This window comes from Cnephaeus nilssonii (genome assembly GCF_951640355.1).
Source record: "Cnephaeus nilssonii genome assembly, chromosome: 2".
Lineage (NCBI taxonomy): Eukaryota > Metazoa > Chordata > Mammalia > Chiroptera > Vespertilionidae > Cnephaeus > Cnephaeus nilssonii.
In genome coordinates, this window is record NC_137073.1 from 10,616,910 (window position 1) to 10,749,605 (window position 132,696).

General features: G+C 53.8%; 14 protein-coding genes across 38 annotated transcripts; 7 read left to right on the forward strand and 7 right to left on the reverse strand.

Moving 5' to 3' along the window:
* Positions 1-4,556: 4,556 nt before the first annotated feature.
* TMEM219 (transmembrane protein 219) lies at positions 4,557-21,731 on the forward strand (the record flags this gene model as incomplete). Of its 9 annotated transcripts, none has more annotated exons than XM_079792772.1 (5): positions 4,557-4,648; positions 12,576-12,777; positions 12,865-13,054; positions 19,851-20,080; positions 21,594-21,731. In XM_079792772.1, the coding sequence occupies exons 2-5, from the start codon at positions 12,613-12,615 to the stop codon at positions 21,729-21,731; spliced, it is 723 nt and encodes a 240-aa protein (XP_079648898.1). In that variant the 5' UTR covers positions 4,557-4,648; positions 12,576-12,612. The 9 variants fall into 9 exon arrangements, with proteins under 9 accessions (XP_079648898.1, XP_079648901.1, XP_079648895.1 ...); XM_079792775.1 differs by having other exon boundaries at positions 4,629-4,648; positions 12,579-12,777; XM_079792769.1 differs by lacking the exon at positions 4,557-4,648 and adding an exon at positions 11,439-11,590 and having other exon boundaries at positions 12,579-12,777.
* Positions 21,732-27,543: 5,812 nt separating this feature from the next.
* TAOK2 (TAO kinase 2) lies at positions 27,544-43,257 on the forward strand. 4 transcript variants are annotated; one of them, XM_079792693.1, is made up of 18 exons: positions 27,544-27,678; positions 27,764-27,835; positions 27,928-28,029; positions 28,506-28,551; positions 28,681-28,777; positions 28,936-29,049; positions 29,152-29,243; positions 32,471-32,564; positions 32,664-32,745; positions 33,494-33,661; positions 33,817-34,095; positions 34,290-34,451; positions 36,055-36,420; positions 36,505-36,708; positions 37,246-37,485; positions 40,597-40,809; positions 41,756-41,938; positions 42,029-43,257. In XM_079792693.1, the coding sequence occupies exons 1-18, from the start codon at positions 27,547-27,549 to the stop codon at positions 42,548-42,550; spliced, it is 3,168 nt and encodes a 1,055-aa protein (XP_079648819.1). In that variant the 5' UTR covers positions 27,544-27,546; the 3' UTR covers positions 42,551-43,257. The 4 variants fall into 4 exon arrangements, with proteins under 4 accessions (XP_079648819.1, XP_079648820.1, XP_079648817.1 ...); XM_079792694.1 differs by having other exon boundaries at positions 33,835-34,095; XM_079792691.1 differs by lacking the exons at positions 40,597-40,809; positions 41,756-41,938; positions 42,029-43,257 and having other exon boundaries at positions 37,246-39,390.
* A 138-nt stretch (positions 43,258-43,395) lies between these two features.
* HIRIP3 (HIRA interacting protein 3) lies at positions 43,396-47,034 on the reverse strand. Of its 2 annotated transcripts, XM_079792732.1 has the most exons (7): positions 46,902-47,034; positions 46,705-46,825; positions 46,476-46,587; positions 44,905-46,232; positions 44,646-44,808; positions 44,466-44,564; positions 44,092-44,388 (listed from the first exon to the last, which is right to left on the reverse strand). In XM_079792732.1, exons 1-7 carry the CDS (start codon positions 46,964-46,966, stop codon positions 44,228-44,230), a joined length of 2,049 nt encoding a protein of 682 aa, XP_079648858.1. In that variant the 5' UTR covers positions 46,967-47,034; the 3' UTR covers positions 44,092-44,227. The 2 variants fall into 2 exon arrangements, with proteins under 2 accessions (XP_079648857.1, XP_079648858.1); XM_079792731.1 differs by lacking the exon at positions 46,902-47,034 and having other exon boundaries at positions 43,396-44,564; positions 46,705-46,831.
* Positions 47,035-47,607: 573 nt separating this feature from the next.
* Positions 47,608-56,417, forward strand: INO80E (INO80 complex subunit E). Of its 5 annotated transcripts, XM_079792897.1 has the most exons (8): positions 47,608-47,748; positions 47,901-47,971; positions 48,189-48,241; positions 51,236-51,314; positions 51,413-51,524; positions 51,908-52,024; positions 55,175-55,267; positions 55,837-55,858. In XM_079792897.1, exons 1-7 carry the CDS (start codon positions 47,668-47,670, stop codon positions 55,244-55,246), a joined length of 585 nt encoding a protein of 194 aa, XP_079649023.1. In that variant the 5' UTR covers positions 47,608-47,667; the 3' UTR covers positions 55,247-55,267; positions 55,837-55,858. The 5 variants fall into 5 exon arrangements, with proteins under 5 accessions (XP_079649023.1, XP_079649019.1, XP_079649020.1 ...); XM_079792893.1 differs by lacking the exon at positions 55,175-55,267 and having other exon boundaries at positions 55,837-56,417; XM_079792894.1 differs by lacking the exon at positions 55,175-55,267 and having other exon boundaries at positions 51,959-52,024; positions 55,837-56,417.
* Positions 56,418-56,549: 132 nt separating this feature from the next.
* On the reverse strand, positions 56,550-60,857 carry DOC2A (double C2 domain alpha; the record flags this gene model as incomplete). The annotated part of the gene is made up of 10 exons (XM_079792759.1): positions 56,550-56,975; positions 57,055-57,151; positions 57,245-57,326; positions 57,463-57,626; positions 57,700-57,759; positions 57,841-57,967; positions 59,679-59,788; positions 59,912-59,986; positions 60,176-60,255; positions 60,587-60,857. 10 exons carry the CDS (start codon positions 60,855-60,857, stop codon positions 56,830-56,832), a joined length of 1,212 nt encoding a protein of 403 aa, XP_079648885.1. The 3' UTR covers positions 56,550-56,829.
* A 6,263-nt stretch (positions 60,858-67,120) lies between these two features.
* LOC307110168 (fertilization-influencing membrane protein) lies at positions 67,121-67,829 on the forward strand (the record flags this gene model as incomplete). The annotated part of the gene is made up of 3 exons (XM_079789184.1): positions 67,121-67,184; positions 67,494-67,652; positions 67,738-67,829. The coding sequence occupies 3 exons, from the start codon at positions 67,121-67,123 to the stop codon at positions 67,827-67,829; spliced, it is 315 nt and encodes a 104-aa protein (XP_079645310.1).
* A 986-nt stretch (positions 67,830-68,815) lies between these two features.
* TLCD3B (TLC domain containing 3B) lies at positions 68,816-73,786 on the reverse strand (the record flags this gene model as incomplete). Its single annotated transcript, XM_079784365.1, has 5 exons — positions 68,816-69,103; positions 69,460-69,555; positions 69,917-70,151; positions 72,658-72,741; positions 73,665-73,786. The coding sequence occupies 5 exons, from the start codon at positions 73,784-73,786 to the stop codon at positions 68,816-68,818; spliced, it is 825 nt and encodes a 274-aa protein (XP_079640491.1).
* Positions 73,787-87,706: 13,920 nt separating this feature from the next.
* On the forward strand, positions 87,707-93,846 carry LOC307092937 (uncharacterized protein). 2 transcript variants are annotated; one of them, XR_013812908.1, is made up of 4 exons: positions 87,707-88,857; positions 89,106-89,261; positions 93,145-93,488; positions 93,769-93,846. XR_013812908.1 is itself a non-coding variant. In XM_079760524.1 (3 exons), the coding sequence occupies exons 1-3, from the start codon at positions 88,534-88,536 to the stop codon at positions 93,256-93,258; spliced, it is 594 nt and encodes a 197-aa protein (XP_079616650.1). In that variant the 5' UTR covers positions 87,707-88,533; the 3' UTR covers positions 93,259-93,754. The 2 variants fall into 2 exon arrangements, 1 of the variants encoding a protein (XP_079616650.1); XM_079760524.1 differs by lacking the exon at positions 93,769-93,846 and having other exon boundaries at positions 93,145-93,754.
* A 163-nt stretch (positions 93,847-94,009) lies between these two features.
* Positions 94,010-99,162, forward strand: ALDOA (aldolase, fructose-bisphosphate A). Of its 3 annotated transcripts, none has more exons than XM_079760494.1 (9): positions 94,010-94,123; positions 96,500-96,626; positions 96,712-96,923; positions 97,372-97,426; positions 97,556-97,716; positions 98,060-98,143; positions 98,240-98,414; positions 98,576-98,775; positions 98,862-99,162. In XM_079760494.1, exons 2-9 carry the CDS (start codon positions 96,515-96,517, stop codon positions 98,955-98,957), a joined length of 1,095 nt encoding a protein of 364 aa, XP_079616620.1. In that variant the 5' UTR covers positions 94,010-94,123; positions 96,500-96,514; the 3' UTR covers positions 98,958-99,162. The 3 variants fall into 3 exon arrangements, with proteins under 3 accessions (XP_079616620.1, XP_079616621.1, XP_079616619.1); XM_079760495.1 differs by lacking the exon at positions 94,010-94,123 and adding an exon at positions 95,051-95,211; XM_079760493.1 differs by lacking the exon at positions 94,010-94,123 and adding an exon at positions 96,138-96,315.
* Positions 99,163-101,568: 2,406 nt separating this feature from the next.
* PPP4C (protein phosphatase 4 catalytic subunit) lies at positions 101,569-109,389 on the forward strand. The gene is made up of 9 exons (XM_079784328.1): positions 101,569-101,675; positions 101,831-101,987; positions 105,964-106,015; positions 106,532-106,582; positions 106,770-106,871; positions 107,480-107,653; positions 107,744-107,870; positions 108,666-108,855; positions 108,944-109,389. Exons 2-9 carry the CDS (start codon positions 101,890-101,892, stop codon positions 109,071-109,073), a joined length of 924 nt encoding a protein of 307 aa, XP_079640454.1. The 5' UTR covers positions 101,569-101,675; positions 101,831-101,889; the 3' UTR covers positions 109,074-109,389.
* Positions 109,390-109,545: 156 nt separating this feature from the next.
* Positions 109,546-114,930, reverse strand: TBX6 (T-box transcription factor 6). Of its 2 annotated transcripts, none has more exons than XM_079784193.1 (8): positions 114,603-114,930; positions 113,632-113,866; positions 112,168-112,435; positions 111,939-112,085; positions 111,786-111,856; positions 110,719-110,792; positions 110,453-110,636; positions 109,546-110,372 (listed from the first exon to the last, which is right to left on the reverse strand). In XM_079784193.1, the coding sequence occupies exons 1-8, from the start codon at positions 114,658-114,660 to the stop codon at positions 110,165-110,167; spliced, it is 1,245 nt and encodes a 414-aa protein (XP_079640319.1). In that variant the 5' UTR covers positions 114,661-114,930; the 3' UTR covers positions 109,546-110,164. The 2 variants fall into 2 exon arrangements, with proteins under 2 accessions (XP_079640319.1, XP_079640320.1); XM_079784194.1 differs by lacking the exon at positions 114,603-114,930 and adding an exon at positions 113,949-114,081.
* A 151-nt stretch (positions 114,931-115,081) lies between these two features.
* YPEL3 (yippee like 3) lies at positions 115,082-118,321 on the reverse strand. Of its 2 annotated transcripts, none has more exons than XM_079784400.1 (5): positions 118,078-118,321; positions 117,320-117,502; positions 117,178-117,221; positions 116,880-116,988; positions 115,082-115,578 (listed from the first exon to the last, which is right to left on the reverse strand). In XM_079784400.1, exons 2-5 carry the CDS (start codon positions 117,434-117,436, stop codon positions 115,489-115,491), a joined length of 360 nt encoding a protein of 119 aa, XP_079640526.1. In that variant the 5' UTR covers positions 117,437-117,502; positions 118,078-118,321; the 3' UTR covers positions 115,082-115,488. The 2 variants fall into 2 exon arrangements, with proteins under 2 accessions (XP_079640526.1, XP_079640525.1); XM_079784399.1 differs by having other exon boundaries at positions 118,178-118,317.
* Positions 118,322-118,534: 213 nt separating this feature from the next.
* GDPD3 (glycerophosphodiester phosphodiesterase domain containing 3) lies at positions 118,535-124,865 on the reverse strand. Of its 3 annotated transcripts, XM_079784301.1 has the most exons (10): positions 124,583-124,865; positions 124,273-124,315; positions 123,946-124,081; positions 123,824-123,869; positions 123,551-123,669; positions 123,381-123,470; positions 122,929-123,062; positions 121,369-121,428; positions 121,212-121,263; positions 118,535-119,692 (listed from the first exon to the last, which is right to left on the reverse strand). In XM_079784301.1, exons 1-10 carry the CDS (start codon positions 124,719-124,721, stop codon positions 119,564-119,566), a joined length of 948 nt encoding a protein of 315 aa, XP_079640427.1. In that variant the 5' UTR covers positions 124,722-124,865; the 3' UTR covers positions 118,535-119,563. The 3 variants fall into 3 exon arrangements, with proteins under 3 accessions (XP_079640427.1, XP_079640428.1, XP_079640426.1); XM_079784302.1 differs by having other exon boundaries at positions 118,535-121,263; positions 123,596-123,669; XM_079784300.1 differs by having other exon boundaries at positions 118,535-121,263.
* Positions 124,866-125,340: 475 nt separating this feature from the next.
* On the reverse strand, positions 125,341-131,985 carry MAPK3 (mitogen-activated protein kinase 3; the record flags this gene model as incomplete). 2 transcript variants are annotated; one of them, XM_079784265.1, is made up of 9 exons in its annotated part: positions 125,341-125,953; positions 126,776-126,930; positions 127,024-127,133; positions 127,289-127,420; positions 127,811-127,925; positions 128,191-128,307; positions 128,491-128,680; positions 130,651-130,833; positions 131,813-131,985. In XM_079784265.1, 8 exons carry the CDS (start codon positions 131,983-131,985, stop codon positions 126,808-126,810), a joined length of 1,143 nt encoding a protein of 380 aa, XP_079640391.1. In that variant the 3' UTR covers positions 125,341-125,953; positions 126,776-126,807. The 2 variants fall into 2 exon arrangements, with proteins under 2 accessions (XP_079640391.1, XP_079640392.1); XM_079784266.1 differs by lacking the exon at positions 125,341-125,953 and adding an exon at positions 126,009-126,591.
* Positions 131,986-132,696: the final 711 nt, after the last annotated feature.

Genomic DNA, 132,696 nt, shown 5'->3' on the forward strand with positions numbered 1-132,696 from the left:
AGCTGCATTTTCAAATCAAGCACCTAAGCAGTCTGCATGATCAGAAACATGGAGATTTGGTCTTCTGGGGAAGAATGAGGAAAAAAAACTGCCCTTGAGCATTTACAAAAAGGACCTTTAACAGATAATTGACACAACAATAGAACTCCAACTTGTTGATCCTTGATTCGTGTTTTCTAAATAAAAAGACATAGTACATCACTTTCTCCTGAGTACTGAGCTCCCAGTCCACTGGGGTAACCTCAAACTGAGGATTCTTAGCAATTCTCAAGAAGCTTCTGACTGTGAGCAACTTCTGTCCAAGACAATGGAACAAGGTGCTAACTGCACACATGAACAGGTTTTTTGGGAAACAACAGAACAAGATTGATAATTTGGTTCTTCATATTCCTTTCCACATCCTTTGTCCTCCTAGTAATCTTGCCTATTATTGTCTTTAATACCCTCTTAAGCTGATTAAAAGTTTTCTTTTTCTTTTTTTACCAGTCATCTTTTATTAAGTGTTAATTATGATATGAACGGATTCAGAGGTGCTGGGCAAAGGTCATGGTCAGAAATGTGGAGTCTAGCCGAAACCGGTTTGGCTCAGTGGATAGAGCGTCGGTCTGCGGACTGAAAGGTCCCAGGTTCGATTCCGATCAGGGGCATGTACATTGGTTGCGGGCACATCCCCGGTAGGGAGTGTGCAGGAGACAGCTGGTCGATGTTTCTAGCTCTCTATCCCTCTCCCTTCCTCTCTGTAAAAAAAAATCAATAAAATATATTAAAAAAAGAAATGTGGAGTCTACACTGGGCCCTCTTCAGTGGTACTTGCCTCACTAATCATGTTTAACTTCCTTATAAGAAGAGCAGTAGTAAAAAAAAGCATGCAAGCTGCGAGCACCATAGAAACCCAGCAACGCTTCCTTCACATTGACATACTTGTAAATACCGGTAGTAACCTTTGTGAAATGCTCCAGCGATGCATCAACATCCAGCTTGGCAGCTCCCCTATTTTGACATCCATGAGTTTCTTCTTCAATGGCATGACTGACGCCATCTTGGAGGTGGGGGGTCTGCTCTCTGACTACAAGTTTTCTTAATATAATTTTTCCTATTTCATCCTGTTATTTTTTTACTTCCTGTGGTCCTTTTGCTACTTGTGGTAGGGAAAAGGCCCTAGTCCTTATTTCTCACCTCTTAGCTACTGCTCTGAATTTAACTCATTGCTGGATCTGTTGCCACCCCACCTAATCTTGCTGACAAAATGCATTAGCTGCAACACTTCAGAAGGTAAATTTTCGTCTACAAATCCTTTATGGTCTTAAATTTTCCTTATATCATTAGTTCCAACGTTTGGTCTTATAAAAATTGGACCTGAAAAAATGCTTCTGCTGAGATCAAACCGAAGTCATTAGGAGCGGGAGCTCATGTTGGGGCTGTCCTTGCTGCAATGGTCAGTTTATTCTCTTCCAAGACAACTCCAATCTACTTGCAGGAACTATGTAAGTCCACTTAAGAAATTTGTCTACCTCAAGCATCCAAAAATTGGCTTGTGATAAACGAGATTTACACTCCCAACTGTGTAATTCCTACTTCTTATACAGACACCAGGCTTTTACCTGCTTGCTGCACACTCACTTATCCTGCATATTTGGGTAATTGTTAGAGCCTTTCAGGTATTTTAAAATACCACCTCTCCACTGGATCATGCTTTCCTGAGAATGATACCCAGAAGTCTCCAAAATGAGACAAGCACAGGCTATGGCAGGAACGCTCCCAGGAAGGACGACCTACTCTCATCATACACGCTATGTGAGTAGGGATAATTTACCGGAAAAGGGGATTCAAAACTTGTCCCTAATCCCAGCAGACATCATAAATGACACATTTTCTACTCAGATGCCCAACAACCAATTTAAATGTAAATTCATTAACCAAGGGGAAATTGATGCTTTAGCAAGAACTATTTGCTGCTCCTATATAAATACTGCAGGTCGAGTGACTATGCTAAAAGAAAAAGTCACTTGGACCTCTAAAAAAACAAGTTGGCCTTTGGGACATGTCTTCATTTCATTGCCTGCGTTTGGTAATCAAGCCCCTGTCTTCAGGACCTATTATAAGGGTTAATAGCTATTTTGTTTCTGGTAATTTCCTGTGATACAATTGGCTGATGTACTCTGTTCAGAGTCTTAAATGCTACTGTGCAACCATTATCATACTGGATGAGGATTCAATAACTCATCCTGATATAGTAGGCAGTTAGACATGAGCAGAGTAGGAACCACAGGCCAGGTACAGAAGGCCACCCAGGGCGGAAAGCCCGGATGCCTAGCAATGGACAATTGTAAGGTGGGACCTCAACCCCAGGGTGACCTTTCCTCCCCTAGCATATCCCTGGTCATAGGGTTGAGACCCCCTGACCTTTTCATATCACTAGTTATGCAGTTCAGACCTCCTCCTGACCTTTCCACCCCTGGCATGTAGCTAATCATGTAGTAGGCCCTCTCAGAGGAGGATTAAGAGAGTCAGAGAAAAGCCTCATCTGACTCCTATACAAGCTCTTGCGAGACCACTCCCTTAAGCATTAAGCCCTCAGGACAATGAGGTTCTGACCTGCATCAAATTATCTTAGGAACAAAGCCTCGGGTCTATTGGCTACAGAGACAGACTTTTGGTCAAACTAGAGATGACATCCAGGCCTCAGTTGTGTTTCAACTCCAGACCCAGAAAAGCAGCAAGGCCCTGGCTGACATGAGGACCAGCTGCAATGATTAATGTCCTCTGAAAGGACACACCTGGAAAGCTGATGAATATTCTACTGAGATCCACCCTGAGACCTCCAGATCAAAGATCAAGACCAAGGACTCAGCTCGAGTTCTCGCCATGCTCTCTCTCTCTCTCTCTCTCTCTCTCTCTCTCTCTCTCATGCCTTTTCTCCTCCTTTCTTCCCTTTCTTTTGCCTCTGTAACTGGTTTCTTCTACCTCTGTGACTTTCTAAATAAACTTTTGCTTGTATTTGAGTCTTGGCTCTGAATTCTTTCTTAGCCAAACTCAAGGACAGGGGTCTAACATCTGGTGCCAGTTCACCTTTAACAATCCTGCAACAAAAGAAGGAGAGACTAACCTTAGTCTAACTATAGACATTCTCTTGACAATCTCCTGATGAGCAAAATCTTGGCAATGGCGAAGAGCTTCACTAAAGTCCTGAGGTCTGACTCCATCTGCCCTTAGCCAAGAGGAGAGACTGAGAGAGAGAAAGCAGCCCCTGACAGCCCGAAGCTGGCCTGCTGCTGTCATCGAGGCCTTGGTGTTGATGGGAACTGGTATGACACTTGCGGCTGGACTGTTTTTTCTTTTGATGAACACGTTTTTGCAGACCACCAACATCCAGAGACAAGGCTACTCTATGACTGTGAGGGATCAAGATAAAAATATGACCACTCTGTTCTCATGTCTGAACACAGACAAAAGAACATTCTCCCAACAACAGAAATGACCAACTACCCCCATCCTGGTAACTTAAATCACTTCTGCTTCTTTATCAATTGTAGCTTTAGTCTTGCTCCTTCCTTCCCACTTTTAGATAAATATTTCTAAGATATTAAATCATAGAACTCTCCTGACTTCCTCACAACATCAAAACCAGAGCAAAGCCCCTTTTCTTGAATTTTTCCCAGAAACCTAACACAAGCTCAAGTCGTGTAAGAAGCCATTTCTTTATTTAAAACATATTTTTATTGATTTCAGAGAGGAAGGGAGAGAGAGAGAGAAACATCAATGATGAGAGGGAATCATTGATCGGCTGCCTTCTGCACACCCCCCAGTGGGGATTGAGCCCACAACCTGGGCATGTGCTCTGACTGGGAATCAAAACATGACGTCCTGGTTCATAGGTGGATACTCAAACACTGAGCTATGCCGACTGGGCAAGAAGACATTTATAAAATTCTCTTATTGAGATGCCCCCCAGTTTCCCATAATGTGTGGTCACCTTTATTGCAACGAGTCAATAAGCCCAGCTTTGTTCAATTATTGCTGTGTTCTTGGTAGCCTTTTATGGGAGGGCATTAACACTGGAAATTGGATTTTTTTTTTTTTCACTGAAAGATACTGATTTTTTTAAAGTTGACTCCAAACAAGTTTTAAACACTCTGAAATGATATATAACAGGCCCACAGTTTTGATTTGGCCTGAGAGCTGCCAGTGTGCAGCCTTTTGGTCGGATGAGTTCCCTATTCGATGAAAAGGTTACTTCTGTTATGAATGGTTAACTGTTAAGTATCTAAACTGAACCAAGGATTAGAACACATTCTCACATGTATTGTTTTATTTAATGTCCTTTGCTACTTAAGTCATTCGGAACCCTAAACGCTATTCATGCTGTGCCATTCGCCAGGCTGCCTGCTGCATGTTTGTCTGTAAGGTCAAAGTCCTATTGCAGGATGCTGCTGATGTATACCCATTTCCTTCTCACTGTGAGCCTGTAGCCATGGGAACTGTGATAAGTACACAATAACACCTTCAGAAACAAGTCCTCGGGGGTCAAAGTTTATTTTAATGAAGCTGGCCTGATCACAGAGGAGTCTGGGGGACTCTGGCTCCTCAGCACTGTGCTGCCTCTGACTTGAAGCTGGCGCTGGAGGGGCGGTCCGTGGAGCTGTCTCAGGTACCGGGTGTTACTGGGAGCTGGGGCTCGGGCCAGGCAGAGAAAGGCATGGGGAAAAGGCTTCCAGGTCTGCTTCTCCTGAGGAGAAAATAGAAGGGTTTTGTATCCCAGGTCCCGTGGTCTCTGAGAGCTTTGTGAGTTCTGCCAGTGTGTGGACTGAGCCTAGAGTAGTAAGGATTCTAGCATTACCCAGGATGTTGGCTAGGATACCTTTCAGGACCCTCTGGCTCTGGAATCATAGGAGCTAAGGCCCCAATTCTCTGACAGCTGCCTTGGCCTGTGACGATGGGAGGGAAGAGGAAAAGCTTTAGGTTAAGTGATGGCACTTATACCTCACCAATTCACTTCCCTTCCTGCATCCCTGCCATTTCCCACACGACGGCCTTCGCTCAACAAGCCCAGACATCTTTGCCTCTGATGGCCTGAGGTGATCCCTGGGAACCCTTATGCCCACCAAGCCCCTTTCCTCTGCTCTTTGGGCCAAGGTTTCCTTTCTTCCTCCCTCCCTCCCTCCCCTCCCCCTCCCCTGAGAATATTTTTCCCATTGCTTTTCAGAGAGAGTGGAAGGGAGGGTGGAGGGGGGGACAGAAGAGGAGAGAGAGAGAGATATCGATGTGAGAGCGAAATATCATCTGGTTGCCTCTCACACGCACCCCAACCAGGGGTGGAGAGCAAACCGAAACCCAGGTACGTGCCCTTGACCAGGAACCAAACGTGGGACCCTTTGGTGCTCAGACCGACGCTCTCACCATTGAGCCACACCATCCAGGGCAGGCCAAGGTTTCTTCCTCCGTTTCCCTGCATGATGAAACAGTTTCCCTAGGACTGGAGCTATCCCTGACCCTTTGGCATCCCAGACTCCCCTGGCCAATGCGGCCCTTGGAATCTAAACAGTCTTCCTATGCTCATGTCCGGCTGGGCCTTGCTAGAGAAGAAACTGATTCCTCAGAACCCCCATTCCGAATATAGCCTCTATAGGGAATCTCTGACTGCTTCTCATGTTCTCTGTGGATCTTACGTAACAGCCTGAATCAACATGCTTTGGACACAGTCTAGTGGGCCACAGCCACATCCATCAAGGAATTGCTCTGTGGCAAGATCAGGTTCCCATTCCAGGTTTCTAGTCCCGGTCTTGTCCCCTTTCTCACCTGACCATACTCCTGAGTTCCCAGGATGCCTCTCTGACCAAGCCACTCATTTTGAAAGAGGTGGTCAAAAAGATAGATGAGAGAGAAAGAACCAGAGACAGAGAAAGACAGACAGAGAGAAACACAGAGACAGAGAGAAATTGAGGACAGAGGTCCTAAAAAAGATCTGACATTACCCTGGCCCATGTTGCTCGGTGGTTAGAGTATTGGCCCACGCACCAAAGAGTCCAGGGTTCGATTCCTGGTCAAGGGCAACTACCTAGGTTGCAGGTTCCATCCCCTGCTCCATCGGGATGTATGTGGAAGACACCCAGTCGATGTTTCTCCCTCCCTCCCTCCTCTCTCTCTCTCTCTCTTTTTTCCCTCCCTCCCTTCCTCTCCTTCTAAAAAAAAAAAAATCAATAAACGTATCCTCAGTTGAGGAATAAAAAAATTAATAAAGTAACCTATCTCTTATTCCCTACATCTTCATATTCATTTCCTCCATATTCAATGCAAAATTATTTGTCTACATTTCTCATTACAATGGAAGCTCTATGAGGTATGGAACATTAACTAACGCATTCTCCATTATACTCCCAGCATCCAAGCGCACAGAGCTGCTCTGTGAATATTTGTTGAATGAATACAGGTGGAAAGGGAGAGAAGGATGATTGAGGAAGCACTGAGGAGATAAGAGGGGGTCTGAAGCACAGTGAAAGAATTGGCCGTGAGCTGGAGGAGGGACATGTCTTCCTCTGTCAACAGAGGCAAGGAGGAAAGTTTGGATGTATGTGCATGAAATGTGTCCGTGAGGTGCAGGGTGTGTGGCAAGGGCAGGAAGTTAAAGGATTTCATGGGTGACGGACTCTTTCTGGTGAGGTCATCTGCTGACAGTTCAGATGGAAGTGTCAGAGGTTGGGTAAAGGATTTGAGGAGAATGGCAGAGACTTAGAACAGTTGCTGAGGGGAATGGGAGAAGAAACTCGCCGACATTTCGACACTACCACGTGCCAGGTACCTTGCTGAGTGTTGAGGTTATAGAGATGAGGAGGATGTGACACAGTCTTTGCCTTTCAGGAATTCACAATCCAAAGAAGAGAGACTTTCTACAAGAAAGTTAAAATGCAGGGTGCTCTGTACTGAAATGGATGGAGTGTTGCAAAGACATGATGGGGGAGGAGGTTCAATTCTGAGAGTGGGGGAAAACATAAGAGGCTGTGACCTTTGAGGTTGGTCTTGAAGAAAGACAAAGTGTGTACAGGTAGAAGTCAGTAAGTGTGTCTCACAAAGAGGAGAGTACTACCTAAAAATATGGTGGTGTTGCCCAGCTGGCGGGCTTCAGTGGTCGACCTATGAACCAGGAGGTCACATGCCCGGGTTGTGGGCTCAATCCCCAAAAGGGGGGGGGGGTGCCAGAGCCAGCCAATCAATGATTCTCTCTCATCATTGATGTTTCTCTCCCTCTCTCTCTCCCTCCCTCCCTCCCTTCCTTCTTCTCTGAAATCAATAAAAAATATATTTAACCCCCTATTGTAAATATATATATATATATATATATATATATATATATATATATATATATATTTTTTTTTTTTTAATAAAATATGGTGCTGTGGAATAGCTAGAATTGAAAGACATTTATGTGGCTGGAGTGAAAAATGATGCTGGAAAGGAGGATTGAGGCTAGGTTGTAAGGCTCTAATATGTACCAGAAATTAGGACTTTCTCCCAAAGTTAACAGAAGTCTTTAGTAGAGCAGCAGAATCTTGAGAGCAGTCTTTTAGGAGGCTACCTCAGGAGGCAACGTGGATGATGAGCTGAAGGGAAGAGAAACTGGAGTCAGTGAGAAGGGTTAGGAGACAGCTGCAATCGCCCTGGTGAGAGATGAGAGCCTGAGGTCATCGGAAGCGGCAGGCATGGAGAGGAGAGAAAGGCTTTCAAAGACAGTGTTGATGTTGGATGGGATGTGGCAGGGAAGGGAGAGGGTGGAGCCAAGGCTGACTAAGGGTTCTTGCTTGGGAGACTGGTTGGATGGTGATACTGTTACCTGAGGTGAAGATACTTTAACAGGAGTATATATTAAGGAAAAGTAATAAACTCATTTTTAAAAATTATGGTAAAAATAAATAAATAAAAATTGTGGTAAATTACACATAACATATAATTTACCATTTTAACCATTTAAAATAGTATAATTTAATGGCATTAGGTACATTTAGAATGTTGTGCAATCATCACCTCTATCTATTTCCATTATATACAAATCCTCACCTGAGGATATGCTTACTGATTTTGGAGAGGGTGGGGGGAGGAGGAGGAGGAGAGAGAGAGAGAAATTAGTCATCTTCCGCATGTGCCCCAACCAGGAATTAAACCCACAACCTAGGTATGTGCCCTGACCAGGACTGGAATCTATGGGGCACATGCAGGAGGTAACCAATCGATGTGTCTCTCTCACATCGATGTTCTCTCTCTAAAAAACTCAATGGTAACAATATCCTTGGGTGAGAATTAACCCAAAAAAAATCTATTTTTCAGTTATAGTTGGCATACAATATTATTAGTTGCAGGCCTATAACATAGTGATTAAACATTTATATACCTAATATCTAACTATTATTAAAGAACTGTTTTTTCCTCTCTTCAACTTTTTTTCTATTTTTGCTTCATATATTTTGGGGCTCTATCGTTAGGTAGGTATAATGCTTATAATTTTAATATTTTCATGATGAATTGACCCTTTCATCAACATATAATTCCTTCTTTGTCTCTTGGAACAATTTTTGACTCAAAGTTTATTTTGTCTGTTATTAGCATAACCACCCCTCTTCTCTTTTGGTTACTATTTGCATGGAATATCTTTTTTTCTATCCTTTTAGTTTCAACCTCTCTGTGCCTTTGGATCTAAAATGAATCTCTTGTGAACAGCATATAGATGTTTCCTTTTTCAAATCCATTTCACCACACTCTGCCTTTTAATTGGAAAGTTTAATCCATTTACATTTGAAGTAATTACTGATACGAAAGGACTTACTTCTGCTATTTGTTTTTGTTTTTTTCCATCTGTCATATCCTCATTCCTCCATTATTATGTTTTTTGTGTTTGTTTGTTTTTTAATATATTTTATTGATTTTCCACAGAGAGGAAGGGAGAGGGATAGAGAGTTAGAAACATCGATGAGAGAGAAACATCAATCAGCTGCCTCCTTCATACCTCTTACTAGGGATGTGCCCACAACCAAGGTACATGCTCTTGACTGGAATCGAACCTGGGACCCTTGAGTCCATAGGCTGATGCTCTATCCACTAAGCCAAACCGGTTAGGGCTATTTTTAATGTTTATTTGATTTTTTTAGAAATGTACCATTAAAAAATATTTTGTTAATCATCACCTGAGGATATTGTTTCATTAATTTTTAGAGAGTGGAGGGGGAGAAACAGAGAGAGAGAGAGAAACATTAATGTGAGAGAGACACATCTATTGGTTGCCTCCCACACAGAGGATTGAACCTGCAACTGAGGTATGTGCCCTGGATCAGAATCGAACCTGGACCTTCAGTCCATGGGCCAACGCTCTATCCACTGAGCCAAACTGGCTAGGGCAATAATGTACCATTTGGTTTCCTTTTCATTTTTCTGCATATTTTATCATTATTTTCTGATTGGTTACCTTCAGAATTATAATTATCACCTCAAAATAATAACAATCTACTTTTAATTAACACCAACTTGGCTTCAGTACTATACAAAAACTCTGTTCCTATACAGCACTGTCCCTCCCCTTTTATATTGTTATTGTCACAAATTATATCTTTATACATTGTGTGTTGATTAAGATAGATCTATGATTATTTTTTATGCATTTGTCTTTTAAATCCTATAGAAAAAAGAAGAGTTACAAAATCTAAAATACAATACTGACTTTTATATTTTACCTATGTAGTTACCTTTATAAGTATTCTTCATTTCTTCATAAATTTCAAGTAAAAGTGCCCCTTTACTTAAGCCTGAAGGACTCCCTTTAGCATTTCTTGTAGGGCAAGTCTACTGGTAATAAACTCTCTCAGCTTTTGTTTATGTGAGATTCTCAATTTCTCCTTTATTATTGGACAATTTTGCGAGATATAGAATTCTTGGTTGACAGAGTTTTCTTTCTGCACTTAAGTATGTTATCCCACTGACTTCTGACCACCGTGACTTCTGATGAAATATTGGCATTTTTCTTATTTAAAAATCCCTTGTACATTACAAGTTACTTATCTTTTGCTGCTTTCCAGGTTTTCTGTTCAGTTTTGGGTTCTGACAGTTTGTTTATAATGTGTCAGTGTGGGTCTCTTTGAATTTATCCTACTTGGAGTTTATACTATTTGAAGTTTGTTGAGCTTCTTGTAATGTACCTTTATTCCTTTTTTTTAAAATTGATTCAGAGAGGAAGGGAGAGGAAGAGAGAGAAGAACATCAAAGATGAGAGAGAATCATCAATTGGCTGTTGTGCCCTTTGATGCACAGAAGTTTTAAATTTTGATGTAGTGCAATTTATCTATTTTATCCTTTTGTTGCCTGTGTTTTCGGTGTCATATCCAAGAAATCATTGCCAGATCCAATGTCATAAAGGTTTCCCCCTACGTTTTCTTCTAAAAGTTTGATAGTTGCAGCTCTTACATTTAGTTCTTGCATGAATTTTGAATTAACTTTTGTATATGTTGTAAAGGTAAGGGTTAAACTTCATTCTTTTGCACACGGATATGCAGTTTTCCCAACACCATTTGTTGAATAAGACTATTTTTCCCCCCACAGAATGGCACCCTTGTCAAATGTCACTTGACCGTATATGAGAGGACTTTGTGCCATAAACTTGTGGAGGTGGTGGAACAGACATGGCAAGGTCTCTGCCTTAAGGAAGCCTCAGGAGAGCTGAAGACTCCGATTCTGTTAGAATATTTGTCCAGTGCTGGTTCTGTGCTCAGTGAACTCTGGGCTCCTGTTTCCCCACACTGTGTCTCAGCTCCCCACCCAACCACCTAGGTGTGCAGAAAGATCCTCCTGACGAGGGTAAACTCAGTCCCCAGAAGGGCCTGGTTTGTGCAGCGGCAAACAGTCAGGGTTTGAATACAGGTTCCCGGCTCTCTGCGCCCTGTTATTTCACGTAAGACGGACCTCGGCAGTTCTTAACTCTAAACTGTGGGCAGAGCTGAGATGAGATGGTATCTATGGCAGCTTGTAGGACCCCATACATGAAGGGGTCACTAAAAGCCAGGGCCGACCATCCCAGAAAAAAATAAAAATAAAAAAAAGAAAATAAAAATAAAAGCCAGGGCCGACCAGACGTGAAGAGGGCAAATATAACTATTAGGCTGCAGAGAAGGGACCTCGCCCGCCCGCAAGGCCAGCGTCCTGGGCCGGCCCCACCCCGGGGCGGACCCGAGTCCTCCCCGGAGCCTGGGCGTGGCTGGGCTGTGCCACTGGCGCGGGAGGGAGCCGGGCGGCGGGAAAACGCAGGCGACCGGAACCGCGATGGAGCGCCCTCACGGCCTCCGCGGAGGGGGGTTCACCGTCCTAGCAATGCCTTCAGGCCTCGTTCCCCGGCCGCCTTCCTGTCGCTCACCTCCCGCGGGGTTATTTCCTCCCCTCCGCCCCTTCATTGCATTTCCTCTTGGTACATCCCTACCCGGATTTGAGGCGAGGCGGCTGCCCGCGCGGGCTCTGCGCATGCGAATCCCCGCCGCGGGGGCTGGGGGGAGCGCGGACCCCGCCCTTTCACGGCTCCACGCGTGACGTCGCGGGGGGCCCGGGCCTCCGCCGGCTCGGAGCGGTGAGAGCGGGCGGCGGGCGACCCGGCGCTGCTAGACCCGGAAGGGGTGCGCGTGTAGAGTTCCTGCAGGGGCGCTGGGGAAGGGGAGGCCCGGGGCACCGCCAGCCCCGACCCGCAGGCTCTGCCCTCTCCCTTCCCGCTTCCCCCCTTTCCCAGCGAGCCGGGGGGAGGCCGGGCAGGGGCTGAGCACCGACACCGGCGTTTTCCTGGCGCGCCCCTCCCGCCCACAGCCCCTTTGCAGATGCTCCTGTGCACCGGGCGGTCGCTTCTCGCCTGGGAAGGAGCACTCCGCTTGGAAGCGGGAGTCGGGCTTCCGACCTTGGCCCTGCCGTTCCTATGTGAAAGTCCACAAGCTCCAGGTTCTGCCTTGCCTCACCTTTTCCGAAGATAAATAGGACACAGACAAAATAGGAAAGAAATGGACATTTGTTGAGTTCCTGCATGGCCAAGTATTACGCAGACCGCTTTATCTGCCACGTTTAGTCCTGGTGGTTACATGGGTCAGAACTCCCGTTTCACATATTCTTAAACTCCCCAAGTTAGGCTGATTTTTCTCACACAGCCACGGAAGGGCAGAGGAGGATTCAAGCTGAGCAGTTTAACTTCAAAGTGGGTTTCTTTTCGTCAGACACTTCCTTTGGGCTATTGGCTGTTCTGCAGCCAAACCCTAGGCCCCGAGCAGCTGTTTCCTGAGTTTCCACTTTGAAGAATTCTCCTTCTCGGGTTCCCTTTTCCAGCACAGTATGCTCTCCACTTCCGCCCTGATTATTTCAGAAATGGAAATGCAGCAGACATTTGTTGAGTGGTGCAGGGAGGGTGGACACTTGGAGTCAGTAGCCTTGGATTGTTGTCCTGGCTCTGCCTCTGTCTGTGGTCGCGGGCACGGCCCTTGCCTTCTTGGTGCTTTAGCTTCCCTTTGAGTAAAAATGGGTAAGTGCCTTCTGACTGGCAGGCTCTTGTCCAGTGCTCCCTTCCTGTCCTCCAGCAGGTTTTCCGTGGAGGCCCAGACCCCTCTGCTCCCCATGGGCAGCTGTCAGGCAGGGCACAACCTGCATCTCTGTCTGGCCCACCACCCGCCTCTGGTCTGTGCCACTTTGATCCTGCTGCTTCTTGGCCTTTCTGGCCTGGGCCTTGGTGGCTTCCTCCTCACTCACAGGACTGGTCTGCGCAGCCCTGACATCCCTCAGGTGAGTACCCTCCTGCTCATCTGCCCCGCGTAGGCCTGCTCTTGCTGCCAACCTCTCACCTTTCCCCCACCTTCCTTTCGCACACAGGACTGGGTCTCCTTCTTGAGGTCTTTTGGCCAGCTGACCCTGTGCCCTACGACTGCGACAGTCACAAGGACGTGGCATGGGTCCCACGTTGTGGGCTTGCTGACCACCTTGAACTTCGGAGATGGTCCAGACAGGAACAAGACCCAGACATTTCAAGCCACGGTTCGGGGTAGTCAGATGGGATTGAAAGGTGAGATGGAGGACTGTGGGGTTGGACATCAGAACACTCAGGGTGGGGCCTGCCTCTGACCTCACCAACCCGGTGACCTTCGGCACATCCCTCAGTCACTTCTACTGTAGTAAGGACTAGGTACTTGCAGTGAAAACGATGCCCACTGTGTAGGTTCTCTATAAATGTTCTCTCTCTCCTCTTCTAGCTCTGGGATTCTTTGATTCTATCCTTGGAGGTGTGATGAGATGGGCTCGATTTGGCCTAATGTTCTTTGTCATCCCTCTTCATTCCTCCAGCCTTCTCATAGAGGCAGCTTTTTCCTCAGGGAACTCTAAGAAGCATGTTCTGTTCAGTTAAACTAATGTCTTTAGTGCCTGCTATGTGTGTAACACAGCTCTATGTGCTGTGGAGGATACAGGAAAAAATTAGACATCATCCAGAGCACTTAAAGTCTTCTGGGAAAATAATGAGTGAGAGTGAGTCGGTGGGTTCCATTCATTCCTGTGTGAGATTTGGCCTCAGGTTCCTTATCTAAAAAATTGGGAGATGGCCCGACTGGTGTGGCTCAGTGGTTGAGTGTCGACCTATGAGCCAGGAGGTCACAGTTCATCACACCACACAGTTCAATTCCCCATCTGGGTCAGGGCACATGCCCAGGTTGCCGGCTTGATCCCTAGTAGGGGGTATGCAGGAGGCAGCCGATCAATGATTCTCTCTCATCCTTGACGTTTCTGTTTCTCTTTCCCTTCCTCTCTGAAATCAATAAAAATATATTAGGAAATAAATAAATAAAATAGAAAATTGGTCGATGTGTTTCTCTCACATCGATATTTCTCTCTGTCTTTCCCTCTTCCACTCTCTCTAAAAATCAAAGGGGGGAAAAATATCCTCGGGTGAGGATTAAAATAAACAAATAAATAAATAAATAATTGGGAGTGACTTCTGAGGTCCTTTTCAACACTGTCATTCTAAGATTCTCCTATGAATAACATATGTTATTCATATGTTATTCATAGGAGAATCTTATGAATATATGTGTGTATATATGTGGGGTAGGTCTTTGTATGTCTCCGTATACATCTGTGTGATCAAAGAGCAAGAATAAAGGAATGTATCTGACACATAATAGTATTATTGAGAAATGATGCACATGCCATAAAATTCATTTCAAATGTTCAATTAAATGATTTTTCACATATTCACAAAAGTGTGCAGCCATCATCACAATTTTAGAACATTTTCATTACCAGATAAACTTTGTACCCATTAGCAGTCATTCTCCTAACCTCCCAACTCTCGGCAACCACTAATCTACTTACTGTCTCTGTAGATTTGCTTATTCTGGACATTTCATATAATAATGGTCTTTTGTGACTGGCTTCTTTCACTTAGCATTATGTTGTAGTATATATCAGTACTTATTTCGCTTAACAGTATTCACTGTATGACTATTACACATTTTATTTGTGCATTCATCATTTAATTGACATTTGGGTTGTTTCCACTTTTTGACTGTTATGAATAATGCTGCTGTGACAGCCGTGTGCAAGTTTCTGTGTGATCATATATTTTTATTTCTCTTGGGTATATAATCAGGAGTGGAATGGCTGGGTCGTATGGTAACTCTGTTTAATCTTTTGAGGAACTGCCAGAGTATTTTCAAAGTGGCTCTGCCATTTTATACTCCATCAGCAGAGTATGATGGTTCCATTTCTCCACATCTTTTCCAACACTTGCTATTATCTTTCTTTTTTATTATAGCTCTCCTAATCAATGTATAATAGTGTCTCACTGTAATTCTGATTTGCATTTTCCTGGTGGCTAATGATATTGAGAATTTTTTCATGTGTTTATTGGCCATTGGCATATTTTTGGAGAAATATATATTCAGAGGCTGTGCTCATTTTTAAAATTGGGTAATTTGTCTTTTAATTTAGTTGTAAGCATTCTTTATATTTTCTAGATACAAGTCTCTTATCTGATGTGTGATTTGCAAATATTTTCTCCCATTCTCTGTTTTCTTTTCACTTTGTTGATGGTATTCTTTGAAGCACAAACATTTTTGACTTAGATGAATTCCAGCTTATCTTTTTTTTTTTCTATTGTTGCTTGTGGTAGTAGCATATCTAAGAAGAATTTGCTTAACCCAAGTTCCCTAAGATTTACTTCTATTTTTTTCTTCTAAGAATTTTATAGTTTTAGCTTTTATATTTATATCTACGATCCTTTTTAAAAATTGTTATTTTTCCTTTTTTTGTTTTTTTTTGTTTTTTGGATCCTTTATTTTTTTAAATTCTCACCTGAGGATATGCTCATTGATCCTAGGGAGAGGGGAAGGGAGAGAGAGAAACATCAATGTGAGAGAGAACATCAACCAGTTGCCCTCCGAACATGCCCCAATGGGGGATTAAACCCAGGTATGTGCCCTGACTGGGAATCAAACCCACAACCTTTTGGTATATAGGACGACACTCCAACCAGTTGAACTACACCAGTCAGTGTTCTATGATCCACTTAGAGTTAATTTTTGTGTATGGTGTAAGGATGGGTCCAATTTCATTCTTTTGCAGGTGGTCTCATCATGTTTTGTTGAAAAGACTATTATTTCCCTATTGAGTAGTCGTGGTACCCTTCCTTGACCATATGCCCTGGCCAGGTGGCTCAGTTGGTTGGAGCATTCTTCTGTACACGAAAGGGTTGCAGGATTGATTCCAGGTCAAAACACATACATAGGTTATGGGTTCAATCCTGGTCAGGGTGCATACAGGAGGCGACCAATCGATGTTTCTCTCTCTCTCCCTTCCTCTCTCTAAAAATCAATAAAAACAACTTCTTGGGTGAGGATTAAAAAAAAAATCAGTTGACCATAGATGTATGAATTTATTTCTGGACTCTCAGTTCTATTCCATGATCTATATGTCTATCCTTATGTTAGTACCACACTGTTTTGATCATTATAGCTTTGTAGTAAGTTTTGAAATCAGAAAATATGAGTCCTCCAACTTTGTTCTTTTTAAAGATTGTTTTGGCTATTCTGGGTCCTTTGAATTTCCATATGAAATTTTGGATCAGCTTGTCAATTTTTGTTTCTGCAAAGAAGCCTATTTAAAAAAAAATAATGGCTAGAAACAAAGTAATAATATTAAAGATTACTTTGGACAAATTCTAAAATGAATACCTACTGGAAATCAATAAAAACATTTAATGAATGAATAAATAAGTAAATAAATAAATAAGTAAAATGAACACTTACTATGTACCAAGCATGGGAAATACAGAGATTTGTAAGACATGGACCCTCGTTTCAAGTTGTTCACCATCTAGCAAGGATACAGATGTGAACATCTATATATATAAAAGCCTAATATGCTAAGTGTCTGACCATTCGACCCTTCGACTGGTCACTATGATACGCACTGACCACCAGGGGGCAGACGCTCCGACCAGTAGATTAGCTTGCTGCTGGAGTCCGGCCTATCGGGACTGGGTGAGATGGGCCAGACACGCCCTGGAGCCCTCCTACGGTCCCTCCTTGACCTCTAAAATATTTCTTCTAATTAATTTCCTTTCAATGTGTACAAATCCATGCACCGGGCCTCTAGTAAATAAATAACTTTCAATGTGTGAAGTAGAACACAAGGTACAGTGGGAATACTCAGAAGTCGATATCAAGCCTGGATGGTGAAGACAGGCTTTTCCAAGGATACAGTGCCTGAGCTGAGGTTTGTGGCAGGCCTATAAGGATGTCCTTCCAGCCAGAGGAAAGAGCATATGCAGAGACATACAGTTGGGGACCATGATGGCATGTTCAGAAGCTTCCAAGGGTTCAGTTTGGCTGGTACAGGGGAAGGATTACTGAGTGTGTGGCAGGTAATGAGCCTGAAGAAGCATTCAGAATCCCATGGAGGGGCTCATGTGCCAAGCCAAGGCAGTTCGTCTTTAGTACATTGGGCAAACTCAAAGATTTTAATCAGGAAAATGAGATTTTGTTTTTGTGTTGTTCTTTTAAAAAGATAACACTTTTTGGCTGACTGCCAGGAAGGAATGTGTCCAGATTCAGGAAGACCAGTTGGGAGGTGATTGCAATAAAAAGATGATGAGAAAAACTGAGCTAAGACAGTGCTGTGAAAGAAGGGGACTGATTTGAGAGAAATGTTAGAAGTGTGAGATTGACAGGACTGGGTGACTGATTTGATCTGGGGAACACAGAAGAAAGGGGAGTTCCCTTATAGAATTTTACATGTACATTTCTCAATTGTAATTACGATGTATATACTGGTTTGTATTTCTCTTTTTTCACTTATGACATTGTGTTTTTTGTATTAGTGCAAAAAACAAAAGCATTATTTTAATGGTGTAAAGTGATTCATTTAGTGGTAAGGCCATCATTTGTTAATGCTTTCCCTATTGTTAAACATCTCTGTTGTTTCCTATTTTTTGGCATTTTAAAAATGAAATCACAATAAATATTTGGTATGTATTTTTCTTTTGAATCTGTCCTTAGGAATAATTTCTACAAGTGGTATTACTGAGTCAAAGAATATGGACCCTCCTCCCTTTTTTACCTTGAATACTCTCTTCAATAGAAGTATACAAAGCAGATGTAAAAGTCATCCTAACTCCCCTGTAAAGTTAACAGTTTGGTAGGCATCTTCTTAGTCCCTCCCTGTACCATTTAAAATTGTGACAGATACAGCCAAATTGTCTCCTAAAAGATGTCACAAATTGAGAGTGGCCATTTTTCCAAATCTTCAATAACTCTTATCACTCTTTTTCATTTTTACCAATTTTTAAAAATATATATTTTATTGATTTTTTACAGAGAAGAAGGGAGAGGGATAGAGAGTTAGAAAATTCCATGAGAGAGAAACATCGATCAGCTGCCTCCTGCACACCTCCTACTGAGAATGTGCCCGCAACCAAGGTACATGCCCTTGACTGGAATCAAACCCGGGACCTTTCAGTCCACAGGCTGACGCTCTATCCACTGAGCCAAACCGGTTAGGGCATCCTTTTTACCAATTTAATGGGCAAAGAAATTACTTGTTTTAATTTACTTTGTCCTGATTACTAGTGAGGTTGCACATCTTCTTACAAGTTTATTTACCATTTTCATGTTTTCTCTGAACTTCCTATTTACTTTCTTTGCTTATTTTTCGTTGTCTTTATCTTCTTGATTTTTAGGTCTTTACGTATTCTGGATAGTAAACCTTTTGCCAATTAAATCTATTATAGGTATTTTTAACCAGTCTGTTTCTTGTGTGTGTTTTTTAAAAAATATTTTTATTGATTTCAGAGAGGAAGAGAGAGGGAGGGAGAGAGAGATAGAAACATCAATGAGAGAGAATCGTTGACTGGCTGCCTCCTGCACACCCCCTACAGGGGATGGAGCTCACAACCTGGGCATATGCCCTTGACTGGAATTGAACCTGGCCCGGGACACTTCAGTCTGCAGGCTGATGCTCTATCCACTGAGCCAAACCAGCTAGGGCTCGTGTGTGTGTGTGTGTAATATGGAACACTTCACAAATTTGTGTGTCATCCTTACCCAGGGGCCATGCTAATCTTCTCTGTATCGTTCCAATTTTAGTATATATGCTGCCAAGTGAGTACTCTTGTGTTTTTTTAAAAACTTATCATTCATTATATAGAAGTCTTCAATTTGTTATGAGGTTAAGTTTATTGCTTTTGTTTTTTACTCAGGCTTTTAGATTTTGTGACATTTTTAGCAAGGGTTTCCCAACTTTAATATATATATATATTTTTTATTGATTTTTTACAGAAAGGAAGGGAGAGGGATAGAGAGCTAGAAACGTCGATGAGAGAGAAACATCGACCAGCTGCCTCCTGCACACCCCCTACTGGGGATGGGCCGCAACCAAGGTACATGCCCTTGACCGGAATCGAACCTGGGACCTTCCAGTCCGCAGGCCGACGCTCTATCCACTGAGCCAAACCGGTTTTGGCGGTTTCCCAACTTTAAAATTAGAAAATATTCTTCCATATTTTCTTTTAATACTTACTTAGGTTTTTGTTTTGTTTTAATTAGTTTGTTTGTATAGGTATTTAATATATCTGGACTTAATTTTATAGTGTGAGATAAGAGTCTAACCTTTTTACAAATGGAATTGTCCCAAGGCCATTGACTGAATAGGCTATTTCCCCACTAATTTGAAATGGGATGTGAACCTTTTCTGTTGTGTTGTTAGTCTTTACCTGAGAATATTTTTTCCAATGATTTTTACAACGATTGGAATTGGGGGGGAGGGGCGGGGAGAAACATCAATGTGAGAGAGACACATGGATTGGTTGCCTCCTGCACCTACCCCAACCGGGCCGGGGAATCGAACCTGCAGCCCAAGTATGTACCCTTGACTGGGAATCGATCCCATGACTCTTGTATGTGGTATGACGCTCTAAACACTGAGAAACACAAGCCAGGGCCAGATGTAAACCTTTTAATGGATTTTCATACCTAGTGGAAAATTGCTTTCTTAAAAAAGGATGAACTAGTTTATACAAACTGACATTGACAATGTGTATCTATCCCAGGTTCACTGCAGCCTTGTAAATATTGATGTGTTTGTTTTGTTGGTTATAAGCTAATTTCAGTTAAGTTTTGTTTATATTAGTACCTAGTTATTTTCATTTTTAAATGATGTAAATGATGGTGTATAGAGTACTTTATTGTATAGAACCAGTGCTAAAACACCTGGAACTGTAGGAAGCCTTTGAAATGAACAGAAGTCTGAAAAGGGATGGTTCCCACCTGACCCTTCATTTTCTTCCATCTCCTCTCCCATGCTTCTCATAGGATCTTCTGCAGGAGAGCTGGTCCTCATTACAGCCAGGGTGACCACGGAAAGGACCCCAGGAATCTGCCTGTATTTTAGTGCTGTCCCAGGACTCCTGCCCTCCAGCCAGCCGCCCATATCCTGCTCAGAGGAAGGAGTGGGAAATGCCACCCTGAGCCCTAGGGTGGCTGAGGACTGTGTCGGGGTCTGGAGCCAGGAAGGCCTTGTGCTCACCAAACTGCTCACCTCGGTAAGAGCTTCAGGTTGTCAGGGTTTCATAGACTTCCATGCCGCGCGCTGTTATCTTGAAGGCATTTTTTTTTTAGAGAGAGGAAGGGTGAGAGAGAGAGACACACACATGTCCATGTGAGAGAGATACATCGATTGGTTGCCTCCTCTATGGGTCCCAATCAGGATCAAACTTGAACCTGCGATCTTCTGGTGCAAGGGAGGATGCTCCAACTAACTGAGCCACACCAGCCAGGGCTTGAAAGCGATTTTACCTAGTAGATAAAACATAGGCTTTGTAATACTGACTGGGAGGCTGTGCCCTTGAACAAGCACCCAAGTCTCTCTGAGCCTCAGCTTCCTCATCTGTAAGATGGAAAGCATGATGCCGTCGCCTAATTCCAACAAATAAATGAGAATGAATGTAAAGTACTTAGTACAATGTCTGGTACATAATAGAAATTTGATAAATGACAGCTATTACTATTAACTATGTCTTTAAATAACAATAAAACATGACCTCTACCTCAGAGGAATACAGAAACTGGACAAGAGGCAGAATAAACTAATTGTTAGCATAGAGAGATGAGCAAAGTATTATTCAAACAGAATAAGGAGCAATTGACTCTAACTTGAACATTTTTAGAGAGTGTTAAGAAAGGGAATTGCGTACACTAGTTTATAACATACAGAGTGCCTTCGGATTCATTATCTCATTTAAAATATCCTTTTGAGGTAGCTGTTGTCCCATTTTACAGATGAGGAAACAGGTTCAGGGAGAGGGAATGAATTGCCCAAGGCCACACAACTACTTAAGCAGCAGATGCAGGATTTCAACCTAGGCTTTCCGACTCTAAGTCCCAGGCTTGTTCTGCCCTGTCAGAGTGATTGATCCCTGAAGAATGAGGAATATTTGGGCAGATAATGCACTAGAGGGGGGTTCAAGAAAAATACATTCCAGGCGTAAGGGACCAGCATGAGCACAGGCCTAAAGATTGAAAAGTGACGAGGGACTGAGGAATGACTTGGGGGAAGAGGCAGGGGAGATGCAGGAGCCTGACCATGAGGCACTGCAATGCCAGGCTAAGATGCTATGACCTGACACTGCAGGCCATGGGGCCACTGGTGCTGGATGGAAGAGACTGGCCGAGTGGAGGAGAGAGAACAGTGAGGAGGCTGCTGCATACTCTTCCCTCACATTTACAAACACCCTGGTGAGGAGCATCACCTGGGAGCTTGGAATCAGAGATCTTGGTTTCCAGACCTGGCCCTGCTTGCATGTTTTTAAAATGTGGATAATAGCGAAATCTCATAGAGTCATTATTAGGGGGTTCAGTGTTGGGCAAGAAAGCAGTTTGTAGACCATGGAGACAACTAGCTTGTATAGAAATAAATTTCCCTTTTAGTTGCTCCCTGGATGTGGAGAGCCCTTTCCTCCATGGAGGCTTCTCTCCATAGCCTTGGGCTGGGGGTAAGATTCTCTATCTTCCCTCTGTCTCATTCATTTCTCCTTCCCTCCCTGTGCCCACCCCTAGGAGGAGCTGGCTCTGTGTGGCTCCAGGCTGCTTGTTTTGGGCTCCTTCCTGCTTCTCTTCTGTGGCCTTCTTTGCTTTTTTACTGCTGTGTGTTTCCACCCTCGTCGGGAGTCCTACTGGTCTAGAACCCGGCTCTGAGAGCACCAGTCTGGTTCCTGTCTTGTTCTCAGGTAAGGTTCTTTGCCCCAGTCCTGTGAGACTAGGGGATGGGGTGGGAGTGGGAATTGTAACTGAGACAGAGTCATTCCTAAACAATATGATTTGGTTTTACTTATTTTTGAACTTTATATAGATGGAATCATACATATTCTTTTGTGACTTCTTTCCATTAACAGTTCGATATTAAGATTTACCCATAGATCTGGTTCACATCCAAGAAGCTTTTTGGTAACAATGGTGAATTAAGGGGGTTCAGATTTGATGATGTGTCCTGGATACGAATAATGTTAGTCTTGATTTTGTGCTGAAATTCTGATATCCAGTTTTATGACTCAAATTTTGTACAAGTCATCTTGAACAGCTCAAAGAATTGATTGATGATGTCTGTTACTAGGCACATACCATGTGCCCATGCACTTTCTCTTTTCCATTAGCCATCATTGCCTTTAGAGAAAGTTGATTCTGCTAACAGAAACTTTCGAGGGACACAGCCTCACAAAAGTAGCAGTGAATGGGAAACATATTGGCTAACATGTTAGTTTATTAGTTTGTGTATCAGCTCATTGAGGAAAAAAAAATATTTCCGTAAAATATTCTCACCCTGTTAGGTGGTTCTCATACAATTTGAGAGTCATATATTCTGCATCCAGTTCTTAAACTGTTCTCAGCTTCAGCTGGCTGCTGTGCCTTAGGACATAACCGTGGGAATAGTAGAAACAGCGTAAGCCCAGGGAAGGGCCAGAGGAACTGAACATTCCAGCTCAACTTTGCTTACTTTGCTTACGGCTGTGCCTGACTGCTTCAGCCACCTACTTGAGACAGGAATGAGGCACCCGCGATGCCAGGCTAAGACGCTCTGACTTGACACTTGCAGGCCCTGGGGCCACTGGTGCTTGTACCTATCTCTAGTTGTCACTTCCTCAGTTCTTTCCTCAGTTTCTGTGGCAATTCCAGAGCTTCCCCCAAGGGCTCTCTCACCTGCTCTGTTTTTTTATTTTCTTTCTCTCCAGGTGTGAATCAACTTCTTGGGCCTTGGTTCTGAGTTGGAAGAGATATTACAGAAAGTGGAGAGCAAAAATGTGGGGGGAAATAAAAGGATTTTTTTAAATTTATTTTTTTGCTCCATGCTGCCCAGTGTGTTTATTGGGAATTAGATGAGGTGGGAATTTTAAGAGTGGGGTGGTTTGGGAGGTTTAGGGGGGTTTTCCTTGTTGACATTAGTTTAGGATACAGGTTGTCATGGGGCCTGGGTTACTGCAGCTATTCCCAGGGTTGTACCTTGGCTTTGGAAAACACCTGGTTTTGACCCCAGCTCTGCCACCTTGTGCCTATGAAATAATTTCAGCTAGTTGAGAGAGTCAGGCGGGTTTAGTCATGTAAAAGGCCTCAGTTTGCTGAAAGGATTTGACAGACTACCCACCAAAGACTCCTCGAACTTGGTAGCCCATGGCCAGGCTGTCTGGTTACTAACCTGAGCAGCCCCTATTCCCGCCTTTTCCGCGCCGCACACCAACCTTCCTTTACTCCTCCCAGGATCTAGCCTGCACGCAGGCGCCGATCACGGCTTTTCCCTTCCGCCCGCGCCCCCTCAAAGCTTCCCCTAGCAACAAGCTCGGGCTCACCGCTAAGGTGGGGCGAACGCATGCGCCGCAGCCCCCTCCACCGCCAGTTGTCGGAAAGCGCGCTGGACTCCACCCTCTCCAAGTCTAACCCTTCTCCCCGCCTCCCACCCGGGTCCGCGTGGCGGAGCGCGTGCGCACTCTGGCTCCCGAGCTGCCTATCTTCCAGGCCGCGGCGGTCAGGAGAGAGGGGCGGGGCCCCAAAGGAAACGGCCCCGCCCTCTTTGGCCGGGCGTCCCTACGGCGCCTGCGCGCTCCCGCCCGGTCTCCATCTTGGAATTGGGAGGAAGAGGGAGAGGGAGACCGGGACGAGACCTGGGTTGTGGTGCGGCGAGAAGCTGAGACAGAAGAGGAGAGGGAGAGAGGGTGCCGGGAGTGCCCCTAGCTACAATCTTTCGGCTACCCTCCGGAGAGAGGAGGAGAAGGGGAGGAGGCCGGGGCGGGAGTGGGGCTGTCACCCTCCGACCCTGACGTGAGAGGGGCCATTTGGCCGGACGTCCTAGGGGTGGGCGCCCTGTCGGCGGCCGGAGACCTGGGGCTCTGGTGCTTCAGTCCTGAATTTCCGGGCTTGACCCCTCGTTTCTCAAATACCCGGGTGTTAGCCCCACAGATTGCAGATATCCGCGACTTGGGTCCCAACCTCTCTAAACCTGGGTTCTTATTTTACAGGGTTTCATATACCTGGGGTTCGGGGCCCTGCGTGCACCAGTCTCCGGGGTTTATTCCCCACGCGTTGGTATATCAGATTAGCTTCCCCCGTTCAGATATCTGGGGTTCAGACCCCACGATCAGAAATCCGGGACTCGGCAGCTGTCGCCCTCGAGGAGGAGGACTGGACCGCGAGGTCAGATCAGGCTGTCACCCCTTCCCCTCCAGGGGAGGCTTCCCGGGCCCGCCCCTCGGGGAGGGAGAAAGCCGAGGAAGAGGTGGCAAGGGGAAAGGCCTCCTTGCCCCTCTCCCAGCTTGGCAGAGCCGCTGGAGGACCCCAGGAGGAGTCGGAAGCGCTGGGGCACCATAGTGACCCCTACCAGGTGAGACACGGGGTGCAGGGACGCGGGTCCCTGTGTCTAGTATTGAGAAGAAAGGGTGCTCCTTTCTCAGCAGCTGGGCCTGGGCAGGCCCTCACCTCAGGATGGGGAAGCCCAGCTGGGCCAGTGGTCAGCCTCTGACTAGCCTTGCCTTCTGCTGCCACCCTCTTCCCCTTTCTGGTCCCTTCATTCTGTCTGTTTGATGGGGGACCTCAGGTGACAGGGTCTCTGATGTCACCAGGCTTCACGCCCTAGGTGTGGGAGCTAATCAGATGGGTTTGCACCCTTCTGATCTCCCCCGTTAACTTTGCCCCTCACAAATACGTCTTCTCCATTATTATAACCCTTTTAACTGGTTGATCGGGGGTGTTGATCCCCATGGTAGGTCTGCTTTTCCGTTTTTTAGGCATGGCCTGGTTGGGTCTCTTGTCCTTTCAAGGAAGTGTGTGTGTGTGCATTTGTGTTTGGCGGTGCCTGGCAGTATTTCTCCAAGCTATATCGTATAAATCTCATACATTTGTCAGCGATCTATCATTAACAAAGTGTTTTACACCCATTCTCTCATGTGACCCCCCCCCCTTCACCCTTTTAAAAAATATATATGTTTTTATTGATTTTTAGAGAGAGAGAAAGGGAGAGGGAGAGAGAAAAACACCGATGTGAGAGCAAAGCACATGAGAGGGAAGCATCTATAGGCTGCCTCCTGTATGCCCACCCTCCCCCCCACTGGGTATTGAGCCACAACCAGGGCATGTGCCCTGTCCAGGAGTTAAACCGGCAGCCTTTCGTTTCCACACTGGCTGGGGCCCCCTTTGCCTTTTATTGCTATCTCCCCATTTTACAGTTGAGAATATTAAGGCCCAGAGAGGTTGCCCAAGGTCACTCAGTGGCAGAATCAGGATTTGAGTTGTGGTAAGATTTAAGAATGGGAGGAAGGAGAGTTTCCTTTTTTAGGAGGGCTATCCTCGGAAGCTTTTCCGGGTGGGAGGCTCTGGCTCCTGCCTTCTGCCTCATGGATTCTTCTCTCCACTCTGACCTTCATCTTTACTGTGATCCCAGCCTTTGGCCTAGGTTCCTGAGAAATGATAGCTACAGCGGTGTCTCTTAATAGTTAAAGCCAGGCTGCTGGGGTGGGATGTCCCCAAAGTATTAAAACCTTGTGGTGACCCTGGAGGCATGAAAGGAAAAATCCATATGCCAAATGTCTGCATAGTGTTCCTAAGGATGGGATCTCATTCAAAATTTCACAACAGCCCTATGCTATAATTCATTTTACTGCAAAGACCAAGTATAAGGAACTTACCAAAGCCCTGTTGCTGTATATTGAGGATGAAATGTACTACTGGTAGTGTAGGGATAGACATTCTTGGATTTCCTCATCTGCAGAATGGGGCTCATTTAGAAGGTGGTTATGATTTAGCACAGATCTTGGTAGTCGTTCGAATGTTCGATGTTATTTGAGGAAGAGGCCCCATGTCATGTGGCCTAGGGTTCTGTGTTGGCATTCTTGGTTGAGAGCTGGTAAAGAGGTCAAGAAGATTCCTTTGGCAAGTTTTGAGCTCCTGCCTTTGTGTGTGGTTATGTGGTTGGGGTGAGGGGTGCTTGGCAGGAGAATGGAGAAAGGGCCTGCTTTGAGCAGCCTGGGAGCTGCTGAGGGCAATCATTCAGTCAGTCTCCCAGGCTATTCTGAACCCTCTGCACCCTGGGGACCCTCTAGAGTGAGCTGGGCTTGCTCCTTGCCCACCAGCTTCCAGTTGAGCTGAGGAGACAAAATTAACAACACAATAGGAAACAATGCATGACGGTATAATTACATGCTAGATTGGTAGGCTCTTTACAGAGCTAGAACTCTGCCCTGGGAGTCCAGCTCTTCTGAAGGCTCCTTTGTGCCTGAATTCCAACAAGTGCTTAGTCAGGAGTTTGGCCTGGAATCCCCATGTGGGTGTGGGGGGTCTTGGCTTTGATGCTGGAGTTTCTCTGGATGTTTGGCTGGGTGCTCTAGCAGTTCTCCCTAAGCACCCAGTGATCAAGGAAAGCTTCCTGTAGGAGGGGGCTGAGCTTGCACTGAGTTGCTGAGAGAGTAATGAGCACACATGCCTGACTGGCCTGACTGGAGAGGAGAAGGTCCTATTCTCTGACCTTGGAGAAGTCCTCTTTCCTTCCTATGCCTCAGTGACCTCATCTGTGAAATGGCGATCATGATCCTGCCCTGCTTATTTCACAATGCTGTTTTAAAAGCACAGTGGTAGAAGACCAATTTTGGGAGTCATTTAACCTTCCTGAGCCTGTTTCCTCATCTGCAAAATAAGGGTACTAGTAATAACCTCATAAGGTTGTGTGTGGTGAGGATTGAATGAGAGTTAATGCATGTAAGGTGTTGCTACACATGCTCAATAAATGTTATTTGTGCACCGTAAATGCCCTGTATCTGTGTGTGATGCTTATGCAGTTGGGCTGGACAAAAAAGGCAGCCCAGATCACAGAGAGGCCCCCAAAGCCAGATGCCATTTCTCTCCCTGTCCTTCCTACCTTAGATCTCCCTGCCAGTGTCCCTAGCCCTTTTTGAGAATGAGTCTTCTGGCTCCTCTGGGCCAGTACCCACTTCTAACAATGGCCGGATTTCCACTGCCTCCGGCCTGGCCATTTCCTGCTCTCTCTCAGAGTGTGAGAGGTTGAGGGAGGAGGGGACCTCTACGAGGAATGGGAAGGTGCCTGGAAATTTGGATTGTGGGACTTGTGGGACAGGACACTTGGGGATTTGGGGATCTGGCTGGGAGGCAGAATCTTTTATTCTTGAAGGAGGAAGTAGGGGTTATAGGGAAATGGAACTTGTTGAGGTCTGAGGAGGGTGGTAAGAATGCTTAGCTCCCAGTCTTCCTAGCTGTTTTAGGGACTCTGGCCCTGTGGCCCATGCTTTGATTCCCAGGGCAAGTTCTTGTTTTTTTGTGTGTTTTTTTTTGTTTTTGAGCTTTGATGTTGTTCCTAATCTCCCCATACCCTTCCTCACCAGTGCCTCCCCCTCAACAGGAAACTAGGGAAGGAGAAGGCAGAAACTTGAGGGGCCCCTTCCTTCTCTGAGAGCCCCACCCTTGGTCCCATTTCCATTCTCCAGGACAGGCCCCACTCTCAGGGCCCTCAGGGGCCACCATGCCAGCTGGGAGCCGGGCTGGGAGCCTGAAGGACCCTGATGTGGCTGAGCTCTTTTTCAAGGATGACCCTGAAAAGCTCTTCTCTGACCTTCGGGAAATTGGCCATGGCAGCTTTGGAGCTGTGTACTTTGTGAGTTGGGGCTTGGGAGGGTAGGGCAGGGATGGGGACTGCATTCTCCCCCTGTGGACCTCCACCTTCTGGTCTGGTCCTCTAGGCCCGGGATGTCCGGAATAATGAGGTGGTGGCCATCAAGAAGATGTCCTACAGTGGGAAGCAGTCTAATGAGGTGGGTCAGACTTAACAAGAACGGGTCGGGGGTAGGAGACCCATATCAAGATGCAGACTGAGTAAGTCTCTCCTCCCCCTGACGCCTCCCAGAAGTGGCAGGACATCATCAAGGAGGTTCGGTTCCTACAGAAGCTGCGGCATCCCAATACCATTCAGTACCGGGGCTGTTACCTGAGGGAACACACAGCTTGGGTGAGCTGGCCCCCTGTCTCTGGCCTGATCTTTGCCCCCTCTCAGACCCATCCTTATCTTGGTCTAGTCTCTTAGGTGGGCTCTATTCGGAGTGCTGGTGTGGGGATCTTGGGAAGGAGTGAGTCTCTCCCAACCTTTTTATTTCTCAGACAAAGCCATGAGCAGCAGAGTCTGCCCAGAAGGAGAGGCTGGTTTGAAGGGTGACATAGACTATTAGCAGTTGGAACAAGGGCACATGGGTTGGAAGAGCTGGAGATTGGAGCTTTGAAGGGATCGAGGTGGGAGAGGCTCTGACTCTAGGGACTCTTCCACCACCCCCTCATTTTCTCAGTTGTCCTTCCTCCCTGTCATTACCCTCGGGGCATTGCCTGAGTGGAGGATAGAGCAAGGAAGCTCTCTATTTTGGATCTCTGCCCAAGAGAGATGGGCCAGGGGTGGCCAGTTCTGCTGATCTCTGACCCTTGACCCTTCCTTAGCTGGTGATGGAGTATTGCCTGGGCTCAGCTTCTGACCTTCTAGAAGGTAAGTAACTCTGTCCAACAAGTGGAAGAAGGGAGAAGAGCAGAGAAGCTGTAGGGGAAGGGTTAAGGGAAACTTGTTCCAGTCTCACCCTTGGGCTCCCTCAGCTTGATGTTTTTCCTCACTCCCTAGTGCATAAGAAGCCCCTTCAGGAGGTGGAGATTGCAGCTGTGACCCACGGGGCCCTTCAGGGCCTGGCTTATCTGCATTCCCACAACATGATCCATAGGTACAAGCAGCACTGATGATGGCTGGGAGGGTGGCGGAGTGCTCGCTACACTGCTCTGCATTTAGCTGGGCTACAGCCTTCTTGGAACTTGGTGCTGTAGCCCCCACTCAGCCTTCCTAAGAGGCATGTCTTGTTCCTGTGCTTTGCTTCTTTGGCAGGGATGTGAAGGCTGGAAACATCCTGCTATCAGAGCCGGGCTTGGTGAAGCTGGGGGACTTCGGCTCCGCATCCATCATGGCACCTGCCAACTCCTTTGTGGGCACCCCGTACTGGTGAGTGGGAGTGGTGGTGATTGGAGAGAGCTGCCAGAAAGTTGGGAGCAGGAGTTGGCAGGGTCTGGGCAGGTAATTAGCCTCTTTCGTCTGAACTCCCAGGATGGCTCCGGAGGTGATCCTGGCAATGGATGAAGGGCAGTATGATGGCAAGGTGGATGTCTGGTCACTGGGGATAACGTGCATCGAGCTGGGTAAGGACAACCTCCACTCTGCCCCCTCCATCCTCTTTTCCCTTCATTCCCTTCTCTTTCTCTTATTATCCCCACACCATACCATCCTTTGAGGTTTCCAGGCTTCTGTTCATTTTGACTCTACCCTTCATCTCCAATATAGGCAGCTGTCAAATTCTGCCAGTTTTTTATTTGTTTATTTTATATTTGTTAATCCTCACCCAAGGATATTTTACCATTGATTTTTATTTTTGTTTTTTAATTTTTATTATTTTTTTAATCAGAGAGGAAGGGAGAGGGAGAGAGAAATAGAAACATCAATGATGAGAGAATCATTGATCAGCTGCCTCCTGCACGCCCCCCACTGGGGATCGAACCCACAACCTGGGCATGTGCCCTTGACCGGAATCGAACCCGGGACCTTTCAGTCCGCAGGCCGATGTTCTATCCACTGAGCCAAACTGGCAAGTGCTCCATTGATTTTTAGAGCGTGGAAGGGAGAGGGAGAGACAGAGAAACGTCTATTTGAGAGAGACACATCAATTGGTTGCCTCCTGCACGCACCTCAACTTGGGCCAGGGAACCTGCAAGCGCTATACATGCCCTTGACCAGATGGCATCTGGGACCCTTCAGTCCGTGAGCTGATACTCTGTCCACTGAGCAGAACTGGCTCGGGCAAATTCTGCCAGTTTTTATACCTAAAGATTTCATAGCATTCATCTCTTCCTGTCTAATACTCTAGTTCTAAACTTTTTTTTTTTAGCACGGACTGTGGGCCATGTGTGTGCTAGTAGGTTCTTGGGGGTATAGCAGTGAATAAGTCTCCTGCCTTCATGGAATTTATATTCAAGTTGGGGCAACAGGCATATTTTCTTTCAATGTAATAAGAGCTGAATGGGGGAGTTAAAGGAATAGTGCAACTCTAAAACAAGGGATATGACCTAGTTCAGAGGCTGAGGAAGGTCTTCCTGTAGCAGAAATATATCAATGGCGTCACAAGGCAAATAATAGTTAGCTGTTTGAAGACTGTAGGGAAGAGCATTCCAGACAGGTAAGAGCAGGCATGGGAAGCTGAAACTAGTTTTAGTTATCCTATATAATAAAAGGGTAATGTGCAAATTGACCCTAACGGCCGAATGACTGGTCGCTATGACGCACACTGACCACCAGGAGGCAGATACTCAATACAGGAGCTGCCCTCTGGTAGTCAGTGCACTTCCACAGGGGGAACACTGCTCAACCAGAAGCTGGCTCATGGCTGGCCAGCGCAGTGGTGGTGGCGGGAGCCTCTCCTGCCTCCGTGGCAGTGCTAAGGATGTCTGACTAACGGCAGGTGGACATCCCCCGAGGGCTCCCGGACTGTGAGAGGGATGTCTGACTGCCAGCTTAGGCCCGATCCTGCAGGGAGTGGGCCTAAGCCGGCAGGTGGACATTCCCCAAGGGCTCCTGGACTGCAAGAGGGTGCAGGCCAGGCTGAGGGACCCCCTAGTTTGGAATAATGCAGTAAAGAGCAGTAAGTGATATGGACAGAGAGTTAGGCTCAAGTGAGTTCATAAGGCCTTGAAGCCATGTCAAGGTTCTCATCTTTGTCAGCCTGCACTATTGAAACAACTATTTAATGAGATAATGTTTTGTAAGACCTCCAACAGGGTGCCAAACATAGACTAGTCCCAAGAAAGAGATGCTATTGCCCTAGCAGGTTTGGCTCGGTGGATAGAGCATCGGCCCTTGGACTGAAGGGTCATGGCTTTGATTCCAGTCAAGGGCACGTACCTGGGTTGCAGGCTCAATCCCCGGCTCTGGTAGGGACCCATGTGGGAGGCAACCAATCAATATGTCTCTCTCATATTGATGTTTTTCTCTCTGTGTCTCTCCCCTCCCTTCCACTCTAAAAATCAATGGAAAAATATCCTTCGGTGAGGATTAACAAACAGAAAAAAGAAAGAAAGTTGCTGTTAGTAACTCTTATAAGCAACTTCTTGCAGTGATCTTTCCTACTGCCATTCTCTCCTACTATAGTCTCTCTTATGTCACAGAGATCTGCTTAAGCTCTGCTGTTTCACTTTCTTTCTCAGAGCCAGCAGTGGCTCTCTGTTGCTTTCAAGACCGAAGTCATATCCATCTTTTCTTACCCCAAGCTAAAGACTGCTTCCTAAAGCCTGGCTTTCGTCTTCAGGAGCTCCACCACTGTGTGCCATGAACTTTTCCACTTTTTTGCCTTGATTTCTTTTGTGTCCCCTGCCCAAGGGCAGAAATTTGTACATGTCCATCTCTGCATGTCTACATTTACCATTTGAGGCCGCAACCAGACAAATATTTTAAGCAGGCCGGGAATAAGAAAAATATAGAGCTGTCCATTTTATTCCTAGTTTTGGTAGAGACATAGGTACAGAGAAATACTTCTCTACGATTAAAAAAAAATCACAAACACACACATCAATCTTGATGATAAATGGCAACTGATAATCAGGATCAGAAAAGCAAACTGGAAGTTTGGCAAACTGGAGATTGCTATTGCTTTTCTCCAGCCCATTGTTATGCAAGAATATAGGCTCTAATTCACCAGATCTAAGTTTTTAAGATAAACTGGAGATTTAGATTATTATTATTTGTTATGTGGAATTTAATTTAAAAATCATTATGTGGGCCAAAAGCATAAACAACATAAGACATTTGACTGAGCTACTTGGAGCTCCTGGCTTGCAATTTCTCATCTAAGGTCTAGCTCCAATATCCCTTTTTCCAAAAGACCTTCCCTGAATCCCCTGCAGATATACCAGCGGGAAGGCCCACCTCACACCAGCTTCCCAGCCATTTGCCTATCTTCCTCTTGTGCCAGTTAACAGTTTGAACTTGATATTATTTGTCCAGCCCTATTTAATCTTTCTGTCAGACTGAAGTTCGTTGAGGACAGGACCTATTTCTTGTTTTCCTTTACCTTCCCCATAACACTTAGCGAGCTTTTGCTCTCATTTGGCACCTAATAAATATTAATTTGGCTGATAATTTTCTTCGGCCTTTGGTGCTTTTGCATATGTTATTTTTTTATCTCTACTTCACCTTGTGCAGGTGAAAGGATGGTGTTGCATTTTCCAGAGGGAATACATTGAGATTATGTGAATTGCTCAGAGTCATGCAGCCAAGAAGTCAGGGAGCTGGAATGTGAACCCAAATCTTCGGATTTCCGTTCCAGTCTCCTCTACCCACTGCCATCTCTCACTTTCTCCCATTTGACCTTTCTTTGTAGCGGAACGGAAACCACCACTGTTTAACATGAATGCGATGAGTGCCTTATACCACATTGCACAGAATGAGTCCCCTGTGCTCCAGTCAGGACACTGGTAAGGGCTTGGATCCCTGGGCCCAGGGGTTAGGCCATAGGGTAAGGCTGCCTGACTCATCCCTTTCCCACCCCTCCCTCACCCTCCTGTGACTACTAGGTCTGAGTACTTCCGGAATTTTGTCGATTCCTGTCTTCAGAAAATCCCTCAAGACAGACCAACCTCAGAGGTTCTTCTGAAGGTGAGGACTCACTGGCCTAGGATTCTTCTAGAACTGTAGCTTGTTTAAGCTACAAGAAACCCCTCAATGAAATTAGTGATTCCCACCAAAAACTTCATTTATGAATTCCCACCCCCTCCCTGTTAGATTTTGTCTACCAGACTGCCTTTATTAAGTAATAATTTGTTTTCCCATCTTTTATTAATCAAAGATGTATATAATTGTGAGCCAGGACTTCTGGTCAGCATGCGATAACCAGGGTTACCACACTGATCTGATGTAAATCAAGCCAAAAGCCTGTGTAGCCTTGTCATGGGTAAATGTATGATTTCCCTTAGGTGTTTTTTGACTTAGCAAAAGTAGAGGGGCCCCTATTCCCTTCACAGACCCATGGGGGCCTAAGGAGCCCTAGTTGGGAACTGACATAGATTGTCTAGTTTGACAGTTGTTTTGTAATTGTGGGATTCCTTATGAGGCCCAGAGAGGCCTCATGACATGTCCACGGACATGCAGCACTTTGATAGAGGACCTGGACTGGAATCCAGATGTGACTGGTCTTGCCCGTTGGCCATTGGTGAAGGAATAAGAGACTGGGGAGATTGGGTGGTGAAAATTAATGTGGGAGAAAGTGTTGGGACAAGGCCAGCATCCACCCATGAGGACATGGGTCCCAGGGGATTGCCTCAGGCTAGAGGGAATGCCAGCACCCATAGGATATTGAGGGTCGTAGGGGTGCTTGGCAGCAAGCCTCAGTGTTCTCTTTCCCCAGCACCGATTTGTGCTCCGGGAGCGGCCACCCACAGTCATTATGGACCTAATTCAAAGGACCAAGGACGCTGTGCGGGAGCTGGACAACCTGCAGTACCGCAAGATGAAGAAGATTCTATTCCAAGAGGCACCCAATGGCCCTGGTGCTGAAGCCCCAGAGGAGGAGGAGGTGACCCAGCTTGCCCTGCCACCCTTTACCACCATGTTGTACTTGCCTCCTAGCAGCTGCTTGGCCCCCTTACCCATCCCTCCTCACACCCACTGTCTCCTTGTGCTACCTCCATGTACACACCCCTTGTTCTTCCCTCCTTCCCTGCCCAACAGCCTACGCCCTGTCTACAGGAGGCGGAGCCCTACATGCACCGAGCTGGGACGCTGACCAGTCTAGAGAGTAGCCACTCAGTGCCCAGCATGTCCATCAGCGCCTCTAGTCAGAGCAGCTCAGTCAACAGCCTAGCAGATGCTTCAGACAATGAGGAGGAAGAAGAGGAAGAGGAAGAGGAGGAAGAAGAGGAGGAAGGCCCTGAAGCCCGGGAGATGGCCATGATGCAGGAAGGGGAACACACAGTCACCTCCCACAGTTCCATCATCCACCGGCTGCCGGTATGCAGCTCGCCCTGAGTAGGCCTGACAGTGGAAAGGCCCAGCCCCAGCTCTTCTGCTCAGGCATCGTCTGGGCTCCCTTCTCTCCCTCCCAAGCATGACTGCCTCCTCTCTAAATCTGACTGGGTCTCCAAGGAACTCTCTTTGGGCCCAGTGGCCTCTGAGCCTGTATATCCTTTCCACCTTCCCTCTAGGGCTCTGACAACCTATATGATGACCCCTACCAGCCAGAGCTGACCCAGGGCCCTCTCCAGCAGCCTGCAGCCCCAGCTCCCACTTCTACCACTTCTTCTGCCCGCCGCCGGGCCTACTGCCGCAACCGGGACCACTTTGCCACCATCCGTACTGCTTCCCTGGTAAGTGCATCCATTCTCCTTTGGGCCACAGGTCCCAATCATCTAAGTCCAGAAATGATTTCCTCCTTGTGGCACATGGTTAAGTTCAAATTCTACCCTCACTTTTGGTAGCTGTCTCTTGCCTTTTCTTCACTTCAACCTCTAGGGGATTGGCCACATTGGGTATTCCTAGCTTGGCAAACTCTTATTCCATTTTTGTGGCTGGACTTAAATTGTGTTTCCTCGGGTGCCTTGCCAGGCCCCTGGCCAATTGGGTGCTCCTGAACAGCATTATGACAGATGTGCTGGATTCTGTGTTTGTGGAGGGCTAGGGTGGTGTTCAGATATCTGCCTCATACCAGTGATTGGTTCTCAGGTTCACATACATGCCTATATTTAATCCAGCTCCTCTGGGAGGGAGCCAGTGTGATCCCATTTGAGAGGTGAGGCAGCCATGACTCAGGGCCTGCTTGCCTAAGGCACTTATCCTAGCATTGTTGGTGGTTGTCACATTCTGTAAGCAGCATTGGTCCTTTTCTAACATTAACTCATAGCAGTGGTTTTCTCAGTTGACAGGGAAAAGTGGGTAGACATTTAGATTACATACCTGCTTAGCTGCAAGCACCAACAACCCCCTTACTTGGTCTAGTGGTCTCTGCATGTGGTTGGTTCTGTTAGGTCAGCTCTTCAAATCCTGTGATGCTTGGTTCTTTGTGATACTGTGCAGAGAAATCTGTGACTTCCAGGGTATTGGCCACCTGGACAATGGACCTGAGCTCAAACCTCAGTTGAGGACATCCAGTCCCAGTGTTCTTGTTATTCCAACATCTCATGGCCCAGATCCAGTTCTGAACTTGGGCTATAATGATCCTCAGTGTTTGCTGAAGGAGAACAAAGCCAATACTTAGTGATTCACAGTGTTCTAGACACTAGTACGTACTAGTATGTATCAAAGTTAATCTCCACAGCCCTCTATGAGGAGGTATTATGGCCCCATTTAATAGACGAGGAAACCAAGGTTTAGCAACCTTAACTTGCATGAGGTCACATGGTTAGTAAGTGGCAGAGCTGGGACATGGACCCAGGTCTCTATGATTACTCTCTTTTTGTTGTTATTAATCCTCACCCGAGGATATTTTTCCATTTATTTTTAGAGAGAGTGGAAGGGAGGGGAAGAGACAGAGAGAGAAAAACATTGATGTGAGAGAGACACATCAATTGGTTGCCTCCTGCACTCACCCTGAGCAAGGCCAGGGATCGAGCCCGCAACCTAGGAATGCATCCTTGATCAGAATTGAACCCGGGACCCTTCAGTTCACAGGCCAACGCTCTGTCTACTGAGCCAAACTTGCCTGGGCTGTATGATTACTCTTTTGAACTAATTTGAATTGTCCTACTTTTACACCTCTTATTATCTCATCAACCTGTGAAGTTAATTATATTTTCATTATCCAGTTGAGGTGGCAGGCTCAGAGAGGTTATGTGTGAGGAAGGTACCAAATGTGAGAATTAAACCCACGTGTCTAAAGCCCATGTTCTTTCTTCATAGAGCATGAAGACTGTGTGTGCTAATAAAATGGGGGCCAAGGCTGAGCCTTTCTTCTCATCCTCTCTCCCGCCCCAGGTCAGCCGTCAGATCCAGGAGCATGAGCAGGACTCAGCTCTGAGGGAGCAGCTAAGTGGCTATAAGCGGATGCGACGGCAGCACCAGAAACAGCTGTTGGCCCTGGAGTCACGGCTGAGGGGTGAACGCGAGGAGCATAGTGCACGGCTGCAGCGAGAGCTTGAGGCACAGCGAGCTGGCTTCGGGGCTGAGGCAGAAAAGCTGTCACGGCGGCACCAGGCCATCGGTGAGAAGGAGGCACGAGCTGCCCAGGCTGAGGAACGAAAGTTTCAGCAGCACATCCTTGGGCAGCAGAAGAAGGAGCTGGCTGCCCTGCTGGAGGCGCAGAAGCGAACCTACAAACTTCGGAAGGAGCAACTAAAGGAGGTGGGATAGGTCCAGCAGTGGAGTGGATGGGGCCTGGTGGTAAGCGAGGCAGTCCCTAACTGCCCTGCTCTCCCCACTGCCCAGGAGCTTCAGGAGAACCCCAGCACACCCAAGCGGGAGAAGGCTGAGTGGCTTTTGCGGCAGAAGGAGCAGCTACAGCAGTGCCAGGCGGAAGAGGAGGCAGGGCTGCTACGGAGGCAGCGCCAGTACTTTGAGTTGCAGTGTCGCCAGTATAAGCGCAAAATGCTGCTGGCTCGTCATAGCCTGGACCAGGATCTGCTGCGAGAGGTGGGTCACCCCATTCCCCTCCCGGATCCCAGACATCCTTTAAAAAAAAAAAAATTATATAGATATAGATAGATTGATTTCAGAGAGGAAGGGAAGGGGAGAGAAAAATAGAAACATCAATGATGAATCATTGATTGGCTGCCTCCTGCATGCCTCATACTGGGAATGGAGCCCACAACCCAGGCATGTGCCCTGACCGGGAATCGAACCTCAACCTCCTGGTTCACAGGTCAGTGCTCAACCACTGAGCCATGCTGGCCCGGCCCAGACATCCTTTTTCACTTGCCTCACTTGTAGTTGTCTTTCCCCTCAGCCCACCTTCATGTTATGGTTCTGCTTCTCTTGAACACCACTTTTGCTTCTCATGCCCACCAGAAAGACCCTGCTAGAGTTCCCTTAGAATTCTATTCCCAGACCAGCCAGGAGTTTGGCTCCCTTATATCCCACCCTCAGCTCCTTCTGCCAAAGAGTTTTGGGGCTCTCGCACCAACAAGGTGTCCTAACTGGACTCTGGGCCCTGCCTCTCTTCTGCTTCAGGACTTGAACAAGAAACAAACACAGAAGGACTTGGAGTGTGCATTGCTGCTGCGGCAGCACGAGGCCACACGGGAGCTTGAGCTAAGACAGCTCCAGGCTGTACAGCGCACAAGGGCAGAGCTCACCCGCCTGCAGCACCAGACAGAGCTGGGCAACCAGCTGGAGTACAACAAGCGGCGTGAGCAAGAGTTGCGGCAGAAGCATGCAGCCCAGGTTCGCCAGCAGCCCAAGAGCCTCAAAGTACGTGCAGGCCAGCGTCCCCCGGCCCTCCCGCTCCCCATTCCTGGGGCTCTGGGACCACCCAGCACAGGCACCCCTAGAGAAGAGCATCCCTGCTCATCTGGCCAGGAGGCAGTCTTTGACCAAAGAATTCTGGGAGAGGAGGAGCAAGCAATTCCAGAGAGAAGGATTCTGGGAAAGGAAGGGGCCACCTTGGAACCAGAGGAGCAGAGGATTTTGGGGGAAGAATCAGGAACCCCTAGTCCCAGTCCACAAAAACATAGGTGTTTGGTTGATGAGGAAGTTTGGGGTCTTACTGAGGAGGAGATAGAGGAGCTAGGAGTCCCATCCCTGACACCTCAGGAGAGGAACATTGTGGGCCAGGAGTTGGCTGAGGCATGGAGGTTGTGGGAGAAGGAGGATAGGAGCCTCCTGGATGAGGAATTTGAGCTTGGCTGGGTCCAGGGCCCAGCTCTGACCCCAGTCCCTGAGGAGGAGGAAGAGGAAGAAGAGGAGGAGGGGGCTCCAATTAGGACTCCGAGGGATCCTGGAGATGGCTGTCCCTCACCAGACATCCCCCCTGAACCCCCTCCAACATATCTGAGACCTGGCCCTGCTAGCCAGTTCCCTGGACTCCTGTCCCATGGCCTCCTGGCCGGCCTCTCTTTTGCAGTGGGGTCCTCCTCTGGCCTCCTGCCCCTACTACTTCTGCTGCTGCTCCCACTGCTGGCGGCCCAGGGTGGGGGTGGCTTGCAGGCCTCGCTGCTAGCCCTTGAGGTGGGGCTGGTGGGCCTGGGGGCCTCCTACCTACTTCTTTGTACAGCTCTGCATCTGCCCCCCAGTCTGTTCTTACTCCTTGCCCAGGCCACTGCACTGGGGGCTATCCTGGGTCTGAGCTGGTGCCGGGGCCTTATAGGTGTCCCTCTGGGCCTTGTAGCCGCCTGGCTGCTAGCCTGGCCAGGCCTGGTTCTACCACTGGCAGCTATGGCAGCTGGGGGCAAATGGGTGCGGCAGCAGGGACCTCAGATTCGCCGGGGCATCTCTCGGCTCTGGTTACGGGCTCTGCTGCGCCTATCCCCCATGGCCTTTAGGGCCCTACAGGGCTGTGGGGCTGTGGGGGACCGGGGTCTGTTTGCCCTCTACCCCAAGACCAACAAGGATGGCTTCCGCAGTCGACTGCCTGTCCCTGGGCCTCGGCGGAGTAATTCCCGGGCTTCCCGACACCCACTAGCCCTATTGGCAAGGTTTTGGGCCCTGTGTAAGGGCTGGAACTGGCACCTGGCACGGGCCAGCCAGGGTTTGGCCTCCCGCTTACCTCCCTGGGCTATCCACACACTGGCCAGCTGGGGCCTCCTTCGGGTTGAACGGCCCAGCCGTATTCCCCGACTGCTACCACGCAGCCAGCGCAGGCTAGGGCCCCCTGCCTCCCACCAACCACCACCAGGGACTCTAGCTGGGCGGAAATCCCGAACCCGTCAGTCCCGGGCCCTGCCTCCCTGGAGGTGACCAACTCTGGTGTTTCATCAGCCCGAATCTAGAGCATTGAGCACTTTATCTCCCACTACTCAGCGAAGATTCTGCAGTCCCAGTCCTCCCTTTCACCCCTCCTTCCTCGGTGTGCTCCCCCACCCCCAACCCTTGGACCTCTAGACAGGCAGCCCCCTCCACTAGAGCTCAGAAGTTACACTTTGTGTTCTCCTGAAGCTCCTCCCCACCCTAAGTTATTGCTGTTCTCCGGCTGTGTGTGTGCTCATCCTCACCCTCATCGACTCAGGCCTGGGGCCAGGTGTGGTGGTGGGTGGAAAGAGTCATGTGTTTTTTTTTCTCTCTTTGATTTTGTTTTTCTGTCTCCCTTCCAACCTATCCCCTTTCCCCATCAAAAAAAGAAAAAGACAAACACAAATAAAATATCTAAGCGGAACTATACCTTTGGCCCAGGCTGCCTCTGTCTGCTTTGTCCTGCCGCCTAGCCTCCCTGGTATGCCCCAATCCAGACCCTTGGCCCCCAGTCCCATGACCTCTTCACCTCCATCTACGTTATCTCAACCCCTTTCATTCCTCAGCCTCATCCTCTCTGCCGTCATAACTTTATTGCATCATGACCACCACCAGCTTGGGGGTCTGGACCTCTTTGAGCTTTGACATATCTTATGCCCACAGTTCCCATTTGTGGATTCCTTACGAGACTCCTTAGGTTCTGGGTCCTTTTGTCCTCATCCCCTGCTTTGTCTCCCAACCTGTTCCCTTTCTGGGAGCTGAATTTCTCTCCTGACATCAGGCATTATCCTAGAGGGCTGGGGGATGGAACTGGAAGCCTTGAATAGTAGGGGATGGTGAGTTTGGGGGCCAAGCAAGAGAGTATGGGGGCCGTGGAAATGGGATTGGTTGTGGGCGTGGAATGGGAGCTGAGTGCGTAAGGGGCTGTCTGGAATGTGGGCATCTGGCCAGGGTGGCAGCTGTTGGCCCATTGAACTTGTCAGGCCCTTTCTGGCCACTTCTTTGCCCCTTTGCCTTATGTGGCCTGAGATGGGGCCACCTCTTATCCACTTCTCAGCTCGGTGGTTGTCCTTCCCTCCTTCCCACCCAGAGGTACTGAACCTGGGCCTTCCTCTGTCTTTAGCTGTGTTGCTCTGTTCCATGGGTGTGTTGTGTGATTTGGTTTTCTCACTCTTGTATACATTCTGTATCTGCTCACATGCTTCTATCTCTAGGTCATGTTTTCTCTCTGCATGGTCAAAGCTTCTTGTATGCCCTCAATACTCTAAAGATTCTGTTCCCTGTCCATGAACTCTCCTGCTGTTTCTCGTGAGTTTTCCACCCAACTCTGTGAACATGCTCTTGGAACCTTGTTTTCTTTGCATCTCTTGCCCATTGAGAATCTTCCTGATCTCTCTCAACACGATCCCATCTCTTCGTGTCTGTCTGTATACAGTTCCCCCCGCCCCCTCTGTCTAACATGTTTTCTGTTTCTCTCCCTCTCCCTGTCTCTGTTTCTGTCTCTTCCTCTCTCTTTCCCCCTTCTCCCCTGATTGTTCCTCCTCCTCCTGTTCCTCTTCCTCCTGTTCTTCCTCTTCCTCCTCTCCCTCTTCCTCTCCCCTGCCCCCATTTCCCCTCGGTCCATCCACTGCATAGTCTAAGGAGCTGCAGATCAAGAAGCAGTTCCAGGAGACGTGTAAGATCCAGACTCGGCAGTACAAGGCTCTGCGGGCACACTTGCTGGAGACTACGCCTAAAGCTCAGCACAAGAGCCTCCTTAAGCGGCTCAAAGAAGAACAGACCCGAAAGCTGGCAATCCTAGCCGAGCAATACGACCAGTCCATCTCAGAGATGCTCAGCTCACAGGCGGTGAGGCCTGGGGTCCAGAGAGGGAGCATGGTGGAGATTGGCCGCTATTTCCCACTTGGTTATGGGCAGTGAAAGCAGGGGAGGGGGTGGATAGAGAAGGGGCTTTTTGTTCCTGGGAAACCTCAGATACCTCCAACTGTTAGTATTCTCTGCAATTGTTTTATTCTTTCGCTTGAGTATTTTCTTAAGGTCTTAACAAAGCCAGCCTGCCTATTCTACCAAGAACTACCAAGGAAAGTGTGGCTGTAATTTTTCCTTGAGCCTGAGTTAGTTTAATGTGTGAATAGCAAATCAAAATGTTTGTAGCCCTCAGGCCAATTTTCTGACTTCTAGAGGATTTTGAAGGTTGCTGTCTAAAAGTGATCACACATAAGTAACATGGAATGGGTCACTTAAAATATACACATGGTGTAAAAAGTAACACTATTCATTGCCATTTTTTCACCCAATCCCACTTCTCAGAATTATTAAAAATTCATTGTACTAGATTATTTCCTATGCATATTGGAAAGTTACATAAAATTTTGAAACAAGAATGGAATCATACTTTACATACTATTCTTTAACTTCTTTTTCCACCTAATATTTCTTGGACCTCTTCCCATGTCAGTACACATATCATTTTTTTAACAGCATAGAATTTTCCATGGTATAAATATACCATAATTTATTTAACCCATCCCTTATTGGTGGACATTTAGGTTGTTTCCAGTATATTGCTATTACAACGCTTCAGTGAACACCTTCGAGCACATGTGCAAGTATACCTTGGGGATAAATTCCTGGAAGTGTAATTGCTGTGTCACAGGGTATGACGACCTTTCATTTTGGTAGATGTTGACACTGGCTGCTTCTTGAAACCTTAGGGCCCAGGCCTACCTGGGGCAGGGGAGGATTGTGGGGGTTGGGGAGGAGGCCCCTAAAATTAGTTCTTCCTATTTTCCAGCTGCGGCTTGATGAGACCCAAGAGGCAGAGTTCCAAGCCCTTCGGCAGCAGCTTCAACAGGAACTGGAGCTACTCAATGCTTATCAGAGTAAGATCAAGATTCGCACGGAGAGTCAACACGAGAGGGAGTTGCGAGAGCTGGAACAGAGAGTAGCTCTGAGGCGGGCACTGCTAGAGCAGCGGGTAAGAGGGCTTGGCCTCCAGGATGGGGTGGGCAGCCCCCCTCCCCCTCGAACCCTCACTGGACTCTCTAATCTCTTCTGGGTGTTCCAGGTGGAAGAGGAGCTGCTGGCCCTGCAAACAGGGCGTTCTGAACGAATCCGGAGTTTGCTTGAGCGGCAGGCCCGTGAGATCGAGGCTTTCGATGCTGAGAGCATGAGGCTGGGTTTCTCCAGTATGGCTCTGGGGGGCATCCCAGCCGAGGCTGCTGCCCAGGGCTATCCCGCTCCACCCCCTGCCCCTGCCTGGCCCTCCCGCCCTGTTCCCCGTTCAGGGGCACACTGGAGCCATGGCCCTCCTCCACCTGGCATGCCCCCCCCAGCCTGGCGTCAGCCTTCTCTGCTGGCTCCTCCAGGTCCCCCAAACTGGCTGGGGCCCCCAGCACAGAGTGGGACACCCCGTGGTGGAGCCCTGCTACTGCTAAGAAACAGCCCCCAGCCCCTGCGACGGGCAGCCTCGGGGGGCAGTGGCAGTGACAATGTGGGCCCACCTGCTGCCGCAGTGCCTGGGCCTCTGAGCCGCAGCACCAGTGTCGCTTCCCACATCCTCAATGGCTCCTCCCACTTCTATTCCTGAAGTGCAAGGTGGATAAGCAGATGGAGGGGCAGGGGCAAGGGTGGGTGGAGCCTGATTCTGGAGGGCTTATAAGCTTGAGGCCCACCCAAGGGTGGGGGAGAGGATGTTAGTTCCAGCTCTCCTCAACCTCCTCATCTCATGAGCTTCTTGGGCTGGCCAGTGGCCCAGGGTCAGCTTGGGCATAGGTTCCTCAAGGCTGACTAGGAGCCCCTGCCTCCCCACCATGGTGCCAGGGTCTCTCTCCACCACCGCCTTGGAAAAGGAGGGAGATGTGTGTGTCAAATATTCATCTAGTCCCCTGGGGGAGGGGAAGGGTGGGTCTAGATATATTCAGAGAACTAAACTCCCTGCATTGGGGCCATGGATTGGGGACGCCAGGCCCCCGCAGACCTGGGATGTGACAGAGCAAGTCTGGGGGTCTGGGGTGGGGAGTACGGGAGGAAAGGGCCTTCTTAGTAAGAAGGATAAGGATGGGGTCTTGGGGTCAGGATGCCTGGGTCTCTCCATTCCCCTGTTGCCGTCTGAAGTCCTGTGCCGTCTTGTCTTTTTTTTTAATTGCGATCAGAGCTGGGGCAGGGGAACAAGGGAAGGACCTTGGAAGGGGCTGCTCCCAGGTCTGGGGGCAGTGATGGGAGCCCCTCCCAGCTACGGGGCTGGCACAGAGCCCCAGGGCAAGCTTTTAATAAACTGTTGGTTATTCTAACAGACCCCAGGACTCCTGCTTCCTAAGCTGTGTACTAAGGACTGTTCAGTGGCAGGCGATGTTACTTGTGTTTAAAAAGAGGATTTACTGGGCTGTAGACCTAAAAATGCAGTGTTTTTAATGACTTCGGCCATCACTGGATCCAGAGCCTTAGATGGGTCATTAGACTCTGACCTCTGCTTCCCTTTGCTTTGGCTCCAAAGATTTTTAGAAGGTTCACTTCCTGCTCAAGCTCCTAGCAGCTCCAGGCTTACATCTGACCAGCAGCTTCAACAGCAGGAATCCCAGCAAATCCCTGAAGTGGCCTCACTGGCTCCATCTACAGCCAGAGGCCTGGCATGGCGCTCTGACTGGTAAGGTGTAGGTCCTATACCCCCTGCCCCTAGAATGCTGAAAGAGTTGGCCCCTAGACCAAGGGGCTGTTTTTATAAAGGGGAAGGAAGACATAAACACCAACTGTCTCCAGGTTATTTCATTTTGTGCTTCACACTCTTAAAGCCAGTTTTTCAAGAGTCCTTCCACCAAGACCGGAGGATCAGAGGCACACTAGTCAGACTGGAGGAAGGAGATTAGGAGCCACACTCTAATAGAGCCTGGTGGCAGGCTGGATGGCAGGGTCTAAAAGCTGGGACTTCTTTGGAGAACCTGAGGGGAATTAAAGGGAACTAGACGGGGTGGGTGGGAGGACAGTGGCCACTTCTCAACCTCCTGGCCCAAAGTAGAGGGGGGCTGAGTGTGGGGGACTAGTTTTGATGAGGTGATTCAAACACTCCTTTATTGAGTCTTAAAAAATAAACTGTAAGCACTTTAAACTGAGAACATGAACCAGAAATAGGATCCCAGCAATTGCCCCTGGGAGTTTCAAGTCTGAAGAAAGGTGCTTCTCTTTGGGCACAGAGTTTGGGTTGGCCGGGGGTGCTATATACGTGTGCTTTCTACAAGTGTATAAAGTTCCTCCTGGTAGATGGGGGAGCCTAGTTACTCTCGCCGTCGCTGCTGATGATGCCACGCATATGAGACCAGTCTGGGCGTGGGGGACAGTGCCGCTCTTCCTCTGAGTCCAGGGTCCGGCGGTATAGCTCCCCGGGGGCGGCTGACTCTGAAGGGTTCCAGGCCGTGCGTCTCCGTGGCCGACCTGGGGGAAGACGGAGATGAGTTGTCTGAGGAAGTCCAAGCCCCATCTGTTCCTGGGCAGGGGAAGAAGCCCCTCACCTGAATAGCTGATGATGTTGGTAACGTCCAAGGATGCCACCTCGGCTGCCTCCTCACGCTGCTCCTTCAGAGCCCGACACTTCTCTAAAGAAGGGTTACCTGGGGCAGAAGAGGCTTGTGATCCTCTCTCCCCAGCAGCCAAGGACCTCTCCTGCAGCCCCAGGGCACACCCGGCCTAACCCTTCATGCCCAGAGCTTCCAGCTCTGCCCGGAGGACACACAGGCGCTCCTTGCGCGAGCGGCAGGAGCCCAGCAGCTTCTTGTAGTTGCGATGGGCACCACAGGCCCGGATGTAGCGCTTTAGTCTCATCACAGCAGGGTGGTCCTCATCACGATGACCAGTCTGGCAAGAAAAGACAACAGCTGAAGGTCAGGTCTTCTGGGTACAACTCTAGGTCTCCCTCTTAATTGTGGCCTCCCACCCCATCTTCACCCTCACCTTCCTGCCTTTGGGTTCCGGGCTGCCATTTGCAGAAGAGGAGGAAGAGCTTCGTGGCCTGCTTTTCTGGGAGCTCTTCCTGTAAGAGCGGTTCTTCCTCTCCCCCTTGAGGGTCCCCCCTACCTCACTGTCACTCACCTCCCTCTCTGAGTCACTTGCCTCACCGTTGGTTGTCTTTCTACTTTCTACTTCGCCTGACTTTCCCATGCCTTTAGTAGCTGGTTTCAACTTCCTCCGGCTGTCTTCCCCATCCTCCTCACTGCTGCCACTCTGCCTTTTGCCACCATCCCACTGGGTCCTGTCCTCGCCCTTCCTCTGCACTAGGGGCTCTTCATCTTCCCCACTGTTCTCTCCACTGCCTGCTACTGCTCTTTCCTTCTCCTCCTCTCTGGCCCCCCCGTCTCCCAGCACTTTTGCTGCCAGGTTTTTCTGCTTACTGCTCCTGTCCTCCCAAGCTGACTTTTTCCCTCCATTGTTTGGAGCTCTGGGTTTCCAATCCTCCTCTCTGTTCTCTTTCTTGGCTAGTGTCTCCTCCCCCTCGCTCTCTGTTTCATTTTCCTGGTGTCTTTTAGCTCTTTTGTTTTCCATCCTTTGGGCAAGTTCTTCCTCACTGTCCTCACTCTCCTCCATGGCCTGCTTCCTACTAGCTGAAATCTTGCCTGGTACCTGCTTGTTCTTAATTGTGGCCTCCCACCCCATCTTCACCCTCACCTTCCTGCCTTTGGGTTCCGGGCTGCCATTTGCAGAAGAGGAGGAAGAGCTTCGTGGCCTGCTTTTCTGGGAGCTCTTCCTGTAAGAGCGGTTCTTCCTCTCCCCCTTGAGGGTCCCCCCTGCCTCACTGTCACTCGCCTCCCTCTCTGAGTCACTTGCCTCACCGTTGGTTGTCTTTCTACTTTCTACTTTGGCTGACTTTCCCATGCCTTTAGTAGCTGGTTTCAACTTCCTCCAGCTGTCTTCCCCATCCTCCTCACTGCTGCCACTCTGCCTTTTGCCACCATCCCACTGGGTCCTGTCTTTTGTCACACGTTTCTTCCTAGGCCTGCCTTTGGACTCCTTCTCCTTATTCCCTTCCTCACTGCTCTCTTCTTTCCAGACCTTACTTGTTCTAGCAGAGCTCTCCTCCTCCTCCCAGCTCTCCTTCACGGCCTCCTTCTCTAATCCAGTCTTGTATGCAGTAAGGTCCCTCTGCTGTTCTTCCTCATCGCTGCTCTCAATTGCTCTTTTTGAGGCCCGCTTTGGACTCTCCTCTGTGGGACTGACTACTGCCCCCATCCCATTCTTTGCTGGGTGGCTGAAGCAGTCTGGACTGGAGGCTGCAGCACTGGGCTCTGGAATGTGGAGAGAAGAGAAGGTTGGGACAGGTTCCTCCTGCCCCTTTTCCCTCCACTTGGGATAGGTTGTCTCAAACCCTGCTTTGACAGATGAATGGAGAGACAGCAGGAAACAGCCATCAGTCCACCCTGTTCCTGGGTCCTGACTCACTGGCCTCACGACCTCATCCAATGCCTTGGGACATAGTACATGCACAGTAAATACTTTCTGAATGAACCAACTATGCAGAAGGCACTAACCTGAATCCGAATTCAAACGGAACCTTTTTCTCTCTGGGTCACTGCAGGAGGTGGGGGGCCTCTTTGCCTTCTTGGCAAGGTCTAGTCCTTCTCTGGCACCCGCTTCATCCACCTGTTTGTGCATGAAGAGGGCAAAACGTGTATCAAGGTGATGCTCTGCCACACCCCTTCTCTGGCCCCTATTCCTCGGCAACAAGCCCTCCCCCCGTGGAGGGGGTTCCGCCCACACCTGCATCTTCAGTAGTTCCTCCTCCACGAGCCGCTTCAGTGCCTGCTTCTCCTTGGGATCCAGGTGGTCGCTGCCGGTGTGAGCCAAGAACCTTCGCCGCACGATGGAGTGGGTGAGCGTGCTGCGGAGAGAGATGTCAAGGGGAGTCCCCGGCCCGGCCCTGCCCTTTTCAACCCCAACCCCAACCTCCAGTGCACCTGAGGTCCGGACGGCCCCGGAAGAAGCTACGGGTAAACTCCCGCATCTCGTTCTCCCGCGCCATTTTGCTCGATTGGGATTGGTGGCCCCCGCCTTTTTTCTTCTCGGCCTCCGTTAGCGCGTTTGACAGGAACGTGCGCACGCGCAGTGTAGTGGCGTTGTAAGGCGAGGGACCGTTGGGTGTCGGTTGTAGGACGCTTGGACCGAGGGCTTTGCCAGACAAAACTTGATTTCCCGGCAGTTGGAGGGTCTCGCGGCTCCTCCCTTGTTTTAGAACCGATCGTTTTTAAAAAATTCTCGATAGAAACTGTTTCGGCGCGGCAACCTTTGCGTGTACGTAATCAATCCGCGACGCCTCCGTCCGTGGTCTCGGGCCAGCTAGGCCGCTGTGACTTCGAAAGACAGAAGAAAAGGGACATCTCTCCTGAAAACTAGGACTCCCCGGGGGAAGAGTCTTGTGCCTTCCAATCTCTGAGCACGTATAGAATCAATAAGGGCGAACCGCCAGCGTCCGCCATCTTTGTGACATCATCAAGGTGCGGCGACACCATCTTTAGCGTAGTCCCTGGAAGCAAAGTTCCTTTCCGGGTATTCCCTGAGAGGGCAACTGGGGTGGTAACGAAAACTGGGCGCGGGGTACGCCGGGAATTGTAGTCCCAGCAGGCACAGTTTTACTTAGTCTCCGGAAGTGGAGGTTTGAGGCGGGGCTGAGCGCTATTAGGGTAGCGGGACTTCAGTGCTGGGGCGCCGCTCCCGGGGCCGGTCATGAACGGGCCGGCGGACGGCGAAGTGGACTACAAGAAGAAATACCGAAACCTGAAACGGAAGCTCAAGTTCCTCATCTACGTGAGTGATGGGTGAGGAGGTGGGGGGTGAGGCCTGTCGCTGGTAGGACCGCAGTTGACCCACGAGTAAAGGGAGTGGGGTGAGCTGTCGCCAGGTTCCGGGCCCCTTTCCGGGCCACCGTTGGCTCAGCGCGCACCTTGACTGTGATACAGGAACACGAGTGCTTTCAGGAGGAACTGAGGAAGGCACAGAGGAAATTGCTGAAGGTGTCCCGGGACAAGAGGTGAGACACGCTGGGTGGGAGAAGGGAGCCCTGCGGGTGCTGAGGTCCCTGTGGATGTACACATTCGGACCCTGTTACAGGAATAGGGCCACACGTGCATGGTGCCGGCCTTGGGGCTGTTGCTAGGTTCCAGCGGACCAGCTAGAGGGGACAAGGGCCAGGACAACATTGCTGAGGTAGCAATCAACACTCTTGTTCTCCCCGCCTCTTTCCTCAGTTTCCTCCTAGACCGACTCCTGCAGTACGAGAACGTGGATGAAGACTCTTCGGGTGAGCATGAATGACGGGTGGAGGACATGGTTCCTGCACTTCAGCAAGCTAACTGGGCCCCTGCTTTTAGGCTGGGGAGGCGATACGGCTGCCAGTGGTTCTTAAGCCTAGTTGCTTGCCCTCCACCTCTACTGTTCTTCCACCCAAGCATTTACTGAACATCTGTGTTTTAGGCACTGTGCTTTGGAGATAGTGTGGTGACCAAGATGGATGAAGTCCCTTGGAATTTTTATTCTAGTTGGGGATAATAAGTAAGCAAGAAATTAGGATGTTAGATTTGAAAGGAATAAAATCAGGCTAGAGCAGGGATGATAAACTTTTTCTGTAAGGACCAATTAAATATTTTAGGCTTTGCAGAACATACAGTCTTGTCTCAGCTTCTTTTTTTTTTTTTTTAATATATTTTATTGATTTTTTACAGAGAGGAAGGGAGAGGGACAGAGAGCTAGAAACATTGATGAGAGAGAAACATCGACCAGCTGCCTCCTGCACACCCCCTTCCGGGGATGTGCCCGCAACCAATGTACATGCCCTTGACCGGAATCGAACCTGGGACCTTTCAGTCCGCAGACCGACGCTCTATCCACTGAGCCAAACCGGTTTCGGCTGTCTCAGCTTCTTAGTTCTGCTGCTGTAGTGCAAAAGCAGCCAAAGGTGATATATAAATAAATGAGCATGGCTGTGTTTCAGTAAAACTTTATTTATGGACAATGAAATTTGAATTTCATATCATAAAATATTTTTTGTCCCTTCACCCCCAACCATTTAAAAATATAAAAGCCATTCTTGGTTTGCAGACCATATAAAAGCAGATGGCAGGCGATGTCTCAACAGAGTGTCCAAGAAAGGCCCTTTTTAGGAAGTAGTGTTGGAGCTAGGACCTAGGTAAGAAGAAAAAAAAAACAATCTTAGAAGGTATGAATGAGAGGTTTCCAGGCAGAGAGAATAACAAAATGCAAATACTCTGAGGTAACAGAAGAGTTTGAAGAGCAGAAGGGCTAAAGCATATAAAGCCGTGTTTTCAAACTTTATTTATTTTTTAATATATTTTTATTAATTTCAGAGAGGAAGGAAGAGGGATAGAGAAGGAAACATCCATGATGAGAGAGAATCATGGATTGACTGTCTCCTGCAAGTCCCCCACTGGGGTTCGAGCCCACAACCCGGGCATGTGCCCTTGACCGGAATCGAACCTGGAACCTTTCATTTCGCAGGCCAACGCTCTGTCTACTGAGCCAAACCAGTTAGGGCTGTTTTCAAACTTTTTAAAGCACTATTTACAATCAACAATATATTTTACATCATGAACAAGTCTCTACTTAAACACTTATAAAACAAAATCTAATGAAACAGTGTTAAGATCACTATACACATTTTTTTCTGACACTTTTTAGACTTTTTTTTCATTGAATGCTGATTGCAAACAAATAAAATGACTTCATGACCTATTAATGAGTTGAGACCCACAGTTGGAAAAGTCCTAGAGTGGCATTTGTGCCTCTGTTCCAGGATGGGACCCTCAGAAGCCATGTCACATACAATCACCTCTCTGTGGTCCCTTTCAACATTGATCTAGAGCAGGGTCAGCAGATGACGTTCAGCCAGACTGCTTGTTTTTGTAAAAACTTTATTGGAACACACAGCACCATTCATCTACATATTATGGGAGGACAGTAGATGATAAATGAGGTCAGAGAAGTAGGTAGAAGCCAGCTCATCTAGGTCATGGCAAAAACATTTGGCTTTTATTCTGGCTTTGCCTGCTGTTCCTTCCCTCAGGTATCCAATTAACTTCCTGATCAAGGGGAGTTTCAGGGTAGGAAGCAGGAAAGTCAGCATGTTCATGGTCAGAGTGTGATAAATCTGAAGGGCATGAGCTGCACACACATAAGCCCCACTTGTATCCTGGAGAATCCCACAGTCTGGTCAGGGAAATATCCACACGTGATACATTTTAGCACAGGGTAAGGAGAACCATGACATGTGAGAGGAGAATTCTGGAACAGCCAGTGATGAACTGGGCCTGAAGGATTTTGGAAGACTTCTCAGAGAGGTGTCATTAAATCACACTTTTTTTTCCCAGTTACAATTGACATACAATATTATATTCGTTTCAGGTGTACAATAGTGATTAGACATGTATATTAATTTGCTTCTTAAAGGATATATCTCGGCCAAGAAATTGAGAAAGGCACATATCACATGTAGCAGTTATTTGTCAAATGAGTGATGGACCTTGTAGGTAGAGGCACAGACTGGGAAGTAAGTGTTTTTTTATTAAATTGGCTGGCATGATGTGAAGAGTATAGTTTGGTTGGGAGCTCAGAAAGGTGGGTTGAGGCCACAGTAAGCATTTCAGATGGTCAGGTTTTAGGTCGCCCTGGAGTTGGAGTGGCCAGTGTGCTGCAGGAGAGGTGAGGCTGCTTAGGCGGTTTTGACACCACAGGGCAGTGGCTTGGTCTTGTGGCAGTTAGAATGGGGGGCAGTGGATGAAGATAGAAATTTGAGAGATGGGTTAACGGGACCCTGGATCATAGGGAGTGGAGCAGAGGCGGGAGCTGAAAGCAGCTGAGAGGTGAATAAGGAGAGGGTGGCGTGAGTTGGCCAGGGAGTCAGAGACCTGGGTTCAAGTTCAGCCCCACACCTTACTCTTAACCTCAGTTACCTCATCCGAAAAATGGAGGTGAGGCCCTCACCTTCCTTCTTGGATGGTTTGAAGACAAGGAGGGGCGGTGAATGCAAGGTGCCTGGTCAGAGTCTGGCAGGGAGGAAGTGCTTGACAAAAGTGTTACCGTGGAGGAGCCCGGCAGGACGTGTTTGTGGAAGTCGGTTGTAAAGGGCCTTTTAAGAAGTTGGAGAGTCTGTGGGCTCCCCAGAATAGCACGAGCGCACCAGCTGCAGAGTCAGCTTCCCTGAAGCCCTCCCACAGAGTCGAGATTATACCCTCTGGGGTGGACAGGAGCCCTCCCCACTGACCAGCTCTCCCCCTCACAGACTCAGATGCCACTGCGTCTTCAGATAACAGTGAGACAGAGGGGACACCCAAGTTGTCAGACACACCAGCCCCCAGGAGGTGAGAAGAAGCCATCGTTCTCTGGGGGTGAGGGGTGGAGGGTGCGGGAGCACCTGGGCCTCCTGCTTCCTCTGACCCCTCCCCTGTCCTTTCTCCAGGAAAAGAAGCCCTCCGATGGGGGGTGCCCCCTCTCCCTCCAGCCTCTCTCTGCCTCCTTCAACAGGGTTTCCCCTTCAGGCCTCCGGGGCCCCTTCCCCGTACCTGAGCTCGGTGAGTTGGGGCTCAGGGATGGGAAATGGTAACTAAGATGCCTGGGAAGAAGGTGGGCATCGTTTGGGTAGAGGGGCCGGGCCTCGGGGTGAAACTGCCCAGCTCTGGGGACATCACTGTGGGTGTGGCCAGCAAGCATCCCTTGGAGGGGTGTGAGTCATGGCTGCCTGGTTCTCTCTGGTGTAGGAGTGGGGGACAGATATGACTGAGGAGAGCAGACCCCAGGACAAAGTCCTGCTGCTGTCCCATCCCCTTCTGTTCTCAGAAGCCACACTCATCATCATCTCTTGTTTTTCCATTCTTCTTCCTGTTTACATTTTTTCCCTTCACCCCCCACCCATCCATTCCATTTCCCATCTCCATCCCCCCACTCCCACCTGCAGCTGGCTTCCCCCCCCTACCCCCCATTCCCTTCTGACTACCTGGCCCTGCAGCTGCCCGAGCCCAGCCCCCTGAGGCCCAAGCGGGAGAAACGGCCCCGCCTGCCCCGGAAACTCAAGGTACCCAGTTCGGGGGATGTTAGGGAGGGGCCAGAATGGCAGGAGGATAGCCATTAGAGGGAGGCTCAAGACAGAGGCCGGGGGCCCGTTCAAGAATTTTGAAGGATTGATTGGGGGCTGCTAGGGGCCCAGCCCAGGGCTAAGTACCGAGGGATATGGGTCAGAGAAATCCTGGCTCACAGGCTCGATGTGGAGATACATCAGGGGTAGGACCAGCCTGGGGGACTCAGAGTAAAGAGGCCTAGGGTCCTGCCCTTAGACTGCCGCAGTGGGGCTGGGGGCCAGGCTCATTTTCACAGCTGCTCTGTGATGCCCGGCAGCCCCAGAGGGAGGGAGGGAGTTGTGGGATCTAGAATCCAGTCAAGGCTGCACCAATTGAAACCATGGGACCTTGAGCAGGGGTCTTTCATCCTCCAAGTCTCAGATACTGTGTCTGTAAAGTGAGCAATCAAAATACACGTAATCAACAAGTGTTTACTGAGTGGCTGCTGTGCACCAGGCACTGTTCTAGGTGCTGCAGATGAAGTGGTGAACAAAACACAAATCTCTGCCTGCAGGAGCTCGTATTTTAGCAAAATAGGCAGAAAATAAAATAAATAGGTATCAGTGCAGGAAGATGGAGTCAGGTAAAGCGGATGGGAAGCAGCAGAGTAGATGGGCACTGATGTTTATGGTTAGGTGGTCTGGGATGTTATTTGGCAGAGACTTCACCGAAATGAGAGCAAGCGATGTGGCTCTCTGGCAAAGTGTTTCAATCAGGAAGACTAACCAGTGCAAAGGCCCTGGGGTAGGAGTGTGTGTGTGCATATTTAGCTGTTCAAGGACCAGGAAGGAGTCAGTGTGATCGGATGAAAGTAAGAGGGAGAGAATGATCAGAGAGCAGGTCAGAGAAATAACGGGTAAAATTGTGTAAGGCCTTGTAGGTGTGTAAAGACTTTGGCTTGTACTATGAATGAATAGGGAGTCTTTGGAGAGATTGGGCAGAGGGAGAATCTGATCCGATTTACATGTTAACAAGATTGCTGGCACTGCTGTGTGGAGAATAGACTGGGGAGAGGGAGGAGAGAAGGAGGGGATCTGGTCAGGATGGAAATGGGGAGACCAGTGAGGAGGCCACTGTAGTAAACCAGATAGCAGTGGAGAGGGTCTATTGCAAAGAAAGAGCCACAAGAAGACCAGTGTGGGCTGTGAGAAACAAGTCCGGAGTGGGAGAGACGAGGAGTTTGGTTTTGGACATGTTGAGATACTGTCTGGAAATGCCAACAGGACAACTGGGTGATGAGCCTGGGGCTCATGGGGTATGTACGGGAAGTCATCAGCATGGAAGTGGATGCGATCAGCAAGGGAGCGTGTGGGTGGAGAAGAGGAGAGGTCTGCGCACTTAGCTCCAGGAGACGAGGACACAGGAGGCACAGTGCCGTCCAGCTCTGAGTCCAAGTGGAATAGGCGCCAGGCTGGACAGCTCTCAAGTCGGGTGGACTTTTGACTCAAGGTTCTGGAACCAGAAGTGAGATGGGATGACGTGCTTGTGGTGCTGGGTGTGCGTTCTAGAGTTCCTCTCCCGGCTCTGCCACTTACTCCTTGTGTAACCTCAGCCCTTAAGCCTGAAAAATGGGTAGTAATGGGTGATACCCTGACCCTCCACCCTACTTAGCAAGGATTTTGTTTCTGGCCTGTAGGGCAGGATGGTAGAGATGGTAAGGGTCAGCGAAGCCTGGGGCCCATGGGCAGAGGTGTGGTGTGGCATGGGCTTGGCAGTGTGAGGCTTTCTGAGGTGTTGGTCCTAAAGTAGAGAAGTTTGGGGGAGCTAAGGTGTAGACATTCAGGAGAGAAAATATTGGTTGGGAGAGAGGCCCAAATCCATGGCTGTGCTTGGGGAAGGGGTAATTCAGGGAAGGCCTCAAAGAAGAGGTGACACTTGAGCCCAGGGTGAGAGAGATTTGGGTCTTACAGGCTGAGGCGGTGGTGGAAGGGAGACAGAGGACACAAGTGTTGTTTGGGCAAGAGCAGGAGGGATGAGAAGGAACAATGTTGGAAAGAAAAGTAGAATTGGGGGGCGGGGGGAGGGGGAGAAGGCCTTGACGCGCAGAGTCTGGCGGGTCTGTGAAGGGAGTGGGGGTCGTTGAGGCTTCTGAGTGGCGTGGCGTGAGGAGGGAACGCTGTGAAGACTGAAGCAGGTCAGTTAAGAGCCTGGGCTTCAGACACACTCGGCTGGGTTTGAATCCCAGCTCCTCCACGTGACCTTGGGCATGTCATTGCACTCTCCGAGCTGCAGCTTGCTTCTCATGGGGTCATTGGGTCACTGTCACGTTAACGTGAGTTAAGGGAAAGAAAACTTAGCCCAGTGCCTGGTCCATAGTAGCCACAGGTAAACGTTAGCTGCTGTTGGTCCCCTGAGGAGGCCGTTGAGTGAGTCTAAGCAGGTGAGGAAGTGGGAACTGGAGTGGGGATCAAGAGTAGTGGCCAGAGGAGGGGGACAGTCCTCAGGTCGCTGTTTTTTTCAGCCATTTATGTGTCTGCTCCTGGGTGTGCACATGGGTGCCTGGTACTGGATACGAGGGTGCTATTCAGTGCTTGGCCTCCTGTCGTCAGTCCTGGCAGGCACCTGTGCCCTGAGGTGCTGACCCTGATTAAAAACCCACTCTGGCCCTCCACCCACCGGGAACAGCTGTGAGGGTAGGCCACGAGGCTGAATGGGTTAAAACAATTAGAAGGGCCACCGTGAAGACCACACGTAAGCATTTGCTGCCACCCCCACCCCAGGGCCCGATTGGCCACTGCCCAGTGGGGACCTGGCAGCCTGTTTTCTCCTCTGGGCCATGACCTCTCCTCCCTTCCAGGGAGATCAGAATGTCAGAGAGCATTCATGGGAATCACTATCAGCATGTGCTCAGGCAAGGCGTGAAGCCCACGGAGCTCTCTGGGGGGAGATTGTAAGGACCTGGCAGGAATGGGGCTGGAGGGTTGGGCAGGACAGAGGCCACTTCCCAGCCTCAGAGGACACAGCAGGACTTTTGACAAATAGAAAAGGACACTGCAGGTGGAAGGACCGCCCGCCCGTCTCAGGCATGCAGCACTGCCTGTCCTGAGGGCAGCAAGGAGCCTGAGGCCGTCAAGTGGAGGAGTGACACGCTCAGGTTTGTGTTTTAGAGAGCTCACTCTGGCTGCAGTGTGGAGGAGGAGCTGGAGCTGGGAGAGGCTGAAGGCAGGGAGTCCAGTTAGGAGGCTGGTACCGTAGTCCAGGTGAGCTGAGAGGAGGGCCTGGCCTAGGCCAGTGACTGCGGGGATCCCAAGGAGGGGCCATCCCAGATATAAGAGGCCTCACATAGCAGGGGTGAAGACCTAGGACCCCCCCCCCCCCCACCCCTCCGCCACCGAACCAGTGAGTCCCACCGTAGGAGGAGAGAGAAGGCCAGTGGTGGCCAGTGGTATCAGGTACCTAGAGGCAGGCAGGCAGGTCCAGGCTGGCTCTGACTGCTGTGCCCTCACAGGGGCTGCCGAGGTGCCTCCCTGGTGAGGCAGGGCCCAGCCTTTCCCTCCTGGTTTCCTGTAAGCCCCACCCGCCCTCATCACTGCCTCCATCACTACTACCCCTCACCCCCAGGCACTTGCTAGTTTGAGACTCTGAAGTGGCTGCCGGTAGGGTAGGCCCCTGATTCCAGCATGGCTGGCCTGGCTGTGTCCAATACCCCTTGAATGAGCCTTTGCCCCTCCCCACCCCCCAGAACTGCCTTAAGGGGCAGTGCCAGCCTCCTGGAGGTCCCATTCCTTCCTGACAGCCCCTCCCTGTGTTTCTTCCCCCCCTGCTGCAGATGGCGGTGGGACCCCCTGACTGCCCTGTGGGAGGGCCGCTGACCTTTCCCAGCCGGGGTTCTGGGGCTGGGGTGGGGGCAGCCCTGGCCCCACTGCCTCCCCCTAAGATGCCCCCCCCTACGATCCTGAGTGCAGTCCCTCGGCAGATGTTCAGCGATGCAGGCAGCGGGGATGATGCCCTGGATGGAGATGATGACCTGGTGATCGACATCCCGGAGTGACCCCCTCTGCCCGAGCCCCTGTCCAGCCCCCTGTGCCAGCACATGAGCCCCAGCTTCCACAGAGACATTTATTGACGCCCAGTTGCCATGCTGCGGCCACTGACACAATCAGAACAGGCGTAAACATGCACAAATGTCCCCTGGAAAGAGGGCCCTCACCAGGGAGGGCAGGAGGCTGCCCTCACATCCCGGCCCCATCCTGGGGACAGTGATTTGAATGAGTGGCTGGGAACATCTGCCACCCCTCGGAGAGGCCGAGACCCTGCGGTGCCTCCCCCTTCCGTTTAAAAGGGCAGCTGTACAGGGCTAGATGTTTTGTTTTTAAACGAAGATTCTGTATTAAAGGAGTGGCTCTTTTTTGCTTTTTGTCCTTTTCTTTTTTGGAAACTTCTCTTTCGAACCCCCCCTAATCCGACCTCCTCCCTGTGGTGGAGGGGACGGGCAGCCTGGAGAGGCCCGAGAGAAGCAGCAGCTGGGCCTGGGGCAGGGGCCCTGCAGGACTCCCCCTGCAGGTGTGCACAGGGTGGGTGGTTTGCATATTTGCATGTAGTAGCGAGTCAGGCAGGAGGAAGTTTGCATATGTGAATACAGATCTCCACAGTCCCTCACAGAAGACAGACCCACAGTCACAGAGAGAGATTCTCACGAAATAAGACAAGTAGTGCGGGGCGGGGCGGGGCATCCACCCCGTGTAAACGTGCAACACACTCGTGCGAAGGTTGGGTACCGGACCCAGCCCTGAGGCCCTGTGCTGGCAGCTGCTCGCCTAGCTCAGGCTGAGGGCAGAGCCCCGGCTGCAGGGGGCAGCTCGCTGGTCAAGGTGTGCCAGCGCTCCAGGGCTGTGTCTGGCTGCTGCAGACAGTCATTCCAGTGCTTTCGGGCCTCTCCCCGGGCACCAGGGCCCAGGGACACGCCACCTGGGGAGCAGGAGAGGCAAAATCAGGGCCCTGCTCGCTGCCAGTCTGCCCTCCCGCACCACCCAGCGGGCTCCCTCACCAATGAAGTCGTTGGATTTGCCAATGTCATAGTCCCAGACGGTGACTTCCAGAGTCTTGGTGGCCAGAGCTGAGAGTTCCATCTCATAGAAAAACTCCTGGGACAGGGCAAGCCACACCTCCCATGAGGCATTGCCCGCCCCCCCGCCCCCCCCTTTCCCCTTGTGATCTCTGGTCCCTTCCCCATTTACCTCATTAAATTCCGGGTTGAGAGTCTTCTTCTTCACGCCTGTTTTGTGCTTGGATTTCTTATCCACGTCTGGCCTCAGGTACCTGCCAAGGAGGTGGGGCAGGGGCAGAGGAGGAGGGTGGTCAGGGATAGGCCAGAGAAGGACAGGGCAGAGGTCAGGCTCCCTGGGGAGGGGGGCGAAGGGAGGGAAGGGTGGGCCTCGGCAGGGGGAGGGCTCACGTCTTGACATAGGGGTCAGAGTAGCCATTGACGTCCATGGCAGCCAGGTGGGCACAGCGTAAGATGCCCACCAGTAGCCCCCGGCGTGGAGAGCTGTAGCTGAGGCTCAGCAGGATGCGCCCTCGTTCTTCCAGCAGCCCCGGCCCCTGCTCCGCCTGCTCCAGCTTTGGGGCAGACACAGAGGTCAGCCTGCAGCCTACCACCTCCCACCCGACTGGTCCCCGTGAGGTGCCTTACCTCCTTCAAGTAACAGGATATGCCCCTCAGCGCTGCCGACATGGAAGAGGGTGATGCCAGCTGAGAGGGCAAAGAGAAGGTTCTGGAAACGTGGCCTCCCCAGGGCCCCCTCCCCTTAGCGCCCTACAGCCCCATACCGACCGGGACCTGGCGCTCAAGGCAGATATTAAAATGCTTCTTCTGTGACGGCTTGAGGCGGCGGAGGGGCACTCGGATCTCCCCGATGAACTCGTTGTGGCTCAGCTTGTCCTCATCACACACGGAGATCCTGCAGGGAGACCAAGGTCAGTGCCCCGGGGTCCCTGGGCCCCACTCCAGTGAGAAAGTGCCTCCGATGGAGCCATGGGAACCTGAGCTGGTCCCGCTCTGCCTTCAGTACTCCACACCTCATCTGTAAAATGGGCTGGCACCCGAGGAGGGTGTGTTGATTTGCCCTGTTCCTCTCCCCTCCCTCTACATTGCCCAGACTGTCCCTGGCCCATCAGGGTCTGCTCAGCGACTTCCGGAAGCCTTCACAAATCTTGGGGACCCTCCCTATCCCTGCCTCTGGGCCTGTGGACAGGATCCTGCGGAATGTGCGTAGGGTGTGCATTGGTGGGTGTGGTCACCAATTCCGGATGTAAGAGGAGCCTTGGGCAGTTGGACAGGCATCCCCTCCCCCAGAGCTCCTGTCCTGTTCCGCATGGAGCAGGGAGCCGGCCTGGGAGAGACTTGTGAGACAGAGATAATCAGTGTGTTTATTTCTGTCGTCTCCTCCTTCAGCCCCTGCACTTCCTCCTGCTGTGACACTCTTGGGTAGCTGTCATGTAGGAATGTTCAATTCCCAGCTCTGCCACTTACTAGCAACCGCGTGAGCTTGGGCAAGTCAACCTCCTGACGCCTCGGTTCTCATCTATAAAACGAAGCTTACACTCACCCACCTCCTAAAGCTACTATAGGATCAAGTGAAACGAAGAAATGTAAACATGCGTAGCCCAGGGCTGGCTACCACGGAGCACCCGAGAGCGATGCAGTCCTCGTTCTCTAGAATCTGAAATACGGGCCAGTCTTTCTGGTTTCTGCCTCTGCCCTCCCTCCAGTCCACCTCACGCACAACAAGGTGATCTCTCCCAAACACAGCCCTGCCCGGCCAGCGTGGCTCAGTGGTTGAGCGTCAACCTATGAACCAGGAGGTCACGGTTCAATTCCTGGTCAGGGCGCATGCCCGGGTTGTGGGCTTCATCCCCAGTAGGGGGCGTGCAGGAGGCAGCCGATTAATGATTCTCTCTCTCATTGATAATTCTATCTCTCCCTCTCTTTTCTCTCTGAAGTCAATAAAAATAATAAATGGATAAACATCTAAAATTTTTAAAAATAAAACACAGCCCTTGACTATGCCCCTGCCCTGATGCAAACTCTGCCATGACTCCCTATTGCCCAAGAATAAAGGAAAGTTCTAGAAGCCTAGGTTTTGCTGCCCTTCATTCCCTGTCAGGGACTGCTCTCCCCATAACACCTCAGGGATGACTGGGCAAGTTTCCTATCCCTTAAGGCTTCGTTCCTTAGAGATGTTCGGGGGACAGAGGCAACAGACTGGGCAGGCCTCCGCTGCACAGTCTGACGGGAAAGGGCTGTCGGGGACCAGGGGGCGCTTTCAGGGGGAGGCAGGGCCTCAAACAATGCGTGGAGGTTAGGGTGGCGGGAAGAGAAGCAGGGAGCGCTTTCCAGGTAGAAGAGATGATAGGCAAAGGATGAGGGTAATGAACGGGGGTCAGAAGAGGGCAGTCTGCTGGAGGCAGCAGGAGATACTTGGGGTAGGAATGCCAGGGGACGTTTTAGCCTGCTGCCAAAGGGGATGGGGTGCCACTGATTGTACGTGAGCATCTGAAGGGGCTTCATGGGAAGTAAATCAACCAAGGAAGGTTCCAATGACAGCTGCCCCGGGGTGGGGGGGGGGGGTGCTGAGCTGGAACCTTTGGTAGCAGGAGGATGGCCCTCACCTGAGCACCTTGTGGCTGATGTCATCATCCGTGATTCCACTGTACGTCAGGTCCTCATTCCACACGGGATTCAGAGTGTTCCTCTGAGTCTTCGTTTTTAGCTTATTGGCCTGCGGTGAGGGGGCGAAGGATTCTCAGTACACGTTCCCTAGACCCACAGAGGCTGAAAGCAAGGGGAGGCTGGGGATAGACCCAGAGGCTGCGTCACACTGGGGGCGGGAGGGCGCTATTACCTTGCAGGCTCCAGGCAGCAGGTGCACCTTGACGTAGGGGTCGGCCAGGCCATTGAAATCCATGGGCTTGAGGCCCTGGCGAGGAGGGGAGGAAAGAGCGGTGAGCTCCCAGCCCTCCCTCAGCAGAGTGGGTCCTTGGGGTGTGGAGAGCCAAGGAGAAGGGGACTTGGGTGGGGGCGTGGAGAAGGGAAGGAGGGATGGAAACCCATCCCTCCCAGGTGGGAGGCAAACAGGGTTGAGGCTAGGGCGGGAGGGAGTGCCCACCTTGGCCCTGAGGATACTACAGTGCAAAGAGCAGGAGGCCTGGTCATAGAGAAGGTCAAACTCCAGCGTGCCCAGGGTGGCTGGAGGAGAGAAGCAGCGTGAGTCCGTGTGTAAGACAGGTGTGCGAGCGCGGCGGCAGGCCGGCCGGTGTGCTGGCTGTGAAGGTGTGTGCATGTCAGCCTGCCAGCCTGTGTGTTGGGTTCCTGGTTCGGCTGCAACTGGGCTGTGTGGGTGGTTGTCTCAGGAGAAATATTGAATATTGAGCCTTGCTAAAGCTGTAATCTCCACACTGACTGCAGCTGTTGTGGCTGTGCCCATTGCCTCCCCCACACACCCAGCGGGGCCCCATCCCTTCCCACAAGCCTGGGGGCCCCCAGTACCACCCTGGGCCCTTTGAGCCCCCGGACTCACTGGCATCATCCGAGTCATAGCTGTCCACCTCAGCGCCATCCTCGGGCGTGGTGGCCCCAAGGAGGGCTGCAGGGGGGGCCAGGGCCAGGGGGGCCAGCCCAGCAGGGGCCGCCCCAAAGCCCCCTCCCCCACCGCCCCCTTCAGGTCCTGGTCCCCGGCGGGGGAAGTAGTCGGAGATCTGGCGGATGGGCCGGATGGGCCCGGGGCACACGTTGATGGCCATGTGCTCCTGGATGTTGATGGTCATGCGATCGCCCCTGCGGCCCCTCATGCAGCACCCGTGTCTGGGGAGGGAGGTTCCAGCGTGAGCCACTCCTCATACCTGTGGGCTGCAGGCTGCAGGCAGCACCCTCCCGGCCTGTGGCTCCCTGTCTCCGTGTGGAGGGAGGTCAGCCTGTGCCAGCTGATGGCCGGGGTCCTTGCTGCACAGGCTGGCCTGCTAACTCCCTCCCCCAGAGTCCTGGCCCCACCTCAGCCTTGCCCACTTACCGCTGTCCCTTTGTCATCTTCCCAGCTCCTGCCCCTCATTCTGGGCTTCCGTCTGCCCCGGGGCCTGCCTACTCCCCGAAGCCACCCCTAGGTCTCCTCTGTCTCCCCGGGGCTCTGTCCATCCTTCTGCAGCAGGCGCTTGTCTAGTCCGGTGTCACCCACTCCTCCAGACATTCACTTCCCACCGCCGTAAAGCCCGGGGTCAGCCTGCCTGCCCGGTCCCGCCCTGCAGCCCAAGCTGGGCCCCTTCCTCAGATGCCTCCTCCTTACATCGGCGCTCCAGGGGCGCCAGCAATTGCAGCCTCGAGCGGGCTGCCCCCCACCCCCACCCCGTAGGCACCCGCAGGCAAACGCACACACCCTCACCCTCCCCGGCCCCCCGCGACCCAGCCCCCGCCACCTGTCTCTGTGCCTCCAACAGGTGCCCGAGCTCTGGGGGGACGGCGGGTGGAGGCCGGGCGGCGGCGGTTCCCAGGGTGGCGGCAGGAAGAGCGCGGAGTCCGGCTGTGCGCGCCGAGCGGGAGGGGAGCCGGGAAAGTGCGGGAGGAGGGGGTGAGCGCCGGGGAGGCGGGAGGCTGCGGGCGCCGGCGGCGGGGGGCGGGGAGGGGCGGCGGGGCGGGGAGGCAGCGGGACGCTCCCGCCGCCAGCCGGGCGCACTTGGGGAGGCCCACGAGGGCACACGGTCACGAGCGCGCAGGCTGGCCCCGCATCTTGCACAGGCACTGCCTCCCACACGCTCGTGCCCACGTGCGCACTTACACAAGCACAGACCGGCCGCGCGCCGACACACTCACCGGGAAACTTCGCGCACACGCACCGCACACACACGGGCTCCTGGCGCCGCCGGGAACCAACTGTGAGACGGCCCGGCGCTCCCAACTCCTCCCGACACCGCTCCCGCCCGCGGCCCGCGCGGCGCCCGCGGCGCCCACTCCCTCGCTTTCTCCTTCCTTCCCTCCGGAGTCTCCAGGACCCGGCCACCCGCCTAGTTGCCATGGCGACGCGGGCTCTCTCCCCGGGTCCGCGGAGCATCCTCACGCCCCTCCCCCGCAGGGGTGCGGAGGAGGGAGCAGGCCCTCCGCTCCCGCATCCGTAGGGGCGGGGCCTGAGGGATGGGGCCTGGAGGTCCGCAGGGACCCGGGATCCCGCCCGGCGAGGAGGTCTGATCCGCCGGCGGTCGCTGGCCGGGGATCTGGGGGTCCGGAGCCCCGCTGGGGAGTTCCGGTCTGAGGCTGTGGTCTCCCAGCCGCCTCGCCTGGGCTGCTCAGGTGTCTCTGCGGAGACCCAGTCCACCCCCAGGGCGCGTCCCTTTCTCAGGGAAGGCGTCCCCTTTGGAAACGCACCGCCCTCGCCCGGCCCTCTACCCGCGCCAGTTCCGTGCGCTGGGGCTTGGGGTTCGCTGCGAACCCCCAGAGCGCTGCAGTCTTTCCTCAGCCGGCTGCCTCTCTGACCTGAACCCTGCCACCTGCCGGCCTCGCTCCAGCTTTTCATCTTTGCCCCACACTTGCCATCCCCCCAAGTCAAAGTCCTCCCAGTGGCTTCCACGGCCCTTCAGTCCAAGACCCCGACTTCTGGGATCTCACCGCGGGGCTCAGGAATGTTGCGTGCAGTTTTTAGAACCCACCTGGCTCTCTCCGGCCCCCGGACCTGGGCCCGTGGGAGCCCTCTGCTGGGGGGCTGCCCCTCCCTCCAGGGGCCAATCTGACCCACCGCTTCCTGGGAGCCTTCGGGGACATCCCCTCTGCCCAGCTGCCTGTGCCAGCCCAGGTTCGGTTCGGCTCTGGGACACCGGTGTGTCCTGCCTGCTTACATCCCGCTCCCCCCCCCCCCCCCCCCCCCGCACTAAGCTGCTGGGCCGGCCACTAAGTTGGCATCACTGAATGTTGTGATTTAAAAAGAGAAATGTGGCTGCACAACAGTGTGAACTGTCTGCTTGAAAATGGTTAAGATCCCCTGTGATGTGGCCTTAGTCGGTTTGGCTCAGTGGCTAGCGCTTTGGCCTGTGGGCCAAAGGGTCCCGGGTTCGGGGTCCCGGGTTCGATTCCAATCAAGGGCCCATACCTTCGTTTCAGGCTTCTCCCTGGCCGGCGTGCAGGAGGCAGCCAATCAATGTGTTTCTCTCACACCGATCTCTCTCCCACTCTCCCCAAAAACCAGTGGAAAAGTATCCTCAGGTGAGGATTAACAACAACAAAAGATCTATTGTGATGTGTGTGTTTTAAACACGCAATTTTTAAAAAGAGAGAAAAACAGTCTTCAAAGCATCGGCTAACAGACAGTGCTGATGAGGCCGTGGGTAACGGGACAGCACCTGTGTGGAGGCCAGTCTGATGGTGGCACCAAGAGGACACATACATAGACTATTTGACCCAGAAATGCCACTTCTAGGATTTTGTCATATATATACATGCTGGTCCCATGAGCAAAATAATAGAAATTCAAGGTTATTTGCAATGGCAAAGGATTCGGAACAACCTAAATGCCCATGAGTAGGGGGCCGTTATGACACAATTTCACACAAAGAAATAGAATGCAGCCATGGCAAAGAAAGGGGCCCTTTCTGTGCTTGTACAGAACCCCCTCACAGCCTCAGGTTAACTGGGAAAAGTCAGGTGCAGGATAGCACCTGTGGAATGCTTCCATTTGAGGCGGGGGGGGGGGGGGTTATATGTGTTTGTTTATTTGTGCATAAATTATCTCTAGGAGGCTGCACAAGAAAGGGGTAACTGTAGTGCCCTCTGAGGAGGAAGCTGCGAGGCAGGGTAAGGCAAGAATAGGAGTTATTTCCAACGTATATCCTGTTATGCCTTTTGAGTTCTGTGCCATGTGCATATGCTTCCTATTCAAATGCATTAAAAATATATTTTCAAAGTAAAGGCGACCATTAGGTTTCCTCAGGGCTCTCCAGGGTAAGGAAGGAGACGGGGCTAAGGGAGATGCCACCCTCCGGGGCCAGAGCTGGTGGGCTCGGCCAGGGGCAGACCTGGGCCTGCAGTGAGGGGAGGGGCAAGCTGGGCAAGCGCCTTAGAGCCCTGCATCCATCCGCCACTGCGGTCCTCTCAAGGGGCTTAGTGCAGGCCCAGCAGAGAGCCTTGTTGAAGGACTGAGCCCTGATTTGTCAAGAGGTGGGAAGGCTTTTCATCTATCCATTAAGTGAATAAATAGTTATCAAATACCTACTATTTATTGTGGTGCTGTTACTATGACCAGGATCAATCGCCTCTGGCCTCACAGCCTTGCGGAGAGGCAGACAGTACGCAGACAAGGCCCTGCCGAGAGACCGCTGCGGTGACTGGGGCCGGTCACACGGTGTGGGAGCCCAGGTGCACTCCCCCGGGAAGTGTTGTCTCAGCCACGGGAAGATGAGAGGGCGTTAGCCCGGCCAAGCGTGGAGCAAGAGTGCCCCAGGCAGAGGTTCGTGCCGAGGCTGCAGGGTGCCAAGGAAGGGAGAGCCTGGAAAGATCCAAAGAGGGTAGGTGGACAGGGCTGGGCCCGTCTCGAAGGCCAGGTAAGTTCAGAGTTCACACAGGAGCCCCGGGAGCCCCGGAGGGCTTTAAGTAGTGGATGTGTGTTCCCCGGTTGGTTCTCCCTGGGGAAGAGTGAACAGAGGGAGATCAACCAGTGCACAGGCTGTTGCCACAAGCTGGGTGAGACGTGGGGTTGGCTTCAATGAGGGGGGCAGGGCTTCAGCGGGGAGGAAGTGGGTGGGTTTGAGATTTATGTTGGAAATCAAGCCAACAGGTCTTGATCATGGGTTTGTCAGAAGAGAGGCAAGGAGGGATCTGAGATGACCCCTGGGCTTTTGTGTTGAGCAGAGTATCTCGAGGAACCCTGGGACACTGGCCGCAGGGGAAAGGAGGAGCAGGTTTGGGGTAGGAGAATCAAGAGCTCCACTTGAGACCTATTGAATCGGAGGTGTTTGGGGACCTACAGAGGCAGGAAGCAGGAAATCGGGTAGAGGAATCTGGAGCTCCGAGGAGAGGGCTGGGCTGGAAATATACATTTGTGAGTCATCAGCATATAGATGGTATTTAAAGCCGTGAGGCTGGATGAGATCACCTAGGGGACAGAGTATAGATAGCAAAGAGAAGGTCCAAGACCGAGTGGGTTAGAGAACAAGGAGTCCCGGAAATCAGTGAGCGTGGCCGGAGCTTGGAGGCAGGTTCGGGATGCTGAGAGGCAGGCAGGATGGATTAGAGAAGTAACCATTAGATGTGGCAAGTTATGAGGTCATTGGTGGACCTGGCAAAAGTGGTTTCAGTGGCGTGGTGGGGACAAAGAAAGGCTGGAAGGCGTTGAAAAATACATTCAACGTGAAGGAGTAGAGACAGCAAGGATAGCCAGCCCCTTAGGTGTTGTCTGTGCTCTAAGGATGTGCACCCCTGAGTTCTCTCCCCTGTGCGCCCTGAAGGCAGACAGCGAGGCCTGTCGATTTTATCTAAGCCACAAATGGAGCCCAGCACATCGAGGAGCTGATACATGTATTTAATCATGGGATGAGTGAATGGATGGATAATTCACTGCTTGGGTCGAAAGGGCCTTTTCGGGGAGAGGGGGCAGCTGTATTCTTTTGAGGCAATCGAGGAAACTGCAAAATCCACTGCAAAAGCTGAAGGCTCTGAGCCCCTTTTCTCCCCGCTAAACCCCAGGAGCAGCTGCACATGGGGCCAGGGCCAGGAACCAGGTTGAGTCCCTGCTGCCCCTTACATGCCTGTGACTGGGTAAGTCACTTCCTCTTTCTTAGAAGAGGTAAGTGTAGGGAGAAGAGGCCCCTACAGGAGGCCCCCAAGGTGTTAGTTTCCCTCCTCTTCCCCCCTTTTCTCTCTGGGCTCTTTTTTTTTTTTTTTTTTTTTTCTTATTTAGGAAGCAGAACATGGCAAGTGCCTCCTCGTGTTGCTGTGAGGAGAATGAGTGGGCAGTCCATGAGGGCAGGAGAGATGAGGGTGGGGACCCAGTGGAGGAGGGAGCAGACCTCACACATGAACAGGCATCTGTGTAATAAAACCAAGGAGACCCTGAAGTGTCCTTGGGCTTGGGTAGGGCGGGACATATCTGTGACAGACAGTCCCTACCTGCCAATCAGAGGGAAGCTAACTCTTTGAAGCCGACTAGGGCCTGACAGCGTGAAGGTGGCTGTTGGGAAGTAACAAATAAAGAAGGTTGGGGACAAGAAAGGGAAAATGGGATGGCCCTTGAGGGAGACCGCCCAGAGAGGGGAGCCCCCAAAAGCTCTGTGCATGACGGAGAGAGCTGCCTCGGGAGATGGTCCGAGGGACTTTCTCTGACAACCCCATGCCTGCCATTCCCCCTGCAATGCTTTCTCCTGAAGCGTCTGAAGCAACCTGTGGGAAGAGGGTGGTGACGGGCCTGGAGTCGGGGAGGTGTGTCTTCCGGGAGAAGAGGGAAAACTGGCAGGCAGGCGTGGACGATGCTGCCACCTAGTGGGGATCTCCTGTGATTTCTCCTGGTTCCTCGGCTGAGCGCTAAGTGACAGGGTTTGGATGGGGGACATGCCTGTGCTCCCGAATTTGGGGATGCAAGGCCAGGGGAGGCCTCGGGAAGGAAAATGCACACCCCTGGGAAGTGTGCGCTGCCCACACTACTTTGCCCGTCTGTGCCTTGGCTCCCTCCTCGGTGTAGTGAAGACAGTAGTACCTACTCCGTAGGGCTGTGATGGTTAGAGGAGTCCATGTATGGAAAGTGCTTGGCGTGGTAATAAATGCTCAGTAAGTGGTGGTTGATCCAAGGGGAACTGAACGTGGGTAGCCTTGCCCCCTTCTTTACAGAAAAACCTGCTCCTTCTCTACAAACACGGTGTCCTTAGCCCCACCAAGGCCCTCCCGTTTCCACATTCTGGGGCTGCCACTGTTTACCCCAAGGGATGGGGGGCTCCTTGGGTCCCAACCTCTCCCCTGCTGATTCCAGGGTGGTTGGGGAAGGGTTCCAAGCCCCAGCACTTTCTCTCTCCCCTCACCCCAGAGTGTGTGGTCATAAGGGCTCCGGGCTGTGACATCATAGAGCCCCCATTACAGGAGTGGAGAGGCCATGAGCCTGTGGCAGTGGGCGAGGATGTGGGTGTGGCTGGTTGGGCTGGGGGCCATTGAAACAGGTGGGGAGTGGTGCTGGGAGCTGTGGGAAGGAGGAAAGCTTGGGGGGAGGGGTCCATGCCCCCTCAGGGGCTGGGAGGCCAAGCTTCGGCCTTTCTCTCTGCTCTCCACACTTCTCTCCCATCCACCCCCTCCAGCGAGGGCCTTCTTGTGGAGAGGTCAGCTGATCTGTGAGAAGTTCCGGGAACAAAACTGAGCCCCTCCACAGCCGCTCCAAGGCTGTGTGGCCTGGCAGCCCTGGGTCTGCCTCGGCCGCTTGGGGTGGACGGGGTCTGCTTGGCTCTTGTCACAGACGTTGCCGTGGCCCGCAGCACCCAGCCGGGGCAGCGCCGAGACCTGGGCCCCGGGAGCAGAGGCTCTGCTCTTCCTAGACAGACCTGACTTCTTCGATTACCCAGACTCCGACCAAGCCAGGCACCTGGCCGTGGCCCGGTTTATCGGAGAGAAACCTGTCATCTTTGTTAAGTCAGGTAGGAAGCAGCCGGGGAAGGGGCCGCCTCCTTGCCAGAGCCTGGAGAGCTGGCTCGGAGATGAGCCCAGGCCGCCTCCCTGCAGGTTCCAACCCCAAGCTCTTCCATCACATCCTGGTGGGCATCCTGGCAGCGGCCTTCTTCTTCCTCCTTTTCAAGTTCTGCACACACATGTAAGGCTGCCCCTCACTCCGGTGCCCGCCCCCCCCCCCCCCCCCGCTTCCTTGGGGAGGCCTCCCACCTCTGACCTCCATGCCTCCTAGGAGCTGCCAGAAAGGGGCCTGAAGAGCCAGCCGGGGCCCTGGACGCCGGGCTGAGTGCTCAGACCCACCCTCCTCCCCTGCGGAGGAATAAACGTTTTGCTTTTTTCTTCTCTGACTGCTCAGTGACCAGCCGGGGGCCTGCCCTGTCCTGTGGTCATTCTTGCTGTCTGTCCCCAGCCTCCCACCCCACCCGACCACGCCTCAGAAACTGGGCCAGGAGGCCGGCGGCGTTCACGCAGATCGTCTTTATTAGCGGTCTGTAAAGCACCTCCCAGGGTCCCCGACCCCAGACTGGAGGAAGCCTTGAGGGGTCTGTAGCACCAGGGACATGCCAGGGCCTGAGGGCAAGTGTGCAGCCTAAGGGGGGAGGAACCGCCCCTCACCTGCCCGGGATGCTCAGCGCTGGGAAGGCTGGGGGGTAGCAGCCACCCGCCCCCAACAGACTAGTTAGAATTTGGGTGAATAAATAAGATCCCTCAGGCTGGCCTCCCTGGAGAGGAGCTGGGGGCCACCAGCCCTGAGCAGACCCTCCCAGAGCCGGGAGCTGGGAGGAGCTGCCGCTGGGGTGGGGCCGCCCCCACATTCTGATTCCTGGTCCCCTCGAGTCTCCATCAGCCTCCCCACAGCCCTCAAGCCTTAAAAGGAGGGGAAGCGGTGCCCCTTCCTGCGCCCTTCGCTCTTCAGGGCCCAGGGTTGTGGTCAGAGAGGGGGCTCTGCAGGGGGGCCAGGCCCTCTCCCTGCCCCTGAGCCCTGCGGGGCTGCGCCCACCCTTCGGAGTCCACCGTCAGTCCTGGGCTGCCAGGCTCCGGGCTCCACACCCCTCGCAGCAGCCCCAGAGCCTCGTCCCCGGGGGCAGGGGTGGGGCTGGCGAAGGGGCGGGCGGGGTCCTCTGGCCCCACCTCACTCGCGGGCCGGCGAGGGCGAGGGCGACGGGGAGCTGCGGGGCCAGAAGAGGCGGAAAGCCCCGCGGCAGATGAGGAAGAACCAGTAGAGCTGCGGGGCGAGCAGCAGCGCGGCGCCCAGGTTGACGTGCGCCGGGAGGGCGCGGGGCACGGCGAGCAGCGGCAGGCCGGCGTGCCGCCCGTAGGCCCAGTACAGGTAGGGGAAGAGCAGCACCCGGCAGCACAGGAAGCTGAGCAGCATCAGGGCCCCGTTCACCTTGTGCAGCAGCGTGTGCTGCTGCTTGTACTGCGGGCGGCGGGGCCGGGTGAGGGCGGGGCTGTCTCCGCCCTGGCCCCGCCCCTGGCCCGCCCGACCCCGCCCCTGGTCCGTCCTGGCCCCGCCCCGTCCCGCCGGTCCCGCCCCTGGCCCGCCCGGCCCCGCCCTCTGTCCGCCCGGCCCCGCCCCTGGCCCCGCCCCTGGCCCCGCCCCTGGTCCACCGGGCCCCGCCCCTCTGTCCGCCGGGCCCCGCCCTCTGCCCGCGCCCGGGCCTCCCAGCAGTCGCTCCCAGACCGGACGCCGCGCCGGTCCTTTAACGACCCCCTGCGGGTCCCTGCAGGCGCCCGCCCTCCCCGCGGCTCGCACAGCCCCAGGCGTCCTCTCACCTGGATGAGGATCTTGCCGAGGCAGACGAAGGGTGTGCTGACCTCGGCCATGAGCAGGCAGCCCAGGAAGTAGTCCCCCTTGCCCTGGCGCCACACCTGAGAGGAGAGGAAGGAAGCACGGCCTCGCCCTGGGCGCGTGGGCAGCGCCTGCTCCCCCTCCACCGCCTTTCAGACGCTTCATGCCGAGAGCCTGCACCCGCCCTCACCGCATCCGCAGTCTTGTAGGGGAGACGGCGTGCGGTGGGTTACACACGAGGAAACTGAGGCTCAGACACTGGCAGTCGCAGCAGCTCCGAGCCCCACCGCGGGCGGGGCCCCGCCGGGCCGGCTGACCCAGGCCCTCTTGCAGCCGGGGGCCGGGCTGGAGCTCAGTACTCCCGCCTGGGGCCCTCCACCCTGGGCCTGCCCGCGCCGGAACCGGGCCCCCGGGCCCCAGGCTCCCCCGGACCGGACTCACCACGGAGAGCGGGAAGCACACCAGCACCATGACGGCGTGGTGCAGCACCATGAGGAACTCCTTGTGCAGGTAGCCGCGCGCCACGGCCCACGTGCTGCCTGGGGCGCGGGCCTCGCCTTCGTCCCCTCCGTGCCCCTTGACCTGGTGCTTGTGCCAGTGGCAGAGAAACATGGCGTAGATGTCGTAGATGAAGTAGGGCACTGCGAACTGTGTGTAGGCAGAGGACAGCCAGTGTCTGCGGGGCAGAGGGAGGAGGAGGTGTCGGGGGGAAAGGGCACGGCCGCTCCGGGCGCGGGGCTGACGCCGGATGCAGCCTGTGAGCCAGTCCTCAAGTGCTCACACCCCGAGGCGGGCGTGGGCGCTCAGACTGCACGATGGAACCAGGTCAGAGGGCGGAAACTGCTGGAAGCCAGGCAGTCCCGGCTGGAAAGCAGCAGTGATGAGATTCAAACCCAGACTGACTTCAAAACGCATCAGTGTTTCATATTCATTCATTCATTCATTCATTCATCTCTCTCTCTGCAATATGGTGGGAGAAGAAGGGCAAGAGAGAAAGAGCAGAGGCAGAGAGAAAACAAGCTCAGGCGAGATGTGAAAGGCATCGGCGGTGAGGGCAATAGAGGGTGAGAGCGATGGGAGAAACCATCTTGGCTGGCACTGGCTAGTTGACCTGCAGGCACCATCCTAATATTCTAAGCCTTGACGTGCACAACTTACTCACTCCCCCACAAAAGTCCTCTCAAAGGGTGTGAGGTTATCCCCTCCATTTACCAAGGGAAACAGCGGCTAGTTGACCTGGCCGAGGAACAAACGTAAGTCTGGCTCCACAGGCCTCCCTCGCAGCCCGCTGTGGCCTGGAAGACTCGAAGCAGGCCTGGCAGACAGGCCCCGGGCGCTGTCTGTGCTCCCTGCCCTCCTGAGTGTGGCCTGAGGTCCTGTTTTCTCAGGTACAGCCGGGCACCAGGGAGAGAACGCTGAGCAAAAGGAGCCGAGAGCAGAGCAAGTTCTATGCACTCTGAGTAAACAAAAATGAAAAGTGCGTAATATGCAACTCTGCATTTTTCTGCTGGAGTCAGTGCACTGAGCCTTCCTCTTGGGCCCTACAGTGCCGTGACAGGGGGTGGGAGGTCAGGGGGAACTGGTCCAGCTCAGTGGAGGGACAAAGCCAAGTCAGCCAAGAAAAGACACAGAACAGGCCTGAGACCAACTGTGAGGAGCTGCTGCAGGGGAGGGAGGGAGACCTGGAAGTAGACTGGGGGGTCGGTGGGGGTGGGCTCGAGCTGGAGGCAGAATGTAAGCCCTGGGGGAGCGAGATCTGGGGGAGGCGGGCCGGAAGGGAACAGGCGGCCCATGCCAGCAGGGTGATTTCAGGAAAAGAGAGGCTGAGACCCTTGCGGGAGCGTGACCAGGAGGGAGAGAGAAGGAGCAGCTTAGCGACGGAGGGCAGAACGTGGAAAAGCGGAAAGGCGTCCAGCAGCTGAGAGAAGTTAGAGCCGGGACGGCCAGGAGAACCGGCTGCAGCGGACATGGTAGGGGGCGGGGCCACTGGCTTTTAGGGGAACTAAGACCACCCCCCAGTCCCTGGGCAGCAGCGTGAAGCTTTACACCCAGAACCACCCTCTAAGCAATTAGGTGCTAGAATAGGAACAGCTGTGGCCCCTAGATTAGCCCTGATCCTCCTCTTCTACCTGAGGATTAAAAGGGGCGGGAGAAGAACAGAGCTAGGCCGGGAGGAGAGGGAAGCGGAAGGTGACCTCTGCTGGGAGGCGAGAGGAGGAAGTGTGTGGGGCTCCAGGCTCATTTTGGACTTAGGGATGGAGAAGAGGGGGCGAGGGCAAGAAGAAGCTCAGTCACCTGGGTGGAGTCTGAAGAAAGAGTTCGGTATCCAGTATATGTGAGCCAGAACTGCGCTAGGCACTTAGCACACACAACTCAACTCCTCCCAGCTGCCTTTCTACGCCGGGATGTACCTCCATCCACAGATGAGGAAACTCATCTGCTGGGAAAGATGGGGCACCCCTAGTTCAGGCTCATCCAGACAATGTCCTTGGGGCTCGACAGCCACCACAGAAAGGAGGCAGGGCCCGAAGTGAAGCTGGGACGTCGTCAGCACCCTTCCAGGCAACTCTAGCTCAGCCCGTGGGTCACCCAGCGCTGGCCCGTCAGCACCATGGACAGGGGCCCTCTCCTTCCCACTCCGCCCCACCTCTCAGGCCTGGGCTTTGGCAAGCACCAGGCACTGCAGCAGCTGCCAGTGCCAAATTTTGACCTCTACACACACACACACACACACACACACACCACTAGTGGCCTTGTTTTTGTCATCTCTCTTCTCTCCCTCATGCACCAAGCTGGGGCTGGATCCCTGGCTTCTGGGAGGAGGTGAGGGGTGAGCCCAGCATGAAGAAGAAGGCACCCCAGTTAGCTGCTGGTTGGAGACAGGGTCTGAAGGGTGTAGGGTGGGAGGAGGTAGGGGGGAACCTGTGATAGAGAGGCTGGGAAGCCCAGGAGCTGCTTCTAGAATCCTGTTTGATCCCGATTCCTTCTCCGGCTGGTTCTGACCTTTAAGGACAGGACGTGGATAAATTTATCCCTGGGTGTTGAGTTGCAGCTGTTGCAGTTAACTTGCTCAGGCCCAGCGAAGGGCTTGGGGACCACTGCAGGAGCCCCCTAGCAGATCTCAGGGGTCACACACACACACAAGATGCTGGAACTTGGGCAAAGGGGCCTCGGGCACTTACTGGTCATCAATGATGTGCTTGCAGGAGGTGGAGACGATGTAGCCAGCGGTGGAGGCCATGACGGCTTGGACAGAGGACACCAGCCTGGGGAGGGAGAGGCAGCAGCGGTAGCGGGAGCGGACACACCCCTGGGCTTCTCCCCTTTACTGTCCAGTTACGATGCCTTGGACGTGGTTACCTCTCAGGTCCCTCCCTGCCCATCTTCTCCCAGAGCTGCCTGTCCCAGGGCTCAGCGCCACCACCTCAGCTCCTGCCTGTGCCCAGCTGCCTCCTCAGTTCCTCCCGTTCCTGGCTGCCAGCTTCCTTCCCTGGGCTGTGAACACTGAGTTGTCTTCCTCCCAGGACACCAGGGAGGTCACCCTGGGGTGAGGCAATGCTGAGGATGTGTGGCTGACAACAATGCCCCTTCCTGGGGGGCGGGGGGGGGAGGGGGGACAGCACAGGATGGCAAGGGGAAGCCCTGGGCCTGTACTTGCACCATCAGCTGCCCCGTCATCATACTGGTCATCAGCTAGTCCCTCAGTGACCCCAAATTCCCCCGGCCACTTTCCTACTGTATCCTTAACTGCCACCATGCTCCCCTCCCCAACTCTGGCCCTTAGTCCAGGGTTGTATAGAGTTCTACCTTTCATTTGTCTGTCCCTTGTCCCCCCATGTGTTACACATGCCCCGAGTAACACACAGCTCTGTGGCCCTGGCCTCAGTCCCTAATATCTTGTAGATGTTCTAGTCACATGCCGATCCTGTTGAGGAGCTTGGGAGGGTGAGTGAGGAAAGGAAGAAAAGCAGTCTGAATGCGAGTAGACCAGATGGCTGGGTTTGGATGAGGTCTCCTGGGACAGAGAGTAAGGCAGTGAGGAGGGAAGGAAGCTTGGAGGTACAGCCCACTGACCCCTCCAGGAGCCCCCAGATCCCACCAGGCCAAGGGTCCAAGGAAGGACGGGTTCCATTCATCCTCACGAAGCCTGAGGAGGGGAGAGGGGCTGAGGGGGCGGGATGCGGTTTACCTGGCTGAGACAATGACCGCGTCGGCCTCCTCCCAGCGCAGCTGGGGCAGCCGCTGGAGCGTGTTCTTGGAGAGGAGGAAGAGTCCGGGGAACACCACCCCCCCAGCCACCAGGGTCAGCATGGTGGCTCGGGCCTCGGGCAGGGAGAAGAGCAGTGGGGAAGGGACGGGGAGATGGAGCTGAAGGGAGTTAGAGGTGGAGAAAAGACAAAAAGCCAGAGGGGAGAGAGAGGGAGAGGGGCACAAAGGGGCAGGGCAGGAAGGGATGGGGCAGGGGAGTCAGGCCGAGGCAGGAGGAAGGGAGTCAGGTTAGATGGGGAAAGGGGTGAGACCGGGAGAGGGAGGATCCCAGAAAGGGAGCAGGAGAAAGCCAGCCAGAGGGAGGGAGGGAGATGAGGGAGGACTTGGTAAGAGGACAGAGAGGGAGAGGTAGTGGAGGAGCAGGAAGATGCGGGTGGGGGAGGGGAGGGAGAGACAAGGCAGGTGGGAGGGGGGGCTTACGTGGAGAGGCTGGGAGGGCCCGAGGAGGCGGGGTGGGGGGTGAGGGGTGGGACCGTGGGGCCAGCCCTGAAAGGCAGGGCGGAGGGTGGGAGGGAAGAGAGACAGAGGAGCGGCGGGGCAAGTGGTCAGCGGTCAGCACTGCTCTCCCGCCTCTCGCTGCCGCCACAGTCCCCCGCTGCCCCGCACTGACGCTGCCTGGGGCATAATAGAGTGTCCATGCCCAGCCCCCTGCCCCCTCGGTGGGAGGGGGAGGGGGAGGGTAAGTCACCAGCCGGGGGAGGGCGGGGGAGGGGTGGGGAAATGATGGCACCGACCAGACACCAAGAAACCGGACCTGCAGTGGCGTCTCCCCATGCAGCTCTGAGCCACAGCCGCGGCTGCGACAGAGATGGGGGGAGCAAAGAAGGAGGGAGGGGGAGGCCCTTAAAGAGACAGCAGCTGCGGGCGCAGGGGGCTGCGGCGGACTGGGGCCAGGGGAGGGGAGGCTCTCCTCTTTGGGGGGAGAGGTGGCCCAGGGCTCCTTGGCCAGCTGGGCTGGGGGGGCCCTGAGCCCCCAGATGGGCCTGACCGTGTTTCCCACCAGCATTTTGCAAATGCCACCCAACACGTGTTCCTCCGTGGCTGTTGGGGGGCCAGCTTAGGGGGCCCACTCCGGGAGGGGACAGAGGGTGCCCTGGGGGAGGGAGCGGAGAAAGTGGTGCGTCTTGCTGTCCCTGGAGCATTATTCTAAGGAATGGATAGGGATAAAAACACTCAGCACAGGTCAAGAAATGGTCCCTAGGCCATCAGTGATCCTCCCCAGACACACAGGAAAGAGGCAGGAGCCCTTTCCTAGGAGGTGTCAGAGGCTGCAGGTGTGAAGAGGGAGGAGAAACGCTGCCTCCCAGAAAACCCACCTGGAGCCCTAGGATGCTCCGCCCCCTAATCACTGGTCACTCTTTCCTCTAGGTTTATTATGCCTCGTCCTCTGCGACTTCACAGAACAGGAAAGGACCTGGGATTGGCTGATTCAAGCCCCTCGTTCAACCATAAGGAACCCGGGGCCTAGTGACTGGGCCAAGGTCAGGCCGCAGGTCAGAAGCCCAGCCAGAACCAGACCGCTTTCTGCCTTCTGCCTTCCCACCACGCACCCAACAGTCCTGTGGACTTCTGCATGACGTGGGACCTGCTACCTGGTCTCCAGGCCTGCCCTGTAAGGTACACCTCGATAAGCAACCCTACAATTTGCCTTTTGCCTGTCCAAAGCCCGTTCCACCCCGCCCTCCCACCCAAGAGTCAAAGAGCTGGGATTTGCTATTGCACGCTGCCCCCTAGTGGCGAGCTGCAGGAACAGACCCTAAGAGGTGTCTGGCCTTGGCAGGAACCAGGGACAATTTTAAAAACAACAGTGGTCTGGTCGCAGCTTCCTGACCTCAGGGCTTCACTTAAGGGGACCCAACTTGGAGAACGTTTACTGTGTGCTCAGCACTCGGCAAGGTGATTTACGGCATTCTTACTTCATCTTCCCGGATGGTAGTACCCTTGTTTTACAGACAAGAAACTAGGTTTAGAGATTTAAAAAAACACACACACACACACACACAAAAAAAAACCCACAAAGAAAAACTTGCCCAAGACAAAACAGAATTGGCAAAGCTGGATTTCAAACCTATGTTTACACAACTCCAAAGGGAAAGGATGGCAAAGCTACACACAGGTGCAGAGCTGGGGGAGGGTGGGCAATGGCAAGCAGCCCTGACTGCTCAGCCGAGGACCACAAACCTGGTCAGGGAGGCGCGGCTTCACGCGCGATGGTGTGGGGTAAAGTAGGCAGCGACAGTTTTCTGTCTTCCAGGAACTCACCTAGACGCCCAGGCAAATTCCGCCCGGCTGCCCCCTCTCCCTCCAACCTCAGGTTTGATGACAGCTCGCTTTGTCAAATAGGCCACAAATTCACAGCACGAGGGCCCACCCCAGCGGACAGACGTGTTTTGTTTGGCCAGTATGGTATTGCCGACAGTAATTTCTGAAGTTCTAAGTTATTTGTCAGTGTTTGAAAATTAGGAGATTTCACCTAAACATTCAACTTCTTTTAAGAAAGAATCAGAAGATCAGACAACGTTGGGCCCACATTTTAACTCCATAATGTTTGGTTGGAGCCGAGCAGCTGCTGCCCCCCTTTGATAAATGAGCCCGCGCCCTCCCTCCAACTCAGGAAGTCCCAACGAAAGTCCCTCTGTTACTTGCAGGAGGCTGCAACCCTGCCTTTATACACATGATTCATCTGACCCTCCATGTCTCCGTGAAGAATGGAAGGTGGTTATTTTTTTTAAATATGTTTTTATTGATTTCAGAGAGGAAGGGAGAGGGAGAGAGAGATAGAAACATCAATGATGAGAGGGAATCATCTATTGGCTGCCTCCTGCACGCCCCCGATTGGGGATCAAGCCCAGGACCCTGGCATATGTCCTGTCAGGGAATCGAACCTGTGACCTCCTGGTTCATAGGTTGATGCTCACCAGCTGGACGAAGGTGGGTATTCTTTTCTTTTTTTTTTTTTTCAAAAATATATTTTTATTGATTTTATTACAGAGAGGAAGAGAGAGGGATAGAGAGTTAGAAACATCGATGATAGAGAAACATCGATCAGCTGCCTCTTGCACACCCCCTACTGGGGATATGCCCGCAACCAAGGTACATGCCCTTGACCAGAATCGAACCTGGGACCCTTCAGTCCGTAGGCCAACGCTCTATCCACTGAGCCAAACTGGTTTCGGCGGTGGGTATTCTTATTAAACCCATTTACAAATGAGGACTCCAAAGTTCAGAGATGCTGAGTGACTTGCAAAATCTTCCCCAGCCAGTGTCTTTTGACTATTGAATCTCCCCACCCCTCCACACACACACACATGCACACGCACACGCACGCACGCATGCACACTCTGCTTCTGCTCTCATCACTGACCCTTCCTGGATGCAGGAGGCCAGCTGCAGGAGCCCTGGCCCCAGGAAGGATGCCCTCACCCTGTCCTCTTACTTGGATGCCACCAGAACGGCCTCTGGTCTCGGCATCTGCAGGTCGGAGTGGTTCTGCAGGCCCCAGCAGAGGAGCGCGAAGACCAGCGGGAAGAAGACGCAGCCCACCACGAAGAGCAGGGTCATGCCTGTCTGCGGCGGAGAAGGCGGGAAAAACTGCCATGAGAACGCCGCAGCATCGTGTCCGCAGACTCAGCGCTCCCCGTCACCTCAGGAGCTCTAACGGCCACGGACTCCCTGCCTCGGTGACCATCAGAAGCCACCGGCATAGCTCCTCCCTAACCTCTGGGATCCACATTGTCCTTTAAAGACCTCTCACTCAAGGCAACTGGACATGCTATTTTTGGTTATCAACCCAATCCCAACAATGTCATGTTTCCTATAAACCCTGAAGCTGATCTGTACCTCCTAGTCCATCTCACACCGTAAAGTCTCTTCTCTTTCTCCTTCGACCCTGATGATGTGGGTCGTCTCCCTCAGCTCCACCCAGGCCATCCCAGCCTCTGCCCCTCCAATCTCTCCATGCACCTCGCCTTCTCCTAGGCCCTCCCCTCTGAGGGGCGAGGTGGAAGCTAGAGAGGGAGGCTGTCTCTCATCAGCACCCAGAACTCGAACAAAAGAGGGGTGGTGGTGTTCAAATTATAAAGATGTTTGAAATTTAAAAGTAACAGGAAAAAACCCCAAAGCATTATCCCACTAAAAACAATAACCCTGAAAACATATGTATTTACATATATGTGATTTTTGTCTGGAAACGCTTCCTCTCCCATCCACTCCAGGGAGAGGAGGAGTGGGGAAGTCCCAAAGGGGATGCAAGCAGTCAGGGCCTGCCACCCTGCACCCCTTCAGCGTCTTTGAGGGGACCTCCTCAGGATGCAAGGAACGTGTCAAAACTGCTGAGGCCGTCGGAGAGGGCGGGAGCGTCCTGCTCCCATCGGTGGGCTAGTGGAGGGCTTGGAATAAGCAGTCCTCACGCGGGCCCACCTGATACCTGCGTGCACCCTAGGATTTGCTTCCTAGAGGGGGGGCTGCTCTGGCCGGAGTGGGGGAGAGGAGGGAAGAGCTTTCTCTGGCAGAATTGGCCCGCTGCATCTCAGCGGCGGAGCTGAAAGCGGAGAAAGGAAGAGGAAGGAGGGCAAAGTAAGAACAGCGAAAGGAACGAAACAGAACCAGAGGCGTGGATACTTAGAACAGACTGGCCGCGGTGGGGGGAGCGGGTGGATGAAAGAAGGGGAAGAACATATATGCAGAGTCCATGTTCACAGACAGTGTGGTTAGGGCCAGAGATGGGGGGGCTGGATGGAGTGGGGGGAGGCAGGGGGAACGTCTGTAACAGTGTCAACAATTTTAAAAAAAAGGATAGCATAAGTAGTTGTTGCTTTACAGGACAGTATAGGGCGCTCTGGCTGGGTAGCTCAGTTGGTTAGAGCATCGTCCCGATTTGCCAAGGTTTCGGGTTCGATCCCGATCCCGGAATAAAAGGCAGAAGAGGACCATAGTTTATTTAGCTGCAGTTTCTGGCGGGGGACCACCTGACCTTCAGGTTCAGCTCCACAGGCAATAGCAGAAACATTCTGTACGGCTCCATTTGGACGAAGTTCAAAACAGGCAAAACACCTCCATGAGAAATCAGAAGCATTGACGTTGGAGGAAGTTGTTGACTGAGAGGAGACTGAGGGGAGCCTTCTGAGCCCCAAATAAAAGAATGTCCTTATATTGATGACTGGTGTATACGCATGTAAACGTTCTCAAGAAATACTCTTTCTTAAAATATATATATTTTTATTGATTTCAGAGAGGAAGGGAGAGAGAGAGCTAGAAACATCAGCTGCCTCCTGCACGCCCCTACTGGGGATCGAGCCCGCAACCCGGGCATGTGCCCTTGACCAGAATCGAACCTGGGACCCTTCAGTCCGCAGGCTGACACTCCATCCACTGAGCCAAACCGGGTAGGGCAGACTCTTATAATGTGTGCGCTTTATTTAAATGAAGCTAGAATTTTAAAAATGGTAAACAAACATAGGCTCGTCCTTTCCCGGAATGTTGGTGGGCCAGTCTCTGTGAGCCTCAATGCTTCCTGTGAAGCTGGGAAAGTAAAAATACCAGCTCCCTAAATGCTACCTCTGTAACATTTACTAGGGGCCAGACACTGCTCTAGGGGGCCAGACATTGTCATTTCCTCAAAACAGCATTGAGGGTAAGGATTATTATTGTGCCCATTTTACAGATGAGAAAACAGAGGCATGGAGAGGTTTGGTACCTTATTTCGGTTAAACTGTCAGGAAGTGAATGAGGTAGGGTTTTTCCCCATTCCACCAATACATAGAGAATGTATTGATCTCCATAATGTTAAGCAGATATAGAACACTCATAAATTCATTTTTCTATAGGGTCTGAACATTTAAATAAAAAGAAACAAAACACCATTGAATGTAATTTGGACATATCAGTCACATTTTCATAGTTAATTTCTGTTAATAGTTCTTGCTTCCTTAGCTATTCCATTTTTCTTTTTCTGGATAGTCTTCTGAAAATTAAAGGTTAAAATAAGATTGTTGAAGATGAGGCCCCTGGTTGCCTAACAAGTATCTATTCTCATCGTCTTTCTTATTTTGTTGGGGAATAAATGTGCCTATTTTTAAAAAACGATATTTCCCAGCTTCCTTTGCAGTTAGAGGTCTGGCCAATATGATGTAAGCAAAAGTCATTATGTGGGATTATGAGGAGAGCTTTCTGAAAGGGAGTCAATGCAGTCACAAAGAACTATGGGTAGTGCTTAAACTGAGGTTTGAAACCAGGCATGGTCTGGTGTCGGTCTGGAGATATCTTCCCAGCTCCTGTGCAGGCTCACTGCGAGGATTAAATAGAAATAGTGTGTATAGCCCTAGGGCCTAGGTGGTTTGGCTCAGTGGATAGAGCGTCAGCCTGGGGACTGAAGGGTCCCAGGTTCGATTCCAGTCAAGGGCACATGCCCGGGGTTGCAGGCCTGATCCCCACTAGGGGGTGTGCAGGAGGCAGTCAATCAATGATTCTCTCTCATCATTGATGTTTCTCTCTCCCTTCCTCTCTGAAATCAATAAAAATATATTTTCAAAAAATATTGTGTATAAACTACTTTACACAGGCCTGTTAGCTACTATTATTATAAGCACTTGCAGTACACAAGGCACTGAAATACTAATATGTTTTGCAGACATTCTCTCATTTTTAAAAAATAATATTTTTTACTGATTTTGGAGAGGAAGAGAGAGAGATAGAAACATCAATAATGAGAATCATTGACCAAGCTCCCTCCTGCACGCCCCCTACTGGGGATCGAGCCCGGAACCTGGCATGTGCCCTGACCGGGAATTGAACCGTGACCCCTGGTTCATAGGTGGATGCTTAACCACTGAGCCACTCGGGCTGGGTGAGTTTCTCTCATTTAAGGATCATTACAATCTTACAAATACTCTCCCCATTTTAAAGCTGAGAAAACTGAGGCTCAGGGAAGTGAAATGACTTGCCCCCGGCCGCATCGTAAGCCGCAGAGCTAGGACTCTGGGTCAACATGACTGCTGCCTTCTGAGTTGGGAGAAGAGAGGAGAGGAAGAAAGGGGGAAGCAGAGGAAGGGGTGAAGAGCAGCAAGTGGGAGACATTGCCCCTCTGGTGCTGAGGGTCGGCCATGCTCCTCTGGCCTGTGGCTTACCCTGGAAGAGAGAACAAGAAAGGGAAGGGTCCTGGGCCAGGAGCTGGTGAAGGTCAGGCCCCCGTGTCATTAGAATCTGGACTCTCGCCCTAATCGGTTTGGCTCAGTGGATAGAGCGTCGGCCTGCGGACTCAAGGGTCCCAGGTTCGATTCCGGTTAAGGGCATGTACCTTGGTTGCGGGCACATCCCCAGTAGGGAGTGTGCAGGAGGCAGCTGATTGATGTTTCTCTCTCATCGATGTTTCTGACTCTATCCCTCTCCCTTCCTCTCTGTAAAAAATCAATTAAAAAAAATAAAAGAATCTGGACTCTCCTACGTTTCCTTCCTTCGTTAGTAATTTCTTCTTCTAACAGTCCAGGGCTGCATGGCTTGTCTAAGAGATAAAGGATCGGGGAGAAAAAGGAAGTTGCGTAGAGCACTGGCTTTTAACTTTTTTATCAGTAACCACCAAGAGATACGCTTTACTTCCTGACTCAGCACGTGCACACACACGCGAACTGAACCCAAACTCCCTCCCCTGCTCATTGGTCCTGTGCAGGGCACTGTGGCATCTTCTGCATCGGTTTAATCTCCCCAAATTCTGGCCATGCCCTGTGACGCCCATTTCACAAACCATTGTGAGCAACGACCCAAGTTGGGAAAACCTTGGTTTCTCAGCTTTTTTTCATTAGTGCTCTCCTAAGGAGCCTGTTTTAGACATTTTGTTTCCTAATCGCCACTCTTTGTGAAATTCTGGTAACAGATATACTGCATATCTGTGCTTTATATATAAAAAAGTAAGATTTTTTTTTTTTGCCCTCCAATGTTATTACCCCTGTTGAGAATGCATTAGAGACATCATAACAACTCATTTTCTGAGCCTTTACACACCATCCCAACATCCAATGAGATTGTGTTAATCCCATTCTACAGATGAATAAGCCAAGGCCGAGAGGTCACATGAATGACTGCGGATGGAAATGGCTGGTAAGTGGACTGGGAATGCAGAGACCCCCTGAGATCCTAGTGTTTTCTGTGTGTTGTGGTTTTCTTCCCTGTTTGACCTAATAATAACGAACATTTATACAGCACTTACTAATGTCAGTCATACATCAACGCCCTTTACGTATATGAGCTAATGTAACCTCACAGTAACCTAAGGGGGAGATGCCATTATTACTTCCCTTTACGGGTGAGGGAGTTGAGGCACAGAGAGGCTGTGTGATGCCCAGTCACACAGGTAGTACATGGCAGAGCTGGGATTTGAGCCTAGAAGCCGGATTTCCAGAGTACTTGCTTTTAAGCATGTATTTTTTTTTAATTTTTATTGATTTAAGAGAGGAAGGGAGAGGGAGATAGAAACATCAATGATGAGAGGATCATTGATTGGCTGCCTCCTGCACGCCCCCCACTGGGAATCAAGCCCACAACCCGGGCATGTGCCCCCGACCGGAATCAAACCCGGGACCCTTCAGTCCACAGGCAGTCGCTCTATCCACTGAGCCAAACCAGCCGGGGCTTAACCATGTGCTTAAGAGGAAACCTTTATCACTATAGAAACTAGAAAGCCATTATCACTCGTTTTAAATAGACCGCAACAAAACATCAATAAGGTGAAAAAGCTGCTCTAACATCCTAGCTCGATGCTATCGCCTGCTCCAATCTGAGCTGGAGGCCTGCTCGCTCTGAAAGGAAAGGCGAGATCCGCCTGGACAGAGAGGTGCGGACGGCTCCTGGCAGCGCCGGCCTCCCCCCGGCACAGGCCGAGGTGCTGACGGAGAACGGGAAAGAGCCACTTTCTCGTGTGCAGGTGTGCGTTCTGCGGATCTGAGTTCCCCTTCAAATAAACTCAAGACGGTGTGCACGCCACACACCGCGACCCCGGGGGAGGGGCACAGGGGTGCAGCCACCTGCTTCCGAAGGCAGCACCCTCCGGGGCAGCGTGGGGTGGCACTCACGGCCCCGTGCCATGCTGGTGCAGCTCGCCTGGCCTAGGCCCACCTTCCCGCTCGGCCTCGCCCCCGGGCGGGTCTCTGACCCCCACGCTGTCGGCACAGACCTGCTCACGGCCCTGCCACACCACCCACCTGGGCCCCGGCTCACCGTTTGCCGCCGGTTCAGGCTCCTCCGCCACAGGCTGCCTGCTCCATCCTCTCTGTAGAGGTGCGAGGTGTGAGGTGTGACATCGAAGGCTGTGAATAAGTAACCAGCACGCAGTCCGCAGTGACCTGTTCCCACATGATACCCAGGGAGGGGTCCAGTTCCCCGGGCGCTCTGGGGCACATTTATTATTTACTGCTTTAACTGGACCGGCCCAGGTCAGTGCCGTGCCACCCTTTGGCTGCACAGCGGGACAAGCTGAGGGCACAACCGGTCAGCTGGAGTCAGAAAACTACGTGTCCAGGCCCCCTTTTTTTTGTCTCATTGATTGTGTGACCTTGGCCAAGCGTCAGACCTCTCTGAGCCTCCTCTGTGCACAAGGCCCCACCGCCCGGGCTCAGACACCACCGCCGCCACCCGCTGGCCCGGAGAACTTGTGATTTAACGCCTCTGCGCCTTGGGGTTCTTCCCTACAAAACGGGGCAAGAGCAATACCTCCACATCGGGCTGCTGGGATGACTGAGGGTGATGTTAAGGGCTGTCATTGTGCCGGGCCAGCGTGGCTCAGTGGTTAGGCGTCGACCTATGAACTAGGAGGTCACAGTTCCATCTGTGGTCAGGGCACATGCCCAGGTTGCAGGCTCGATCCCAGTGGGGAGCGTGCAGGAGGCAGCCAATCAATGATTCTCTCTCACCATTAATGTTTCTCTCTCTCTCTCCCTCTCCCTTCCTCTCTGAAATCAATAAAAAAATATTTTTAAAAAGAGTTGTCATCATTATATATATTTTTAAATATATTTTATTGATTTTTTACAGAGAGGAAGAGAGAGGGCTAGAGAGCTGGAAACATAGATCAGCTGCCTCCTGCACACCCCCCACTGGGGATGTGCCCGCAACCAAGGTACATGCCCTTGACCGGAATCAAACCTGGGACCCTTGAGTCCGCAGGCCGACGCTCTATCCACTGAGCCAAACCGGTTTCGGCCATCATTATATTTTTAAACGAGCCCTTGTTCTATGCCAGATATTCTGCCCACCTTTCCTTCATGGTCACAATGAGGCCTGGCAGTCTCCATGTAATCCCTGCTGAGGAAGACTGAGGCTTAGTGACTCCGTGGACTTGCCCAAGGTCACACAGATGCGTAGTGGCAGAACTAGAATTCAAATCTAGATCTTCCCACTTCTAAAATCCCGTCTCAACTGGGTCAGAATGCCTTTCCATCCAGAAAATGAAAAAAAAAGAAAAGAAAAAAAAAAAGAAGGTGTCTGCCACTCGGGTGTGCTGTCAGGATTAAATAAAATCAAGTCTGTGGAGAGGCCTGTCCTGCCGCTTGCTCAGCTCAGCTCAGCTCAGCTCAGCTTCTTATTCCCCCAGGTCATTTCCTAAGCACAGGGCTTTCGTTTTCATAATGAGGAGGCTGCTGAACCTCGTCTTTGACTCCGGGAGGCAATGCTGTCTGAGGCCCACAGAGGGGAGGCAATGCTGTCTGAGGCCCACAGAGGGGCTGGAAGTGTGAGATCCAATCAGAGCCGCCGGGTACCCTTCGCACAACCAAGCCCAGGCCTGCCAAGGCTTCTTTCCTCGCTGGCTTCCTCTGCGTCTCGGGTCTCCCACTCACCCCTCCTCTCTTTCCCAGGGGCAGGCAAAGCCCCCCGTGCTGAGAGCTGACAGCTCCAGCTTTGCAGGGTAGGTACGGGGAGAACGGATGGTTAGCCGGCTATTGTGAGGCCAGTGTCTTCTGGCCGCCAGCAAATGGTGTGATGTGGGAAGAAGTGGAGCCCTGGCGGAGTGGGGTGCCCACATCACTCCTCCTATTGGCTTGGCACCGTCCACCCTCCTGCATAATGGATGAGCCCATGGTAGGAACAGAATACCATCAGCATGAGCCCGGCCACTGCAGGCCGTACAAGTGTCCGAGGCCCTGCCAAGGCTCACGTCTCTGGGTTGGCAGGAGCTGAAGAGGAGAAGGGAGCATGTGTCACCTGAGGCCTTTCTGGGGCTGGCCTCGACTTGGGCCTCGGGATTCTGCAAAGAAGGTGGGGGCCGACCAGAAGACAGCCTCCAGAAGGCAACCTGGCCAGGCCCGCGTGGCTCAGTGGTTGAGTGTCGGCCTATGAACCAGGAGATCACGGTTCGATTTCAGGTCAGGGCACATGCCTGGATTGCAGGCTCAGTCCCCAATGTGGGGCATGCAGGGGACAGCCAATCAATGATTCTCTCTCATCATTGATGATTCTATCTCTTTCTCCCTCTCCCTTCCTCTCTGAAACCAATTAAAAATACACACACACACACACACACACACACACACACACAATATATATACACTAGAGGCTTGATGCATGAAATTCATGCATGGGTAGGGCCCCTAGGCCTGGCCGGCGATCAGGGCCAATCTGTGGGGGTGATCGGGGGTCCCCGGCTGGCACCTGCCTTGGCCAGGCTAGTGCTGCCTGCTCCAGTGGGGCGATCGGGGGCCGGCGCTGGCCTGCTCGCCAGCCAGAGCTGCTCTCCCCGCACCCATCACCCTGCCGCCACTGCCGCTGATCGCCTCCCTCTGTGGGTCAACTGGCAGGGTGATTGGGGGCCCCCCCCTCCCCCCCCCCGCTGGCACCCACCTTGGCTGGCCTGGGGCCTGCGGGCTGGAGGCAGCTCCTGCATTGAGCGTCTGCCCCCTGGTGGTCAGTGCGTGTCATAGCGACCCGTTGTTCCACTGCTCGGTGGATTTGCATATTAAGCTTTTATTATAAAGGATATTTTAAAAGAAGGCAATCTGACTCTGCCTTAGAATCAATGATGGTGACGTTGGGACAGCTAGACTCCAGTTTTCTGCATTTGAAGCCCCCTCTAAGGGGCTCAGGGTGGCATCCAGGGGCACCTCGTGTGGTTGAAGATGAGATTTGGGGCTGAGGGCCAGGAACCCTGGCAATTTCTGTGGCTGCTTCATGGTGTAGGCAAGCCCCAGGGGCAGCACCTGGATGGAGAACATGGGCACAAGCAGGCATTTGGCAACGTGCTTTCAGGGGAAATGGCAAGCCTGGGTGTAGAACCAAAAAGGTCAGGAATGAAAGCAGGAGGCCACGGAACTAGGGCAGCTGGGTAACAACACTTCGGTGGTGGATACAGTTGGATTCCATTCATTCACAGAATCAGGCACTACTCACTGGAGACCCCCAAGACCAGGCCAAGTGCTAGGGCTTGGGACATGGAGACAAATCAGACCCAGGTACTCACAGTGTAACTGGGGAGCCAGGCACCGGGGTGGAGGACTCAAATACCTTGTGGTAAAGTGATAGGCATGTATATGGTGCACAGAGCGGCCACCTCTGCCTGAGGTTGGCAGGAAGACCTCCCTGGGGCAAAAGTGAACTGAGGCTTGAAGGATGAAGACGGAGTTCAGCAGAAGGGGAACGGGGAGGGTGCGGTTCTAGCAGAGGGAACAGCATCTGCAAAGGCGTGGAGCTGTGAGACCCTGAGCACGGGCTCAGGAACCCTGACAGACGGAACCTTGAAGGAACTGATGGGGCACAAAACAGTCTTGTTTGTTTCCATATTATCTGGTCCCCCTCCCCCAGGAGGAGGAATGTAAGCAACACAGGGGAGGGAATTGTCTGCCTCCCCGCTGCCGGAGACCCAGAGCCCAGCGCAGTGCTTGTCCCAGCGGCGTGTGCTTGAGAATGAGTCAGCCAGAGGCGGCAGGACCCAGACTGGAAGGTGTTGACAGTCAGCAAAAGCGTTTGGGCTTTATCCTGGAGTCAGTCGGGAGCCTTCCCAGGTTTAAAAATAGAAAAGGAACAAGATCTGCTGCGGTGGAAGGAAATCACTTTGACAATGCTGTGACGGTTCAAGAAATCAGATTATGAAGTCTTTTTTTAAAAAAAAACATATACTTTTATTGATTTCAGAGAGGAAGGGAGAGGGAGAGAGACAGAAACATCAATGATGAGAGAGAATCATGGACCGGCTGCCTCCTGCACACCCCACACTGGGGATCGAGCCTGCAACCCGGGCCTGTGCCCCTACAGGGAATCGAACTGTGACCTCCTGGTTCATAGGTCGATGCTCAACCACTGAGCCACGCCACCTGAGCAGATTATGGAGTCTTCAATTAGGGGACTGTCGATAAAAACGGGTGGGGTCCGGTTGAAAAAGTATTGAGAGTAATTCCAGACAATGAACAAGTAGCTTTGATTTTTACAGTGTCCCTGTGGGGTAGGTGGCTCCCCCTTGCACAGAGGAGGAAATGGACTCAGCGAGGCCCAGCGACTTGACCAAAGTCACACAGCAACTTGGTGTTGTAGCCGAGGGGTTCTCTTTCTTTTCTAGGGGCTCAGGACCCAGCATATGAAGGGGATGTGTCCTGGAGGTCAGGGCACAGGCCAGAACCAAACCATAAATAGGCATGAATAAATGGAACAAGAAATCTCTCTCTCTCTCTCTCTCTCTCTCTCTCTCTCTCTCTCTCTCTCTCTCTCTCTCTGTCTCTCTTTCATCAATTAAAAAAAAAAGCTGCTAACTTCAGAAAATCAGCGGCAGAAGCGAAGCGGGAAGAAGAAAGTTTGGGTCTCGGCAGCCGCCGTAGAAGCAGCGCGCCGTTTCCATGGCAACAGTAGGAAGCCCGGGAGGTTTGTGGACTGTGCGGCCCCCGCGGCCCATTGTACCCAACGCGGCGCGGAACCCGTGAACGGTCCGCGGCGCCGAGGGTGCAGGTGATGCCGGTGGTGGATGGAGGGGCCTGGGGTGTGGGGACAGCAGAGGGGTGTGGCCTGGGTCGGGGTGGGGCCTGCGAGGGACGTGCCGCCCCGAATCCCGGGATCCCATCTCCACTGTGCGGACCGGGGCCATCGCCGGGCCCGTTTCCCCGAACGGGAAGTGGGAGGAAGGGAGCGGGCACCCAGTCCCGTGGCCCCGCTCGGCCTCTGAGGCCCGGGACGCTCTCTCCTTTGCAGCTCCTGAGCCGACGCGCTGTCCTGCCCCATGGACGTGAGTCCCAGGCCCCTGACCCCCTCAGCGCCCTAAACCCGTCCAGACGTTGCCTGCCTTCAGGCCGGACTGGAGAGGGGGCTCTCCACTCCACATAAACCCTTCCAGCTCAGGACCAGAGCTCTGAGCGAGAATGCCAGGGAGGGGGGCTTCCCCGGGAGGGCACTTTCCGCTCTTCCGGGCGACATGAAGTTTGCCAAGTGACCGCGGAGCAAAGGCATCGCCGGCGGAGGGAACAGTAGGGGTAGAGACCTGGGGGTGAGAGAGGACAGGGCTTTGGGGACTGCTGGGACTTAAGTACGGCTGGAGAGGAGAGAGGGAAGGCGGGGTGGATGGGGCTAGACCCGGGCTTTTGTCTGAGATAAGTTTGGACTCGGTCACTGAGGGCCGTGAATGGATGGTAAGGAGGGAGGAACACACCGGGACAACTGCTGTGGGAGGGGCCACATGGCAGCCTGGAAGACAGCTACGGGCGGTAACGTTGGCTGAGGGCTGGTAAAGGACCCGGGACAGCAGGTCCATCGGGGGAGACCTTCTGAAAGGGAGTTCGGTCAGACTTGGTGAAGTCCAGAATGACCAACAAGCCCCGTGGGGTGCTGAAATGGGGATGACAGGGGAAAAGGAGGTTTGGGGGACAAGAATGTGTGTCCTATCGACTCACCCCACCATCTGGTGGCTGTTCCTCCCCCGTTCCCGGCCACCTCCGTGTCCCTCCTGGTATTTCTGTGTCCCTGCAGCCTCTCCTACCTCCTGGTCACCCCTTCCTCCTGTACTCATCCAGGCCTCCTCTAGCCCTTGGAATCCCACCCCGGCTCCCGTCGGCAGCCCTTCCCTGCTGCTCCCCATCCCCGCCATCGTCTTCATCGCTGTGGGCGTCTATTTGTTGCTGCTAGGCCTAGTGCTGCTGACTAGGCACTGCCTGCTGGTGAGGAGCCTCGTGGGGGCTGAAGGGTGGGCTCTGGAAGAGGAACCCGGTTAACCTGTGCCCTCATCTGCAGGCCCTTACGCGGAGACTCCTTTGCCACGTGGTCCCCCCACCTATCCCTTCCCTGGGACCAGAGTTCCCCCTCTGCTGTCTCCTGCCGAACCTTCTCCTGCCCCTCTCCCCAAAACTGTATCTCGGCTGCCCCTCCCCGCCTCCTGGGCCAGACCCTGAGCCCTGCCATTTCCTAGGCCCAAGGCTGCTGCACCGACTGCAGCGCCCCCTGCAGGAAGCAAGGCGCCTCCAGGCCCCAGGACTGTTGCTGGACCTGTGCGGAAGCCTGCGACTTCCCCCTGCCTAGCCCCGCTCACTACCTGGATGCCTGCTGCCCCCAGCCCACCGACGCTGTGAGTTCTCACACTGACCCCTCACCCCCGGAGCCGCATCTAGGCACCATCGGTACACTGATTTTTGTGGTTGTTGTTCAACATTTGTTATTCAGCACAATTCCAGCACTGGGTCGGGTGGAAACAGCCAAAAACAACATAAACAACATATCAGATCATTTCTAGTGATGGTACCTGCTTGGAGAAGGGAAAGCAGGGTATCAGCTGGAGAAAGGTGATGTGTGGAACATGTAGAGCATACAGTCACCTCTGAAAATGGTAATGGAAAGAAAAAACATCCTCTCACAGAGCTCATCCTGTTCATTGAGTGAATACTACGTTCCATTATTATTTTCTCAACAACACTGGGAGCTGGGTATTTTATAAAACTGCATGTATTTTTTTTCTGATCACAAAAAGCATTGATTATAAAGTGTGCATGTCAAAACACATAGAAAATATAAGGTACTTTATAAACCAGCTCTCTAACCAAGGTTGCTGTTTTGTATATGACCCTCATATATAGTACTAACATACAGTATTATCACTGCTGTATTTTGCTATTATTTGGTAAAAATGGGTCATAACACATATATCATCACAACTGCTACTTACTCTTTTTTTAAAATATATTTTTTAATTGATTTCAGAGAGGAAGGGAGAGGGATATAGAAACATCAATGTTGAGAGAGAATCATTTATTGGCTGCCTCCTGCATGCCCCCCACTGGGGACCCAGCCTGCAACCCTGGCATGTGCCCTGACCGGAATCGAACTGTGACTTCCTAGTTCATAAGTCAACGCTCAACCACTGAACCACATTGGCCAGGCAAAGTACCCTTTTTAACTAACGTCACACCTCGGTCACCTATCTGTGCCCGTGCACGTAGGCAGGTAAGTATTTGTATCCCCCCTTTGCAGGGGAAAATTGGCCTAGGGAAGTTTAGCCAGTTCTCCAATCTCCCACAGTAGAGTCTTGCATAGCAAGTTGTTCCATAGTGAGTGAGAGTCCTCAGGGCGAAACCTGGCTTGCAGGGGACAGGCCATTTTGACATTTGTGTAATTGACCACCTTCCAGGTAATAATTATTTGGGGCTCAGAGATTTAGACAATAAAGCTCCTGCCCTTGAAGAGATGACCTTCCTTAGGAGGGACGAGTGAGGCTAGAAGACGGAGCAGATTCATAACTTGGACTGACTGTAGTTGGTGCATTGAAGTCTCGGTTCTTCCGTTTCCTTAGGAACAGTAACAATCACAAATATTACCAAGTTCTCGCCTACGTCACAGCTGTTGAAACTGCAGCTTACAGAAGCTTGAGTGACTGAGCCAGGACAGAAACCTAGATTTCTGTTACCAAGTGTCTAATTCATTCATTATTTATTCACTTAACCAAAGATTTATGGAGTCATTGTTGAGGCCCTGAGCTGGGCCCTGAGGGCTCAGTGGAAACAGGGTAGACATGGTCCCAGCCCTCACAGGGCTTCATTCCAGTGAAGGCCAGAGAGAAGTAAGTAGGCAGCTAAACAGAGTGTGAGAAATGGTGACGCATGCAGGGGCTGGTTCTCAGCCCTGTCTGTGATCAGAAGCAGGCACCAGAAAGGTCTAGGATTGGATTGATTGGAGTTTGTGACTTTTTAAAAAAAATACATATTTTATTGACTTAGGAAGGGAGAGGGAGAGAGATAGAAATATCAATGATGAGAGAAACTCATTGATCGGCTGCCTCCTGCATGTCCCCAACTTGGGATTGAGCCCACAACCCGGGCATGTGCCCTGTGACTGGGAATTGAACCATGATCTCCTGGTTCATAGGTCAACGCTCAACCACTGAGCCACACCAGCTGGGCAGAGTTTGTGAATTTTTAACAAGTCCTCACATGATCCTGCCCCACCTGCCAGGGTACAGAGCTGCTGTGACAAGAACAGCTCCCTTTACTGGGTGCTCACTAAGCATCAGGCGTTGTGCTTCGTTCTTTCCACCGATTCCTCACGGTGACCTTAAGAAGTGGGCTCGGAGACGAGGAAGCTGAGGCTCAAAACATGAATTAGCCAAGCCTGGGCCTGAACTAGACTCAAGGCTGAGCCTGGGCTCTAACCAGTAAAGGTGGCTGGCCTTCTCTACATCAAAGCAAAAGAAATAGTGACAAACTCGGAGCCTAGAGAAACACAGGGTTAACAGTCTGTGGGGCTCTTGTTTAATGTACTTAAACAGCAGATTCTTTCCAGAAGCCACCTGGCTGCCTGTGAGCGCTGAGAAATGCATTAGCCAGTTTTTAATAACTAGACCCAATGGACGGAGCCAGAAATGCTTTTAATACCCTCTTCTCTGAAGTGAGGGCAGGGGAGCCTCTCTCGCCACCAATTTTGTGCACAGAATGACAGTGTGGTCCTCCAAAATCCCAGAGCTGACTTCATCCCCAGACTGGGACTCCCCAGAGTCACCCCAAACCACACCCTCATCACACACGGCGAAACCACTTTGCTCTCTGTCCCTTCCACTGGACACTTCTAGCCTCCTCCTTGGGAGCCAATTCTAGTGGCAGTAGCTCCAGCCCAATTCAGCCCCCTCTGCCTGGAGACACGAGGTCCCTTCTCACAGGCGCCCCTAGTGATATCTGATAGTACCAGCCCTCCGGCACCGCACCCCAAAACCTCAGCTGTTCAGAAGGTCATTCTCCTATTCCTGGCTTGGCCCAGTGTCTGATCGGTGCAACTGTGACTGTCACTAGCTCTGCCTTAGGACTCAAGATGCCAATTTCTGTCACACAACCTGTGCGTGTCCTACCCCAGCCACTTGGCCTGACTCCACTCAGTGCCTGCAGCAGTCTCAGATCATCTCTGCCCCAGGACAGGACAGGAGTCCGCTGGAGTCGGCTGTCCTTCCTTGCTGTCTCTAGGACATGCTGTTCCTATTCCCCTAGAGACAGACCTTCTGTTTCCCTGGGAACTGGGAAGCTCTTCTTTCTCCTTTGCCTCCAGAGGGAGAAAGTATGTGCTTTGGTTTACCCCTTCATCCCAGTCATCGCTGAGCGTGAGTGCCCATGCCAGCTCCACGGAGACAGGAGATGACAGTCCCTGTCCTTGCAAACCCAGAGAGGAGCTGATATTCCCGACCCTGGGAGGCAGAGGGTCTGGGGGGAATCTAAGGACAGGAAGCAGGCAGGCAGGTGCATCCCAGCAGCATTCCCTAGATGTATTCCTCTGGGCAACCACTCCACTCTCGGAGCCTCCATTTCCTCTTTTGTAAAGAGGCTCCCCTACTCAAGGTTCTGATGATTAGGAGATCTAACTTTTTGAGACATTAAACATCTCAAATATGCAAATTACCATTCTTAAAGAACACTAGATTTTAAAACTCATTCATGAATGCAGTCTGTGCCTTGCACAGAGTAGGTGCTCAGAAGCGATGAATGAGATCCTGCAGTTTGGTCTCATGCCAGGGAAGAAATCCACAAAAGCAACAAGTCATTTCCATCATGGACAGAAAATGCGCGTGTGCTTTCCCTGTCTACTGACTTCCAATTGCGCTGGGCCACAAAAAATGTAGTAGAACCATCATTGAGCTGAACATTGGGACACCGGAATTCTAGCATGGGACCAGGCCAGTAGCTCTCTGGTCCTCAGTCTCCTCGCCTATAAAATGGGGAGAGAGAGAGAACCCCCCCCCCCCCCCCCGAATAATTTCTTCCAGCTCCTGAACTCAGTTGTTTGGAACATTGCCTCCTTGCTGATTTCTCAACAGCACGGATTTGATTCGTCCCCAGGAATGGTGGATGGTACTCTGTTCCACTGGGCAATTGGACTTCCCAGGCCTCTGCTGCCTTCTCCCCTGAGAGGGAGACAGCCGCAGGCTCTGGTCCCCTTGCTCCTGCCCGCCTCCTTCACCCCTTCCTCCTCTCCCTCAGGGTTGGGCCCCTCGCTGCCCTCGTTGCTGCCCACTCTGCGACTGTGCCTGTGCGTGCCAACTTCCTGACTGCCAGAGCCTCAACTGCCTCTGCTTTGAGATCAAGCTCCGATGAGGACCCAAGTCCCTGCCCTTTGGGGAGTGGCCAGCCCCCAGGGCCCACATGCCCTCTTCCCTGAGGGGCCTCAGGCCACTGGAACCACGGATGGACTGCCTGGCTCACTGGCCTGGGAACCAGCAGTGCAGAACTTGGCTCTCAACAGAGCAAGACTGGGGGAGCCACTGGCCGGCTAGACTGCAGTTCCTTCGCAGGGACAACGGAAAGAGGGGCTGGTGCCCTGGCAGGTGCCCCACCCTCCTCTTTCCCTCCCCAGTAAACGCATGCTAACCATGGGTGGAACTTGGACCTAAGTATCGGGATACAGGGTACCCCAGCATGCTCAGTCCATGGGCTCTTGGTTATTTTGGGGTGTGGGGATAGCACCTGCACCTGCACTCACTCTAAAGAAATGGGCTCCAGAGAATCCTAGCAGCTCCCATCAGAGCCCAGGGGGGGGGAGAGGGGTCAGAGGAGGAGGCAGGGAAGGCCACATGATCTGAGTCCCCTTTCCCCTCCTCCCCACAGATCCCTGCCCAAAGATTTATTTCCCCTTTGAGGGCCTGAGTCCGGATTTCCAAGGAAGACATTTCCTCTGAAGTAGGGTGAGTGGGCAGGGGCCCTCCCCACGGCCTTAAAATAGGGCAGGCCCACAGCCCACTCCCCGCTCCTCACACTTGGGGCCCCACGCTGGCCTGAATGTCAGGAGCTTCAGGTTTCCCTAAATATAGGTCCCTGCCCGTGGGGAGGAAAGGGCAGGGGTCATTGGAGAAGGTTGGGGACATGGGCGGGGGAGGGCAGGAGCTGCTTTATAACCCAGCCCCATGCCGCCTGGCTCACTCGCTGCTGACCAGGCTCTGCCCGCCTCTCCGGCCTCCTCCAGGTGGGCGCCGGCAGGAAGGAGCTGGGCTGGGGGAGGGCTGGAGGCGTCCGAATTAGGGAAGACCTAGGATGGGGGCGCGGAATGTATCTGGGAGGCCGATCGCGTGGGACAGATTTTATTCTGAGACGTCAGTCCACGGACAAGTGTCGCAGGGGCTCAGACTTGCGTGGGCCGGAGTGCAGCCGGCCCCTGTGCTCGTGGCCCTGCTTGGCGCGGTGGCCGGGGCTTCGGGCGGGTCGGCGCCGGCGCTGGCCGGCGTTTGAGGGCGAGGCTGGCCCCGCGGCCTCGGGAGCCTGCGTGCACCATGGGGCGTGTCGCCCAAACCGCTGCCGCCTCGCCTCGCCCCCTGGCAGCCCGCTGCCTCCTCGCGTCCGCTAGCCACCCTTTCCCCCGCCGCGGCCGCTTACACTCGGGCCAGCGACACCGGGAGGGGCGGCCCGCTGCCTCGGAGCCATCGGGCAGGCGTGGCCGCCAGACCCCGCCTGAGCTGGGGACTCGGTGACGGAGTGCCACCCGCTGCCCCGCGCAGGCCGGAAGCTGGGGCTGGGCCGGGCCTGGGAGGGAAGCGGAGCTCCGGGCTCCTCCACCCGCGCCCCGCCGCCCCCACCCCCCACCCCCATCCCCCATCCCCCCGGTGCCCCAAACCAGCTGAGTCACGGCGCCCGGGGCGCGCCTGGCGGGAGGAAAGGGGGAGGGAGGGACGGGGCCGCGGGATGTGTCCCGAGTCACGTCCGAGGAGGAGGAGGGGGGAGGGGTCGTGCTCTCGCTGCCGCGCCGCCGCCCCAGAGCCGCCTCTGGGCTTAGCCTTTGGGGGCGGCCGCTGCCGCAGTCACTCGCCTGCCATTGGCCGCCCGGGCGCCTGCCGCCCCGGCAAAGGGAACGAACCCGCGGAGGGTGGAGCGGTGCCCTTATAAGGCCGGCACCGCCCGCTCCCCCCGGTGCCGCCCACTCGGGAGCTAAGCAGACGGCGTTCCTCTTGGAATGCGCCGCAGAACCCGCCGGTAGTGACGGCCTCCGCGTTCGCTCCTTCTGCCCGCCCGCCCGCCGCCGCCGCCGCCACCCCGCCAAACCCGGCCCTCCTGTGCCAGGTGAGCGCGCCTCGCCACGTGCGAAGGCCTGAGAGCACGGAGAGGGGGCCTGGGGTCCGGCGGAGCCCGCCGTCCCCGGGTCCTAGCATCTCCTCCATCGCCAGCACCGCACCCGCCAGCCCCCAGCCCCGGCTCCCAGCCCTCTCCAGGGCGCTCGCCCGGTTACTGCGCAATGCGGCCGCTCCGCGCGCTGAGTCATGGCGGGGGAGGAAGCAGGCCGAGATGAAGGGCCATTCCCCCTCCCTTTTCTTGCCCGGACCCCTAGTGCAAAGGATTATGGCCCCTTTGCCTCTGCAGGGAGCCCAAGAGGCAGCGAGGGTTAGGGGCCAGGTCATATACTGCTTCAGGGCTCCCTAAGGCGGGCGGTGGGCCCCTGCCCTGGGAGACAGGCGCCCCTGGCGAGGAGGGGAACCCCTGGCAGCACCGCTTGCCCTATTAACACCTTCCCTATCTTTTCTTATCGGGTGACCTTGATTCTGAGCCTGGAACCGCTGCAGCCGGCGAGCAGACAGGAGCCTTTTCAGGGGCAGGGGTGGGGCGCTTGCCTCTCCTCCACACGCTTACCCTGCTACCCTGCATGAGCAGTGAGATCGGCAAAACTCTCCCTTTCCTCCGCCTCGGCCCGGCCTTCCTCTGCCGCCCTTTCCTGGCCTCCTGATTCCCTCCTCCACCCTTCTCAATACCCTTTTCCGAATGCCCCCCCACCCCACCCTGGGGGGAGAAGCCTGACCTTGGGATGTCCTTGAGGCCTTGGTGCCTGTCCCAGCGCTGGGATCTCGGATGGATCCGAAGGAACACCCCCGTGACAGTCAGACCTGGGCTCTAATCTCAGATCTGCCCCTGGGGTTGCTGTGTGACTTGAATACAGACCTTTCCTTTCTCTGGGTCCTTTCACATGAGGGGGTCGGGCCCTCGGCCTTACGCACAACCTCTAACGATTTTGCTTCTAGGCAAGGTGACCCCATGGCAAAGCGCAAGCCAGAAGGGTCCAGCTTCTACACGAGCCATCTGTCCATGGCTCTGGCCTATTCCTTTGCCCCAGATGCCAGTATGCAACCCCACCCTCAGCTGGGCAACACCCAGCAACACAGGGAGTTAGGAAAGGTACAGGAGGCAGGTCTAGTACAGGGAAGTCGGGTGTAGGGGAGAGCTGGGGAAGTACCCCAAGACCCGCTGGGTGTGGGGAAGGGGAGGTAGGGAACTTTGCCCTGGCGAGGGGCTCTGCTCATTGGGAGACCACTGGAAGACCCAGCTAACCCATGCTCCCCCATCTGTCTCCTCTGCCCAGGCACTGACTGGCACCATGCCCTACCAATACCCAGCGCTGACCACGGAGCAAAAGAAGGAGCTATGTGACATTGCTCACCGCATTGTGGCTCCGGGCAAGGGCATCCTGGCTGCAGATGAGTCCACTGGTGCGATCAGGACACAGTGGGAGGAGGGCCCAGGCTTGGGGGTGACAGGCTGACCCCCCTATGACCATGGGCTATTGCTTTCCAGGGAGCATTGCCAAGCGGCTGCAGTCCATTGGCACTGAGAACACCGAGGAGAACCGGCGCTTCTACCGCCAGCTGCTGCTGACTGCCGATGACCGAGTGAATCCCTGCATTGGGGGCGTCATCCTCTTCCATGAGACACTCTATCAGAAGGCAGATGATGGGCGTCCCTTCCCCCAAGTTATCAAATCCAAGGGTGGTGTTGTGGGCATCAAGGTGAGGAGGCTGGGCCTCAGAATGTGAGATCTGAAATGAGTCTGGGGAAGAGAAATCCAAAGTAATTGGAGGGGTGAACATTGGACCGGGAGCCTGGAGACTTGGGTGGAGTCTACCCCAGACCAGATGTAAGGAAAGTTAGAAACTGCCCGGCTTGGTATTTTTAAGCCTTGAGGTTCTAAGAGCAAGGCATTACCCATTATACGGATGAAAACCAGACGCTCAAGGCAGTGGCGTGTTTTGCTCACAGAGTTAGGAACTCGTAGGTTCCCAGGCTGTCTGTCAGATCATAACCCCATGTATCCTGCCTCAGAGGCGCAGGTACTGTCACTAAGTGAAAACATTTGCAGACCAGGAGATACACTGAGATTAGGTGAAGGTGGGGCAGAGGAGGGCTCTAGAGGAGGAAGTAGATTGCTCACTTGCCTTATATTGTCCTACCCAACAGGTAGACAAGGGCGTGGTACCCCTGGCAGGAACAAATGGCGAGACTACTACCCAAGGTGAGAACTGTTTGGCTCCCTGCCTTGCCGACCAACCCACCCGGGTTGTGCCCCTCTTAAGTGCCCAGGATGAGTGGGAGCCACCTGCCCCCTCCTCTGCCACGCTTTGACTTCTCATCCCCTCTCCAGGGCTGGATGGGCTGTCTGAGCGCTGTGCCCAGTATAAGAAGGACGGAGCTGACTTTGCCAAGTGGCGCTGTGTGCTGAAGATTGGGGAACACACCCCCTCAGCCCTTGCCATCATGGAAAATGCCAACGTTCTGGCCCGTTATGCCAGCATCTGCCAGCAGGTGGGCCTGCACACCCCCAACAGGCCAGCTCCCATCTCATTTCGTTCCAGAGTGTCAGCTAGCCTGCCACCCATCTGCCAGGATATCTACCTCCCCCAAGGCAGCTGTTCCGGATCCTCACCAATCATCAGGCTTGAGCCTGGGGGAACACTGGAGGGCTTGTGTGGATTGCTCTGAGGAGATCGTCTCCTACACCCTGCAAAGCTGGGGGCTTTGAAGCCATGAGTCTCTGTCTTCACGGAGCTAAGACCTTGGCCAGTGGTTGTGGAGAGCTGGAGGAGGAGCTGCAGGTAGAGTAGAGGCCTCCAGGGGCCTCATAGCAACTCTGTCCCTCACCCCACAGAACGGCATCGTGCCCATCGTGGAGCCTGAGATCCTCCCCGATGGGGACCATGACTTGAAGCGCTGTCAGTATGTAACTGAGAAGGTAAGTTGCTTCCTGCCTGGGCAGGGTGGTGGGCCTTGGGGCTGACTCCTGTCCCCCCACTCCACCCCACCCCACTTTGGTCCTGCCCTACTCTAGGTGCTGGCTGCTGTCTACAAGGCTCTGAGTGACCACCACATCTACCTGGAAGGCACCTTGCTGAAGCCCAATATGGTCACCCCAGGCCATGCCTGTACCCAGAAATTTTCTAACGAGGAGATTGCCATGGCAACTGTCACTGCGCTGCGCCGCACAGTGCCCCCCGCTGTCCCTGGTGAGACCCATACTCTCATCTTGCCCTCTGGGAGGTAGACAAACTGTATCCACAGTCTTTATGCCTATTGGTCTGATTTCCAGGTCAGCTACTAGGAACCCCTACCAGTCCCCTGGATCTCGGACTACAACCCCTCTCCCCATTTCACCTTTGTTTTACAGGGATCACCTTCCTATCTGGAGGTCAGAGTGAGGAGGAGGCATCCATCAACCTCAATGCAATCAACAAGTGCCCTCTGCAAAAGCCATGGGCCTTGACCTTCTCCTATGGCCGAGCCCTGCAGGCCTCTGCTCTGAAGGCCTGGGGTGGGAAGAAGGAGAACCTGAAGGCTGCCCAGGAGGAATATGTCAAGCGGGCACTGGTGAGGATGGAGCAGGAGGTGGGCAGAGGGCCGGGGTGGATGGGATTCTGAACACAAACCTTACTCTGGCTCCTCTCCCCGCTTAGGCCAACAGCCTCGCCTGCCAAGGAAAGTACACCCCGAGCGGCCAGGCTGGGGCTGCAGCCAGCCAGTCCCTCTTCGTCTCTAACCATGCCTACTAAGCAGAGGTGATCTCAGGCTGCCCGCGAACACTCCAGGCCCCGCCCCCTCCCACATTCACTCTTGAAGAGGCCTCATCCCAGGCTCCAGGCTGCTCTTTCCCAGCACTCCTGCCTCCCTTGTGACGTTGGTTGCGTGGTGTTGTCTGTGTATGCCAACTCCAATGCCCTTTCCAGCCCACTGCCAATAAACAACTATTTAAGGGGGCGTTTCTTGTCCACGTCTGGAGTGTCTGGGTCAGGGGAGTGTCTGGGGAGGTGGCCGAGTCCAGAGGAAAGACCTCTTGTTTTATGTTCTTTCTTCTTGGGTAGGGAAATGGTGAAGGGGTCGGGTAGGACTTCCCTGTTTTGTTTTATAATTGCCCAGGGTTTCAAGAGGAGAGCTTGTGAAATTTTCTTCAACCATCAGAGGCTCTTTCCCCTTCTACTAGCAGCATCAGATAAGGCTCATAGTTGGGGAGTGTGTATAACTGCTAGTTGTAGGAGGCTGCAGGCTCAGCCTCTTAGGCCTAGACCTCAAGGGTGCAGAAGGCCCTTGTGACAAAAACAGCCACAGACAACAGCTGAGATTCCCTGAGTCTCTGAGCCAGGCAACATGAAAACGTTCTGTATGAGTAGGTGTTGTTTTTCCCATTTAAGCTTCAGACTTTATTGCTGGAGATCACACTCTTTCTTGGTGGAAACAAGAATATTAATGCAGCCTGGCGGGTGTGGTTCAGTGGTTGTGGGTCGACCCATGAACCAAGAGGTCCTCGGTTCGATTCCTGCACAGGGCACTTGCCTGGGTTGTGAGTTCGATCCCCGGTGGGGGATATGCAGGAGGCAGCCGGTTGATGATGTTTTTCTCCTGATGTTTCTGTCTCTAAAAAAATCGATAAAACATACCTTTTTTTTTTTTTTTTTTTTTTTTAAGAATATTAATGCAGCCCTGCAGGTGTGGGCCTAGCTAGGCTTCAGAGGTGGAGTGTCGATTTAGGAACCAGGAGGTCATGTTTCCATTGCAGGCTCAAACCCCCTAGGGGCATGCGAGAGGCAGTGGATCAATGTTTCTCATCATTGGTGTTTCTAACTCTCCCTGTCCCTCTCTGAAATCAATAAAAAGATATTTAAAAAAAGAATATTAATGCATATCTTCTTAATCTACACTGTTGAGCTTGTCAGTCTTCCCATTTTAATAGGAAATGGGATTAGAACTGGTTACTTAGTCTTCTTGGGCTGTGGAACCCCTTGAAGAATCTGGAATCCTCTCCAACACCTCAACAATGCACACACAGACAGAACTCAGGTTCTAGGTTAAGAACTGAGCCTCTAGCTGCTGCATTCCATGGAGCCAGAATGAGGGCCCTGCACTTTCCCCTGTCATGCCTCAAACCCTTCTCCAATCACTCAGTCTGGGTACAGCAGCAAATATACCAGATATTCTCAACTGTTGAAGATCCTAGTCATAACCAGGGACCTAATATTCCTGCCACTTCTCAAATTTCCTGATATGGGCCCTTTCCTGTCTGAGCACCTTTCTAGAGAAAAAAAAAATCTTGATCTCTCTGGACCTACTAAATCCGTGTAGTGATAGATATAGAACTGATTAACCCTAGGACCTTCTAGGAGTTTAAGAACTTGGTCCTTTCCTTCTCTGTACATTTGTCTATGTTGTCTATATACAAAATCAACACTCTCCTAGTGCCCCTGCAAATTCTGGCCCTCACTTCTGTGCCTACCGTCAACTCTGAAACGTCTGAAATAAAGCAAATGAGAACTGAAGGTCAATAGGAGACAGTGAAAAGGACATTCCAAAAGGGAGCAACTTGTACAAGACCAGTTCAAGGACTAGTTGCTTCCTCGGCCTGCAGCAAAAGCGACCAGGGAAGCAGAGGAACTCAAATACCACCTTAGGGAGCTGTGGACTTCTTATGACGGCGAATTCTGGAAAGCGTAAGTGGTAGGTGGAGGCTAAATTAGAACACGGCTTTCCTGGGTTCCAATTTCAACCTTGATTCAAACCCCAAATTCTTAGCGATGCAAATGTGAACAAGTTACTTAACCTCTCTGAGCTAGTTTCCTCCTTAAAAAAAAAAAAAAAAAAAAAAAAAAAAAAAGGAATAAAATTTGAAGACAGAAAGCAACTGAGGGGTGTCAAGGGGACCACTGATCAGAGGCCCTGTCGGCCGGCATGGCTGGTGGACTTTGTGCCTTTAGCTTCGAGGTCCTCCCCTGCAGAGTCCTCCGTGGCCGTGGAAGGAGGTCGGGCTGAGACTGCTTCGCCCCGTGGAGAGCATTCAGGGGTGCCCTGAGCCAGGCCGTGAGCACGGGCTGCCGGGGTGAGCGAGGCGAGTGCCGGCCTCAGGGTGTAACGGGGCGGCCGACCAACACAGGCCCACAAGGCGTGTAACAGTCCCCGGCGGAGCCGGCCGGGCTCCAGCCTCCTCAACGGAGCCGGGGTGACTCGGCCCTGAGAGCGCACCCCGCGGCCACAGTAACTTCCGGCCGAGGCTGACATCCGGGTCCCGCTCCCCTCCGCCCCGGCCGGGAGGCGGCGGCGAGGGCGCGGCGCGGGGGCAGGCTGTGTATGACGTCACATCCGACGCGCGGCGGAACTCGCCTCCTTTGCTTCCGCGGAGGGGCCGGAAGTAGAAGCGGCGGCGGCGGCGGCGGCGGCGGCCCGGAGCGGAGGGAAGGAGGAAGGCGGGGAGCCCCAGAGCCGGAGCCGAAGTCGCAGCGGCGGTAAGGGCCGGGGACCCCCTAGACCACCGACCCCAGCGGGGGCAGCCGGGGCGGTGGGACGCGAGGGGGGCGGGCCAACCTTGGAATCGAGTTGCCCCCCCCACACCCTGGCACCCCCGAGGGACCTTCTCACCGACTCGCTTCGCCTCTCCCAGGAGGGCCCTGTGCGGCGCGGAGGGGCGGCGGCCCCGGCTCGGACCCGCCGGGGTGGGCCATGGCGGAGATCAGCGACCTGGACCGGCAGATCGAGCAGCTGCGGCGCTGCGAGCTCATCAAGGAGAGCGAAGTCAAGGCCCTGTGCGCCAAGGCCCGGTGAGCCCCGGCGCGGGAGGGGCCCCGGCGCGGGAGGGGGCGGCGGCCAGGGGCCGGCGAGCAGCCCAGCCGAGAACTTGGGCCTGGCTCGTCCGGGAAACACTCCCAGAGGAGAGCGGACAGGGGCCTCTTCCCGCGGGGAGCAGCCAGGAGGGGAGGCAGACCTGGACAGAGACACCCAAGTGTGGGGTGATGTGTTCAGTGAGGCGGCGAGTGACAGACCGTACGGAAGACGCGCAGGGAAACACCCCTACTATGTGCTGGGGGAACTGACCTTTGCGGATAGGCCTGGCAGAGGAAGATGACAAACAGGAACGTCAATAAGAACAGAAGTGCAAGGCAGGAAAGCTGAAGACTCTGGATTACAAAATACTTTAAATTCCAGCAACAGCCCTTAAAGTTGGGTAGTATTGCCCCCGTTTTACAGATGAGGACTCAGGTTCGGAGTCAGCCAAGTGCGGGAGGGAGCCTGAAGCCAGTTCTCCGTGTCCTGTGCTTTTCAGGCGCAGAGGGGTCCCCTCGTGTGCAGTGTGGGAGCCTAAGACATGGTAGCAAAGAGGCCAGAGGAGAATTCAGCACGGCCTGAAGGGAGGCCCAGCTTCGAGTTCTGTGGGAGCAGGATGACTAGTGATTAAAATCCCCGGCTTTGGAATGGCATGGCTGTAGGTTGGAATCTGAGCTTTGCCACGTACTGTCGGTGTTGGTGGTCCCTGAGGTCTCTGAAATGCTTTTTTTTTTTTTTTTCATCTGTAAATTGGGAAGAATAGTACTTAGTAAGATGGCTGTGAAGAGTCAGTAAGTTGGTGCTTGGGATGAAGTTAGCATAGTGCTTTGGGACAGTGTGAGTGCTCAACAACCCTGAGGTGTCACTGTTATTACTACGTAGGACGATGGCAATGCTGATATGGACTGAAGTGGTCAGGGAACGTCTAAGAGAAAGTGGCCTTGAAAGATGAAAATAATTAGGGTAGCTGATGGGAGCAGGGCCAGGGAGGGAGGCATTCCAAGCAGGATGAGAGTAAGATTGGAGGCCCTGTGGTGTGTGGGCAACAATGAGGAGACCAGTTACCTGCCTCCTCTGAGGTGCTATTTGACTGTGGCTTCCACCAAGCTGGAGACTTGTGAGAAAAGAGCCAGCCTGGCCGGTGTGGCTCAGTGGTTGAGCACCGGCCTATGAACCAGGAGGTCACGTTTTGATGCCTGGGTGCGGAACATGCCTGGGTTGAGGACTTGATCCCCAGAAGGGGACGTGCAGCAGGCAGCCAGTCAATGATTCTTTCTCTTCATTGACGTTTCTATCTCCCTCTCCCTCCCTCTCTGAAATTAATAAAAATCTATTTAAAAAGGACAGAGAAAAGAGCCAGCAGAATTACCCTACATTTACTGAATAACAGAAGCACGGTTAGCCGGGCTTTGTACTGGCAAAGAATTATATCCACTTCCTCCCCACAGCAATCTTGTGAGGCTGGAATTGTTTGCTCCGTTTTACAGAACGGCGGCTGTGACTCCTGGAGGCACAGTGACTTGGCTAAGATCCCCCAGAGAGAGAGTGGCAGAGCTGGGTTCTGAGCCTGTGGCCGTCGGGCTCTTTGCCTGGCTCCCTCCCTCCCCAGACACTCTAGCCCCCAGACAGGGCTGTGTGGGTTTGGTGAACAGGCAAGGCCCCCTTTTAAATGCTTGTTTGTGGCTCTTCCATGTTTTGTCGGCTTCCTCTGTCTTGATGGCATTTTTAGGAATTTAAACCAATTGCTGCCTGGCACCATTCTTTTTCCCATATGTCTTATCTGCCCCCGTAGGACCTGGATCATTTTGGTGGTGGTGATAGCTCAAGCTTGGGAAGCATGGTGGAGTTTGCGGAATAACAGAGAAGTTATATATTCAGTCACCATTGTGTTTTGCAGCAGCCCTACGGAATAGGCAGGGCAGGAGTGGGTATTTCACCGAAGAGAAATCTGAGTCCTAGAGAAGATAATGTCTTGCCCACATTCTGACAGATGGTGGGAGGGGAGGTTGGTTTTGCATCCAGGTCTTTTACTGCGCTCCGTGCTCATGGACAGCCAGGCAGAGACAGACTGTGAGAGGCAGCAGAGCTCAGAGGACTGAGGGGTGCAAGGTCATGTCCAGCTGAAACTGAGACAGAGCTAGGAGGTATTAGGCTTGAGTTGGCCAGTATTATCCCAGGCCCAGACTGAAGGAGGGCCAGTTCTAGCACCTTGGCCTCCTGGGACCCACCAGAGACCCAGGCCAAGGCTGGTAGTGTTGAGAGCTTGGGCTTGCTCAGAGAGTATACAGACTCAAACTCTGGGAATTACAGAGGCCTGAAGTGTGTGAGCTGAACTTGCTCTTATTAAAAAGTCAGCATATTCGAAGAGCAGGGGATTTTGAATCAGGTGGTCTTTAGTACGAATTCCATCGCTGAACAGTATGACCCTGGTCGAGTCACTTGACCTCTGCAAGTCTTTGAAATCATCATGAAACTCAAATGAGATTCTCCATATCCAGAGGCAGGCCCTGGCGTTTTGGTGAGCACTTACAAAGGCAGCGTTAGCTGGGAAGTAAAGGTGAGCAGGTGCGAGCCCTGAGAGGGCTGGTGATGTGCTGCTGGTGAAGAGATGGGGTCAGAGGCCGGATCTCGATTCCAGACCATGCTGGGGCCCTCCTGGCGCTGAGGGGACGTTTTGACCCGGAGTCTGGGAGAGGCTGGCATAAATTCTCAGGAAGTTGGGCTCCTGGACTCCAGTTCAGACACTCTCCAGCTTTGTGACCTTGATCCTGCCCCTTTTTTCTGAGCCTCGGTTGTTTACCTGCCAGATGGGGATGAAAAGAAGCTCCCCCAGTCAGTTGGAAAGGTCATTATAAGCAGTTGATGAGGAACGATTTTCAACACAAGATGCAATACAGGTTGGAGATCCTGGTTGCTGCAGGGCCCCCAGACGACAGCCAGTGCCTCTCCCTCCCATTCCTAGAAAGCAGAGCACCTCCTTGGGGCTGCCTTTGTCAGGCAGCGTGCCCTGAGGGACCTATAGGAAACCCGGAGTCTGGGAGGCTGTCAGTCAGGGCTGAGCAAGTCCTGGGCCACATCGGAGTGGCTTGATGAAAGCACTCAGACCCTGGAGCCAGGTTGCTTTGGTTCAAGTCCCACCTGTATGACTTCAACCATTTTCTTCATCTGAGAAGTGGGAGCCATCACAGTGCCTGCCTTTGAGGGCAGTGCTTTGATTGCATGCGGCATCCATGCAAAGCTCATACTAGAGTCCTGGCGTGTGGTGTGAACTGGAATGTTCACCGCTGCTGTTATCATCAAGGATGAAATCTGGAAATCTGGTTCTAAAATTGGGTGTCTGAGCCTGACAGTGGTTTTATGTCATGTTCACTCACTTATGTCAGACTGCATTGCAAGGAAAGAAGAAAGAATGAAGTCCTCGCTTTCTCTAACTAAATAATGAAAAAAAGCAACAACATATCAGTTTGAAGATCACTTTGGTGACTGGCCTGCCCAGGGCAAGCCCCCCTGTGCCCTTAGACAACCTGGGAGAAGGCCCTGTGAGGGGCGGAGAGGGGCTGCAGGAGCTCGGCCAAGGGCACAGCCTTGGAGCAAGCACTCCAGGCTGAGCGAGCAGTGCAGGGAGCAGAGGGCTCCGTGTGCAGAGATCTGTTTTCTGGGAGTGCGGGATGCATGCGAGGAAGCGGTGGAGGGTGAGGGTTGGGAGGTCAAAGCTGGGAAAGGCACAGCCTAGCGGGGAAGGCTTTGAAAGCTAGAACAAGAGTTCAGGCTTTGGCTTGGGGGCAGTGGGGGAACCACGGGAGGGTATTGAGCAGTGAGGGCTGTGGTCAGCCTTTCCTGGGGAAATTGCACACCTCACTCCTGCCCTGTAGAGGTTCAAGGACTGCCGCATATCCTCCCCTCCCCCCCAAAAAAGATCAGGAATTGGGCTGGGCTGGCCTGCCTGTGGTGACCCTGTTCTTCTGTCTCCAGAGAGATCCTGGTAGAGGAGAGCAACGTGCAGAGGGTGGACTCGCCAGTCACAGTGAGTACCCTCTGTCCCTCCGAAGCCTAGCGTGGTGTTTTAGGCATATAGACATTCGCTGTAGTCTTGTGGGCTCCCTCATCCCTGGGAGCCCCATCTTCAAGGGCCCCCCGCTATAAGAAATGGAAGTTATAGGAAGGGTCTTTTGATTTGTTGGAGAGATGCTCTTGGCCAGGGCAGAAGGACCCTTAATTTGGTAAGTGATTCTATTCCACATGTTTCTATATGTTCTTTGTTCAGGAACTTCATTCTGGGTACCTTGAGGGGAGCAGGGAAAGCAGGGGCCAGGTCCTGCAGGAGCCGCACGTCTGAAAAGACCTGGCTCTAGCTCCTGCCCAGAGAATAGTTGGCATTCACTGTGGGATGGAGGTTGATTCCAGACCAGGCTAACTTGGGGTGGGAGAGGAGATTTGGGCCCTGAGAAGCAGAGGCTTAGCTAAGAGTGGTAATTTGAAGATATCCCCTGGGAGCAGAGGCTTTTAGACGGTGAGTCCCACACACCTTCTCACTTCCCAGGTATGCGGTGACATTCACGGACAATTCTATGACCTCAAGGAGCTGTTCAGAGTGAGTGTGGGTCAACACTGGGGAAGGTGACCTGGAGGGTGACTGGAAGGCCCCTTTGAGAGGGAAAGCTTTGAATGTGGTGAGTGGAGTGGGGGCAAGAGGCCTCTAGTTAGGTGGGCCCTTTGTGAAAGAAGGGCTTCAACTTGACTGAGTAGGGGACAGTTTAGGACCTTCTCCCTCCCCCCAGGTGGGTGGCGACGTCCCTGAGACCAACTACCTCTTCATGGGGGACTTTGTGGATCGTGGTTTCTACAGCGTTGAAACGTTCCTCCTGCTGCTGGCACTTAAGGTGGGGACTGCTGTCTTCTGGAGCCCAAACCTGGGCCACCTCAGGCCTGACCTGTCTGCATCCTTCCCGCCCTCCTCTCCTGCTCCATCCACCCCCAACTCTGAGCTGTGCTGCTGCTGATGACAGATTCTGCTTGGCAAGGGTGGTCACAGAAGCTTTCCTTGACTTGGGGGCACCTGATTGGGCCCCTGGAGGATGAGGTCAGAGGGGTGGCATTGTAGGGGAGGGAATAGAGGTTCAGTCTGTTCAGAAAATGACAAGGAGTTGAGTTCAACAGGATACAACATCCACTGGTGGGAGAGAGGTTGTAAGGGGCCAGATGACAAAGCACCTTGAATGTCTGGCTAAGGTCTTGGTCTCTATCTGGTAGGTGAAAGAGGAGCCTTTAGGTGTGTAGTTGATGCCCCGGGGAAGGGGGGGGGGGGACTTTGTATTTTCTGAAGGAGGGCTGGGAGCCTATGAGGTGGGTGCAACACCATTCAGGCAAGAGATGGCATGAATCTGGGCCAGGGTGGCGATGAGGATGGAGTGGGGCTGACAGATGTCAGGAGATGTAGGAGGGAGAGAGAGAACCTGGACCCCAGCCCTAGCGTGGTGGGTACTTTCAGGTTCGCTATCCTGATCGAATCACCCTGATCCGGGGCAACCATGAGAGCCGTCAGATCACACAGGTCTACGGCTTCTATGACGAGTGCCTGCGTAAATATGGCTCGGTGACCGTGTGGCGCTACTGCACTGAGATCTTTGACTACCTCAGCTTGTCAGCCATCATTGATGGCAAGGTAGGCTGCCCAGGGCTCCGTGGGGATGGGAGAGGTGGAGAGGCGCGGGGCCTCAGCCTCCCTTCCCTCCTGCCTTGCTCTCCCCTGTAGATCTTCTGCGTGCACGGGGGCCTCTCCCCCTCCATCCAGACCCTTGACCAGATCCGGACGATTGACCGAAAGCAGGAGGTGCCTCATGATGGGCCCATGTGTGACCTGCTCTGGTCTGACCCTGAAGGTGAGGGCAGGTGGGGCAGGGCAGCCAGGCTTTATCCTTAGTTTGCTGAGACACTGAGTCCTTTGGTTAAAGCAAGTACCTTGAAGGGACACTCAGACCAGGTATGTTTGGGGAAGAGTAAAGTGGGCTGGTCTTCACTGGCGTCTGTCCGTGACCTGCAGACTGGCTGGCACTCTCAGAGCAGGGGCATGGGTAGCTGGGTGCTTTGAGCTCGGGTGGAATTAGGACCTGTGTGTCAGAGGCTTGTTTAGGACAAAATCATTGGCTTTTGCAGAGGTCAGATGCTTATAATGATCGGCCCCTGAGAACCCCTCATTTTGGGGAGGACCTGAGCTAGTGTGGAGCAGGGCTGAGGTTGAAAGCCAAGGTACCAGTCCAGGGCTCCTTCTGCTGTAAGACAGTCTCCACTCGCCCCCTGCCATGCCCAATGCCCTGTTAGTGCTCCCAGACTAGCTGTGGCAGCCCCTGCTCACACCTGTTATGTGGCGTGGTTCTTAGAAGTAGCACCTTTCATTCACCCTTGTACCTATTTGGACAGTAACTTGCATGGCCACTGAGATTGAGGTGACTCCAACTGTCAGGAAAGTCTCATCATTGGAGCTTACCTGCTTCAACATTTGCAGCCCTGTCCCCCAGGAACCCCCAGAACACCATCAGGCCCTGTCCTCTTGCCCCACAGGCCTGATGGGGGGCGGGTGGGGGTGGGGTGGGAACAGGATATTCTCCTTTGAAGGGCAGTGGGCAGTCAGATGCCTTGAGGCCACCTCTCCCCATCTCTGCCTTCTTCTGCCTCAGACACAACAGGCTGGGGTGTGAGCCCCCGTGGGGCTGGCTACCTGTTTGGCAGTGACGTGGTGGCTCAGTTCAATGCAGCCAACGACATTGACATGATCTGCCGTGCCCACCAACTGGTGATGGAAGGTTACAAGTGGCACTTCAATGAGACTGTGCTCACTGTGTGGTCGGCACCCAACTACTGCTACCGGTGAGCTGCCTGGGTCAGGAGGTCACGGTGGGGGGTGGGATCTAGGATGACACACTCTAACTGCCGCCCTCGCCCTCCCAACTTGCAGCTGTGGGAATGTGGCCGCCATCTTGGAGCTGGATGAGCATCTCCAGAAAGATTTTATCATCTTTGAGGCTGCTCCCCAAGAGACGCGGGGCATCCCCTCCAAGAAGCCCGTGGCGGACTACTTCCTGTGACCCCTTTGGCCTCTGCCCCCCGCCCCCCAGTCCCTCTGGCCCTTGGACCACTGTGACTCTACCCTCTTCTCCGGATGGAGGCTGGGCATGGGGGGCTGTCCCCAGCTCTGCTCTCCCTCAGAGAGGGCACTTTGAGGGTGAGGACTGTCTCTGGAGAGGCTCGGAGCCTGAGCTCCACGCTCCTCTCCTTTCTCCCCACCTGAACCATGAAGTTTCCAATAATTTTTGTTTTTCTTTTTTTCATTTTTTTTGGTTTGTTTTTAGATAAAAATTTTGAGAAAAAGAAAAAATTCTAATAGAAGAACTACGGTCTTTGGATTTGTGTCAGACTTGATTGGGGATGAGTGGTGCTGCTGCCTGGGACCTGGGATGGACCCCACCAGGAAGGTGAGGCGCAGGCCAGCTCCCTTGCCCAGAGCCTCCTGATCCATCCACTGACTGACCGCTCCTGAGCGCGAGGTAGAGGGCCAGGCTCCCAGAGACGGCCTGATTAATTCTCAGAACAGTGAGTGTCAGGACGTTGCTTCCCCCGTTTTCTTGAAGAGGAACCAGGCCCAGAGCAAGTGGATTTACACACACAAAATCAAGCAGCTGGAAATGGCAAGTCTAGATCAGGGGCCGGGGTCTCCCCACAGAACCTTTGCTCACCCGGTCCCTCCCAGGGCCAAACACCATTAGCCCAATGTTTCCAGAGCACTGATGTCTTTTGAGTTTTATTAACAAAAATACTCTGGTGTGGCTCGCACTGGGGCAAAGAAATGATGACTAGCTGAGCCCAAGGGTGAAGCCAGGAGCTGGTGGTGCTGGTCCAAGGCCCCATTTGGCCAGGCAGAACCTCCCTCTCTTCACACGGAGGTGAGAGCCTGGGAGGGGAAGCTGGCCCCAGCTGGACTCCCAGCAGCTTAGCCAGAGCTTTGAAGCCAGAGGGGGGTGGGAATGAAGTCAAAGTGTGAAGTGGGGTGGAGGAGGCCCAAGGCAGCCATTTGGTGTGGGGGATGGGGTCAGTGGAAGTGAGGGGGCTACAGCCTGGGGGAAGGGAGCTGGAAGTTTGCGATGGAAGACTGAGGGAGGCAGAGGGGCCTGGCAGTGGCTCAGTACATTGGTTTGGAGCCCATATCCAGATAGGCCCCAGGGTAAGGTAAGGGCAAGGGGCCCCCTTGGAGGAAATGCGAGGCAAAGGGTGCTGGGGGTGCAGCTGCTGGGTATCCTGAGCTTCCGGGCCCAGACTGCAGCTCTAGGAATGCAGCTGAGTAGGGGGCTGGGCGCCCCGAGTCTGGAGCCTGAGGGAAGCTGGGGTTCCTGAAGTGGAAAAAGGTGTCAGAACATTGGAGAGGGACCCCCAGACTGGAACAGCCCAGCCTGTGCCCTTTCCCACTCACCTGGTTGGAAGGTGACTGGGGGCCCCATGGAAAGCTGCAGGGTGCAGAAGGTAGGCCTCAGCACTCGAGCCACCACACAGAGGAGCTGGGGCAGGGGCAGCTTCCCTGGGCGCCGGGGCCTGCTCTGGATCTGACTCACGAACATCCCCGCCCAGTGTGGAGTCACAGGGACCACCTGGTGCATCTTGGGAGACAAAAGAACCAGGTTGGGCTAAGGAGGATCAGCATCTCAGGCCTGGCCCCATCACCATTGGGACTAGACTCACCTCCACTCCCATAGGCCTCTGTGGCTGTTGGCTCTGGGCCCCGCAGTTTCCTCTTAACACGGGCATCTCGCTCCCTGGGAGATACAGTGATGATAGTGATGATAATATCACCAGGTGCCAGACATTCACCCTACCAGGTGTCATTATTATACCCATTTTTCAGATGAAGGAACTAAAGGCCAGAGAAATAACTAGAAAGTAGTAAAGCTGGGACTTATTCCCCACTTAGAACTTTCCAGTGGTTTCCTACCGCATTTAGAATAAATGGAAACTTCCCAAGCTACGAGGCTCATCCCACCTTGCTCTGCCCATCTTCACTAGCTGCCTTTCAGTCTCCTCTTCTGTCCCCTGTTCACCTGCTTAACTCATCCTTGTCTCAGTTCAGGCATAACTTCCTCCAGGAGGTCCTCTGACCTCCCACAGCACAACATGCCCTCCCAGGTGACACTGTTACGTTTGTTAGGGTGATCTTGATTAGTGTCTGTCTCTTCTGCCTTGAAGGCAAGGACCAGCTCAGGGCTGTACTCAGAATAAAAGCCAAAGTCCTAACTAAACCTTTGCTGTTGAACATAATCTGTCTCCACCTCCCCCTCCAATCACGGGTATGTTCCCACCTCGGGGCCCTTGCACATGCTGGTTCCACACTCAGCATGCTGTTCCCAAATATCCACATGGTTCCCTCCCACAGTTCTGTCCAGTCTTTTCTCAAAGGTCTCTTCTCAGTGAGGCCTTTCCAGGCCTCTTATCTGATAAATACTTCAATTCTTCCTTCCTTGCTTTCTTCTGTCTTTAGAACTTATCCCTAACATATATTATTTCTCTTGTTTAGTTGTCCACTTTGCCCGCCAGAGTATTAGTTCCATGAGGACAGGGCTTTCATTTGTCCTGTTTACTGATGCTTCTCCAGTGCCTAGAACTGTGCCTGGTACATAGGTGCTAAATAAGTATTTGTTGAATCAATGAATGAATAAATGTTTTTATTTACCATTAAATGTGTATTAATCACCCACTATGTGCACATAGAGGGGAATTAATAAACATTTGTTGAATGAATGAACGGTGCCCACCTCTTACAGTTTCTGCCATTCTCCCGGAAACCTTTGGCAAAAGGGTTGGCTGCAATCTTCAGTTGTGTGATCTGGGGGCACATATCCAGAGTCAAAGCTCCTGCAGCTGAGGCAGGGTACCACCGCCCACCCCCCTCAAGCAGGGTCACTCACCCGTGGGTTCTGGTAGGCTGTCACAGAGATGAACATGGTCTCGGGGAAGCGAAAGGAGGCAACGCCCCCCCAATGTTGGCTGCAAAGCTGTGCGGCCCGCACTAGGTGTACGCGGGGCTGATACTTGTGCATGGAGTGCAGGATCAGCTGGGAGGGAAGAAACAGAAGTGACCCCTAGCCCTGGGTTCCAACCCCAACCCCCAGCCTGGGATCCCAGCCGGGGCCTCACGTGGCCATGAGGGTCTAGTGTGCTGTTGGTGAGCTTGACGCGATGGAAAGACACAGGCTGCCGCATCCAGTGGGCACCGGTAGCCGGGGAGTCGGGGTGAATGTAGACACGGTCAGGCAGGCGGGGCTCGGCTTTGCCGCTGGGCTCCCAGCGCCGTCCCTGCCAACGGTAGCGAGCTCCGTCCACTGGCACCACATCCAGAAGGAACAGGTAGCGGGCTTCAGGGTCCAGGCCAGTGACTGACACTCGACAAGCAGGGAACATGCGTCTGGATGGGGGGGAAGACAGGAGAGCCTTGAGCTACCCAACAGCCACAGCAGGCACAGGACTGACGGGAGCAGAGCCACCAGCTCACAGAGGTTTGTCAGGAAACATTCGAGCTGGAGTTAGAACGGAGGGTAGGGCTGGAAGCTTGTGTCATCCCATTTTATAGATGGGCAACATGAGAGACAGCTTAGGTGATGTGATCTGATCAGGGTCACAGAGGTTGAAGCAGAGCTCGCAACCCTGACTCCGGGCCCTTCCAACTCCTTTTGCAGAAGCAGGGTGTCACACTTTTCTCCTGGAAATCTTGCCAGGAGCCTCTCTGTTCTCCACCCTGATTTCCAGCACCAGAATCTACAGCCACTGGACAAACTTGCTTCAGGGAAGGAAAAAAAAAAAAGCCCTGGCCGATGTGGGTCAGTGGTTGGAGTGTTGGCCCTCATACCAAAGGGTCTCAGGTTTGATTCCTGGTCAAGGGCATGTACTTGGGTTGCAGGTTTGATCCCCAGTCCTGATCTGGATGCGTGTGGGAGGCAGCAACCAGTTGTGTTTCTCACATTGATGTTTCTCCCTCTCCCACTCTAAAAATCAATGGAAAAAATGGCCTCTGGTGAGAATTAACAAAAAAACAAACAAAAAGCACATACACACAAAATCCCAACCCTGCTTTCAATGGAGCAGAAGATACCATGCCAGGGCCCAAGTTCCTGGCCTAGATAAAGACCTCCACAAGGCCACACACTGACCATATCGCTGCCTCCAAGGTGACCCTGGACCTAGTCATGTACGGACAAACCCTAATGCTAACCTGATCCTAACCAGACTTCCCTGATGCTGGCCACCGGCTGGCCCTTGACTCTAGTTATAGTCTGAAGCCCAACTCCAGCCATAGACTGACCCCTTGATCTAGGCCACATACTAAGCTATAATCCAGCCAGACTTTCTGGACATGGCCCAGACTGACCTATGCCTCTTGCCTTAGGTTGGTCCCTAAACCAGCCACAGACCTTTGCCACAACATGACCCCTGATCAGTCACTGAGTAACCCCTGGCCCAGACCACAATCACATTCTGAACTTAGGCAGAGCTCTAGCCCCCCGGAAACCCTCAAACTAGCCCCATCACCAGGAATTCCGCCTTTCCCAAGAGACCCCCACCAGGAACACACTGGGTCCTCTGACCCTGGCCCAGCCCCCTCACCTCCCAGCTTTGGTGATGATCATCTCTGTTCCCACAGAATTGAACTCTTTCCACAGCTCCTGGTTCTCCAGGCTCAGGCTGACTCCAGGGAGTGAATGAAGGGCCTCTGGGGCCGGAGGAGACGGCTCAGTGCCCAGGGCTGGGGGCAGAGGGGGAAGAGGTGGGGGAGCCGCCAGGGTGCGGGGAGCAGCCTCAATCCCGGAGAGGAAGCAATCCAGTTTGGGAGTGTCCAAATCTGGAGATGGGGGAGAATGAGGAGCCAGCCCCGGTCCGCAGCAACCCTCAATCCCTGCGCAGGAGCTCCTCCCAAAGCTCACCAGGGTAGCGGTAACCCTCTGCCAGGGCAGGCGGGAAGCTGGACTCGGTCACTGGCTGGGGGGGCCCAAGGCGGTAGCCGGTCCCCAGGGAGGGGTACAACTCTCTTGGATGATACATGGAGTAGTCCTGTCTGGCCTCAGGTCTGGCTGCCTAGAGTCCCCTGGTGCTGGGAGATGCCCCCTTTATAGCTCACAGCTCAGCCCCTTCCAGACCCAGGATCACAGCCCCTCCCTCTTTGGGGCCCTGGAGTTGGGCTGGGGTGGAGACCCCTGGGGCCTGGAAGGGGTACAAGAGGGGGCCGGATACCTGGCACCCTCCCCCGCAGGCTTCATTAGCCTCGACCCCCTGCCCCTCATTACATAATTAACTCCTCGGCCTGATTGATCCCCGGCACTTGGACAGGGATGCAGTTTGGCGCTTCCGGCCAGCTGGTCCCCGTTCCCACGGGGGGAGCCCCAGCTAGGGATAAGCTACTGAGGGGGCGGGGCCTGCACCCTGGGATGGAGCCTGGAGTCCTGGGGCAGACCTTGGCTGCTCAGACTTTCCTATCAGGTGACCCCACCACCCTCACTTGGAGGATGGGGCTTGGAGGGATGAAGCAGGAAGGGAGGGAACGAGCGGGCTGGAGGTCTGGAGCCTGAGCATATCGTTACACAGGGCACTGGAGTCCGCAGCCGAGGGCCGAACGCTGGAGCCCTTCCTGGTTCGCATTCTCCACCCTCATTCAAGTCTCAACAGTGTACAGATCTCCCCAGCTCTACAGCCTCCATCTGGCTGGTGCTGGGTTTTCCAGAAGGTCCCGTGCTGGGGAACCCTGGGAACTACACTTCCCAGCAGACACAGCGCCAACTCAGCCGCAGAGAAGATCGAGAGATGCCGTTGGGGCCGCCTGGTGGTGGCAAAACGCTAAAGTTGAGAAGACGATCAGCCGAGATCAAGGTCTAGGGAGCCAGAGTGGGCCCCGGAATCACGGGCAGTGAGACCCGTCCCAGGCCCCAGGAGCGGAGACTCCCACCTTTAGCCGCGGTGCCTACCTACCCGCTGCCCCATTGGGGCTCAGAAGGGAACAGGTCTATAGAGGCAGGATTCTGCACTTGAGTTCCCCCTTCCCGATTCCACATAAGCCTGGGGCTGTCTCCGCTTCATTGTTTTATTATATACAAACGCTACAGACTAGGTAGGGGAGGGGACACGCGTGCGGTAAGAGGAGCCCAGTGGGAGGAGTTCACAGGGCAGATGCTGCACTGGGCTAAGAGAACAGCACACAGGCCATATCTATAGGGTAGGCGGGGCAGGAAGAGGTTAAAAAATGAGATCCAAGCCAGCCAGATCGCAGGGAGGTGGGGGTGGTGGTGTAGTCCACCTTCCGATCTCCACCCCCAAGGTCACAGTGCATGCAATAAAATATATGTACAGGAGCCGAATCCTTCCTCTGCAGGGGCTCTGCAGGTCCAGAGCTCCCTTCCGGCAGAGAAGGGAAGCCAGTGGCGCCCCCTGGCGGCCAGGCCGGGCTGGAGCCACATGCAGCAAGAGTGGGGGTCAGTCCCAGCCGTTGTCTTTGATCATGTGGTTGAGTTCAATGATGTACTTCCCCTCTTTGTACTTCTGGCTGCTCTCGAAGGCCTGTTCCTAAAAGGAGGGGAGAGGCCGTCATCCCTGGAGCAAGGGCCTTCCCAGCAGGCACAGAGGTTGGGGCATGGATATGATGGGCCCTATTTCATATCTGAGGAAACTGTCTCCCAGAGAAGCCAAGCCATCTGCCCACAGACACCGAGCTGGTAAGTGGCAGGGCCGAGTTCTCACTAATGGGATAGACAGCTCCCTGAATAATGGGCACTTTCTAAAGGACTACTGTTGGCTCCGACAATGAGGATAGGGAAGTGTCCACAGGACCCAGGGCTTACAGACTGGTAGCCTGAGTGCCAATTTTGGCCTACACGTGTTTCTTGGCTAACAGAGAGTTTAACAGAAATAACTGAAATACTTCCACAGAGGCAGGCCAGTATGGCACACAATCCATGCTGCCCCCTTTGCAGATCCACAGTATCTGCTTGGCCCTGCAAGCACTTGAGTTTGTGACCTCTGAACTGGCCAGCTCTCTATTTTACAAAGTTCCAGGGAGGCCAAGCCACCGACACAGGCACACAGAGCCAGTCTGCGGCAGGGCCCGGGGTGAACTCTGGTCAGGGCTGCCTGCCTGTCTCTGCCTGGGGCATCCACATCACCAAGGCCCCACAGCTCCAAGCAACTGCAGTTTCCCAAGAGCATCTTCTTTTGCTGCATCTAATCTGATCTCCATAACAGTCTTGGGTGCCAAGTGGTGGCTTTATCCTCCATGCCAGGTAAGGAAATGAAACTCAGAGTAGTGAAATCAGACCCTGGGCAGCAGCACTGGTAACCAGGGCAGTGGAAAAGGAGGCACATGGACCGAGGCTCTGTGTTGCTGTGGGGTCTAGGGCAACTTCTCTGATCCTCTGAGTGGTAACAGAAGCTGGGGTCAAGGGCTTGGAGTTAAAAGCAAAACGAAGTCGGATTCTGGTCCCTATTATGTTACTTGCTGGATGTGTGACCTTGGGCAAGTTACCTAACCTCCCTGGGCCTTGCTTCTTCTGTGAAGATAAGTAGACTCTACCTACAGGATTGTTGTCATGGCTGTTGTTATGCACGTAACAATAAGGATTTAATAAATGGTAATTCTGATTATATCATCATCTCTAAAATGGGGCGCTTGTGCCTGTGAGGAGACAGATGGGTTAAGAGGGGGAAAAAAAGCCTTTGTGGGATGTGAGAGATGAAAACATGGTCAGGGGAGGAAAAGACTGTTTGACTTGTGTGAGCTGGGCCCATACACTCTGAAAGATGATCAGATGACTGCTTGTGATGTGAGGTCATGTCAAAAGCTAGCTTGGGGTCAGAGGTCACTGACTCACATATTTCCAGCCCAAAGTGGTCTTGCAGTTCTCGCAGTGGATATCAGCGACAGCATGAAGGCCTGTCAGCAGCACCCGCTCCTCGGCTGGCCCGCAGCCCACGTTCACCCTGTGGGGACATGGGGGCAGTCCCAGGGAGGGTCCCGCCATCACAAAGCCCACCTCTAGCTTGTATCCAACTGTGTCTGTCCTTAGCTTCTTGCCTGAACCAGGGGGCTTTGAGAGTCTCAGCATGATGCCATGGGTCACAGGTCACAATAGAGGTCAGGAAAAGAAAGACAGGAGGACAAATACTCACACGGAATTGAAGAGGTAGGCACGCCCCTGACTGCCCTGGAAGGACTAAGGAAAGGGAGAGAAGAGGGGGTCAGGGTTATTGGTGGGGAGCTACCAAGCAGCCCTCAAGCCTCCCATTCCAGCCCCAACTGTGATCCGGTTACCTTGGAGATGAGGTCGTCGTGGTTGGCCAGGTGAGCACGGCAGTGGGCACAGCTATACCTTCGGTGACAATCATCCAAGTAGGCCTGAAACGTCTTGGGTTTTGAAATCCGCACCATGGCGGGGGCCAGGGGCAGTGGCCCCACGCGGGGAGCGGCCCACGGGGAGCAGAGGGAGCCCAGTGCCTGTTGGGGAGGGAGTGAGTGTATTGTCAGGACCCCAGCCACACACAAGCAGGCACGCCCATGGCCACGGGGACTCTCTCTGTGTCACACTTGGCTGCTGTCTCCTCTCCCCAGAGCCAGCAGCCTCTCCAGGGGCCAGAACTGGCTCAGTTTTGACTCACTGAAGAGGCCTCAAGTTGCATCATTGGGGAAACTGAGGCTAGGAGGAGCCCAAAATGAGTCACCCACCTGCTTTCAGCCTCACCCCAGCTGACCTGGCAACTGAAACTGGAGGAAGGGGCTTTAGAGTGGATGAGCTGCCAGTTCTCTGTTTAGGGGAGCAGGAGGGGGCTAGGAATTGGATGGTCTTTAGGACCTCATGTGAACTGCGGAGGGCGGAGCTGGGGGGCGACTGCATGTACCGTGCAGGAAGCTCACCTGGGGAAAAGGTCCCGCACCCGGAGGAGGCTGGGGCCTCCCTGAAGTTGGAGGGTCACCGAGGGGGGGGGGAGCTCTTACCTGGGGACGCCGAACCTCGTCTATGCCGAGGGGCTCTTACCTGCATCGCGGAGCCTTACCTGAGACCCGGGGCTCACCTGGGGCGCGGGGTGGGGGGCGGGCGCCGGGGAAGGGGACAGTCCTCGCTGGCGGGGCGGGGCTCGGGGCGACGCGCAGCCCTGAGGATGCGGGCCTCACCTCGCCTGGGCGCGCGGGAGCCCGGTCCGCCGGGGTGGCTGGCCTGGGAGTGGGGGGCCCTGGTGGGCGCCGTCCCCCACCCCGGCCCGGTTCTCAGTCGCCGCGACTTGTTTACACCGAGAACAGCTGCTGCCGCCGCTGCGGCGGGAGGGGGAGGGGGCCAGCCCCTGGGCCCCGCGGCGCCGCGGCCAATCGGCGCACCGCATGCAAATGAGGGGGCGCGTCACACCGCGGCCAGCGCAGGCCGGGCCACCCCGCCCCCGCTCCGGCTCGGCCGCCCGGAAATGCGGCTGCCGCCCGCCGTCCACCCGCCGCCCGGCGGCCCGGCCCTGCCCGGCCCGGCCCGGCCCGGCCCGGCCGCCCCTCGGGCCTCCCGCGGTTCTTGAAGGGGCACGTGTGTGAGGTACCTGACCTGCGCGGGGTTAGGAGGGGCACGGTGTCTGAATGCACGCCCCCGGGGACAGAATAGTCATAATTCCCTGCGTTCCCCCGCCCGGGCCCACCCTTCATCCCCGCTGCAGCCCCGAGGCAGCTGCTGCTGCTGCTCTCCTGCTGCCGAGGCTGTCCGCCTGCAGGAGGCAGAGCCGGCATTCTCACCGGTCCGAGTCCACGGCCTTGGCCGCAGCACCAGGGACAGCCTCGGAATGGAGGAGCTAAAGGTGTGGTCGCTTAGACCCCGAGGCCGGAGCCTGGGAACAAGCCGAGCCCAGCTGAGCAGCACCCGCTCCGGGTGGCGGCTCCCCTGGAGCCCCGTCCCTCCAGCTGCGTTGGTGTCTGCTGGGGGCTCCCCCTTTCGCACCTGAGTGTTTACACAGGCTGCCATGCTAACCTTGTCTTGTTCCCTGCACCGCCCCAGGGCCCGGTCGTCCCCAGGCTGGTGAAAGCCGGTTTCACAAATGACTGACAGACATGCCGCTGAGAGGGCCGGGGACCTGGGAGCTTCTGGAGCAGGAAACCTGGGCGGGGAAGGTTGGAGTGGCCAGGCAGCAGGTGGGGCTGTGGGCCCGCCGCCCGCCATGCCCACCTCTGCAGCCAGGTGAGGAGGCTCAGGGCCCGCCAAGCCCCTCGCCGTGTGCCTGGCTCTCAGTGGCCTCAGAAGAATGGGCCCATTATCTGTGGCTCTGAAGGGACATTCCTGAGGAGCGTGGCGGCCAGGCTGGCACAGGGTGTGGCATGACTGGGCCTGGAATGTGGTGGAACCAGTGGGCCAGGCTAGTTCGGGTCCCAGACTCCAGCCTTAGGCTGCCATCTTTAGGGTTTTCTAGGATCTCTGACCCCCGGACACCCTCTACCCCCTGAAAAGAATGCAGAAAGTCTTGACTAAAAATAAAATATTTATTGGGAAAGAGAAACATTGTTGAGGGCAAGGGCCCCGGCTGAGGAGACTTAGGCCGCTGCTCTGTGGTTGTCCAGGTAGCGCCTCAGGGCTGTGGGGTAATCGGTCATGACGCCAGTGGCCCCCAGACTGTAGGCCACTTCAAAATCCGACTCTTCGTTAAGGCACCAAAATACCACCTGAGAGGGGAGAGGGGTCGTTTCCAAACAGCTTGACCTGGAACTCCCCATTGCACCCAGCTGGTCAGAGCTCTGCTCCGTGGAGGCCTCCCGGCGGAATGCTGGGGAGCCGAGGGCTCCATTTTCAGAAATTTTTCCAATTGGTTTGGAGCACGGCCATTATTAAATATTAAGTTGTATAAACTTGCAATTCTGTAAACCGTATTAAAAACAAAGGCAATAAAATCTAAAAACTCATCACTTCCTCCCTCATACTTCCCCTATGCCCTGGAGAAGATTTATGTCTGTCGAATGTGTCCGGTGGAAATACTCTGCAGCGATGTGCTACCTCCCATCTCTTCCCAGCTCCGTTCAGCGACGTCACGTTGGTAGCCCGAAATCGGCCCAGGCAGCATGTACACCACGGAAGCCAGCTGTGGACTGTTTACCAGCAGGCCGCGCCCGCTGCTGCCCTCCCTTCCCTGCCTGCCGAGTCCTCTCCTGTGGGCACTGACCTGGTGGGACCGGGATCTGTGCCCTGGGCAAGCCCCTGGGCCTCTGGGTTCCTAATGTGACAGCTGAGGTCCGGCCTCCTAGAGTCCTGTTGAAGCCCCAGGGAGTGGGAGGGCTCATCCTCACTTGCCCTCATCCAGTCAGTGGCTTGTCTGTGAGTAAACTCTCCCATCCATCCCACTGTCACCACTTGAACCCAAATCCTGTCAGTGACAGCATCCGCCTCCTCCTGAGACTCTGCTTCCACAGTGGCCCCCACAGTCCCCTCTGCACAGGGATGACCCTCCCTCAGCAAATCTCAATGGTCTCTTCCCTCAAAAGCTTCCCCTCCCTTTGGGCAGAAGCCCAGGCTCCTTCCGGAGGTCCTTGGGTTGCCTGTCGCAGCCTCTGCTGCCTTCTCCAGCCCCCTGGTGCCGCGTCCTCCAGGCTGCTGCGGTGGGAGCCCGCTCTGTCTCTGACTGCCGGCCTCTAGCTCCTCTGGGTCTTCCCACGGGGGCCTCCCGCCTGTGCCTGCGTGTTCTCCTGGTCCGCCCCTGGAGCCAGGCCTCACTTCTCCCCGAGGCCTCTGACCCCCAGGCCACCGCACTTTCCCTCTGTCTTTCCTTTTCCTTTCCCTGTGGCGGCGATGGCCTGCTTCCTTCCCCTCTGCCCCGGTAAACTCCCTACTCAGTGCCCTCGTGCCCGGAATATCTGCCCAGCAGAGGTTTGCTAATTAAATGACCTGGTCAGAGCTGGAGCCTGGGAGCGGAGGAGGTGGGCAGGCCCGTGTTTCCCTTCTGGGCTTTGCCCAGCCCCTCATCAGGGATCAGGACAGTTCAGTACCTCACCAGAATGGCTAGCGTTTGTCAAGCCCTTGCTAAGTACCAGTGGCATATCCAGAGGAGCTGACTATGTCATTAGCCCCATTTACAGTGAAGACACCGAGGCTCTGAGGGTGACCTGCCCAAGGCGCCAGCTGGTCAGCGGCGGAGCGGTGACGGGAGGGCTGTGCCAGCCCACGCCGTGCACGGAGGTAGCGAAGCCTCACCTGCACTCCGCGCTGCTCCAGGTGTTGGATCAGACTTTTCCTCATGATGAGCCTGGTGGGGAGGCGGGTGGCAAAGGTCAAGATGAGGGGGACTGAGGAGAAGGGCAGAGGCAGGTCTCTATGGGGACACTCCACCCAGCCTTCTCGCCCACCTCACCATTTAGTAACCACGGCTGACAGCTGGTTCAGCCCAGAGCAGGAGAATGGGAAGTAGGTCCTGTGGAGAAGGGGTATGTGGTCAGCCCATGGGTCTCTCTCCGTCACGGGGTGGAGAGGGGGTGGTCGTGATCCCTGACCAGTGAAACCTACCCCCTCTAAAAGAACCTTTGCAGCCCTGGCCAATCTGGCTCAGTGGATAGAGTGTTGCTCTGTCGACTGAAGGGTCCCGGGTTCAATTCCGGTCAAGGGCACATTCCCCGGGTTATGGGCTCGATCCCCAGTAGGGGGTGTGCAGGAGGCAGCTGATCAGTGATTCTCTCTCATCATTGATGTTTCTATCTCTCCCTCCCTCTCCCTTCCTCTCTGAAATAAAAAATAAATTTAAAAAAAGAACCTTTGCAGTTGCCCAAACAATTCACCCTTTGTTCAGTGAGATCCTACTCTTACCTCCTGACTCCATGCTTTGAGGGTGTGCCCACCCCTCACTGTTTTTCAGAAGGGAAACTAAGTCTCGGAGAGTTTTATTAACTTGCCCGAGGTCACATGCAAGTCTGTGGCGGGGCCCGGGCTGAAACCTAGCCTGATTCCCAAGCTGGACACAGTCTGGAGGTCCTCCCGGTTGGGCCTGACCAGCCTCCTGAGAACAGACAGCGTTTAATGGGTCGGCTACTTGCCCCTGCTTGTCCCACTCCAGGGGTGACTCTAGAGTCCCTTCACAGGCCTTGGAGTCAGACCCAGGGCGAGCCAGGCTCTGGACTTCTAGCTGGATCACCCCGAGCAAGTTATGGGAGCTCTGAGCCTCAGATTCTCCATGTTCTGTGGGGTCATATGTCCCGGGGGTGCTGCAAAGGAAAGCTCAGCTAACTGAAGGAGGCGGAAACACTGTAAATCCTGTGTAAAAATGCTACACACAAAGTTCTGTAGTATAAAGGTGTCTTTGTAGCAAAGGATTGTGGGGGCTGGCTGGGAGCTTCTCATGACAACAGAGGGCAGCAGAAAGCACGGGGCCACCGGAGCGAAGGTCTCTGACAGCGGGGGAGGGGCCCGGCCCCAGAGCCGGGGAAGTATCCAAACTCCTCACACTTTACCCAGATGTTACTTTGTTAATCCTTGTTTCCCCGGCAGGGAAACACTTGCTTTTCCTTTTGAGGATCAGAGCGATGCTATAATTAACATGTGTCTCCCTAGCCAGGCTGTAAGCCGAGGGCCTTGCCCCACCCACCCTGCTTGATTATTAGTGTTGCTGCACCTGGAACAGAGTAGGCATTCGATAAATACTAGTTGGATGAATGGATGAGTAAATGAACCTTTTGTTCCCAAACTCTATCCACACCTACATACTAGTACATTTGCATTGAATGTCACAGGGTTCATGGTCCTCTTAGTATTCGTGAATGCTGCGTGAGAACCCCTGTCTTCAAAGTACTGTGGGGGTTATCCTGAAGGTGGCTGGGGACCCTACAAAATGGGGCTTGAGATGGGGGGTGTTTTTCTAAGGACAGAAGCAGCTGGAAGCCTGGGGGAGGATGGAGAAGGGAGATGGGGACCCTGTAGGCACCTGTTGATGATGGTGGGCAGGAAGCACAAGAGGAACTTCTCGGGGATAGGGACGAAGGGCAGGAGCCCCAGGTAATACAGCAGTAACAACCGGATTACTCGGCACCTTGTGAAGGAGAGCGGCATCTCGGGGTTCTGGGAGGCAAGGGGGGCGGTGAGAGGGAAGCAGAGAGGCTTGGGCTGCAGGGGAAATAGCTTTGGAACATCAAGAAACCCTACTATCTGCGGGATCAAAGTCACATCTTGGCCCAGCACTCAAGGCCTAAATGCACCCTCCCTGTTCCCGGCAGCATGACTTGACTTGGCTCACATACTTCCTCCACCAGCTCACCTCTCCAAATCCTCCAGAACCCCCCAGACCCCCCACTAGCCTAGGCCCTCAGGTTGGGCGGGGCTCCAGCCCCTGGGAGGAGGGGCTGCAGGAGCTGGGGGGGGGGGGGGGAAGGGACTCACGGCCGCCTGGCACTTCTTCATGATGGAGCTCTTCTCCGAGGCCCAGATGGTGATTTCATTGCGGTCAAAGTGCCTCACCAGGCTGGCGATCTGGGAGGAGGAGGAAGGAGATGAAAGGGAGTCAGGCCTCTCCCCAGGCCGGGCCCTCCCCACCCTGCCCACAGCACCACCTTGTGAATGAGCTGCTCGTTTTCCTCTTTGACCTCCACACTCACGGGCATCCGAGGGAACCTCTGGAAAACATCCTCCAGACGCACCATGTGCCGGTCTGACCCATGTGCAAAGTGGCCTGGGGAGGATGGGAGGGGTCAGAGGAGGACGGGTGGGTGCGAGGGGGAACCCAGGGAAAGGGGGGCACGTGCCAGAGGAGAAGAGAGGGCAGAGGTTGAGGCCATGACCCCGCTCAGCTGGCCCAGCCCAGGGCTCACAGCCCACGCTCTTACCTGGTGAGAAGTAAACCTCCAGCTCCTCCTTGTAGAGGGGCAGCTCCTGGGGAGGCAGGGGCGTGTCACCAGGAGGCTCATGGGGGGCTCTCTGGGTAAGGGGGCGCTAGGGCAAGGCCCACCTCAAACTCCAGGCTGCTCACATCCCTGTTCACGCCTGACTGGCGGGACAGGTTCTCGTCGTGGGACACCACCACCACACCGTCCCGGGTCAGCTGACAGTCCAGCTCCAGGAGGTCTGCGCGCTGGGCCATGGCGCTGAGGGAGCAAAGGTCAGTGGGCCGTGGGGCACAGGGTGGTGGGGAGGTTCAGGGGAGCGTGGGGCAATTGAAAGCGGGTAGGCAGGCTGTGCGATGCCTCCAGGGGCTCCAGTCACCCGGACTAGGAAGTGCATGGCACCCCTTGGCTTCATGCGGCGCACAGCTGGCACGGCCTCGCAGCTCACTCACTTCTCCATGGCCTCCATGGTGTTCTCCAGCCTCTCTCCAGATCCTGTGTGGGGCAGCGCGGTGGGTCCCTGGGGCTGGACCCCTTCCCCTCCCCGGGCCCCTGCCTCGTCACCCCGTCAGCCCAGGTGGGCAGCCTCTCTTTCCTCGTTCACATCCTGCCCCGCCACCCGCTCTCCTCCTACCTCGGTCCGCCCTCTTCCTAACATCTGGCCCCGTAGACCTGCCCCTCTCTGCTGTCCACCTTGGCACGTGTCTTGCTCTCCCTATTCCACCCTCAGTAGCCTGCACCCCCCTTCTCCCCGCAGCTCACCTCCCCGGTGGGCCCCCAGGCGGGGCCGGAAGGCCGGAACCCCGGGTGTGTGCAGCAGGCGAGGCCGGCGCAGGAAGAAGATGGAGAGCACGGCATAGCTGCCCAGGGCGGGCAGGGCATAGTACAGCACCGAGCTCATGGCCGCTGCCTCCCGGGCTCCGGCTGCCGCCAGCTCAGCTGTCGCCGGCGAATTGTGCTGCCTTGCCGACTGCCTGGCTGATGTAGGCTGATTCCACCACTGGTCACCACCACGCCCCTGGGACTTGCTCAGCCTGCTGCTGGCCCAGCGCCAGGCTGCAGGGCTCAGCTGGGATGGAGTACAGGTGGGAGGCGAGGCCGAGCGGCTCCACAGATCCCAGCGCCCCTCTCTGCTTGACAACCCTGGGGCGTCAGGTTCCCCCCACACGTCTGCTATAACCTCCCCCCGACCACCTGTGCATGTGGCCGGGGGACACCATCCCTTGCCATTCTAGAAAATCCAGGGGCGTGTAGGGTGCCGGAATCACCCCCGAATCGCCCCAGCCAGTTAGGAAGACGTCAGAGAGGGGAGAGGACAGTGGCTAAGGGGAAAATTGACCCCACTCTGTCCAGGAGGTGGAGCTTCGTACGCTCCCATCTTCAACCCTGGCCAGCTGGGGAGCCAGGGGTGACAGGGCCAGGTAAAGCCACAGCTGGGAGGCAGCTGGGCTGGAGTGTCAGTCTTCAAAGCAGCAATGGCGAGGGGCACAGCATCGGCGAACACAGACAGACCAGGGCCATCGTATACACATCTCTGTATTTATATATTAGACACAGGCACAGGTGGGCAGGGGCACGGGGCTCTCCGCGCCCCACCTCCACTTCTGCTCACCCACACACAGAAGCAGCAGGAGTTAGATGTGGCAGCTTAGGGGGAGGGGGCTTAGGCAGGGCCCTGCTCCTCAAGGATACTAGCCCTTGAGCCTTAGGAATGTTCCTTGAGGGGAAATGGGTGGGGTTTGAATGAGGTGAGTGGGGCATGGCTGGCCCTGAGTCCCGACTCAGTGTGCCCTAACCCCCCCCCCCCCCGCCCCCCCATCCCTCAGGAGGTCACAGGGCAGCCAGAGCCCTTCGATTCTGGAACCACCAGAGACTGGGAGAGCCGGGGTGGGGAGAGGAAGGCAGAGCCGCTGAGGGGAATTTGCTTTGGGGCCACCTGAGCCACAGGTCCTAGGAGGGGCGGGGGAGGGGGAGGGAGGGAGCCTTGGCCTGCCTGAAGCAGGAGGCCTGAGCAAAGCGAGGGAAGATGGCCAGGCCCGCCCTGTGCCCCGACCTGGGCTGCCGGGGTCCGGGCTGGGCTCAGTGTCCATTTTCTAACAGTCCAGCAGGGGAGGGGCAGACAGGAGGCAGGGCCTAAACAGAAAGGCAGGCAGGAAAGGAGCCATTAGCACCAGGAGAGCACCTGCCGGAGCTCTGACCTCATCCCCTTCCATTTCATCCTGACAGCGAGTGAGGTGTGCCTGTTTCCTCATCATGGGGAACGTGAGTACCTGTCTCATGGTACTGCTGTAAGGCTGCAACGAGCTCCTACACAGAAACATCTAGAACAATGCGTAGTGCTCTGTGTTTGCTCTCATTATCGGGGCGGTCCCCAGGAAACGGAGCTGCAGAAGTGAGGTGTCTTGCACAATATCACACAGCTCTTACTACGTGTCCGAGCTGGGGTTTGAGCGCAGGTGTGTCTGCCCGCCCTCTCTCAGGCTCCAGCTGGCAGAAAGACCGGAGGTGACGAAGGAGGGAAGAGAGGTGTGGGTCGGAGTCCCCCAAAGGTGGGTGAACTGCTGACCTGGGCACCAGGTGTGAGAAAGCGTGGTATCTGGGTCAGGCTGAGAGCTGCTAGCTCCTCCCAAAGCAATTGCGGCCCCACCTGCCTCTCTGTCCATACTGGGAGGGGCAAAACCTGGCTCCGGTCCTCAGCTGGGTGAGAGGGGCCCTCAGTGACCTCTGGGGCTGGAGGCAGCAGGGTGTTGGCCGATGGGAGACATTTGGGGCTGCGGGAAAGGAGGGACATGAAGACTGGCAGGCCACAGGTCTACGGTCTGGGCAGTCTCTGGCCCTCCTGTTGCTCCCGTACACATGGGTCATGGGCATGAGCGAGCTTTTGACTGTACAGGATGTTTGGTAGGTACCCTGGTCTCAGAGTGAATCAGCGCGTGGGCGGTGGGGCGCACTCACCGAGCCCCAGGGAGCGGCGGCATCTGTTCAGGTTAGGTGGCCTCCAGCACCCCGGGCTGGAAGCGGGCTGTTTCCTGGAATATGAGCTCCTTCAGCCGCTCCTTGGGTAGATCATCCAGCTCCATGTCAAAGGTGAAAGGTTCCTCGGCCACTGGCTAGGGTGGCAAAGATGTGAGGCTCAGGCCAGATACTGAGGGATGCCTACCCACCCACTTACCCACCAGGCCTGCTGCTGGTGGCTGACCCACCTCATCTGTTGGGTCGTAGTACTGCTCCAAGTAGGGGTGAGCCAGGGCTTCTTCCACTGTGATCCGTTTGTTAGGGTTGAAGGTCAACATCCGGTCCAGCAGGTCAAGGGCTAAGGAAGGGCAGGAATCAGGGGTCAAAGGGAAGGCTAGGCGAGTTCCCAGAGGCACTGTTTTGCTTCTCTGTGCCCGGGGGCCTGTGTCCTCAGGCAGCTGCTGGGCTCACGCACCCAGCCTCTACCCCACGTCAGCCCCTTGTCTCTCTCACCTTTGGAGTCTGACTTGGGGAACAGCTTGGCCCAGGCCACCTTGGTCTTGGAAGGCAGAGACTGCAGGTAGTTTCGGGCCTTCATGTTGATGATGCAGTTCAGGTCCTCTGGGGATGGGGAACCCAGGATGCCTATGGGTAGGGCAGGTGACTTGGTGAGAGATCTTCTCTCCCCTCTGGGAGCAGAAGGAGCCAAGAACAGGAGCTGCCACCCACCCATTCCATGCCCTGACAGTTTTATCTCCAGCCAACGCTATGATGGAGCAAGGGGTCTGGACTCGGGCAGCCCTCAGTTCAAATCTCAGCTCCAGCCCTTCCTACGTGTGGGCTGTAGCCTTGCTCTTCCCATGTGCCAACGGGATAGTATCTGTATGTCACTGAAATCCTGTGAGATGCTGTAGAGGCTCCAAAGGTGGTGGTACTCCGGATCCGACTCCCACAGACTCCCCGACCCTGACCCTAAAGAAATCTCACTTCCAACAGGCTAATCTCCCTTCCACTCGGCTGGCCAGGCCCCCTCACCCAGAATGTGGTTGAGCTGGTCCAGGTAGTGCTTGCCAGGGAAGATGGGCCGGTTGGAGAGCATTTCAGCCAGAATGCAGCCCACAGACCAGATATCGATGGACTTGGTGTAGCCCTGGGGAGGGGGAGAAGGTGGTGGGTCCTGGGCCAGCCTCAACAGGGCCCTGTTGTCTGGGCCAAGCCACCACCCCAACCTAGATGCAACGCTGCAGGAGGCAGAGAGCAGAGCCTGGGAGGAGCTAATGCTTAGCCTCTTTCCAGATCCCAAGGACCAGAGTAATGTGACCCGGCCCCGGGGGGGGTCACTGCCTGGCTCAGAGGTGGCTCCAGGGCTTTCTGGGACCTGGCCCCTTCCCTTTGGGGGTGGGTGGGCCCCCTACCTTGGAGTTAAGCATGATCTCTGGGGCCCGGTACCAGCGCGTGGCCACGTATTCTGTCAGGAAGCCAGTGTGGTCATGCTCAGGATCGGCGATCCGGGCCAGGCCAAAATCGCAGATCTGGAATCCAACCCGGGCTGATAAGCTTGGTGCTCAAGGTCTCCACGCCCAAGCAATCATCCCGCCACGCCCCTGCCCATGCTGCTCCCTTTGCTTGCAGCGCTCGCCTACTCCAGGGGGCTATCAGTCAAACGGAAGCCCCAGACCCCGGCGGGAGGAGGGAACAGGCACCCAACCCCTGACCTTAAGGTCGCAGGTGGTGTTGATGAGCAGGTTGGAGGGCTTTAAATCCCGGTGGAGCACGTTAGCTGAGTGGATATACTTGAGGCCCCGCAGGATCTGGTAGAGGAAGTAGCAGACGTGGTCGTTGCTCAGCTGCTGGCTTTTGAGCAACTTGTACAGGTCTGTCTCCATCAGGTCCTGCACAATGTAGCTGAGGGTGGTATCGGAGACCCCACGGGTGGGGGCAGCGGGAGGCACTTGGTTAAGAAGAACGGGCTCTGGTGACTAGGCTTCGCATCCCCTCCAGCTGGCACCCCTAAGACTCAAGAGATCTGCCAACCCCTATCACAAGCTGGGCAGGGCCCAGGCTCAGCAGTTGGGCTCGGTGCCTCTGCTGCATCTCAGCTGTGACCCTGAGCAAAAGCACTCAGTTCTGCAGGAGGCAGGAGAACTCCAGGTAAGAGCAGCAGCTCTGGCCCTGGCCAGTTTGGCTCAGTGGATAGAGTGTTGGCCTATGGACTGAAGGGTCCCGGGTTCAATTCCAGTCAAGGGCACATGCCCAGGTTGCGGGCTCGGTCCTTAGTGTGGGGCGTGCAGGAGGCGGCCAATCAATGATCCTCTCTCATCATTGATGTTTCTATCTCTCTCCCTCTCCCTTCCTCTCTGAAATCAATAAAAATACATCTTTTTAAAAAAAAAAGAGCAGCAGCTCTGGGGTTAACCTGCTGGTGTCAAATCCCCACCCCCCTGCTCATTGGTTTTACGACCTCAACCTGTCTGCACCTCTATTTCCTCACTGAAAAGCAGGAGAAAGAATGGTTCTTTCGAGAGTGGTGGTGACAATGAAATGAGATGACCCCTGTGAAGAAGCCAGCCCAGTGCTTGGCACACTGTAAGTGTTCAGCAAACATGGACTCGTGTTGCTATTATAAATGCCTGAGCCACATGGCTGTTGAGAGGGTTACATGAGATAATGTATGAATACCATCTGGCATGCAATAAATGTTTCTTAAAAAGAAATGCCTACCTTATGGGAATAGTTTGTGCAAGACCAATGAGGAGAAACCCAGCAGCACGCTCCTACTCAAAGAGTGCTTGGCCGTGCATCCGAAGATAGAGGAGTACATGTCCTTATATGTTTTAAGATTAAACTTGCATGCATGCATGCATGCATACATACATACATAAACGTCTCTTGGCTTGTCTCTGCACGAATAAGGACTATCTTTCAGAATCAGCCTCAAAGGGCCTCTGGGAACGTATGGGCCAACCCTGTTTTATAGGGGAAGCTGCTGAAGGTCACACAGCGAGCTGGGGGCGAGTGTGGAGGTTTCCTGCCCGCAGTTTGTGGTGGGGGCCTGCAGACACGGCGGCACAAATCCCCGCGCTTGGGTGGAGAGCTGGGACTGACTGGGGTGGGTGGAGTGGGGAGAGGTGATGGGTATTAGAAGCTGCTAACAACAGAGCCAGGCAGGAAGTGGACAACAAACCAGGAAGGTGATATGGGGGGAGGGCAACAAAGGCCAGGCTGGGCCCTGGGCAAGGTGCAAGGCCACAGGTGACGGGGTGGGGCTCCCTCCCAGCAGGAAGTCCTGGAGAAAGGACAGGGTTTCTTTGGGGGAGGGGCAGAGGCAGCAGCAGAAGGCTTTCTGAGCCTCAATTTCCTCATCTACGAACGAAAGGGAGCTGAGACCTATCTCATCGGGCAGTTGGGAGGTAGAATTAGAAATGTGAAAGCCCTGGGCATGCACTGCGCCTGACTCATAGTAGGCCCTCAAAAAGGGGCCGCTTTCTTCTTGCCTGCTAGCCCCCCAGTCTGAGGACCCTGAGGGGAAAGACCCGTCTGTTAACCAAGAGCTGGCTGGGGGCAGAGGCTGGATCCTGTCACACACCTGGACGTATCAGGAGACAAAGCCCCTTAGAGACCATCTTGCCCAGACCCCCCAGGGGCACAGCAGAGAGCGGACGTGCCCAAGGCCACAGTGCCCGGCTGCAGCAGGCCAGGCTTCCCCTGAGGCCGCCCAGCCTCCTACCCCCTGTGGCCTCTTTCCCGCTAGGTTTCTCTCCCTGGGTTTGTTCTGGAGGGTGACAGGGAAGAAGGAAACAGAAAGAAACCCAGTGTTCTCCCAGCCCAGCTCTGAGGCCGTGCCTGGCCAGCCAGCGGGCCGAGGTGAAGGATACACATCCCTCATGGCGTCCAGCGTAGGTGCCCGAAGAATGTCTCGGATGCCGATGACATTCTCATGGCGGAAGCGCAGCAAGATCTGGATTTCCCGCAGCGTGCGCTGGCAGTAGGTCTGATGCTCGAAGGGGCTGATTTTCTTGATGGCCACGCGTGTCTTGCGGACGTGGTCGTAAGCGGAGCTGAGAGGGCCAGAGAGGTGGTGTTGGTGTGGTCGTACAGAGGGGGAGTCCAGGCCTGCTGGCCCCACCCAGGCCATGGCAGGGAAGGGCGGGAGCAGGAGAGGGCTCTGGCCAAGTCGTAAACAATGCTGGTTCCTTCCTGCTGAAGGCCTGGGATCTCCAGGGAGAAAGCTGGGGACCAGCCAGGCAGCCCTTCAGCGACTTCACAAAGAGAGGAAGAGACTGACCGCTCACAGACTTCCCCTCTCTGCAGCCCTGTCCATTCTAGTTGCCTTCCCCTCCCGGTGATGGGCTCCCCAACCCAGGGCAGGGCCGGGGCTGGGAGGCGAGTGGAGGACAGACAGTGAGGCAAAGACCGGGAGAAGGAGGGAGTCGCAGGAGGGGCTGGAGGGAAGGGATAAGGCAGGCACGGCTGTCAGGGCGAGGTACCCGACGGGCAAGGTGCCCACGGGGCAGCAGAGCTGTTGGCAGATGAACAAAGGCCCAGCGCACACCGTGGGGAGGGGAGAGCGCAGCCCCTCCGGAAAGTTGCAGGGAGGCGCTCCTGGGCCAGTCCCGGCACTGCCCAGCCCCGAGCGCCGCTCAGCTCTCCCCAACTCCGGGCAGGCCTCCCGGGGAACCCCGGGCGCCCTCCCCGAGGAGGGTCCTCGCTCCCTCTGCACTAGGGGTGGGACCGTCCCAAGACCCTATTCTCCTCCCGCACCCACGCCCACAGGGTCCCCAGGTCCCCGCAGCTCCCCGCCACCCAGATGCCCTCCCTTCACTGTGGAAAGGCCGTCAAGGCTCAAGCCCCCTCCTCGGACGCACGCAGAAAGCACCCCAAGGCCCTCTCCCGGGGCGCTCCCAGCCCGGCCGCGCCCCCGCCTCTCGGGACGCTCGGGTCTCCAGGCGCAGAGAGCACCCAGCACCCAGCACCCAGCACCCAGGCCCTCCCCGCCCGCGGCCCCCTCCCCGCGGCCCTGCCCGGAACGCCCCTCACCTGACCATGCCGTACGCGCCCTCGCCGATGTACTGCAGCTGCGAGTAGCGCGGGCCCACGTCGAACGGCTGCCCCTTCACCACCTCCACGTCCCCCGCGACCCCCGGGCCGACCCCCTCGGCTCCCCGGGGCTCCCCGCCCCCGCCCCCCTGAGCCGCCGCCGCCGCCGCCATCTCCACTCCTCCCTCCCGCGCCCGCCTCTCCCCGCGCCCCGCCCGGGCCCCGCCCCTTCCCGCCGCCTGGTCCCCGCCGAGCCGCGCGCAGGCCGGTCCCCGCGCGTCCCCGCGGCCGTCACGTGGCCCCGCGGGCGCGCGCGCGGCGTTTCCACGGCTGGTGCCCGGGTTCTGGCGCCGCGGCTGCGGGGCTCCCCGCCCCACGCAGGGCAGCCCGTCCAGCCCGCCTGTCCGTGGGCCCGGGGCGAGGCCACCCGGGGCGAGGCCCGGAGGCTGCCTGCAGCCCTGGCTGGGTTTGCTTAATTCACACCGCGAGGCTTCTCTCAAACAGCAAAACAGGCAACATTTCTGTTGTCCCTGGAGTTTGCAAAACTGAAATCCTGTCAAGATGTCTTTTTTTATTGAATTTATCGGGGTGACATTGGTTAAAACTATGTAGATTTCAGGGGTACAATTCTGTAATATACATCAGCTGTACATAGTGTTGTGTTCACACCCCAAGTCTCCTTCCATCACCTTGTCTCCCCCATCCTCTCTTCTCCCCCCATGCCCTCCTCCGCCTCCCCCAGCCCCTCTTAGGATCATCATCTTCTGATTCTGTACTATGTAGTTTGCGCTCTTATTTGACCACTTCAGTTCTTTCGGACAACTCCTCAATCTAGGGGTCATCTCATTGTGTAGCTGGATGAGTGGGGCGGTGCCTGTCTTGTT

Bases quoted from the DNA above. Each gene is read 5' to 3' on its own strand.
- TAOK2 (XM_079792691.1), top strand. From the start codon at position 27,547: ATGCCAGCTGGGAGCCGGGCTGGGAGCCTGAAGGACCCTGATGTGGCT. The intron at 32,565-32,663 runs GTAAGGGCTTGG...TGTGACTACTAG, and splicing joins GTGCTCCAGTCAGGACACTG to GTCTGAGTACTTCCGGAATT. The intron at 34,452-36,054 runs GTAAGTGCATCC...CTCCCGCCCCAG, and splicing joins CCATCCGTACTGCTTCCCTG to GTCAGCCGTCAGATCCAGGA.
- HIRIP3 (XM_079792731.1), bottom strand. The intron at 46,233-46,475 runs GTTAGTGCCTTC...TCCACATTCCAG, and splicing joins CCGTTTGAATTCGGATTCAG to AGCCCAGTGCTGCAGCCTCC. The intron at 44,809-44,904 runs GTGAGGGTGAAG...TTTTCTTGCCAG, and splicing joins CGGAACCCAAAGGCAGGAAG to ACTGGTCATCGTGATGAGGA.
- INO80E (XM_079792893.1), top strand. From the start codon at position 47,668: ATGAACGGGCCGGCGGACGGCGAAGTGGACTACAAGAAGAAATACCGA. The intron at 51,315-51,412 runs GTGAGAAGAAGC...TCCTTTCTCCAG, and splicing joins GACACACCAGCCCCCAGGAG to GAAAAGAAGCCCTCCGATGG. The intron at 52,025-55,836 runs GTACCCAGTTCG...CCCCTGCTGCAG, and splicing joins GCCTGCCCCGGAAACTCAAG to ATGGCGGTGGGACCCCCTGA.
- LOC307092937 (XM_079760524.1), top strand. From the start codon at position 88,534: ATGGGGATGACAGGGGAAAAGGAGGTTTGGGGGACAAGAATGTGTGTC. The intron at 88,858-89,105 runs GTGAGGAGCCTC...GCCATTTCCTAG, and splicing joins TGACTAGGCACTGCCTGCTG to GCCCAAGGCTGCTGCACCGA. The intron at 89,262-93,144 runs GTGAGTTCTCAC...CCTCTCCCTCAG, and splicing joins GCCCCCAGCCCACCGACGCT to GGTTGGGCCCCTCGCTGCCC.
- ALDOA (XM_079760493.1), top strand. From the start codon at position 96,175: ATGGCAAAGCGCAAGCCAGAAGGGTCCAGCTTCTACACGAGCCATCTG. The intron at 97,427-97,555 runs GTGAGAACTGTT...TCCCCTCTCCAG, and splicing joins TGGCGAGACTACTACCCAAG to GGCTGGATGGGCTGTCTGAG. The intron at 98,415-98,575 runs GTGAGACCCATA...TTTGTTTTACAG, and splicing joins AGTGCCCCCCGCTGTCCCTG to GGATCACCTTCCTATCTGGA.
- PPP4C (XM_079784328.1), top strand. From the start codon at position 101,890: ATGGCGGAGATCAGCGACCTGGACCGGCAGATCGAGCAGCTGCGGCGC. The intron at 106,583-106,769 runs GTGAGTGTGGGT...CCCTCCCCCCAG, and splicing joins ACCTCAAGGAGCTGTTCAGA to GTGGGTGGCGACGTCCCTGA. The intron at 107,654-107,743 runs GTAGGCTGCCCA...TCTCCCCTGTAG, and splicing joins CAGCCATCATTGATGGCAAG to ATCTTCTGCGTGCACGGGGG.
- TBX6 (XM_079784194.1), bottom strand. From the start codon at position 114,066: ATGTATCATCCAAGAGAGTTGTACCCCTCCCTGGGGACCGGCTACCGC. The intron at 113,867-113,948 runs GTGAGCTTTGGG...CCCCATCTCCAG, and splicing joins AGAGGGTTACCGCTACCCTG to ATTTGGACACTCCCAAACTG. The intron at 110,637-110,718 runs GTGAGTCTAGTC...TTGTCTCCCAAG, and splicing joins AGAGGCCTATGGGAGTGGAG to ATGCACCAGGTGGTCCCTGT.
- YPEL3 (XM_079784400.1), bottom strand. From the start codon at position 117,436: ATGGTGCGGATTTCAAAACCCAAGACGTTTCAGGCCTACTTGGATGAT. The intron at 117,222-117,319 runs GTAACCGGATCA...CCCTTTCCTTAG, and splicing joins ACGACGACCTCATCTCCAAG to TCCTTCCAGGGCAGTCAGGG. The intron at 116,989-117,177 runs GTGAGTATTTGT...ATGTCCCCACAG, and splicing joins GCCTACCTCTTCAATTCCGT to GGTGAACGTGGGCTGCGGGC.
- GDPD3 (XM_079784300.1), bottom strand. From the start codon at position 124,721: ATGAGCTCGGTGCTGTACTATGCCCTGCCCGCCCTGGGCAGCTATGCC. The intron at 124,082-124,272 runs GTGAGTGAGCTG...TTGCTCCCTCAG, and splicing joins ACCATGGAGGCCATGGAGAA to CGCCATGGCCCAGCGCGCAG. The intron at 123,670-123,823 runs GTAAGAGCGTGG...CATCCTCCCCAG, and splicing joins GGAGGTTTACTTCTCACCAG to GCCACTTTGCACATGGGTCA.